The sequence below is a fragment of the Alligator mississippiensis genome, chromosome 7, assembly GCF_030867095.1.
Source record: "Alligator mississippiensis isolate rAllMis1 chromosome 7, rAllMis1, whole genome shotgun sequence".
NCBI lineage: Eukaryota > Metazoa > Chordata > Crocodylia > Alligatoridae > Alligator > Alligator mississippiensis.
In genome coordinates this window covers 10,376,290-10,511,265 of record NC_081830.1, presented here as the reverse complement: position 1 = coordinate 10,511,265, position 134,976 = coordinate 10,376,290, and the positions used below count along the sequence as shown (strand labels likewise).

The following is a 134,976-nucleotide window of genomic DNA, read 5'->3' as shown; positions in this document are numbered from 1 at the left end:
GACCTCAGTAGATCATTGAGTCCTATCGCCTGCCCTGGGCAGGAAAGAGCGCTGGGGTCAGATGACCCCAGCCAGGTGCTTGTCCAGTCTCCTCTTAAAGACCTCCAGGGGAGAGCACCACCTCCCTTGGAAGCCCATTCCAGATTCTGGTAACCCTTACCGTGAAGAAGTACTTCCTGATGTCCAATCTAAATCTGTTGTCAATTTGTGGCCGTTGTTTCTAGTTACCCCAAGGGAGTGCCCTGGTAAACAGAGTATCTCCCATTTCTTGCTGCCTGACCCCCCCCGCCCGAAGAATTTGTAGATGGCCTCTCACCTCTCAGCCTTCTCTTGCAGAGGCTGAAGAGATCCAGGTTCCTCAATCTCTTCTCATAGGGCCTTACCTGCAGGCCCCTAACCATACAAGTAGCCCTCCTCTGGACCTTCTCAAGGTTATCCGCATCCTTCTTGAAGTGTGGTGCCCAAAACTGGATGCAGTACTCCAGCTGCGGCCTCACCAGTGTCGCATAGAGAGGAAGCATCACCTCCGTAGACCTGTTTGTGATGCATTTGCTAATGCATGGTAAAGTGCGGTTAGCTTTACTTGGGTTTGGATTGTAGCCGTGTTGGTCTAAGGACATAGGCAGACAAGGTTCCTTGGGTGAATTTGATATCTTTTATTAGACCAACCCAAATGGTTGGAGAATAGTTATTAAGCAAGCTTTCAGGTTCAAAAACCCTTCGTCAGGCTAAGGAAGCTGCAGCAGTTGGTGTGTGCTCTTCCTGGATGGAAGTTAGCTTTACTTAACACTTCATCACATTGACAACTCATGTTCATCCTGTAGTCTACTATGACTCCGAGATCCCTTTCTGCCACTGTGCTACTTAGAGGGTCATTTCCCAGTCTGAGTGTGTTGGCAATTCTTTCTCCCTAGGTGCAGCACTTTGCACTTATCTTTGTTAAAGTGCATCCTGTTCTGTTCTGCCCACTTTTCCAACCTGTTCAAATCTGCCTGAATCCATTCCCTGCCCACCCATGTGTTTACTTTGCTCCATAATTTGATGTCGTCCGTGAATTTGGACAGAATGCTCTCCATGCGCTCATCCAAGTCACCAGTGAAGATATTGAACAGTACTGGTCCAAGGACCGAACCTTGGGGGACCCCACTGCCCATATTTTTCCAAGTTGATACCAACCTGTCTAGCACCACTTTCTGGGTGCATGCCATAAGCCAATTCACCACCCACCTGACCGTGTAATCATCTACTTCATGGCCACTTAGTTTATTTATAAGAATGGGATGAGACACTATTTTGAAAGCCTTTTAAAAATCCAAGTAAATGACATTTACCTTGGCTCCTTCATCTAAGCATTTTGTGACCTGGTCATAAAAAGAAACAAGGTTAGTCAGGCAGGATCTATCTGCTATGAACCCATGCTGGTTGCCTTTCAGCATTATTTTTCCTGCTGGACTCCCACAAATGTGTTCCTTAATACTTTTTTCAAAGGTTTTCCCAAGGACAGAGGTGAGACTAACTGGCCTGTAGTTAGCCAGATCCTCCTTCCTCCCATTCTTGAATATAAGAACCACATTGGCGCTTTTCCAATCATCTGGGACCTGTTCTGAGCACCATGAATGTTCAGACAATCTTGCCAGTGGTTCTGCTATGACACTGGCTAATTCTCTCAGCAACCTAAGATGAAGATCATCTGGGCCTGCTGACTTAAACATGTCCACCCATGGTTCCCCTGCTTTCCCTGTGGCAGGTTTGGGTGTGAAGTCTGGTGTTGTGTCAGGGCTCATGGTAGTTTTGCTAAGAGGTTGGACAATTGGATGCATCTGGGATGGTTTGGACAGGACTGATCCTGCCTCAAGCTGGGGGTTGGACTAGATGTGACCTCCAGACATCCCTTCCAGCCCTCGTTCTCTATGATATAACTATTGGCATGTACACTGATTTGCTAGATTAGCATAAAACAAACAAAACAAAAACCAAGTGGAACTGGGCAAAAACCAGCCAGAACAGCCCAAAGATGTGTCATGAGTCCCATAATCATTAGAATTAAACCTAGGTCTCTTGCTCAGTTTTGTAGAGCAAAATCTAGTCTTCCTGAGAGTCTAGTCAGGGCTTTCACTACTTCCCTACAGAGTCATTGCTACCCCTGAGATAATATGGCCACACTGGAGGTAAGGTTTTGTTTTTGTTTTTTTAGCTAGAGCTAGCAACAGGCTGCAAGGCTGTGAAATAGGAGAGAGGCATCATCAAGAATGGCTGACAGATTGTAGAAGAAAGGATAGTCTCAGTAGACAACAAGACCATTAAGAAGGAGAGAGGGGTGTTAAGACCAATGGAGTGAAGAGATTAGCAGGAAGTAGAGCCACGAAATCAAATCCAGGGAGGTCCTGACTACCTCCCATAGGCCAACCTAGGAGCTCTGTGCCTGCATACAGCCGGGCTATGAAGAATGGGCAATGCCCCCATGGGGTCTCACTCTGGGTGTGCCTTGACCCATGGGGCTGAGGGGCAACACCTTGATCTCAGACCCTGTGCTAGGCCAGGGTCCCCTTCTCCAGGGTAGTGGGAGCCCTAACCCACCCCTGGCTCTGTGTCCCTGCAGGAAGCCGCTGCCTGACTTGGAGGGGCGGGTGACAGCCACGATCCTAGACCAGCGACTGCGGGAGCAGCGGGTTCGGCTCCTCCGTCGGGTGGCCCGGTGCGCTGAGAAACTGGGCGCGGAAGCGCTGGTGGCCCAGGCTCAGGATTGGCTGCAGCAGCTGGCTGCCGTTGCCCACGAGGTACATCCATGCCCACCGCAGCCCTGGGGGTTGGGGAGTCTCAGCTGGCTGCTGATGCTCTGACCACGCTCTGACACCAGCCCCAGGTCAGCATCCCTGATGTGATGATCTGGCTGCTGTGTGGCGAGCAGCGCGTGGCCTATGCCCGGGTGCCAGCTCGTGCTGTCTTGTTCTCCAAGGCCGGGCCCCGCACCTGTGGCCGGCTTTGCGGGAAGACCCACACCCTCTTCCTGAAGGTATGGGGCACCCTTGAATCCCTCCCACAGCTCCTCAGCCCCCCGCTCCCCCCCCAGGGCACTCCAGGCCCTGGTGAGCACTGCCCTGTGCTGAAGGGGTCCCAGAGCTGAGGTCTGCTCCCGCTACTCTCCTCAGAACCCCCAAGGTGCTGGGCAGGATGAGGCCGGGCAGGGGCAGCTGCGGGTACGGCTGTGGCTGGGGCTGGTGACTAACAGCGAAGCCTTCAAGCGGTGCTGCGAGGGGCGGGTCCAGGTCTACGCTGAGACGGTGAGAGGGGCATAAAGCCAGCCTGCACCCAGGCATGGCCTGACAGGCAGCAGGCAAGGGTGGGGCACCGTGGGACCTCATGCTCGTCGCATGGCCCACACCATGCAGCTCACCACGGCACCGTGGCCAGGACTGCTCTGGCTCATGCCTGGGGATTTAGGCCTGGGTCTGATGTGCCCCTTCTCTGCAGTATGAGAACCAGGTGAAGGAGCTGGGCAAATGGGGGCCAGGGGAGCCGCCAGATGCCTTCTGGTTCTCCGACATCACCGGCAGGCTGGGGCTGCCCATGGACCGGTTCCAGCTGCCCCGGGGCTGGCGCTGGGCAGGGGACTGGGCTGTGGAGCCACAGCGCAGGTGAGGCCAGGAATCTCCCCCTACTCTCACCTGGGAATAGGGAGAAAGAGGGTGGCCAAGCTGCAGCCGGCACCTCTGACACTGCCCGCTTCTTCAGGCTGCTCCTGGACGCAGAGACCAACCGCAGTGAGGTGCTGGAGGAGGTTTACGAGCAGGAGAACCGGCCACCAGGGCAGGACTGGGCACCTGCCCCTGTGCCCCACACCAATGCTGTGAGCAGGGGCCATTGGGCTGGGGATCCCATCATCCCAGGGTGTCAGCCCTCCTCACCAGCTGGAGACCCACCCCATCTGGGGGTACTAGGGGCACTGGCCTCCTCTGTAGGGCACGATTCCTGTGCCGTGAGGGCCCTTCACAGAGACCAAGCCCATGCTGTCATCTCCCTTCGCAGGCTGGGGTGCCCATGCCCCCGAAGGAGCAGGTGGCATGCCCGCGGGGCTGGACTGTGGAAGATGACTGGCATGTGGAGGTGAACCGTGCGGTGGATGATGCCGGTGAATGGCCCTTGGCTTTGCCCCCTCACGGGCCGTGAGGATCAGGGTCCCTCTCAGCCCAGCCCCACAGGCTTATGGGGGGCTTAAGGGAGGTGGTGGGAGGTTAGCCCAGTGCCAGAAGGCCATGGTTGTCTCCTTCCAGGCTGGGAGTATAGCATGGGGTCCCTGCCACTGACGTGGGCCGCGGCCGAGAAAATGTACCACACACAGCGGCGCCGGCGCTGGCTGAGGCGGCGCCAGCGGGAGCTGAGTCCCCGGCGCCAGGCGTGGGAGATAGCCTCCTTCCTGCAGCTGGTAACAGGGTGGATGGGCGGTGGGGATCCGGCCCCTCTGCCTCCAGCATCCCTGGTGGTAGATGGAAGCAGGCGGCTGGATGCCTGGAACGGCTGGGGGCTTCACCTGGGTGTGACCATCTGACCCAGTTCTGCCCACAGCATGTTTCTGAGGAAGCTGCAGCCTTGGAGAATGAGGATTATGGCTGGGAATACTCTGCAGAGCCAGATGGGAAGTTCCACCTGCACGCCCAAAGCAATGATGAGTATCGCCGGCGCTGCTGGCACCGCCGCCTGGTCCCAGCCCGGGCCTCTCGCGTGGCCTCCATCTTTCTCCTCGAGGGCTCCCTGGTGAGTGCTAGGGGACCTCTGCTCCTCCTGTCGCTGTGGCTAGCCCTGCGTGAGTACCCATGGTGCCTCTCTCGGCCCAGGGCACGGAGCCGACAGGCAAAGCTGTGGAGACGGGCAGCAGTGAGGTCGGGACACCACAGAGCCCTTCACAGACCCTGCTGCAGCTCCACACACCCCTCATTGTCTGCATCTTCCCCCGTGAGTCCCTGCACAGGGCATGGCTGGGGCTGGCGGGGTAGGGGAGCACTGGGAAGGGGTGAGAACCACGAGCACTCCCCACTCCCCCACAGACCCCACATACTACCAGCTGCGCTGCTACATCTACCAAGCCAGGGACCTACTCCCAGGCAGTGGCAAGACTGCAGCAGGTAGGTAGCACCCCTGTATCTCCCCCACAGACCTGATGCCCTTACACCTGTGGCCTTGGGGTGGCCTCATGGACCTATTGTGATGCCCCTTGATAAATCCTTGGGGCAGCCTCACTTCGAAGACTCTGTCCAGGTCTGGCACCCTCAAGTGTCTCTTCTGGAATGAAGAGGCCTGGCCTCTTTAGTGTCTCCTCATGGGAAGCCCCTCCATGCCCCCGATCATCCTGTTTGCCCTTCTCTAGTTCTTCTGGATCCTTTTGGAGGTGTGGGGACCAGAGCTGGACAGAGTCTTTGAGGTGGGGCCTCCCCAGGGATTTATAAAGGGGTATCAGGACACTTTCCATTCTGTTCACAACTCCCTTCTCCATCATCCTTGACATGTTTGCCTCTGATGGCTGCTTAGCCCTGAGCTGATGCATGTAGCCACCTGTCCATCATGACTTCCAGACCTCTTTGCTGCATGATAACAGCTAACACAGAGCCCATCCGAGTGTAGGTCGAGCTGAGGCTAATTTTGCCCAGGTGCATCCCTTGACACTGATCTCCACTCAATTAATTTGTCCCGTTGTTCATTTGGACTCATGTAGGCTGCCCATTTACATTTTGCTTTTTATCTTGGAGCCAGTTTCTAATCCATGCATGGATGTTCCCTGCAATCCCCTGACTCCCTCTCTTTGTTAAGAGCTTCTGATGGGGGACCTTGTCCAAGGCTTTCTGGAAGTCTCAATAGACCATGTCAGCTGGATCACCCTGATCCACCTGCTGCTTGACACCCTCAGAGAGCTCTGGTGAAGCAGGATTGCCCTCTGACAGTGCCAGGCTGATTCTTCCCGAGCAAGTTGTGTTCCTCCATATGCTGAACAGTTCTTTCTTTCCTTCTTGTTTCTACCTGTTTCCCTCCACAGAAGTCAGGGTCACTGCCCTGTAGTTCTCTGGGTCCCTTCTAGAGCCTTTTCTAAACAGGGGAGTCACATCCACAACCTCCAGGCCTCTGGTATCAAGGCTGTTTCTAGTGCCCAGCTGCACTAGGACAGTTAGGAGCTCAGCAATTTCCAATCTGAGCTGGTTCAGGACCCTGGGGAGAGAGGCTGATCCAGTCCGTGGCAGATCCAATGGGTGCCCTGGAGCATACAGGTCCCCCCACTTGCTGCTGCCAACTGATGGGGTTCCCTCTCCCACCCCAGACCCCTTTGCCCATGTGGCCTTTCTGCACGTAAGCCAGCACACATGGACAGTGCCAGACACCCTTCACCCAGCCTGGGACCAGACATTGCTCTTCCGCCGCTTGCTGCTCTATGGGGACCCCAAGGCCTTGGCCCGAGACCCCCCTGTGGTGGTGCTGGAGATCTTTGATCAGGATGTAGGCGTAAGTGCGGCTGTCAGGGCTGGGGCTCAGGTCCACAGTTCCATGGCCTCATGGTTCCTCTTTCCAGGGCCAGGATGAATTCCTGGGCAGGAACATGTGCCAGCCCACCGTGTGCCTGCAGCCCAGTGTCCGACGCCCACCCCGGCTGCGGTGGTTCCCCATCACTTGCAGGCAGCAGCAGGCTGGGGAGGTGCTGGCTGCCTTTGAGCTGCTTCTAGAGACAGAGGTGAGGGAGGGGGCTGCGGGCTCGGATTGAGGGGCACTGGCTGGGCCTATTCCTGCTGACCCCCAGCTCTGCCTCCCCACAGGATGGGGCACCGAGCCGGCTGCCGCCCCCACCGTGGCGGGACGGGCACCACATCACACCTGCTGAAATCCGGCCTGCCGTGCGCCCAATGGCCATTGAGGTGAGTGGGGCTGGGGGGGCTGGCGCAGAGGGAAGTTGGGAGGGGCTGCAATGCCTAGCAGCCCCCTGACCTATGTGCTGGATGCTGCAGGTGCTGGCGTGGGGGCTGCGGGGCCTGGCCAGTTTCAAGTTGCTGCCTGTGGGCTGCCCAGCACTGACCGTGGAGTGCGGGGGGGTCTCAACCACCACGGCCCCCATCCGCGACCTGCAGCACCACCCCAACTTCCCCCAGAACGTCCTGCTGCTGCGTGTGGTGAGCTGTCTGTCTGTCTGGACTGGCCTCAGCTGTCTCTCGAGGACCCCCATGCCTCGTCTGTCTGTCCGTCTCTAACCCCACACCAGGCCTTGTCCGTCTGTCCCTCACCCTGTGCCATGCCCTGTCTATCTGTGTATCTGTCCCTGGCCCTGTGCCAGTCCTAGTCCATCTGTCTCGCTGTAACCCCACATCAGTGCTTGTCCATCTGTCCCTCTGTGAACTCGTGCCAGGCCTTGTCTGTTTGTCCTTCTGTCTATCCATCCCTCTATCCCTGGCCCTATGCCAGGCTTTGTCTGTCTGTGCTGACCCCAGGGCCAGGCCTCACCTGTCTGTCTGTCTGTGCCCCCATGCTGGGCCTTGTCTGTGTGTCTGTCCTGGGCCCTAGACCAGGCCTCGCCTGTCTGTCCCTCTCCCTGCCCCTTCCCCAGGTGCTGCCTGTGGATGATGACTATGCGCCCGCGCTGGAGCTCAAGGTCATTGACTACCGGGACTTTGGCTACCAGCCTGTGGTGGGGCAGAGCTGCCTCCGGGACCTGCGCCCCTTCCTCTGCCAGCCCCAGCCCGGGGGTCTGCACCTCCACCTGCCCCCCCGAGGTAACCCCCCAACCTGCAAGTGCCCCTCACTCCCGATCTGCAGCCCACCTATACCCTTAACCCTGTGTTCGTCCCACCATACAGGCAAAAGCAAGGGCTGGATCGCCAAGGTGAGTGCCTCAGCCCCACACCACGGTGACCCCAAAGCTCCCTCGCTCGGGGAGCCAAACAAGCCACACCACTGGCTTCTCTGGGGCCCAGCAGGGAATGAGGGGGCTACTCCATTGCTCAGGGGGCTGCTGATTTCCTGGAGTGACGCATCCTCTCCCCCTCCCCCCGCAACAGGTGCTGAGCCGTGTGGCCAAGCGGACGTGGGGTCGCTGGGTGTTGAGGCCAGAGCAGGTGGGCAGAGCTCCTGGAGGGCCACGGGCATGATGGGCACTGGCCCATGACCTCTGACCCCTGATCCCCACCAGGCTGATGGGGCGGAGGAGGAGGAGGAGGCTGAGGCCGACTGGTGGAGCCGATTCTATGCAGCCACGGGTGACCTGACCAAGAGTGGGGAGGCTGTTGCAGCACTGGACCCCCTCCAGGTGGGTACAGAGCAGGTACCACGGTGTCTGCCTTGCCCCGAAGGGGAGCATCCACACTGGCCCTGCCCCTGCCTCCATGGAGGGAGCTGCCAGCACAGCGAGGGCCCCATGTTTGTCCCGCTGCACCCCAGAGTGGTTGTATTCCAGCCGCTGCTCCGGGGCTGGGGAGGCCTGACCTAGCCACACATGTCCTATCTTCCCTCCCCTCCCCTCCCCCCCATGGCAGATATACAATTGTGAGCTGGAGGCTGTGAAGCAGTTTGAGGGGCTGCAGGATTTCTGCCAGACCTTCCCGCTCTACCGGGGCTGCACAGAGCCTGGTGATGACCCCCTGGTGGTGGGAGAATTCAAGGTGAGAGGGCTGGGGCCATCAGCTGCTCTGTGCTCTGCTCCCTGCCATGTGCCTCCTCCCCATGAGCTGGTCTGCTTTCTGCTTCCTTCCCTGTGCCCCCTGCCCCATCTGCTGCTCTGTTTTCTGCTTCCTGCCTTGTGCCACTTGCCCCATCATCTACTCTGCTCTCTGCTCCCTGTCCCACCCAGCTGTCGCTCTGCTTGCAGGGCCTCTTTCGCATCTACCCGCTGCCCGAAGACCCTGGAGCACCGCTGCCCCCACGCCAGTTCCAGGAGCTGCCCCCGAGCCAGCCCCAGGACTGCCTGGTGAGGGTCTACGTGGTGCGAGCCTTCAACCTGCCCCCCAAGGACCGCAATGGCCTGGTAATGCACAGGGGCTTTTGCACAGGGGCTCTTGCATGGGGACCATCCCAGGGGGGTTGCATGAGGGTGTGCAACATGGGGTGGAGTGGAAAAGGGCCCTGGCCCCCCCTCAACCCATCCATGACCCCCCAGTGCCTGTCTCCCACAGTGCGACCCCTACATCCGTGTCACTCTGGGCCAGATGAAGCTGGGGGATCGGGACAACTACGTGGCCAACACCCTGGAGCCCATCTTTGGAAGGTGGGGCTTGGGGTTGTGGGGTCTGGGAGACCTGGAGGCCAGGGGCCTTGGGAACCTGGGAGCTAAGGGGAGATCAGGGGGCTGGGAGCCAGGGAGCTGCTCCCACTCTCATCCCAGGTCAGGGGTGGCTGCCCAGGTGCCCAAGCTTTGCCAAGGGGTGGAGGGGGATCTGGCCTAGCCTGGACCACCAGCGTATGCCCCTGTGCTTGCAGGCTTTTTGAGCTGTCCTGCCACCTGCCCCTGGACAAGGACCTGTGTGTGGCGCTACTGGACCGGGACATGGTGCAGCCTGACCAGCCCATTGGGGCTACCACCATTGACCTGGAGAACCGCTTGCTGTCCCGGCACCGTGCCCACTGTGGCCTGGCCCCTACCTACCGCCTGTGAGACCCCCACACCTCCCCACAGGGCCTGGGGATACCAGCCAGGGCTCCCCACAGCTCCAGCTAGCTCCACTGCTGCCTCAGTTTCCCCCAAGCCTCCTTCACTCACCCCAGCCCACCTCCACACCCACAGCCCTCTGCCCCCACCCAGCCCAGTCAGTGCCTCTCACTCCCAACCTGCAGCACCCCCACCCACTAGTGCCCCCCACTCCTGACCTGCAGCCCCCTGTCCTCCCCGCCCCACCAATGCCTGTCACAAGGCAGGGAGCAGAAAGCTGAGCAGCCGATGGGGCAGAGAAGGGGTGGGGGGCATGGGCCTGCCTCAGGGCTATCTAACTCACCCACCCCTGGTCTCCACAGCTCAGGCCTGGGGCAGTGGCGGGATCAGATGCCCCCAACACAGGTGCTGGAGGAGCTGTGCCGAGCACGGGGCCTGGTGCTGCCTGAGTTCAGCGAGGACGGCCGCCAGGTTGGCTTCCTGGGCCGCAGCTTCCTGCTTGCCGACTTTGGTGAGTGCTGGGGTGGGGGAGCTGGGATCTGAGGGGTGGTTGTTCCAGCCTGAGGGCCCTGGTTCCACATGCCCTGTTGCCACAGAGCGAGCAGTGCCAGCACCAGCTCTGCGGTACCTGGGTCCCCCCCGTGAGCGCCTGGCGCTGCACCTGCTACACACCTGTGATCTCGTGCCCGAGCATGTGGAGACACGGCCCCTCTACAGCCCCACCCAGCCTGACATCCCCCAGGTAGGCCTTGGTGGGGGGCAGCCAGAGCTGGCACAACAGGTGTTGTGGGGATGGGGTGGGGGCAGAGCAGGACGGGGGTGTGGATGGCTTGCTGGGTGCCCCTCGCTCCTGACCCGCAGCTCCCAACCTTGCTGGTGCCCCTCACTCCTGACTTGCTGGTGCCCCCCCAGGGCAAGCTGCAGATGTGGGTGGACATCTTTCCTGAGAGCTTGGGCCCCCCCGGCCCCTATGTTGACATCATCCCCCGAAAGCCCAAACAGTGAGTGGAGCAGGCCCCGCACCATGGCAGATTGACCAAGGTGTCTGGGAAGGTGGGAGTGGGGGGCAGAACCCAAAACAGGAGAGCCCCCTGGGGGGTTTCTCTTCTGCGAGGGCCCTGCTGTGCCCAGAAAGGAAGGTCTGGGTGCTCCCCACTCACTTTCTTCCCCACCCTGCCCCAGGTATGAGCTGCGCTGCATCGTGTGGAACACGTGTGAAGTGGAACTGGAGGAAACAAATATCATGGGGGAGCACATGAGCGACATCTATGTCAAGGGGTATAGTGCCCCTCACTCCTGACTCAGCCCCCTGCCTTTTCCAGTGCTGCTGGTGCCTCTCACTCCTGACCCATGACTCTGTGCCCGTTGCAGCTGGCTGGATGGACAGGAGGATGCGCGGCAGCGAACGGATGTGCACTACCGCTCGCTGGGGGGCGAGGGCAGCTTCAACTGGCGCTTCGTCTTCACGCTGGACTACCTGCCGCTGGAGGGTGTCTGTGTGTTGCCCCGCAAGGTGAGGAGCTGTTGGGGCAGCACCCCCCGGGTGTGGGGACGGGGATTGGCGTCCAGTGGGGGCTATGAGGGGGTCTGGCCACACTCACCCCCATCCCTGAGCTAGGAGCACCTGTGGAGCCTGGACGAGACGGTGCTGAAGCTGCCACCCAAGCTGGTGCTGCAGGTCTGGGACAATGACAAGTTCTCAGCTGACGACTTCCTGGGTGAGGCCTCTCCCCTGCTTCCTGCAGCCACAGGAACCCTGTGGGGGCCGCAAGTTGGGAGTGAGGGGTATTCGCAGGACAGGGAGGGCTGCAGGTCAGGACTGGGGCTGGTCCCCAGGGCACTGATCCTTGTGGCCATTGACTGCCCATGGCTGGGACGGGAGGCTACCACCCCTATAGCCACGAGCACCCCTAGCCCACATCCTCCCCTCCCACCACAGGGGCCCTGGAGCTGCCGCTGACCCAGGTGCCGCGCCCAGCCCAGCGCCCCCGTGACTGCACCCTGCGGCCCTCACGGGACCCTGGCACCAACCTCTTCCGCCAGCGCAGCTTGCATGGGTGGTGGCCCTGTGCCAGCTACAACAAGGCTGGGCACCCACACCTGGCGGTAGGTGGGTGGGGTGGGGCTCCCAGCCCCCCCCTGCCCCCAATACCTCGTTTTCCCCCTCTGTGCCTCAGTGTCCCCCTCTGGTGCCTTCATTTCCCAGGGCAAGCTGGAGCTGACACTGGAGCTGCTGCCAGCCAAGGAGGCGGAGGAGCGGCCAGTTGGCCGGGGTCGAGAGGAGCCCAACATGTACCCCACACTGCAGCCACCCGTGTGAGTATCAGCAGTGCCCCCAACTCCTACCAGTATAAGACTGAGAATCCCCCCCACCCTGGCCCTACTGATGCCCTCCTCCTATTGCCAAACCTCTCCTCCCCCCGAGCAGGCGCCCAGAGACCTCGTTCCTGTGGTTCACAGCACCACTAAAGACCCTGCGGCACATTGTGTGGCGCCGGAACCGTTGGCGGGTGCTAGGGGGCCTGGCCTTACTGCTACTTGCGCTGCTCCTCACCTCCTTTGTCTATGCTTCCCCGGTGAGTCACGGGCTGAGCTGGGGCCTGCAGTGCCCATGGGAGGGGGCAGGCCACAGCTAGGTGCCATGGTGCGGGCTATGGCTGGGTGCTACAGCTATGCTTCCCTGCAGCGCTACCTGGCCATGAAGCTCATCAACCCCTTCCAGAGCACCCACTCCTTCGGCAGCCTCAAACCAGTGCTGGGGAGCAGTGGCCAGCACTGATGTCCTTGTAGTGGCGGCAGTGCCTCCTGTCCCTTGCCATGCTCAGCCCTGGCTGATGGGAGCCTAGAACTGCCTTCGGGATTGTTGCAGCAGCCACCCAAGCCTCTATAAAGGCCCAACGTGGACACTGTATGTCATGTGTGTTGGTATCCTGGAGCCAGGGTAACTTGTTTCCGGACATTTAGGGAATGCCAGGCGGGAGGTGGGACTGACGTGGCAAGTCTCCACCTGTCACCTCCATGGGCAAGAGATGTGGAGGTGGGTGCTGCATCCGTGAGACATGGGACTGGGCCTGGCACAACAGCCCCAAACCTGCTGGATTAACCTAACCCTAGTGTCCTTGCCCACTGGGAGCTAGGGTCTGGCGGTGTTTCCGTCACCCACATGGTGAGCATGGGCGCTTAACAAAGCCAGACTGAGGCAGGTGAGTGGGGCACTGGTTGGTTTACTCCCAAGCCCCCCCAGAGGCCAGATGCCAGGAGGGCTGCACTATTGCCCTGCTGTGTCATTCCCCCGCCACCACCTCATAAAGGCTATGAACAGTGGAGGCCACATGGATGTACGTGGGGGCAGCTCCCCACCCTCACCCTGATAGCAGGCCCTTCTCCAGCAGCTGGGGCCATGATGAGAGTCTCCATCCATTCAGACTCTGACCCTCCAGGCCTTGAGGTAGCATCACCCGTTGTTCCCCTCGGCACTCTGACTGAGGCAGGAGCTGCTGAGCCAGGCTTTGGGGGCAGCTTGAGGCTCTGGCAGCAGTGCCCAAAGGCGGGAGGCCAAGGCAGCTCCCCCAGACAGCAGCATATCGGTCCCAGTAGTTCACAGAGCTGGGCCTGGCACCCAGGGTGGTGGGGTGGTCTTGGTGCGACTGTGAGGGCCCTGGCCATGTCCTAGACCTAGGGCTAAAGTTCGAGGCACTGATGGCAGGCGCTCAGGGACAGGGGAAGCAGCAGCTCCAGGCACAAGGCAGAGACCCAGGAGCATTGGGATTCTGGTGCAGGGGCTAGAGGTGCGCTGGCAGCACTTAAGCCCCTATGCCAGCCACAGCTCAGTAGAAGTGCTTGCGGCTCTGCTCCTGCCACTTGTTGTAGACTATGATGCCAATGACAACAGCAAAGACAGCGGCCACCAGGGAGAAGAAGACGATGAGGAAGAGGGCCAGGCCGCTCATGGGCTCCAGTGGCACGTCCACTGCAAGAGGCAGGTGATGGCATGAGCCTGCCGCCGCGCCCCCCCCCCCAATCCTTGAGAGCCCATGCCAGCCCTGCAGAGAGGCTTGGCTGGGCCCTAAGCCCCTGGTGCTGGGCACATGGCTGCAGCCTCCTTCCCTCACTCACAGCCAGGGAGCTTCATGTTGTCCACGACAGGCAGGAAGACCTCACGGTCCCACTTCTCCTCTTCGGGCGTGCGCTCCACTGTGAGCTGGTAGAGCTTCAGTGAAATAATGTCGTGGTTATCTGTGGGCACAGGAGGGCATGTGGGCACTGTACCAAGCTGTAGGCAGGCCCCCAGGCACAGGGAAGCCATGTGTGAGGGACCCAGGCACCCAAGGGGCTCTTGCAGGCCGACTCCACCTTGCTCTGGTGGAAACATCTTGGGCTCCAGTAAGCACCAGGTGCCACGGCATTGCGTAACAGCCTGCTGGGCTGCTAGGAAGGGGGGCCTTTGATCCCAGAGCACCTCATCCCTGTGGAGCCTGGCACTGGGGACAGGGGATCCGATACCTGAGAGGTCCCCGGTGACAGAGGAGGTGCCGAAATAGTAGCCTCGTGGCAAGCGCACACCCGGTACGTCAACACAGTCTCGCCACTCGTGCTTTCCGTCGATGTCTATCATGACCTGGAGGACAAATGGAAAAACCAGCTCTCAGGTTGGGTCATGCCACGCATCCCACCTTAGACTGCTGCTGCCCCCCCGCCCCATGCTCACTGTGAGGCGTCGCTTGACGTAGCGGATGACAAGGAAGGTGTCATGGTCCAGGTTGCGCACCATGGCGGTGCAGCCACCCAGCTCTGTGGGGCGTCCATCGTGGTCGTGGTCATAGCTCAGGGACCCATTATTCACCATGGCAGAGATGTAGGGGAACACACGCTGCAGTGGGAGGAGAGGAGACCTGAGCAATCACTCGCACTTCACTGCTAGTTGCAGGGAGCAGGGCTTCTGGGCACAGCTCTGAGCTGAGGCAGCTAGGCTGGAAGCTGTGGCTATCATGGCTGTAGCCTCCCACCAGCTAAACAGAACCCCCCAGGAGATGCCCCTCAGCTCTGTTTATGGCCACCTGCCCCAGATGCATGCTGCTGAGAGCCCCCATAGCACACTTGGCCTGGTGTGAGATCTGGGGAAGCCTGGCTGCAGGGATATGCAGGCCATGGCAGCCTCTAGGTCTGTACATCACCAGCCATGGGCTGCAGTCTCTCCCCTCCACCAGATGGCCAAGGGAAGGTGCTGCAAACTCCCCCCTCCAACCACGAAAATCAGGGAAGCCACAGTCGCATGCAGGAGAGGCTGAGCACTGGTATAGCCCTGGCAGCTGCCCCCCCGTGAGTGGGTACCTGATTTCCAGGGGTATAGCGCCTCTTCTGAGCCTGAGTCCCCAGGGGGAGTGCAAAGCAAAAGAGGTACAGAAGCGAGACAGTCACAAATCTCAGACCCTCCAAGAGAGGCCATCTCAGGAAATGCAGAGCCAAGGAAAGCTGCCCTAGCCCCAAGACCCTGGCCACGCTTCCTTGGGGGTCCCTTCCAGTCTGTGGAGCCAGGCAGGAACCTGAAAGGCTGGATCAGACTCAGGCTGGGCTAGGAGAAGGGTTCCCAGTTCTCCAGAGTTGCTGATCTGTGCGCTGAGGTCAGAGGCAGCCAGACCCCAGGTCACAGAGAGACAAGGGATCCTGCCACACACTCCTGGACAAGGGCCTTCCTGGAACCAAGTGATACCTTTGTTTGGGGCAAAAAGCAGCCAGAAAGATGCCCCTTAGCTCATGGATTCCCTTCCCTACTGATGCCCCAGAGAGATCCAGACTAGAGGACAGGCCCATGCTAGAGCAGAGCTCAGCGCATGATGGGATTCAGAGGCCCAGGAGGAGATCCGAGGTGCTGGCACAGGCAGTGGGAGTCCAGGATGTGCCTCCAGAGTTGAGGGCTCTGTACTGCAAAGCGGGCTCTACCACTTCCCTCTTCCCAGCCTGGCAGTATCCCCTGCCCTCAAGGGGTCAGCACTCACTCTCTCTTCTCCCCCAGCTGGCAGCCATGTCTATGTCTGTTGCTCTTGCTCTGAACATAGAAGGGGCCATAGATGGCCACCACGCATGGACAAAGCATCAGAGGAGGCAATGGGAGAGAGAAACTCAGGAGAGAGGCAGAGGGCCCCACAGGTGCCAAAAGCCATAAGCCAGCCAGGTGGCCTCCCAGTGCCCCTCACCTCCTGCTGCTTCTCCTCATTGGGATATGTGTCCACAAACACGCCCAGCCCCAGGAAGTTATCCTTGCTCCCGAAGACGGGTCCTGCACGAGGGGGGAGGGAGAGAGAGATTGTCAGCCATCTGCCACCCTATGTCGTTCTGGACAGGGCCCTGAAGTCACACCCCGAGGGTAAACCAAGTCACGAGCCCCATCAGGAGCCACAACCCAGTTCATCCACCTGACACGCAGAGAAGCCTCCACTCGGCAGTGGTAGCATTCAAAGGCCAGTCAGACCACGTGGCTGAGGTCAGTGACCCAACCTGTACTGCTTAAGAGAGAAGCTGTACCCTGGAGGCACATAACCCCACCAACTCCTGTCAGTGCTCTGAGCATCCAGAGCACAGAGTAGCCACAGGGGGTCCAAAGCTGCAGAGTCGAGGGAAGCAGTGGACTCTCCATCACTGGAGAGATTCAAGGAGAAGTCAGACAGCTGCTGGGCTGGGATGATCTAGGCATGGCAATGCCTGTGTTCTGCTATGGGGCTTCTGGGCTTTGCTGGTTGTCCTCCCTGCCCCACGTAGCAGCAGACAGGGCGGGTTTAAACCTTCCCCAGAGGTACTGGGTGCTGGCTGCAGCCCAGGCTGGGAATGGGGACTGGGCTGTGGCAATGCTCCTGCTGGGACTCAACCCTGGGGGTTCCTGGCTGGAGAGTCTTGCTGTCTGCTCAGGCTCAGACTAATGCTGCATTGGGGTCTCCCCTGCTCAGACTGGTACAGACTGGGAGGGCTTTGCCTTCCTCTGTAGCGGGGGCATGGCTTCTGCCTGGGATCATTTATCATCTGTTAACCACCTTTTACAAGACGGTGGCTGCCCTGGTCCCCCTGTTTTCCCTGCAGCAGGGTCAGGACCGATGTCTGGTGTGGCACCAGGGCTGATGATTATTTTGCGGAGAGTTTAGATGATGGACATGTCTGGGAAGGTTTGGACGGGGCTGCCTCAGGCAGGGGGTTGGCCCAGCTGTGACCTCTGCCGGTCCCTTCCCGCCCCACTTTTCTTGTGAGTCTACAATTGTCTCCCCATGTTTCGCCACCACCTTCCTCAAAGCCACTCCCTGGGCTAGCACCTGTCTGCATGCGGTCCTTGGTGTACCAGAGGGCGAACCCATCGCCGTTGAGGTTCTTCTTGCCCTGGCCATGGATCTTGAAGTGGACCTGCATCTCCCAGTCCCGCAGGTAGCAGGGCTGTGAAGTGGAGAGCATAGGCATGGTCAGGGGCATGTGGATACCACAGGCCCAATGCTCCCTGGCTCCAAGGCAGGTCCCTTGGGCATCACGGCCATGCAGCCAGCACCTTTACACCCCAGTGTCTGGTTTCCTCACAAAGCAATTATCCCCCAGCGAAGCTCATTAGGAGCAGGGAGTCCATTAGATCAAGGAAACAAAGGGAAAGTGAAGGGGGGGGGGGTCCTATTCCTCCCTGCTCTGCATACCGGCCCGAGTCCAGGCTAGAGCTGACAGCCAGCCCCTTCATCCCGCGCTGCAGCACTCACCACGCGGTTCCAGACGGCGCCCTGCCGGCTCTGCTGGTCAGGCGTCAGGCGGATGAACTGGGTCATGACCATGGCGTTGCCCAGCAGGTCCCAGAGCGCGGAGCTGGATGAGCCCACGCCTGGGGGCAGGGAGGGAAGCATCTGCACCCACTGTGGCCTGGGGGGCAGTGCCTGGCTTCCCCCAGCACTGCGGGCTCAGCCCCCACCCTGTGACCATCTAGCTGCCCCCCAAGTGCCCTCAGCTCCGCCCCTGGGAAACAAAGGCCCGCCCCCACACCCTCAGTTCTCGCTTGGGGGCCGCAAGCCCCGCCCCTTTACCCTCAGTTCCAACCTGGGATCCCCTAAGCTCCACCCCGTCATCTCAAGCCCCGCCCCCAAGCCCCCCGTTCTCCCTGGGGGGGGTCCTAAGCCCCGCCCCGCCCCCACCCTGGTATGGCTTGGTGAGCGAGTGCTCGCGCTTGAAGTGCTCCTCGGTCTGCTCGGCCCGCGCCAGCACCAGCGTCGCCAGTAGCAGCGGCAGGGCAGGGGCTGGGGCCAGGCGCAGCCCCACACACCGCAGCCGGCCCTCCGCCGCCATCTTGCCCGCGGCCCCGCCCCGCGCGCTCATTGGTCGCCGGGGCGCCCGGCCTCCGCCGTCATTGCCCCTCAGCCGCGGGACTCCGCCCCCCCACCAGAGCGGTGCACGGCCATTGGCGGGGGGCCCGCCATCCCCACGCTAGGAGGGGAGGGGCGCTGCCGCGGGGCATGCCGGGGAATGGAGTGCGGATAGGCACTTCCTGTCTCGGCCGGCCCGTCTTAAAGAGCTCGAGTCCCCTCCCCCCCCTCGGGAGCCGGCGGCGGGTGGCGACAGAGAAACAGTTGCCGGGCAACCCTGATGTGAGGGGGTGGTTGCCTAACAACGGACGGCGTGGTGATGGTTGCCGAGTGACCCCCCCACCTGCCTTTTGCCATTGGAGAGGGCGGCTTAGGTTTGACATGGCAGGTTGCCGGTGACCCTGGTGTCAGTTGCTGAGCAGCGGTAGGGTCGCAGTTGCTAGGCGACCCCTGGTCCTGGTGGCATGGTGACGGGTGCCGTGGTGTCAGGGCTGTGGTCGCCTGGCGACGGGAGTAGCGGGCTGGTGGGGATGCCCGGGTGATGGTGGCTTTGCGTTGACGTGGTAACAGTTGCCAGGTAACCCCGGTGATGGCTGCTTAGCCACGCCATGGTACTGGTTGCTGGGCAACCCGCTCCCCACCCCCCCACCCCCTCTCCGGGGTACCGGGCAGGGGGTGCTGCCTGTGACAGCAGGGTTGAGGCGGGGGCAATGGCCCAGCGCCGCCACGGCTCCTCGGGGCCGCCTGCTCTGTTGCCACGGCAACACCATTCCGGGTACGGCACCGGTACAGCGGGGCGGCCCGGCCGCTCCTTCCCCCCCGGCCCCGGCCCCGGCCCCGGCCCCCTGCCGCGGATCGATCCGCCGCCTCCAAACAACAGCGCCTCCGGCCGCGACTCAGCTCCGCCCCCCGCATCAGGGCTGCCGCCCCGGCGGCTCTTCCCGCCCCTTTCTCGGCGGCGGCCCTGAGGGGGCGGGGCGGGGCCGGGCCGGGGGGGCGGGGCCGGGCCGGGCGGGCAGTTGGCGGCGGCGGAAGATGGCGCCGGGCGCGCCGCGGCGGGGGTCGCGGGGGCGGGCGCGGGGCGCCGCGCTGGGGCTGGCGCTGGGGCTGCTGGCGCTGGCGCTGCTGGGCCGGGCGGCGGGCGCGGCGGGGCTGGGCGCCGCGGGGCCGCCGCGCGTGGTGGGCATGCGGCTGGAGCCGGAGGCGCAGGCCCCGGGCCTGGCGGCGGGCGTGCAGGTGGGCGAGGGCAGCCACGTGGCGCTGCGCCTCTTCGGCCTGGGGCTGCCCGCGCACACCTGGGAGCTGGTGGCCTTCGCCGAGGCGCCGGGCAGCGCCAACGCCTCGGGGGCCGCCAACGCCACGTGCGCCGCACCCTCGCCCGACGTGGAGGTGGAGCGGGGCACCTGGGATGCGGGCGAGGCCTCGGCCGTGCTGCGCCTGCGGGTGCGGGCGCTGCGCAAGCGGGAGCGGGCCAAGGCCTACGTGCTGTGCACGCGGGCCGCACCTGGGCAGCCGTGGCAGCGCCATGCGGGCGCCGAGGGCCGCCTGGTGGTGGTGGAGGAGAAGCGGTCTCTGCTGCCCACGTGGCTGCAGGCAGCGCTGCTGGCGGCACTGCTGGCACTGTCGGGCATGTTCAGTGGGCTCAACCTGGGCCTGATGGCGCTGGACCCCATGGAGCTGCGCATCGTGCAGAACTGCGGCACAGAGACAGAGCGCCGCCACGCCCGCCGCATCGAGCCCATCCGCCGCCACGGCAACTACCTGCTGTGCTCGCTGCTTCTGGGCAACGTGCTGGTCAACACCACCCTCACCATCCTGCTGGAGGACCTCATCGGCTCCGGGCTGGGCGCTGTGGCTGCCTCCACCGTGGGCATCGTCATCTTCGGCGAGATAGTGCCGCAGGCCCTGTGCTCGCGGCACGGCCTGGCCGTGGGTGCCAACACTGTCGTCCTCACCAAGTTCTTCATGCTGCTCACCTTCCCACTCTCCTACCCCATCAGCAAAGTGCTGGACTGCTTGCTGGGCCAGGAGATCGGCACCGTCTACAACCGGGAGAAGCTGGTGGAGATGCTGAAGGTGACAGAGCCCTACAACGACCTGGTGAAAGAGGAGCTGAACATGATCCAGGGGGCCCTGGAGCTGCGCACCAAGACGGTGGAGGACGTCATGACGCCACTGCATGACTGCTTCATGATCCCCGCTGAGGCTGTGCTGGACTTCAACACCATGTCAGAGATCATGGAGAGTGGCTACACCCGCATCCCCGTCTACGAGGATGAGCGCTCCAACATTGTGGACATCCTCTATGTCAAGGACCTGGCCTTCGTGGACCCTGACGACAGCACACCGCTCAAGACCATCGCCAAGTTCTACAACCACCCCGTGCACTTCGTCTTCCACGACACCAAGCTCGACGCCATGCTGGAGGAGTTCAAGAAGGGTAAGGGTGCCACACCGTGCCAGGGCAGGCAGGCGGGCAGGCAGAGGGTTTGTGGGGGGGGGGGTGTCCTGGCCTGGGGTCACTGGGGTCAGGCCTGGTCTGGGTTACCAGCGTCTGGTCTGGCCTGAGCTTAAGCTGACTGTGGCCCAGCCTGGGGTAACTGGTGTTGCTGGAATCGGATAACTAGGGCAGGCCTGTTCTGAGCTACCCTGGGCCTGGCCTGGTCTACGATAAAGCGCATCTGTCTGGACTAGTCTGGCCGGGCCTGGGGTAACTGGACTCTGGCCAGCCGGGGATTGTCCTCCCTCTAGATGCCTGGCAACTCCTGGGCAGGCCCCAACTCCCTGCTGGGGCTCTAATGAGGCAGGGACCTGGTACCTGCCCAGGGCCGGGGCAGCTCTGGCTCCGGCTCCTTAGACCCCCGAGTGTCTCTGCTGGGTGCACCTGTCGATTCCTGGGCTGGGAGGGGGGAATCTCCCTGGGCAAGGTCTACCCCACTCCGGCCCATCCTTCGGCTCCAGCCAGGCCTGGGTCCAGCCCCCTGAGGGTCCATGCCTCAGCCTCTCCTGCATGCCCTAGCACACCCGAAAGTGAAAGTGCAGCGAGGAGAGATAGGACTGACTTCCCTCACCCCGGAAGTAAAAGGAGCTAGAGGGGGTGGGGGGCAGGGAGCTGTTAGGGGGTTAATTTTGGGGGGGGCTGACAACACAACTGATTTTCCCCCCTAACCAGACAGTTGCTGTGCTTTGATCTGAGCCTGGGGTGGGCACCCTGTGGGCTGTGGGGTGGGAGCAGGTTCTTAGCCCAAACTTGCTGGGGGTCAGTGATGCCCCAGCCTGTGCAGGCTACATGATGTGGCGTGGCCCTGGCCTAACCCAATCCCTGGACTGACACCCCCCCCACCCCTCCCCAAGGAAGCCATGGGTGCCAGCCATGCCCAGATTTCAGGGTTCTCTCCCCAGGGTGTTTCCCTGCTGGTTGGGGTCAGGTTGAGGCTGGCTTGTTTCAGGGATATGCTGTTCTACTGGCTCAGGTCTACACTTGCCCACTCCAGGCAACATGCTTGTGAGAGCAGCCAGGTCCAAAGGTCCTGGCAGGCACCTGGGAGCACCACCCCTCAGGCCCCCCCCCCCCCATGGTGCGGGCACAGCCGGGCAGCAGCCTCCACCCCAGAGCAGCTGGGGGATGTCCCTTTCTGGCCTCAGTTTCCCTCTTCCCAACTGCAAGGACCAGAGCATACCTGGCTGTGGGGGGCACAAAAAGGGGAGGGGGTGGCAGCTGGCGTGGTTCTGCCCATGGTGAGCTCACTTGCTATGAATAGCCCCACAGTTAGTGTGACTTAAGCTGTAATTATGGGCGTCTGGGTGGCTAGGGGGGTGTGGGGGGGGCATCCGCCCCAGCCTGGCAGGGCTCCCATAGCAGTTTGGAACAGGAAGTAGAGCAGAGGGGCTTGATGGGTTCCTTAGTGCCTATGGGGGTGGAGGCAGGGGGCTTTGCCTTGCCTTGCAGAGGGGGCAGTCAGTGCAATGCCCTGCAAGACCCCCAGTTAAGGGTCCCCATCAGCCAGAGGAGGAAGCCTGGGGGTGGCTGCAGCCTGGCTGGCCCTGACCCGCACAGGGAGGAGACCTGGGAGAATCAAGGCTGATCTCCTCCTGGTGGGGTCATCTACCAGCTCCACCTGGGGGCACCAGCTGGCCTGGGGAGGGGGGTCTTCACTGCTCCTCCCCTCTGGCCAGCTCACCCCACATGTGACCCTGCATCTGCTGTCTACATGAGGATTTTCTCTGGTCCAGGCCTAATCCCAGTTTAGAGGCCTGGCTGCCAGCCATTTTTGCTGGGATTACTGCCCCCCCCCTCCCGCCCCTCCCCTTCCCCCCCAGCTGGGTTGGTTGTGGGCACAGGTGCCTTGGGGATCTGGGGGGGCATTGGACAACCTTGAGCTCCCAGCTGGTGCTAGACCCCCCCCAGCCTCTGTGCCAGTTGTGGCAGCTCATGCACCCCAGAAGCGGGTTGCATGGTGGCAGCCAGAGGTGTGGCAGCTGGGCAGATGGGTGAGGGGCCCATGGAGTTTTGGGTAGGGGCCCAGACTCCTGGGTTCTGCAGTTCTGGCCCCAGGGGTGTGGGAGGATGGGGAGGCTCTAGAAGCTGAGTTGCCTTGGTTGCTAATGAGGTGATTGCCCTGAACCCGCTTATTAGAGGGCCTGAGGTTTGGGGAGGGGGGGGTGAGAGAGAGTGGTGGGGAGAGTGCAGGTAAGCACTGTATGTGTGTGTGCTTTGTTTGTGCATGGGTGAGCACATGCCCTGTGTGTACACACACTGTGTGTGTGTGTGTGTGTGTGTGTGTGTGTGTGTGTGTGTGCGTGCGCACACGCACGCCTTCTGCATGCATGCACGGGTGTGTGTGCACACTCATGCACTCTGTGCATGTGTGCATTCACTGCATGCATTTGTGCACAAGCACTCTGGGGGTGGAGGGATGCACTCTGTGTGCGTGAATGTACAGGCAGACTGTGTTTTCACATGTGGGCCTGTGGTCTGTGTCCTTGTGTACATGGGTGCATGCATTCTATGTGCGTTTTTGTGCACCTGTGTGGGTGAGGAGGCTCTCTCTGTCTCCACATCCCACCGGCTCTCTGTGGGTTTGTGTGTGGGGATGGGTGAGGAGTGCCCCTCCCACCAACGTCCCCTGACCCAGACCCATGCCTCCATTGCCCACGCAGGCAAGTCACATCTGGCCATCGTGCAGAAGGTAAACAACGAGGGCGAGGGCGACCCTTTCTACGAGGTGCTGGGGCTGGTGACGCTTGAGGATGTCATCGAGGAGATCATCAAGTCTGAGATCCTTGACGAGTCCGACATGTACAGTTAGGTCCCCGCCCGTGCCCCCACAGCCCCTAGCACAGCCTTCCACACCCCCAGGGCCCCACAGCTCCCTCCTGGGTTCCACCAACCCTCCCCTAGTCCCCATGGTTTCCCCTAGCTCTCTCTGGGTCCTCAGCCCCACGCATCCCTCCCTATATCTGCTATGCTTCTTGACCCCACAGACTTGCCACCCCCACCATGGCCCCCCGTCCCTCCTGGGGCCCCAGCCCCTTCCCACGACTATCCTGCCAGGCTCTGTGGCACCCCACAACTCCCTCTGTAGCCACCCCCTTTCCTGCCTGAGCCTGGGGGAACATGAGGGTGACTCCCCTCACTCACATGCATGTTTGTGTGCGTGTCCCGCAGCAGACAACCGGAGCAGAAAGCGAGTGGGCCCGACCCGTGCCAAGCGTGACTTCTCAGCCTTCAAGGACCCTGACAATGAGCTGAAGGTGAAGGTGTCACCCCAGCTGCTTCTGGCCGCCCACCGCTTCCTCGCCACTGGTATGTGCCCCCCTTGTGCCCCCAGCCAGGCTGGTGGGCACTGCCCCCCCAGAGACCTCTGGCCCTGGGAACAGCTGGGCAAGGGGGTCACAGATGTCACCCCCCCAGATGTCACCACAGAAATCCAACAGTCTTGTGCAGGTTCCTGTCATGCTATGCATGTATTCAGGCCTGGCTACCCAGAACTTGCATACGCATGGCACAGCCCTGTTCCCTGGGATGGACACACCCATGACCCGACCCTGCTAACTGGGATGTTCACATGCTTGGCCTTACCCTGCTAATGCATATATGACCCAGCCCTGCTGCCTGAGACATGCACATGTATCCCAGCCCCACAAAAATGGGGGACCAATGCACATGCTAACTGGGGGTCACACACGTACACATGTGCCCTGGCTCCACTGAACTGGGTGACTAAGACACGTGCACATCCCAGCCCTGTTAACCAAGGGTCATCCTCACACGTGTCCCAGTCTGGCTCTGTGCTTGGTCACATGAGTCCCCAGCCCTGGGAACAGCCACGTTGGTGCTGCCCACAGCAATTACAGGCCGGCGCCAACCAACCCTGCCATTAGCTAGCGGCTGTGGCTGCCATGGGCTGTCCCTTTTCTGCCTGGGCATGCTGCAGCTTCCCCAGCCCTCCTCAACAGCTCCTTAGCAATTCCCTCCACCCCTAAGTGGCAGAGGCTGGACCCTGGACTCCTGGATTCTGGCCCTAGCCAGGCCCCTGCCTGGGACAAGTCAATTCCCCCTCCCCAGCTGGGCACCCCAGTGCCAGCCTGGTGCTGTCCCTCCTGCCCCCCAGCTCAGGGCTGGGAGCACGACTGTATTGGACCCTGTACATGCTCACACATGCATGTTCTGCCTGGTGCCAGCTCCCTGAAGCTCTGGGCCAGGAACATAACCATGCCAAATGCTGTACACACACACGTCCCTACCCTGGTCCCATGGAGTCCCTGATCTTTGTCCCTCTCCCTCCCCCCCTCTCCAGAGGTGCCATTGTTCACACCCAATCTGATGTCGGAGAAGATCCTGCTGCGGCTGCTTAAGCACCCAGATGTCATCCAGGAGCTGCATTTTGAGGAGGCTGACCGCCGCAGCCCACGCCACTTTCTTTATGTCCGTGGCCGCCCTGCTGACTGTTTCACCCTCATCCTGCAGGTCCGCGTGCCCCAGGGGCAAAGGGAGTTAGGGGCATGGGCAGGGCTTGCGAGTGGGGGTGGGGAGATGAGACAGGTCTGTGGGTGAGGAGCGAGGGGCACCAGCAAGGTGGGGAGGGCAGGGGGCTGTGGGTTGGGAGTGAGGAGTGCTGGGTGGGCAATGCTGCCAGGCTGTGGCACCCCCCCCCATGTGGCCGGCCATGGGGGGGGCTGGGCCATGGGGGTTGACCTGTCTTGGTCCTGCAGGGGAAGGTGGAGGTGGAGGCTGGCAAGGAGAATATGAAGTTCGAGACGGGTGCCTTCTCCTTCTATGGTGTCATGGCCCTCAGCCCCCCACCCAACACAGGTGAGTTCCCCCGGCCTCTGCCTCCCCAGCCCTGCCAGTGCCCCTCATTCTCAACCCGCAGTGTGCATTTAGATGGGTGCTATCTAGCGGTCAGGTTGAGTCTTGCAGGTGCCAGTGTGTGGAACCTGGGTGTCCAGGTGGTTGCCCCCTCTGACCTGCTTCTTCCAGCTCTCTGCCCCCCCCACAACACACACTCCAATCTGGGTATCTCTGGCCCCTCCCTTGCCCCTGTTGGAGCTGCTCTGCCCTTCCTGCAGCAGCCAGAAGAGGGCACCATGGCCTCTATCTACCCCACACCTGGCCCATGGCAGCTGGGCTGCACCTGGGGGCACTTGGTCTTTGGACATGTGGGGGGCAGTGGGAATGCACCAAGTGGGGCCAGGCCTCAGCCCTGACTCCCCTGGAGGGCCATGGGGGTCTGGTCTGACCCCCACTCCCTCCCTGGGCTGTGAAGTGCCCCAGGCTGACTTGGTGGTTGACCCAGGCTGGGGGGGCTGGAACCCTACTCACCCGCCTCCTGCTCCTCACAGAGCTGCGTTCCCCATCCCACGGCAGCAGCCTGAATCGCTCGGCCTCACTTAGCTACCCTGAACGCTCGGACTCGCTGCCCTCACCTCTGGGGGGCAGCAGCAACCAGCTCAGTGTTGCCTCCACGCCCCAGTACGTTCCTGACTTCAGCGTCCGTGCCCTCACTGACCTTCAGTTCGTAAAGGTGAGGCCAAGCTAGGCTTGTGAGTGGGAGGGGGCATAGTACCAGGGGGCACTGGGCCAGGCTAGGGGGCTGGTGCATGGCCCCCAGAGGTATTGTGCTGGGAGGGGTAATAGGGGGCCTCAGCGGAGGCAGCCAGAGCTGGCTGCAGTCTCTTAGAGGGCAGCAGGGGGTGCTGTCCTGGGGAGGGGAGCAGGAGGCACTAAGCCCGGGGGGGGGGCAGGGAATGTCCCTGTGAGGGCATTAGGGGGTACTGGACCCAGGCTGGGGGCTGGTGCTTTCCCCAGGGGGGCACCAGGGGGTGGTTTCTGGGGGCTGCAGTAGAGGGTGTTGGGCAGGGGTCTCACAGCCGCGTCCCCACCTCCAGATCACACGGCAGCAGTACCAAAATGGGCTCTTGGCCTCGCGCCTTGACAGCTGCCCCCAGTCCCCAGAGAGCAGCAGCCCCCCGCGACCAGAGCCCAGGGGGCTGGAGCTTTCAGGGGGACTGGCTGATGAGACCACAGGCCTCCTGCATGACCGGAACTGCCTCAGCCGCTGCACCACCCATGGACCCCTGGAGAACTCAGTCTGACCCCGGCCGTGGGGGCCACGGCACCCCCGGCCCCAGGGGCTGTGAGGGCATGCGGGTACTCAGGGAGCCGGAAGGCATGGGTGTGCGAGACAAGGGCCTAGTGTGGGCTGCGAGCGTTTGTGATGTGTCCTCGTGAGTCCAGGCTCTGCCATGGAGCCCCCCAACATGGTGTGGCTGGCCAGGAGCAGGCCGTGACTGATAGGATGTCATGACCAAAGAAGCTTCCCTGTCTCCCAGTGGCTGCTGGGGCCAGGGTGCCACATGATGCCAGGCAGGCCTTGGGCACTCTGGCTGTATCTGCCAGGTGATCTGTGGCTGGGGTGAGGCTTCATCAGCTTTGCACGTGGGTGGCACTGGCCTGGCCTGGATTGGCCACCAAGTCCACATGGTAGCCAGGCTGGGGGAAGTTGGGCACCCATCAGTCTCTGTGCAAACCAGCTGGATTCACATGGTGAGAGTGAGGAGTGGTGTGCGCTCTGCAGCTGCAGCCAGCCATGGCACCATCCCATGGCTGTCTCGGTGCCAATGTGTATCCAGCTGTGGCCAGAAAGGCCGAGACTGTGTGTCTTCCCCCCCTCCCCCCCCAACAACAATGATGACACTGTCTCAGAGCCAGGTGTGGAGCCATGGCCTGGTTGCTGCCTTGGTTTCCCTGTGGAAGTTTCCCGGGGAGACACCACTGACCCCGCCCCCATGGGCATCACATGGCTTTGCCAATTCCTTCACAGGCCCCTAATCTGGCAGTACTTGCTCAGGCCAACCCCCCAGCGCAGTACCCACTGCCTGGGGATTGTCCTCAAAGCTGACGGGTCACGTGCCATGGGACCGTATCTGCTGCCTCAGTTGTCTACGTGGGGAAACTAAGGCATGGCACCAGCCTATGTGTTCTGGCGGGGTGGGTTTCAACCATCGAATCAAAGGTCCTGGTTGGCCAAGACCCTGGACCCAAACCACGAACACAGTCTATGCAATGGGTCCTTCCACCCGCACCACTCCCCTGAGGCCCATCCCCTCTTGGCCTCTGCAGGGCCATTATACGGACCAGGGAGCAATGGACCAGGGCCTGTGGGTGTTCTGCAGTCTGGGACACTATGGACTACAGTCCCAAGCATCACAATATATGGACTAAGGTGTTGTACTCTAGGACCCAGGGCCTGGCTCTGTATGGAGTGGGGCCTGGTGTTAAATGGACTGAGGGCATCGTGCTATATGAGCCAGGGCGTTGCACTACATAGACCAGGGGTGGGGGTGTTCCATGACCCAGGCATGCTGTTACATGGACTGGGTCTGGCATTCTGTGGACCAGGTATTATGTTATATGGACTGGGCGGTACATTATGTGGACCGGGCCTTACTGTATATGGACCCAGGGGGTACTCCCCCATGCACATAGCTTGTCCAATGAGGATGATGGGGTGGGGCCTGTCTCACTTCCTATTTCCACCCCCACCCAGCCTCCCCCAGCCTGGCCTGGCTCAGCTCAGGAAGGCCCATGGGCAGGGGGAAAGAGGAGTGGGCAATAGCCCCTCCACACCAGCCCCCATACGCCACCCCCATCAGCAGTATGCTCTGGGGGGGCAACAGGTCTAGGCCAGGGGCCCTGTGTGTGTGTGTGTCTGTCCCAGGTCTCTTCCCTTCCCCCCCCCCCTCCCCCCAAGACCTGTAATCCTTGCGATGTGAAATGCAGGCTATTTTTTCTGGATCGGGTAATAAATATCTCCAGACAAAGTTTTGCGCCAGCCCTTGTTTCCTAGCCCCACAGAGGTGGTGGGGCCACAGGCAGGGTCAGGGCAGGCACAGGCCATGTGTTGCCCCAGCCCACTGCTCCTTGGAGCCATGGCAGAGATCAACTGGCTTTGGGTGCAGGATGCCAGACCAGAGGCTGGTCTGGCATTTTGCATGTCATGGAGTGTCCTAGCCCTGCCCTCCCACATTACATGACTGCTTTACCCTGGTTCTCCCTGCTCCAGCCCCAGGGCAGACAGCAGGGCAGGGGGCTTGGGGGCCTATTATTTCTCGGTCTGTTTGCAGCCCTCCTGCTGCCCCCATGGGCACCCCCAGAACTGCCGCCCAGAAGCACAGGGCACCTGCCATGGGGGGGATGGACAGACGGACGAACGACCCGGGATGGAGCCACCTCTGGACCAGGGCGCAGGACAGAACACACCACACAGTGCTGGGCTCAGCAGGGCTTTCACTGACAGTGTGGGGGGGTACAGCAGTGCCAGTCCCCCATAGCCACAAGCAATATGGCTGCTGCAGCTTCACCCCCTCAGCAAGTCGGGCCCCTGTGCCCACACCCGATATGGGTGCGTTAGCAGGCCAAGCCCCTTTGTGCCCACAAGCAACACGGCTTCTCCTGTTAAGCACAGTAGGCCTGGTGCCCACAACCAACATGGCTGCTGTGGCTTCACGGCCCCTCACACCTCCGTAAGGCCAGGGCCAGGCCGCAGTCCGGAGGAGCCGGGGGCCTGGTCCCGGCTGCAGGGCACGGGCCGTGGGTCGGGCTGTCTGCGGCATCCACGGCGGGGCCCAGGCCCAGGCGGGCGTCACGGTGCCAGCAGATGCTGCAGGGCTGCGCGGGGCGGCGCCAAGTCGCGCGGGGTCCTGGAGCGGGCGTCGCGGGCGCTGCGCAGGTCCGGGCTGTGCTGCAGCAGCAGGGCGCACAGCTCCTCGTGGCCTTGCGCCGCGGCCTGCAACGGCACGGGGGGCCGGGTCACGGGAGCACCAGGATCATGGGCGTGGGGGGCCGGGGGCAAGGAGTGCCAGGGTCGCGGGCGGGGTCAGCAGGGGTCACAGGGTCACGGGCGCGGGGGGGCCCCGGGAGCACCAGGGTCATGGGCGTGGGGGGCCCGGGAGTGCCAGGGTGCCGGGGCGGGAAGCCCCGGGGTCGCGGGGGGCGGCGAGCCCCGCGCACCTTGTGCAGGCTGCTCATGCCGTCGGAGTCGGCGCGGGCGGGGTCGGCGCCGTGGCTCAGCAGCAGCCGCGCCACGGCCAGGTGCCCGCAGGAGCTGGCGCGGTGCAGGGCCGTGGCGCCCCCGCGCGTGGCCGTGTCCACGGGGGCCCCGCGCTGCAGCAGCAGGCGGCACACGGCGCCGTGCCCGGCCCGGCTGGCGTAGTGCTGCGGGGAGCGGAGCGGAGCGGAGCGGGCTCAGCGCAGGGCCGGGGCGGGCCGGGCCGGGCCGGGCCGGGGGCGCGGGGCGGGGCGGGGCGGGGCGCGGGTCCTCACCAGGGCGGTGTAGCCGGCGCTGTCGGGCTGCCCGGGTTCCGCGCCCTTGTCCAGCAGCGCCCGCACGCGGCCCAGGTCCCCGTCCAGCGCCGCCCCCCACAGCCCTGCGGAGACAACGGGGCAGCTGCGGGCGCAGCTCGACCGCGGCCACCGGCACCGCCCGCCCCCGCCAGCACCCCCACGGGCCCGGCCCGGCCCGGCCCCCCGCGCCCCCCGCCCGCGGACCCCGCTGGAAGTCCATCTCGGCCAGGCTCTGGCAGGCGCCGGGCGCGGAGCAGGGGCAGGCGCAGCCATAGCCGTGGGCGCCGGGACCGGGCGCCGCCATGCCTGGGCCCGGCACTGAGCGAGGCCACCAGGGGGCGCCGCCTCGCCAGCTGCCGCTGGGCCAATCACAGCGCGGGGGCGGGGCCAACGCAAAGGCCTAGGCCGGCCTCTTGTAGTCACGCCCCACGCGGGGGGGGGGGGGGGCGGTGGTAGGCAGCCGGGTGTTAGAGATGGCAAGGGTTGCTGTCAAAGGGTGGGGAAATGTCCCGCGCAGACGAGCATTGAGAACTAGCTGAGCTGTGGTAGAGCTGGCGGTGGGCCACACAAGGGTACAGATGGCACCAGAGAAAATGGGATGGGATGGGATGGGTCCCTCACTGCCCTGGAGGGGAGAGGCCGGAGGCCTAGCCATGGAGACCGGCCTGAGCCTGATTCTTTCCTTTTCCACAGGGACCCTTGGGAAGGTAAAAGAAAGAGAAGGCGCCCAAACCCACCAAGAAGCCCAAGGAAAAGGCACCCAAGGGCTCCAAGAAAGACAAGGAGAAAGTGCCCAAACCCACCAAGAAACCCAAGGAGAAACTACCTAAGGGCTCTGAGAAGCCCAAAGAGAAAGCTCCCAAGCCCACCAAAAAACCCAAGGAGAAGCCTCCCAAAGCCACCAAAAAGCCATCAGGAAAGAAAAAGCCGGAGGCAACACCCCCTGTCCAACCTGAGAAGGAAGAGAAGGACAGGTATTACCAGCCTGAGGATCCCTTGTTCCCTCCCTCTGCCAGAGAGGAAGATGACTACGGGGTGGCCGAGCCCTCCAGGCTCCCCTCACCGTATGACAAGGAGGAGGAGAGATCCCAGGTGTATGGGGGACGGGACAGAGGTAAGCCTGGATCACCTATCCCTGCGTACACATAGCTTGTACCCACCCCATCTTGACCCACAGCCTGCCCCCTCCCCAGCACCCCAGGGGGCACGAGACTCCCGCTGTGCAGGACAGTCTTAGCTGCTGACTGGACCTTCTCAGGGCATCTCCCTGCTGGCCCTCAGACACAGGGTGAGGAGAGGGGCACTGCTCAGACTGCTTTGGGCATGACGGAGCAAAACCAATACCTGAACTAGCACCTAGGAACTTGCCGGCTCTGCACAAGGGGTTCTTTCCTATGTGCTCCAGACTCCTTCCTTTCAGTTCAAGAGGACATGGATAGCTACAGAGACAAGAGTGCCATTATGTATACAGCACACCACTAATCCAGGCCAGGAGGTGATTGCCAGCTTCACAGGATGTATCCTCAATACCTGCTCACATCTCGTAGGCCAGCCATGGCAACAGAACGGGACCTGGATTTTTCCTGTTGGTAGCTTCCTAATGTGGCTTCCCCATGTCAGGGGTTTTGTAGGAGAAATGGAGGAGTTAAGCTCACTGGTTCTGTTGCTCTCAACAGTTGTATTGTCAGCATGGTGTTGCCAGAAGCTGCCTGTGAACTGTACTGCAACAGTGCACAAAAATCATGATCATCTCTCCACTCTTACTACAGCCACTGCAGCTGTTTCTATCTCTGGATCAGAAGCTAAAACTAGCAGCTGATTTATAACAGGAGTTACCAGCTGTGGCGCTTCATCCAGGCGCTCCCACTCCTTGGCCAGTGCTCACAGGGGGGGCACCGGCACTCCTGCTTGCCCTCCTTGCCCATCGCCTAAGCGGGGAGCGCAGCCTGTCAGGGTGCATGAGCACGCTCAGGGGGTGCATGTGATCCCCTGTGCACCCCCTTATGAATTGCCACTGGGAGTTACCAAACTTTGCTACTGGGGACCACGCTTGTGACCTCCACTGCAAGTCCTGTATCTTGTAGTGAGTTTCTGTTGGGCTCACAGAATAGCTTGCATCCCATTTGGAGTTATGACCCCCTAGTTTAGGAGCTGCAGACCTCTAACCAGAGTAAATTGCTCCCTGCAGAGATAGCGGTGAAACACATCATCTTCTCACTCAGATGTGGAGGTTCTCAATCCTTGTGAGCCCAGCTCCATTCTACAGATGCAAGAGGTCCAGGAACAAAGACTCTGGGTCTTTCAGGCTGATCTACCACCTCTACCATTGCTGCTCCTGATCCATCACTAACCATCTTTATAGGCTGAGATGCATGTAGTGTGTGAGGGCCCTTTCAGACGGCAGCAGCCTTGTGGTCTTATCCAAAGCTATGGTTGACCAACACAAGCATAACAGCTTATTTATAGGATGCTGACTTTGTCACTGTGTTAGTCAAGCACTTCTGGTAATAGCTAACCAGCACCAGACAGAAATGTGATGGTGACACATTTTGTGGTTTGAGTAGCTTGAGGAGATCTTCAGCTTTTTTTTTTTTTTTGTCATTTGTGCAAATCATGGCTGACAATGGCATGGCCACAATTTGCAAGAAAATCATTGAGGAATACATGGTATTTCCTCTTTTTTTTTTTTTTTAGTCCAAGACCCCACTCAGACAGCATTGCATGTAGTATTACTGTGAGGTTCTCAAGGTGTTTTTCACCAACACAAATACCGGTCATGGTAGATGTATCTTCTCTTCTCGTAATCCACAGGCCTACCACTAATCTTGAAGTTACTAGAGGTAGGAAAAATCCCTGTTTTCACTGCTGGCTCCATAACAATGCTCCATTTGCTCCAGTTAACTTTAGATGCAATTCCAGTGCCCTTTAAATGCTGAAGCTCTGCCCCTCTTTTTGGATCTGTAGCAAAAGGTGCTGGATGCTGCCATCATCACGTGTTCCTCTCTCCAGCCTCTTTCACCCACCCAGTCCCCTACAGTCACTCCCTGCCGCCAATCCCAAGAGAATATCCCCACCCCACTGTGCACTGGCTGTCAGCCTCCAGCCTCTGGTAGTAACAACCTGATATTCCTCCCCGTCAGGTGAGTACAGGCGGTGCCATCAGAAACCCAAGAAGCCACCCAGCAGGAAGAAAACAGAAAGGATCAGGCTGGAACCAGAGCCTGAACTGCAGCCGAAGAAGCCAAACGTGGGCAGGTGAGAAGGGAAGGGCTGAGGGAAGCAAGTTGCAAGGCCAACAGGGTGCAGGGCAGAGGGTCCTATACTGCACTTCTTGGTTCATAGTCTCTGAGGGATGTGTCATAGCAGAGTGCCCTTGCACAGTAACTAGCCTTGCTCCTGCAAGGCCCCTGCTTCAGAGCCAAAGGGGTGTTTGGAGCAGCCCTCAGGTGCTGGGGCCAGGGGAGAGGAGGCATATGTATGTTCCCGAAGCGGCTGCAGGGCCCCCAGCCCTGTGGTGCTTCATGATCTGTAATGCCATGGGTAAGATCGGTGGGTGGTTGAGAGCAGGTGTAGATGGGTAAATGATGCCTAGGTAGACTGATGTGTATAGAGGTGGATAGATGGTGGGTGTCAGTGGGGGCAGAGGGACAGATGGATGGACAGAGGAGATGTATAGAAATGGATGAGGGTTGATAAAGTGGTGGGTCTGGGGACTGATGGATGGATAGATCCAATGAATGGATAGATAGGTGTGAACAGGAGTGCGTGGATGGATAGATAGTCTAGGGCAGTGTTTCTCAACCCATAGGTCATGACCCAAAGTGGGTTGCGAGAATATATGAAAGGGTCATAAACAAAAGTTTAAAATGGGTTTTTTTTAAAGGAGAAAAATGTGGGAAACCGTGGCTTTTCTCTTGCAGGCTAGCAGAGGTCCAGCCTGCCAGGGGCTGTTTGGGGGCCTCCCTGCCCTGCCCTACACAGTGAGGGGTCGCAGGTCGGGGCAGCTGGTTGGGAGTGAGAGGCACTGGGTTGGGACTTGCCACTGATGTTTACAAATGGGTCCTGGTACAAAAAAAGCTGAGAACCACTAGTCTAGGGGAAGGATGGATAGAGAGACATTGAGCTGGATGGATGGATAGAGTGGAATGTAGAATGGAATGCATGGATGGATGGATAGAAGTATAGGGACAGATGATGGATAGATGAATGTGTGTGGGGGTAGATGGTGGGTGTTGCTGGATGGATGGATAAGGAAAGAGGATGCATAAGGATGCAGAGATGGCTTCTCTCCTGGTCTGTCCATGGCATAGTGAGACAAGTACAGCCTTGGTGGGCAGTGCAGGGCAGGGCTCTAGTGGGTCTGTGGGGGGTTCCCTGATGGGGCTGCTGGCCACAGCCCGACCGTGGGGCTCTCTTATCTCAACCTGAGCTATTTGTTTGGGCCACCAGGTCATCAGTGGGGCAACTGTCTCCCTCCCCAAGCCCACCAGCCTGTCCCGTCTCACCCTGCAGGGAAGCCAGTGGAGCCGCCCACGCCACCTGCGAAGACCAACTATGAGGAGGGGCTAGAGCAGCTGGACTGATGACAGTAGGTATCAGCTGCTGTGGAACGGAGGCCTGGTCAGAAGCGCCGTGTGACGGGCTGGGCTAGTCAATCCAGGGGTCTAACATGCTCCCTTCCCCTTAGAAGCCTACTTGGGGAGCTGTGAATCCTGCTGGTGCCCTGCACTCCTGACCAGCAGGCCCCTGCCCCCCCAGCCCAGCCCTGTGCTCCAGGATTGGGCCCACAGGAACATACAAGAGCTGATTGGCCTGGTGGGGTCAGAGGCCAGGGCTGTGCCCAGCTGGTACCAGCGAGCCCACAGCCCCATGGGTAGTTGGAAGAGGTGCCAAGGCCTCATTCAGAAGCAGCCTTCTAGGCCATAAGCAACACAGCAGGCATCCCCAGGAGTGGCAGGGTCATCTCCTGAGAAATCAGCTGCCAGGGATTTGCCTCACCTCACCAGGACTAGCCTGTGACACCCAGCCTGCTCCCTGCCCCCTCAGCAGCCTGGATGCATCTGGCTGGTGGAGGGACTGGTGCAAGAAGGAGCTGAGGCCTGGCAAGCCCCAGGCCCTGCAGCCTGAGGTGTTTCAGTTGTCTCACACATTGTGGAGATGGGGACCAAATGTTGTGAGGGACCCATGTCTCTGACCAGGAGTTTACAGTGGCTGCTCTAAGTGTCCCTTGGCCTTGCTCTGCTCTACCAACCCCTACGCTCAAGCCAGGAGTCATAGGAGAGGGCGTGAAGGGGATGGACCAGCCAGGGGGTTCCTGGATGTATCAGCACCTGGTGTGAATGTAGCCCCTGGCCCTAGGGATGCAAGTCATGGCTGCCCAAGGCCTCCCTGGCTACTGCTGGCCTTGCTGGGTGTGATGGAGAAGGCGTCCTGCATTGTGCCTCTTGATCACTCATGCCACCCCCACCCACCTGCCCCGGCCTCACCAGAGCTGCAAGGTCTGGCAGGCCACCCAGGAAAGCACCTCAGTGCTCTGCAAAGTTTCCTAGCTGCCTGTGGTTGACCTGTGGTCCTCAGGAGGGGCCTTGGTGACTCACACAGGCTGGGTGTAGTGTACTGTGGGCTCCAAGGGTGAGAAATGACTTGTTAGCTGGTCATATCCCTGTCCCCAGCATCAACACCCCCTGCTTCGGGGACAGACAAGCCCATGTGTGATGGTCTCACTCTTTCCTTTGTGCACCCTGGCCCCAGGAGCAGGGCCCACAGAGGTTAGGAGAGCAGCCTCCTCCATGCCAGGCTGGCCCCCTGAGCAGCTCTTGCTCTCCGTTCTCACCCCAAGGTTTTGTTTCCATCTGTGGTGAGCTCCGCAGCAGAGAGGTGTGAAGCCGGCCAGGAAGGAAGGGGAGGGAAAACCCCATTAGCTTTGAACACACCATTTTAGGGGTTCTCTGCTTTTCGGAGACTCTGACTGGCCCAGCTGGACCCCCCTGCCTCCCACCCAGGAGCCTATAAAGGCAGCAAGGGAGAGTGCCCCACCAGTGGCAGGGCAGAGGCACACCAATGGCTTTGGCACTGATCATCCCCTTGGTCCTTGCTGTGGCCACAGGTAAGAAGTGAGGGCAGGGAGGTGGAGAGGGGCTGCTTTTCTGTCTCCCCCAGAGATGTGACCCCAGTGTCAGGCCATTGTGGGGAGCCAGGCAGGTGCCACAAGGGGCTTGAGCTGAGCTGAGAACTGAAATGTGCCCCTACTGCTCTTTTGGGGAAAGAGAAGGGCACGAGTATTGCAGCCCTCCTTTATCAGGCACTGGGCACGACCAGTCCCGGAGCCTGCCAGGCTGGGCAGTGGGATCACAACTGGTTTGATACAGAACCATAACGTGCCTCGGAGCTGGCTAGGCCAGGGCTCAGCATTCACACCGGGGGGGACTCCAGTCCCTTCCACTCCTCCAGCCTGCACCAGACCAGCACGGTGCCTGTTAGGGGCTGCACCAGTGGCTCTCATCCAGGGCGCCCAGTCACCCGGGGTGCAGAAAGTTCTTTTTAAGGATGCCTTGTAGTATTGGCATGGTCAGGTGTGCAAACACCTACACCCGATTCACAGGCAAATCCCCAAAATTTCCAATTGCATCCAGAGCATCAACACCATCCTGACTTGGTGTGTCCTGCTGAAAGCTTTGCAGCACATGAGTCACTCTGGGATTTGCCCATGGTGAAAATATGAGTGGAAGCTCTGAACTGGCATTGTCCAAGGGGGCCTTGAGTCTGAAACAGTTGACATCTGCTGGTCCGGAGGGACCATGGGTGGGAGGTGGCAGCCAGTACTTACACAGTTGGGACCTATGGGTGAATGGTGCCTCCTGAGTTGGGGGCGGGGGGAGGGCACTTGCCCCCGCAGCAGCCAGTCAGGGAGCAGGGCAGGGGGTGTCTTTTCCAGGTCAGCACAATCGGCCGTGAGGGAAACCCCCTTTCCCCCCCACAGTTGGCACAATCGGCCACGGGGGGACTGTGGGGATTGCTTCTCCTGGCACCCCCACTCCCCAGCTGGCGCTGTCAGGTGGGGCACCAGTGCTCTTGCCTGCCCCCCACTGCTTGTTGCCTAAGGGAACGCTGCCTGTCACAGAGTGCACCAATACTCTCAGGGGGTGCATGTGCACACCCTGTGCATCGCTCCTGGTCGGGATTCCTCTGTGTGAATGGATCTTGAAACATGGCTCGGGGGAGCAGAGGCTGCTTTCTTTGAGGGCTTCCTCAGTAGCTTGCAGTCTGCTCCCATTTACCTTTTGCTTTGGTAGCATTTGTCCCAGCAGGACCAGTTCCCCCAAAGATGCCTCCAGGGCCCGGCGTACTGGTGCCAGGATGCAGAAACAGCCGCCGAGTGCCAGAAAGAGCAGTTCTGCTTGAGCTTCTGGGACACTGCTCTGGTGAGGGCTTATGAGGGTGTGGCAGGGCTGTGACCCCTCTAGACGTGCTCCGTCCAGCTCCCTGCCTCTAAAGCGCCTGCTGTTTTGGTGCCGTGGGATGCTGTGGTGGGTGGTCCAATGGTCTGACCCCGTGTGGTCCTGATAATGGCCTTTCCCCAGTGGCAGCTCCCCTTCCCCCTTCAGGAACGTCTGTTCGTGGCCAGGGCCACTGAGCTGTTGTCATTCACACCTGCATGTTGCTGTGCTGATCAGAGCGGGGGTACCACTACAACTGACTGTGCAAAAACTGGGCTGCTGGCTCCAGTTGGGCGCATCCACCAGAGACTCTGAAGGAAGAGCGGAGACCACCCTCTCTCCCTCCCAGGGCTCCAATAGTGGCTCTGGGCCAGCCCTGGCCGGGGCGGGGAGGCTGGGGGGAGATCAGGGTGGCTGCAGGGAGGTTGATACATCAGGTCCCCTTCCCCCTGTCCACCAGGCTCCAAGCAGCTGTGTGACAATGGCTTGTGCTACAGCCATCTTCCGCCCACATCTCCCCCCACCCTGTGCTCTCCCCTTCTCATCCCATCTGCTAGGCCTGGGCCCACTGGGACAGTAATTGCCTGCCGGCCCCAGAGCTGGCCTCGAGGGGGATCCAGGTCATGAGAGTCCTTTGGTTTTGCTTGACAGTGGGATCAGCTGGAGGAGGGAGCCCTAATCCCAAAGCCCAAGATATTCTGTACCACCTGCATCAAAGTCATTCAGTGGCTCCAGTCCAAGGTGGGGGAGGATGCTGACGAGGTGAGACCCCAGCATGGTGGGGGTGACAGCAGGGACAGGGGCAGATGGGAGGAGGCAACAGAGCCCTGGGTGCCCTCACACCTTCACAGAGCTGTGGCTCACATCTGGGCTGTCCCGCCTGCCCCCAGACCACCATCGAGAAGGCTGTGAAGAGGGTGTGCAGGGTGCTGGGCAAGCGCCTGGGCCAGGCATGCACATCTCTGGTGAAGAAATACAGGGACAAGATTATCAATGCACTGCAGAATGACAGTGATCCCCAGGACACTTGCAGGAAACTGAGGCTGTGCTTGGGCTCCCAGGAACTGCTAGGTGAGAGCATGCCCACTGCTGCCTTGGGACAGGGAGGGAGGGGGCAGAACAGCCCAGCTATGATGTGAACCTTTTGATCTCCCTCACAGATGACCTGAGCTGATGCGTTCCCTGGAGGAGGCCCAGCTGGTGCCCACCCTCCCCACTGCTGCAGACGGCCTGGGGAGCTCAAAGCATCGCAGCAGGCCTCAAAGCATCACAGTGGACAACTCAGTAGGTAGTACCTGGCTTTGCCAGGCTGGGGAGGGACAGACTAAAACCCGCCGCTGGGCCTGGGCCCTGCCTGCTGTTTGGGGGCTGTGGGAGGGGTCTCTGGTCTCAGCATTCAAGGCAACTGCCATCCCAGCAGGGGTGCATGGCAGCATCCATGTCTTCCCTACATCAAGCTCTCTCCCCACACAGACAGCTGAACCCTGATGCAGCTCCCTGCCAGCAGCATGTGCTTTGCATCACCTGTCTCCAGCAGCTTCGCTGGCCATCTAGGCTGCATCCGAAGCTGGTAACACAGCCCGAGAGGGTGCCGCCAGCTGGACCTGCCCCTCCTTCCCCTGCCTCTGGCTTCCTCAGCAATAAAGCACCGTAGGCAATGCAACTCTGGCTTCCTGCCTGTATCCTGCTGGGCTCTTTTGGGGTCACTGAGCACAGCAGAGCCCCCGACCCTCTTCACATCTTCCCTGCCCCTCTCTAGGCACTGCAGCCACCCCAGAGCTGGGCATGAGGGCTGTGCCAGGGACTGTCCTGCAGCCAGCTGGGCACAGCACACAGAGGAGCCTGCTTGGAGCTGTGCCATGGCAGAGCCACAGCTCCTGCGGCTGGGATGATTGCTGTAGTTTTGGTCACAGACCCTGCCTTCCTCCCCGTTGGCCACAGAGGGAGACCCCCCCCACTCCCATAAGTCCCAAACAGAGTCTGGCTTTTCTGAGTGACTCGGGAGTTTATTTCAGTGGCCGTGGGTGTGGGGCGTGAGCGGGCAGCCCTGCTCCTCAGTCTTCCTTCTCGTCGCCATGGGTGGTGATGTAGCACGGATTTGTAGTCGATGTTCGCGGTGACGCCCACTGACATCTCTGGCAACATCTGCTCCACCTGGCAGAGGGTAGGGGTGAGTCTCAGCAGGGCCCAGGCAAACGCACATGCACGCTTCTGCCCCGCAACACCAACTCACACTGACACACACACGTGTATGTGCACAGGCACAAATGCATACACACAACACAGCTCTGTCATAGGGAACTCCGTGACACACATGCACACACGTGCCAGTCCTTCCTCCCTCCTTCTCTGCCCATGTCTCCCAGCCCAGGCTCAGGCCTCACAGAAGATCTGTGCCACGGGCTGCCTGACCCACAGATACGTGGCATTGACCACACACCGCCCTCCCAGGCTGTGTGTACAGATGCTGCCCTGCCCCTTGCCTGCCTGGCATTGGCCTCCCTTGGCTCCACGCTCCTTCTTGCCCAGCTTGTTGGGTCCTATTGGTGGTGCGGGGGAGAGAGGTACCGCACCCAGGGGAGCTCTGTGCAGCACCCTGCCCCTCTCCATGTACCTGCTCCACTCCTACTCCCCCAGATAGGGCCCGGGAATCATCTCTCCTGCTGCCCCTCTCCTCCTGCTCTACCGAGCAGTGGTTGCTAAACAGGACTCCTGGGTTCTGCCCAGACTCTGCCCGGGACTTGCCGTGTGCCTCAGTTGCCCCATTTCTCTGGTGGGGGTGGAACAGCTGGCCTGGGTCCTCAGGGCAAGGGAACATGACCAAGGGACCCCTAAAGCATCCAGCGTGTTCAAGCCCCTCATCCTACACCCTGTAAATAACAGGTGAAGCCTGCCACAAGCCATCTAGTTCAAAGCATCTGCAGCAGCCAGGCAGCTGACAGGGACGGAGCTCGCCCGGGCAGGGGAAGGAACCCCTGGAGGGTGCAGAAAGCCTAGCCAGGGTGCTGCAGTCATGCTGGGTCAGGAGCAAGGGTGGCCTCACTTCTGGGGAGAACTTGTCAATTTGGGTCAGCAGGAGCTGCTTGAACCTGCCAAGGAGACAGGAGGTGGGTGAAAAGGCATAGAGTCGCCCAAGGCTGGTCACTGGAGAGGCCTTATGCTGCTCAGGCTGCCGTGAGGCCCCTCTGAGCCTGGCCCTGACAGTGGAGACCCCCAGGGCTGCCTGTCAGTGGTGTCAAGCAAACCCAGAGCAGTGGGTTCCCACCCCCACAGGGCATCAGGCCCAAAGGGGCCTAACTGAGAGGCTGCGTGGTACCAGCCTAGCCCTTCCCCTTGGCCCCCGACTCACTCATTCTTGTTCACTGTGCTGGTGCCATTGGGGTCAAAGAGCTTGAAGGCGTTGAGGATGGATTCCTCCGGGTCTGTGCCTGCAGGGGCCCATGCCAGTGGCTCAGATGGGGGTCCTGGGGTGAAGGGGGGCATCCTCCCAGTTCTCCCATGCCCTGCTCCTCTTTGCAGGACCTTATGCTCCTAGCCCTGCCCTCAGTGTGCCTGGCCAAGCCCAGGGGTGTTGGGGACCTCCCCACAAATGCTGCCTCGGGGCACAGCCAGTCCCCTTGCTGGGTAGGTGGGTGCCTGGGATGCCTTGGGGCAGGAGGCCTAGGCAAAGTGGCAGGATAATATCTGGCAGGGAGGGAGTGGGGATTGTTTTGCAGCTTTGATTCACCCAGGGCACCTCCCAGCCCTGCAGGCCTCTCAGTACCCAGGAGGCTGCCCAAAAAGACATGGGCATTTGCCCAGCTTGGGGCAGCTGCATCCTGGTTCCAGGCTTCCCAGGACCTGTTTCCAGTGCCCCAGTCTCTGCTTGCCTGGTCCTACTGCCCAGGGGTTACAGCCCTGCCCTGCACAGAGTGTGCTCAGCCCCAGCAGCAGACAGTGGCTATCGGGGATCACTCTCAGAGGCTGATGAGGCCACATGGCTCCTGCTGGCCCCTGCCAGGCTGCAGCTGACTCACCATTGAGCTTCTCTCCAAACAGCGACAAGAAAACCATGAAGTTGATGGGTCCCTTGCCTTCAGCATCCCCTCCAGCTCCTCGTCCTTCATGTTCAGTTTCCCTGGAGGGAAGGAGACCAGTTCCCTGGAGGATGGGTGGGGGGAACATCGGGGAAATGGTGCCCCTGTGTCCTGGTGCAGCGGAGGCCCTAGTTGGGGGAACCAATCAGGGCCCAGGGAATCCTGCCCCTAATGGGATAGAACCAACCAGAGTGTGGATAATCCCACCACTACAGGGGAGAGCCAATTGGAGCACAGGGAATCCAGTTGTGTCAGAACTAATTAGAATATTGGGAATCCAAAGACTGCAAGGCTCCCAAGATCAGCCAGTCAGAGCACAGGGAATCCTGCTGTTGTTTCATTAAGGCCAATCAGACCCTGCTGTGTCTGAACCAATCAGCAGATCAGGAAAACCAGTAGTACGGGGTCTGCCTATTGGAGTGCAGGGGATCCTGCTGGTCCCCAAGACTCAGAGCCAATCAGAGCACTGAGTGCAATGCAATGGTAATAAACCATTAGCATGGCAGGCAGCACTATGGGGCAGGGCATGGGCTGAGCTGAGGGGCTCTCAGCTCCCTTCCTTGTGCACAGGAAGATTGATGGCCCGAGAACAGAGGCTAATCTTGTGTGAGCCCTGGGAAAACAACCTCTTTCGCTCTTTGCTGGGCTCTGCACATTTTCTGGGCAGCAAACACTGGCAGTGCGTTAGCCAGCCACCCCCTGGCTCAGGCCTCAGCTTTGGGGCAGGAAAAAGGGGGGGTTTCGGGAGGCAGGGAGAGACCCCCCCTCTGAGCTCCCACTGACAGGAGACAGAGCGACAGGCCCCCATGGCAGGGAGAAGCGCGGTCCGAAAGCAGGGAGCAGCAAGGTGTCAGCTGCTCTTGGCATCATCTATGAAACTATGAGGTGAACTGTATCTGCCATATTCCTTACAGCTGCTGACCGGGGTTAAGTGAAGTCTCATCCACCACGCGGTTGTACTCCAGGAGGAGCTCGTCCAGCTCCCCCAAGGCCCCAAAGGCGCCCCACTCAGTGTTCACGCACATCCGGCCCTCGTCACCCTCCACAAGGAGCTGTGGAGGCATTGCAGCCCATCCCTGCCAGGGGGAAAGAGAGACTGTGCTAGTCACATGGGGTAAGGGGGTGAGATGCAATCATGCCTGCCTCTGGCTGCATCTTGGCTGTGTCTAGGCTGGAGAGGCAGCAGCCATGCACACACACGTGTGTATGCACATGTGGCCACCTGCCCCCCCTCGGCGCTGCCCAGCCGTGTAGACTCCTCTGCATGACCCTGCTTTCTGAGTCCTGACTCTGCTGCCCAGCTCCCTTCCTGCCCACTGCCCTGGGGAGCCCCCAGAAGCAATGGCCTGTAGCACCAGGCAGGATTGGGACCCTCTATGCCAAGGTGGCCCTGGCACCACTCACCTCCTTCCACCTTTGTGGGGGTTCTGCTGGCCTTGTCCTTGTCCTTTCCCTTGGGTCTCAGCCTCCCCACAGCTTCAGGGGGCTCCTCAGGGAGCTGGACATCCATCTTCCTTCTGTGGGGGCAGGAGGCTGGACCTGAGCCGGTGGTTCAAGGGCAGAGTGGAGGAAATGCTGGGTGAAGCCAAGGAGGGGGTTTTTGGCTGGGAGGGCAATCAGTCAGGAGAACAGGGCATGGGCAGGTGTCACAGCTTGACGTTCCTCAAGATGGGCTGTCCTTAGGAGGACAGAGCTGCCAGCACGAGGGTGACGGGGGTACATGTTGTTCGCTGTGTAGGGAGGGTGGCATGTTCATAGGTGACGGGGTCTGACCTAGGACTAGGAGTTGCAGTGTCCACATGTTGACCCCTTGCTGCTACACAGGTGAAGGTTTTTTTGCCCCTACTTGGAGGCCTTGGATGGGACTCAGACTGGACTGTGCCAAGGCTCCTGCCGGGACTCAGGCCGGAGGTTCCTGGCTTGAGGGTCTTGCTTCACTGCTGAGGGGCAGCACGACCCCACAGATGAGATCAGGAAGTAACATTACCCCCTTCTCAGATTGATGCAGACCATGGGGGTTTGTACCTTCCCCTGTAGCAAGGGCCATGGCCCTCTGCCCGGGACCTTGAGCAACTACTGACTTTTGGCAGCCTGTGGGAAAGGTGTGCAGTGGGTGAACTGGTGGGGCAGGGTTGTCAGGAGATGGTGGTAGTGATTTGTTGACCTGGCAGGGATCTCAGCTTGCGTGGTGTTGCACCAGGCAAGGGTATCGGTGTCCTGGGATCTGGTGGCTCATGCAGCAGAGGGGAGGGTGGGAAAGGGAGGCATTAGTCTGGGTGGAGTGAGTGGGGCCGACCCTGGTGTTGACTGGCACAGCACAGACTTTCTGACAACACGGGCCAGATGGGCGCAAGCCACTGTGGCATGGCAGACACCTGTGCCAAAGTGGAGCATCAGCTGAGAAGGGCAGCCAGTGTGTTATGGTCTCAGTGCATGTGGTGGGTTTGGAGAGGAGGCCGAGTGCAGGGGTTAGCTTTGCTCCTGGTGATGGAGCTGCCAGGGAAGGAGCCGAGGGGGTGCCTTGTCCTGCCTCAGAGGGTTGCTGAGGCAGTCGGTCTGTCTTGATGCTGCAGCCTGGAGCGACTGGCTGATGGGCAAGTATCAGGCATGTGGCTTGCCTGGGTGAACTGGGGTATCCTGGCCAGCAGTGGTGTTAGGGGCCTGTTGTGCTATAGTAATGCGGAGGGTTTGGATGTAGTGTTAGGCTTTCTGGGTGGGGCTTTTTCAGTGAAGCCTCCTTGAAAGGGAGCAGGTGTAGGGGCCATGGCTGTCAAAGTGAGAGTGTTGGGGTCTGGGCAGGCTTGGTGTTAGAGTTGGGTTGCCTGGTGTGTCTGAGGCTGCTGTTTTCAAGCTCTTGCTGAGCAGGAGCAGTCCCAAGTCAGTCTTGTTAGACACGTGGCTCTGCAACGTAGGGGAAGGGACAGGTTTGACCAAAGTTCAACCTTAGGTAGTGGGTGCAGGAGAGGGAAGACCCAGGCACAGGGCTGTGGTCTGCTCAGGGCCTGACTTTTGTTGAATCTGTAAGCAGGCCCTGCAGCCAAAGAAACTGAACCATGCATGCATCGCTTCAGTGGCAGAGGAGGTCCTGAGAGCGGGTCTGGCTCCAAGGATGCTCTGGGATGTGCCCGCACTGCACCGGTGTCTGGCAGGACATCTGCCTGATGCCTCCCCTTTGTCCTTTACTTCTCAGTATATATGGGGTCTGGTTGGGGTCTGGGTCAGATCTGCAGATCTGTTCCTCCTCCTGTGTTTCTAAGGTCACTTAAGACCTTTCCCTCTCTTCATGGTGTTGTCTGCTGCTTGCAGACTGCGAGCAGCTTGTGACTGGTCTAACCATCAACATGTCCTATGTGGTTGTCTGTGTTGCTGACACAGAGGTCACCATGATTTGACTCAGGGTCATTGTGTGCCTCGCACAGGCCGCTGGCTGCAGTGAGTCTTGTCTGGTCCTTTTGGGGAGTGGGGTTTAGAGCATTCAGAGCGGTGGCAGCGCCTGGGTAGGATGGGCTCAGGTTTGGGCTTGGGGCAGTGTGCTCTGGCCAGAGCACCCCCCTTGGGCTTTAGCAGCATGTTCAGTGAGGGGTCTGTGTTGGGGTTGCAATGGGATGTGGTGTGTGGGCAGTGTCCTTGTGCAGGTGGAGACCTGGTAGGAGTTTTGGGGATGACATGGCTGACTTTCTGCATAGGAGCACGTGCTGAGGTAGGGCCGTTGCGGGGCAGTGGGGTGGTATCCAGCTGGTGTCCAGCCTGTATTTCTGCTGCCTGCCCTTGCTGGAGGATGTGTGGCTGAGCAGTCAGGGCCTTGCCGTGGCCGGTCTCAGTAGCCTGGGGTGCGTTGTGGACAGATGCATGGTGATGAGGGCTCGGCGGGTCCCCCACGACTGTGTTACAGCACTGCACGTCTCCATCTCAGAGAGACTGCTGTCTTTGTTGTCTGCAGGTGAGGGGTCTGGTGGTGAAGCATGTCTGCAATTGCCTTTGCCTGGTGGCATTGGTGGCCCGCGGCCACATCAGTGCGCTTGTGGAGTCCAAAAGGGTGGGCATGCTGGGACAGCCATTTGGCAGAGGGTGCTGCTGTGCGGAGGCCTGCTCTGTGCTTGTCCACGTGACGTGGCAGTGGAGCAGTGGGGTGTGTGGCGGTGGTGGCAGAGGGCCTAGGCGGCTGGTGTCAACCTGGGGGGTGGATAGCAGTCTGTCCCAAAGGACTCCCGGAGAGGATCCTGGCCTGCAGGTAGTGAGGGACTCGGGAGCCACAGTCCAGTCTTGTGGAGTCATGTCTCGGCTGTCTGATGCCCTGTGAGAGCAGAGCAGCCCCGTGCACCTGGCGCTGTCCGTGGTGCCGACTCTGGGGCTCCAATGGAGACAGTCCATAGGAGGCAGAGAGAGGAGGCCAGCATGGCAGGTTGTGTGGGTGCCAGGGCAACTCCAGTGCGGGGACTGGTGGCCTGTGTGGAAGAAGCAGAGGTACTGGTAACAGTGGGCCTCAGCTGGCTTGGGTGGGGTGTGGTAGGTGATGAGTGGCTGTTGGCCCAGAAGCAGGTGGGCAGTGGGCCTGTCCTGGTCAGGCAGAGTCATGGAGAGGTGCCATGGTCTCAGTAGGGGTGGGTGACAGGGGACGTGGCTCACAAGAGGTGCCTGGGAGCTTTGAGAAGGAGCAGCTCGTCACAGAGTGCGTGTTAAGGATTGTGGCCGTGATGTGGGGAGAGGGGTATCTCGGGGGTGGGAGGATGTGGAGTGCAAGTGGCTTCACTTGTTTTTTCAGTCTGTGAGAGGTCAGTGGAGGGATGCGGGGGCCAGGATCAGTGTGTGCAGCGGGGGGTCAGGGGGCTTCAGAGGCCCTAGGTGGTGACGGATGGAAATGGGAGGTGGCTTTGGGCTCAGTGGGTTTGGCCAATGGTCTCCAAGACCAAGCCCTGCTCATGCTGTAGCGGCGCCTGCATGTGGTGGCGTGGTGGGAGGCCGGAGAGTCAGCAGCTGGTTTTAATTTGTGATTTGGTGCAAGCTTGTCTGGTCAGGTCAGCTGGAGGATGGGTCACCTCCCTGCCTCGGGATCCTGTGGGTGCTGTGTCTGGAGGCCAGCATGCTGTTGAGGCATTTCTGTGGGCCACAGGGGTGCTGGTCTGTTTGAGGGGTCAGATGTATGGTTAGGAATACTGTGCATGGTAGTGTGGACGAGGGGCCTGTGGCAGGCATGGGGCAGGCGGCCTGCTTGGCAGCGTGGGACATGTGAAAGGCAGGCTATGGGGTGCATGAGCAGTCCCTGGCATGGCTCGGGTGGGCACAGGGCCCCGTTGTTGGGCATGCTGGCTTACAGGGGTCCGTGTGCATGAGGGGTAGGGAGATGTGACTGAACTGGTTCAGGCAGTGAAGCTGCAGGTTATCACTATCAGGGATGGCATGTGGCCAGCCCATGTTTCTGGGTGAGCCCCTGGTCAGTGGGTCAGTGGAGCTTTGGAGGGTGGGTGTGTGTCATAGTTTCATCGTTGGTCGGGTCAGAAGGGACCTGAGCAGATCATCAAGTCTGACCCCCTGCCATGGCAGGAAAGAGCACTGGGGTCAAGCGACCCCGGCAAGGTGTTTGTCTAACCTCCTCTTAAAGACCCCCAGGGTAGGAGCCAGCACCACTTCGCTTGGAAGTTGGTTCCAGATCCTAGCTGTCCTGACAGTGAAGTAGCGCCTCCTGATGTCTAGTCTGAATCTACCCTCTGCCAGCTTGTGACCATTATTTCTTGTCACTCCTGGTAGAACAGGGACTCCCCCAATACCTGCTGGTCTCCCCTGACTAGTTTGTAACAGGCCACTAGATCCCCCTTAGCCTTCTCTTGTGGAGGCTGAACAGGTTCAGGTCCTGTAGCCTCTCCTCATACTACCTGCCCTGCCCTGACCATGCGAGTGGCCCTCCTCTGGACCCTCTCCATGTTGTCCACATCCCTCCTGAAGTGTGGTGCCCAGAACTGGACACAGTACTCCAACTGCGGCCTGACCAGTGTTGTATAGAGGGGGAGGGTCACCTCCTTGGACCTGCATGAGAGGGGGATTTCTTCACAGTGTCCAGTCCAAACCTGCACACATTGCTAGACTTTGTCTTGTTCTGATAGCTGTGATACTGCTGATGTGCTGTGATAGATGTGATTGCTGTCTCTCCTCTCAGGAGAGTGCTAGCTAGTGGGTGGGAGGTTGCATCTTCTGACATTGTCACCAGGTGACTTCAGCTGGGGGGTGGTGGTGGACACTGCGTGCAAGCTTTCCTCTCCCCCTTTCCGGGGAGACGGCAGCGGCGCAGGGTGCTGGGTGGCGGTGCTCTGTCCTTGCCCACCCCCTGTCATTCTTGATGGGCAATTGGCTATTCTGTATAGATGTAATTCTATATATATGTAAAGGGCTTAGTCTGTCTGTCTGTCTGTCTGTCTGTCTGTCTGTCCGTAATACTTTTGGCCTACTGCACATGCGCCACTGAGAGAGCAGGTGGTGATTGGTTGTGCAGGCCCAGGCTTTGTGGGCCCAAGCATGGTGGTGGCCATCCAAGCAGTGGGGCTTCCCCACACCACCCTGCCTGAGGGCAAAGGCGGAGATCACGGTGGTGGCATCCCCAGGCCCTGACAACAGCCGTCAGGGAGGGGGAAGTAGTGGGGAGGGAGGGAGGAGAACTGGGAGGGGAGGAGAGGTGCAGGGCAGCCCCACTGGGAGGCGGAGGCAGGCAGGGGGAGGGAGCACCTGCACCAGAGGATGGAGGAGGCAACAGTGGCGGCAGCGGAGAGTCTTTACATGGCTGGCCCCGAAGGGTGAGTGAGGAGCAAGGGGGGCCATATAAACACTCCCTGAAACCTGTTATTATTGACAGGCAACTAGTAAACTGAGAATGTGGGAAATAAATAAACTGATCCACAGGTCACTTAGGTTGCCTGCGTGTAGCAGGTTGGAGACATGGTCAGTGACCGACAGGTGCAGCCTACAGACACAGCAAGAGCCTTAGTTAGAAATAATATGTGCTTATGCTGGCGTACAATCAATAATCAATACGACTGCAATTAAATCATAAGCAGGGGCTCGGGAAAGTGGAAGAATCTCTTTCAATTGAGCCGAGAATGAAGAACTGCTTTTGGAGAAATGGAGAGCAGCAGCTGCTGCTTTGCCTTTCGATACCACAACTGGAGTGGTGCGCGCTCAGCTGGGATCCTGCGGAAACCATCGTGGGGTTCTGCCACTGTCACCCCTGGCCACTTCAAAGCGACTTGTGCTAAGATGCAGATGTGCGGTTAAAGCAGGAGGCCACCAAGCCTGTTTCAGAGTGGAGCTTTGCAGACAGTCAGCAAAAGAGAAGAAAAGAACAGGGCTAGCTGCATTGCCAGGTGGTGAAAGAAAGGGGTAGGAAGTCCTGTCTCAGCCTTATCATTTTCACAAGGGCACAGATCCCAGTGATTGACATCTAAACCCACAGGAAAACTGGTTTAGTCCCATTCCCAAGGTCTCAAGGAACAGTCAGAAAATATCCTTTAAAGAAGCCACGGAAATATTGGGCATAAGAAAGACCTCAGCAACTTCAGGGGAAACTGTGGTCAGCTTCTGCCATCTCCCTCAGCCACTGGAGAGGAGCTTTGTTCTGTCATTTTTTTTACTTGATTCTGACTTCTGAGTTTTTGACGAAAAGGGGAGGAAATGACCTTCAGTTAAAAAAAAAAAAGGTTTGCTGTGGTGACAAATGGAGGCAATGTTTCTTATTCTGTGTTGAAAGGCTTTCAAGTTTAAAATATATCTGAGGATCTTGTGCAACTTGGCCTCTAGCAGTTAAACCTGCTGTGATAGCGCTGGTGTTATTATATCCTGGAGCTGACATGAATGCACCTCCAGAAATGTAATATATCTCATCCAATGCACCAAATGCCCTGATGGAAAATACGTAGGAGAGACCAAACAACAACTGCACACCAGAATGAGTGCACACCGGAAATCCAGCAAAGACAAAAATACCCAGTTACCGGTGGGGGCACATTTCTCACAAGACAATCACTCTCTCTCCAATCTCTCAGTTTCAGTCCTCAAAGGGAATTTACAAAACAGCTTTTGCAGATGAGCCTATGAACTTCACTTCATCAACCTACTGCATACAAAAAAATCATGGACTAAATATAGACATTGGATTTATGACACATTATAACCTGCCTAACATCTGATACCCTGGGTAAACTCTCTACTATTTATCAGCTACATTTTATCATCAGGTCCACATTCCCCCCCACAACCTGTTTCTCACTTATTCTCTGCCACAATTTGCATTTTCACTGACTTTCTTGTATACTGGCCTCTGGCCTCTATTCTATCACATCCCAGAAGAGCACAAAAGAACTGCAGACGCTTCCTCTGCCTGAAGAAGGGAGTTTGTACCTGAAAGCTTGCAAAGAAGAATTTTCCCAACTATTTTAGTTGGTGTAATGAAAGTTATTGGATTTACCCAAAGAAACTTCTCTGCATTTTATTAAACATTTTTATTTTTATTTTATTTAAAATGCTGTTGCGTATAAAACCACAAAACATGGGCAGGTTTTGTGAGGGGTAAAGGCAAGTGTTACACACAGCAGGGTTTTGAATAACAAATATGTTGCAATATTTTTAATTTTACAGTTTAGATATTAGGAAAAACTTTCTCACTAGGAGGGTGGTGAAGCACTGGACCAGACCACCCAGAGAGGCGGTGGAAGCTCCAGCCTTGGAGGTTTTTAAGACCTGGTTAGACAAAGTCTTGACTGGGATGAGCTAGTTAGGGATGGTCCTGCTTTGAGGAGGGGTTTGGATTAGATGTGACCTCCTGTGGTCCCTTCCCACTCTCATTGTCTATGAGTTGATGAATAACAAAGCTATAACCTTTGACACCAATTTCTCAACAATTTTACAAATGCAGAACAGGTTGCTGCTCTAGTGCCTGTCCAAGCACTGACAACAGGCCATGTAACACATGTTAAAGCATCCTTATTTCTGCACTAAAAGTCTTTGGCTTTCGGGGAACCAGGGGAAAGCGACACTCTGTGGACCCGCTTCTGCCCATATTTCCACAGCATTGTGTGGCTTGAAATGCCAGATCCAAGCAGTTTTCCTTCAGCTGAGTGACAGCCTTTTCACATCGTCTCAATAGAGTTCCTGTTGTAACGTTTCTGCAGGCAATTGGCTTTACCGGGACACAGGAATTGTCTTGGAAAGTAAAGAGATCAGGTGGTTAGTAAAAGGTGCGCAGGTAGAGCTTCTGCAACCTGGCACCAAGCTTTCTATAACAGAACTCAGTACCAAGCCCATCATGCTTAATGTAGGGGAAAATATTTGGGGGTTATATTTCCCCCCCCTTGTTTCTTGTAACAGGCTGTTTGGACATTACTTTCCTGACAATGGAGGTACAAAAGGAGAGGAGACTAGTGGCTTTAGTCAGGGCTGGACTGGGCTGGGCTGGGCAGCAGTGAATGCTGTGTTTCTTCCTCTCCAGTTCTTACCTTACCCCAACAAACCACAGATGCGCTGTGAAAAACCAGGGTTGCCTTTGGAGGAGAAAGACCAAAGGAAAAGCAGCAGGTGAGACTGTAGCATCCAGCGGTTTGGGGGGGGGCGGGTGTTTGGTGTAGGGAGGGGTCTCCCCTTCTAATGGAAGCAGGTGCCTGCTTCCAAAGCATCTTTAGCCCAAACTCCTGTTTCTTTTCCCCAAACTTCCCAACCTTTGGGAGAGGAGAAGCCTGTTTCTGCTCTGTTGCTTCTACTGCAAGAGTCGCTGAGCTCAGGGGGTGCCAATCTCCCAGCCCTTTTGTCTCCCCCCAACACTCGGCTTCATGCATATCTTGGGAAAGTCCCAGACAACTCCCAGATGCCTCCCAGTCCAGGCTCCTATTCAGTTCCACCCCCCATGGCACCTAATCCCTTGATTTCACAGAAGCCGGACTGCAATGAGCTAGCGTGATCGTGGTGCTTCTGTGCAGCTCCTGAAATCCCTGCTCCCTCCTGGGCTCTTTTACTGCAGAGGGTCCAACTTCACCAGCATCAGCAGCACCCCGCCCCCATCTGATAAGAAATCTGTCTAGCCTGTCCCCAACTCACAGGCAAGTGTGGGAGTGCCCTTTTATCCATTGTCATGGACTGCTGTGTGCTGCAATGTGCAGCACTGCTCAGAGCCAGGCACCAGCACCCCCACCTGCTGCTATGCCATGGGTATGTGGGGGGGGGTCCCCACAGCCCTCCCACCCTCCCTCACACCCCACAAATGCCATGCGCACTGATATAGAGCCCCCCACCCCGCACTGTTGCCTGCATTGACTGCAGGAGAGGACAGTGTGTTCCAGAGCCACACACCCCACAAACACCACACAACCCCCAACATACCCTATGACCCCCCACACAGCCACAGCCCCTCACAAACTCCCCCCACCTCCCTACACACACACAACCCCACCCCCACACCACACACACACACACACACACACACACACACACAATATAAAAAGCTAAGAATTTATTTTTGCGTTATTATGCTATCCCCTCTATATACACTACACAAACACAAATCACGACAAAAATATTTTTTGTAATAAAATTAAAGTATGTTATAGTAGGTGTTTGACTTTTAGTGTATGATTTGTTTTTTTCTGGGGTTTTTTCTGGTTCAACACCCCACTCCCAAAAGGAGTATTTCCGGGGGACAAGGGAAGGGGCTTCTGGTGGCAAAGGTCAGGGTTACGGGGTGGGACTGCCAGGGGGTGGGGCACCATGCAGCTCTCAACAGCTCACCAAACTCATTAAGCAGCCCTCTACCTGAAATAATTGCCCACCCCTGAACTAGATGGCTTGTGGCAGGCTTCACTTGATACTTACAGGACGTAGGATGAGGGGCTTGAACACACTGGATGCTTTAAAGGTCCCTTGGTCATGTTCCCTTGCCCTGTAGAACCAGGCCAGCTGTTCCACCCCCACCAGAGAAATGGGGCAACTGAGGCACACGGCAAGTCCCGGGCAGAGTCAGGGAAGAACCCAGGAGTCCTGATGCCAACCACTGCTCTGGAAAGCTGGAGGAGAGGGGCAGCAGGAGCGATGATCCCTGGGTCCTAATCTGGGGGAGTAGGAGTGGAGCAGGTACACGGAGAGGGGCTGGGTGCTGCACAGAGCTCCCCTGGGTGTGGTACCTCCCTCCCCGGCACCACTGATGGAGGCCATCGGGCTGGGCAAGAGGGAGTGTGGAGCCGAGGGGGCCAATGCCAGGAAGGTGAGGGGTAAAGGTGCAGGGCAGTGTCTGTGCGCACAGCCCGACAGGGAGATCATGGCCAATGCCACCTATCAGTGTGGGTCAGGCAGCCCGTGGCAGAGATCTTCTGTGGGGCCTGAGCCTGGGCAGGGAGACGTGGGCAGAGGGAAGGAGGAAGGACTGGCACATGTCTGTGTGATGGAGCTCCCTATGACAGCGGTGTTGTGTGTGTGCCTGTGCACATACAGGCAGTCCTTGACTTACGTTTTGAGTTACAATGTTTTGCACTTACAATGGTCATAAACTGACACCCTGTTTCACTTGTATGAAGTCAGCTTCAAGTTTACAACACGCCGCCACGCCAGTGAACAAGTTCGCTGCATCGCTCGTCTCCCTGGAGAACATCTGTCCAAACTTCCTTGGACGCTTTCTTTAAGAAAGCAGACAAGACTCCAGAAACACCTGCAGCCAAGACTCCTGAGAAGACTCCAGCCAAGAACCCTTCAAAAAGTCCAGCAAAGTCACCTCAGAGAAGTCCGTCCAAATCAATATGATTGCTATTTACTATATACATACATTAATGTAGCTATATTACTCATCTATAATTGATCGAGTACAAAATTCCGGGGTATTTTTGGTGAAAATAGGGTATCAGGCCTTGGTTCAGGAACCAATCCCCCATTTATAACATTGTTTCTTATGAGAAAATTGGTTTTGAGTTACAACGTTTTGATTTAAAACCCGGTTTTCAGGAACTAATTGTGTTTTAAGTCCAAGAACTGTATATGTGCGTGTCAGTGTGAGTTTGTGTTGCGGGGCAGAAAGGTGCATGTGCGTTTCTCTGGGCCCTGCCAAGCCTCACTCCTGCTCCTCGCCCTCTGCCAGGTGGAGTAGGTGGCTGTAGGTCGGAGTAGCAGGATGACTGTCCTGTGAGACTGCAGCTCTCTTTTCTTTTATAGCAGCAACACGAGCCCAGACATGCTGTCACCCACATTTCTTAAGCAGTGTGCCTATATATGTATCTCTATCTCTGTCTGTATATATATATATAAAGCTCTGTATATCTCTATGTAGGCATATACATAGAGCTATCTCTCTGTCTATCACTATATATCGCTATCTCCATTTCTACGTAGGTGTATTTATATCTCTATCTCTATCTCTCATAGTGTTTGCTGTGAAAGCCCCAGACCCTGTGAGAGGCCATGGCTCTCTCTCTGCAGCCCATTTTGTAGCAGTCCTGGCTCTGCACAGCCGGGGCAGATGAGTCCAAGTCAGAGCCCCTGGCCGTGGCCCACAGCAGGGCTGGCTGGAAGGGGAGGCAGAGGCCTGAGCCGTTGCAGGGGAGCCCTTGCCTCTGGGGTGTCAGGCCCCAGCCCAAGCTGAGACTGGGAACTGGGGCTGGCTCGGGCTCAGCTCCCAGCTCCATGACACGTGGGTTTGAGTCCCTGCCGGGTCCCAAGCATGAGCAGCTGGCCCAGCAGTCCTCTCCCCGCCTGTCCTACCCAGGGGCTGCTCGGAGCCACAGGTGGCTTGTCCTGGCAAGCGCCCATCAGGTATGACTGCCCATGATCAGCACCTGTCCCACCGCTCCGCCAGGGCCCCGCAGCTCCCAGCTCCCTGCAGCCTTGGTGCAAGTCCCTGGCCACTGCCCCTGCCCCTGCTGCCCCACAGCATCTAATACAGGCGGAAGGTAACCGAGCGGAGCATAACTCGCCACTTGCATGCAACATCTGTCATGAGCGCGGCGAGCACTCCTGGCCGCGCGGTGCAGCTGGCCCTGAACCCCCAAGTGCTGCAGCTGGGGCGCTGGCAGCCGGGACCCGCAGCCCCAGCAGAGGCCTGTGCAGCCTCCTCGCACCGTACCTCCAGCCGCAGCCCCGCAGATGGATGTGCCCGTGTGCAGCCACAGGCCCTGCCGTGCTCCAGGTAAGTCGGGCACGGAGAGACTGGGCGCAGCCGGGGGAGGCAGTGCAGGGAGTAAGCGAGGCTCGATGGCTGGGGCTCGCAGGAGCTGCCTGAGGTGGGCTCGTGCAAGAGGCCGAGGGCAGGCAGTGCCTGTGCCCACCCCGGAGCCTGACTCGCCTCCCAGGCTACCTGACCTGGGCGTAGCACTTCACCACGTCTCCCCAAAGTCAGGGTAGATATACGCCAGATAGACTGGAGGCCTGGGATCACGGCTCTGCTCCAGGTCAGGTCAGTCTAAGTTTCAGCAGCCGAGCTGTCTGCCATGCTGCTGGGCTCCTGGGTGAGATGCTCCTGCCTGCTCTCATCTAGCTGGACCCATTCCCCTGACGGGAAGTGAAAAATGGAGGTTCATACCCAGGACTAAAACCAACAGTCAGGCTGGGGCTGTAACTACTGTGCTTTTTGCGGCTCTCACCCGGGGGCACTTAGTGCCTGCAAGGAGGAACCCGCTCAACAGAAGACATATATTAGCCAGCGTTTCCAGGAGCCTGGGCGGGTGGCGTGTTTTCGGGGCTAAGTCCCATGCTGCTCCATCAGCAAGACGGTCAAGTCCTGACACGGGAACGGTGGGTCTTTGGGTGCGAGCAGTGCGACTGCTCATCTTGACTAACACGGGGCCCATGCAAAGACACCAAAGCCCCCAGTCTTTAACGCTCTTGTTCCACCTCAGAGGCACCGAGTCAAGGGGCGCAGCCCAGAGCTCCTTGTGTAGAGGTGCTTGCTATCCTGGAGGGCAGAGCACTGGTCTACAGTCTTGGTGTCCTGGGTTTGAATCCTGTCCTTGGCTGGTAAGGTGGTTTCCTGGGTGACTTCTTTGCTCTTGTGGCCTCCTCCCTCTTTCATTGCTGTGGCTGGAGGCACCGGGTCAAGAGGCGCACCCGACAGCTTGCTCTTCAGCAGAGCTTGCTGGCCTTGTGGGGAGAGTGTTTCTCTAAAGCATTTGGTGTCAGGAGTTCAAATCCCATCCTGGCACTATGAGCAACTACCCTTAATAAACTGGTCTCTGGGAGAAGTTCTTTACTCCTGGGACCCTGACTCTTTCATTGCTGGGCCCAGAGGCACCGAGATAAGAGGCACACCTGACAGGATCCTGAAAAGGAAAGCTAGCTGGCCTTGTGGTTGAGGTGCTCCCTTGAGACTGGGAATCATGGGTTCAAATCCCACTCTGGCACTGTGAGTGAGCTGGTCTCTGGGAGAAGTTCTTTACTCCTGGGGCCCTGACTCTTTCATTGCTGTGGCCAGAGGCGTTGAGATAAGAGGCGCACCCGACAGGTACCTGAGAAGGAAAGCTTGCTGGCCTTGTGGGGAGAGTGCTTGGCTATAGAGTGGGACTCATGGGTTCAAATCCCACCCTGGCACTGTGTGTAAGCTGGTCTCTGGGAGAAGTTCTTTACTCCTGGGGCCCCTGACTCTTTCATTGCTGTGGCCGGAGGCATCGAGATAAGAGGCGCACCCGACAGGTCTCCAGGAAGGAGAGCTTGCTGGCCTTGTGGGTGAGGCACTGCCTTGAGACACTGGTGGCATGGGTTCTAGTCCCATGTGTGTCTGGGCTGGTGAGTGATCCTGAGTGAGCCCAAGACCCATGGCCTGGGTGCCCCCCTAGCTGTGCTGTTTGAGCGCACAGCAGCTGGGGTTGGCTCCATGCTGCTGCTCAGCATGACTTTGTTGTCGCAGGACCTTTTGGAGGTCACGGAGAGGTCGCCCGGGGTCTGGGGGCGTCCAGTTTTGGCACTCCAAATGTACATGTACAGTGTACAGTTGTCCAGGTGAACATAGAAGTCCACGTCTCTGGTTTTGAGCCTCCCAGTGACTAAAAGGCATACACATAATCAGTAACAGAGACGTGGATGTCTACGTTCACCTGGACAACTGTACACTGTACATGTACATTTGGAGTGCCAAAACCGGACGCCCCCAGACCTGGGCGACCTCTCCGTGACCTCCAAAAGGTCCTGCGACAACAAAGTCATGCTGAGCAGCAGCATGGAGCCAACCCCAGCTGCTGTGCGCTCAAACAGCACAGCTAGGGGGGCACCCAGGCCATGGGTCTTGGGCTCACTCAGGATCACTCACCAGCCCAGACACACATGGGACTAGAACCCATGCCACCAGTGTCTCAAGGCAGCACCTCACCCACCAGGCCAGCAAGCTCTCCTTCCTGGAGACCTGTCGGGTGCGCCTCTTATCTCGATGCCTCCGGCCACAGCAATGAAAGAGTCAGGGGCCCCGGGAGTAAAGAACTTCTCCCAGAGACCAGTTTATTGACAGTGCCAGGGTGGGATTTGAACCCATAATCCACACTCTCCAGACAAGCGCTCACCCCACACAACCAGCAAGCTCTCCTCTCTGTAGACCTGTCAGGTGTGCCTCTTATCTCAACGCCTCTGGCCACAGCAATGAAAGAGTCAGGGGCCCCGGGAGTAAAGAACTTCTCCCAGAGACCAGCTTACTCACAATGCTAGGGTGGGATTTGAACCCATGATTCCCACTCTCTGGACAAGCACTCTCCCCACACTGCCAGCAAGCTTTCCTTCTCAGGGACTTGTCTGGTGCGCCTCTTATCTCAATGCCTCTGGCCACAGCAATGAAAGAGCCAGGGGCCCCAGGAGTAAAGAGCTCAGCCCAGAGACCAGTTTATTAAGGGTACTTGCTCACAGTGCTAGGGTGGGACTTGAACCCATGATCCCAAGCCTCTAAACCAGCACTCTCTCCACCAGGCTAGCAAGCTCTCCATGTAAGCAGGCTGTCGGCTGCGCCTGTTGACCCGGTGCCTCTGACCACAGCAATCAAAGGGACAGCAGGTTGGCCACATCGTAGTACTCACAGTGCCAGGGCTCGGGCAGAGGTGCAAGTACAGCCAAATCAGGTGGAGAGAGAGAGAGAGAAAGAGAGCGCGTGCAATATAGAGATAGAGATAGAGATAATAAAAAACCCTGCACTATCACTGTGACACAGGAGGGAGACAGCTGGAGAGAGCGAGGGTGCGCCACAGGCCTTGGGCCCCGGCCCTCCCAGGGAGCTGGTTAAATAGGGGGGTGTGTTGCTGTATTAATGCAGACCCTAGGACCATGTTAGACTCCTTTCAGACTTCCCTTGCTTTACTTAACCAAGGGAGCATCACTGCACCCGCGTGAAACGGGGACCTGTTACATAACACCTGGTGCGTGGAAGTGGGGTGCAGATTGAGAGGCAGGGGCAGAGCCACAACAAAAAGGGACCTTGGGCATGTAAAGTGGGGCTTAGGTCGCCAGTCGGGAGCCTGAGTCCAATACTGTTACCCGAAAACCCTGACTCGGCTGCTGCCCAACCCTGGAGGTGACCAGACATCAGGGCCTCCTCTATCTTGGACCTTAAGGCTTCCCCGATGGCAACAACTGCGTCTCAGCGAAGGCTGAAAAGTTTCCCAATCTTACCCAATCAGCAGCCAGGCGCCCAACTCCCCTAAACCCGTCAGCATTCAGAAGATACGCCTATCTCCCCAGCCAGCCCCACCACCCCATGGAGCAGCGCCGGCTCATGCCGCCCCGCACCACTTCTCCGGCCCGTGTGTCCACAGGACAAAAAGGCCACAATGTCAGGCTCCCGTCACAGAAGCTACAGAGCCCAAAGGGCTAAACGAGACCTCCTCCCCGCAGGCCAGAAGGGGTGGGGGCGCAGCCTTGCTTACAGGGTGCCGGGGGAGGCTGTCTCAATAGTGCCAGGTGCAGCAGAGCAGAGGAGCAGAGCCCTGCTACCAGGGTCTGGTTCTCTTCACCCATGTCTTAAACCTAGCATTATCTGTAATCAGCAAAATAATGGAAAATTAATAATTTTAAACATGCCAATAAAAATTAGATGCAGTAAATTCTATGTTTCCAACCTTTGCTTCAGATACAAAGATAGATAGGTAGATAGGTAGACAGACAGACACATTGATACACAAGTGAATATATAAAGCACAAAAGGATAAAATATTTTATAAAAGTATGTTACACTCTTTAATCCAATGAATGATTAATTTGTACAATATATTAATTACATTTTTGCCCATATTTTTGTGTTCTGACAAGATTATACCATAGGAACCATTACCCTGAAGATTTTTTTTAACGTTGTTTTGCTTGCTCCACACACATTGTTACTGCCTCTGTGGAACCACTGGGTTTTAATCCCTGTAATCAATTCCTGCATTTTATTTAGATTTATTACATTTGCATGTTGCCCTCCCCAAAAGAACCTCAGAGAAGCTTTTAATAAGAACCAGATAAAGTAGAGATAGAGAAAAATAATATCATATGTGATAGAACAAACGCACTTACAATGCCTCCAAACTTTACCTCATCTGCTGAAGGCCTGCCCAGGTACAAAGGTCTTACAGTGCTTTAGGAAGATATATTTGAGCTCTACTTTTGAATGTCATAACCATTATCCTTATTTCTATATTGTATAACTACAACTTTGGCTGGCTGGATAATAAAAAAATAAACAGGCAAAACTATTCAGATGTCATTATAATAATTATTATATCACAGGATTATTATAATATGATATAATCATATATATATAGTTCTATAAACATCTGAAAATGTATTTAATAAATCTAATATTAGATGATATACACAATCAGATATTTTTAATATAATACACAAGGAGAACTATATTAATATGTATTAATACGACATGTCATATTTTTTATTATATGTGTATATGCATATTTGTGTGCATGTATATGCATATGGGTATGTAATGGGAGTAAGATTTATTTACACCAGCTCCAGAAATGGTGCCATTGACTGTAGTAAAGCGGTAGATTATTTGCACCAGCTTGATACTGGGCTCCATCAACTCCAAAGAGATAATGGAAATTTTTCACTACATAGAGTTCTGATTCTGTCTGTCTGCGTGTCTTCAAAATACAGATATTTTGCAGTGAAGGAAATAAAGAAGCAAATAAACAAGCAGATTAATACTCACTTATCTCCTTCTTCCTAAAATGAGAGAAATCACTAAGACACTTCCCAGTACGCATGGATCATCCAGTAAAGAAAGAAGGAATCCCCATAATTCTTCACCAATACTTGAAAATATCTAGCATATCTGTTTTAAATAATACTTATAAATAATAAGTACATCAAACATCCCAGTGGTTCTGATTGTGAAAGTTTGCCTACAAAATTGATTCAAATGCCTGGATGTGAGAAAGAGTTGCTGTAATTACACTGCTGTTTTCTTTAAAAAAAAAAAAAAAAATCTAATTCAGTAACAAAATCAAATATCAGCTGTTGCATAGAGTTTAAGGGATTTTTGCATATCAATTCATACCAGAATAAAAATTTAAAAAATCCAGAATATGTGTGTACACCTTCTGTATGTTTAATAAAGAAATCATTTAAATGGGAGAGAACGGTATTTTTTTGAGAGGGAGAAGAAAGAAAGGCAGACAACTCAAATTTCTGTCTCATTCGTTTGCTTGAAAAGGTGGTAGATAATTAGTCTCAGGCTAACTCTTTTACCTTCACAAGGAATCAGCAGTCCATAGCTAATTTAAGAGGATCCCTTAAATAATACCGAGAAGTGTAACAAAGTTTTGTTTCCTTTAATTAAAGCAAAGGAAAATGCTGTTGGTTAACTAATTGTGTAATCCCTCTAGGAATTATGACCTAATTTGTTAATTTAGAGTATTCAAAGGGGCTGATTTTTCTCATATACTATACTGTGAGTCGGGGATTATTTCATAGGAATCAACATAGAAATTTGAGTTTTTCTCTTGTTACACATTGCTTTTAGGCTGTACTAAGTTTTGGGACTGTTAAGCAATATTAATATTAGAACGAGCTTTGAGCAGTCCCACATTCAGGCTGAGTGCCCAACTGTGACTTGTCAGTAGAGGGCTGGTAATCAGGGGTGTGACTGGGAAACCTCACCCTCCTGGTGAACTGTAGGGGTTGGTTGTGGAGGCAAGGGATGCAACCCCAGCACCTAGGCTAGCATCCTAAGGCATCCCCAAGCCATAAGACACCCCAGAACCTAGAGCCCTGCAGCACCCCAAACTATAAGCCAATCCTGAACCCCAAGTCTCCCCCAAGCCATGTGACACTCCCCTCATCCCCAGAATCCCAAACATACCGCCACCCACCCTTCCCCTTAGAGGGCAGCCCAGCACTACTGAGATTTATCAACAGTGAGTGCTGGGTTCTCCATGCCTCTCAGATCAAGGAAGGTTTCGTAGTTTCATAGTTGGTAGGGTTGGAAGGGACCTGAGCAGATCATCAAGTCCGACACCCTGCTATGGGCAGGAAAGAGTTTTGGGGTCAAATGACCCCAGCAAGGTGATTATCTGGCCTCCTTTTGAAGACCCCCAGGGTAGGAGCCAGCACCACTTCCCTTGGAAGTTGATTCCAGATCCTAGCCGCCCTCACTGTGAAGTAGTTCCTGCGGATGTCTAGCCTGAACCTACTCTCAGTCAACTTATGGCCATTATTCCTTGTTACTCCCAGTAGAGCTTGGGGGGACAGGGACTCTCCCATGGCCTGCTGGTCCCCCTTGGCCAGTTTATAGATGGCCACTAGATCTCCTCTCAGCCTTCTCTTGTGGAGGCTGAACAGGTTCAGGTCCCTTAGCCTCTCCTCGTAGGGCCTGCCTTGCTGCCCCCTGACCATGCGGGTGGCCCTCCTCTGGACCCTCTCCATGCTGGCCGCATCCCTCCTGAAGTGCGGCACCCAAAACTGGACACAGTACTCCAGCTGCAGCCTGACCAGTGTCGCGTAGAGGGGGAGGATCAGGTGTCATCAGAGCTGTCCCAATCTTTTCCCTGGATCTGAATTTGGGTTGAAGTCACAGACTTTAGGGTCATTTCACTGTAGTGGTGCACAAAGTGGTAGGGACTGATCCTTCTCAAGGATCTGGGTCAGCTCTTCACAGTACAGGATGATGATTCTCGCTACACCCAAGACCTTGCTAGCATCCCTGCCTCTTACATAATGTGATTTCAGGGACTTAATTTTGGTCCAGATATGAAGACATTCCTGATGGTGCTTCTAAGCCACTATCTGAGCTGCAGTCCTCTCATCGATTGCCTGTTTCTGCTTGTTGCCTTTTATGTCCTTGGCAGCAGTGGTGATGGTCCTTGCCTCAGCCTAGATTACAATGAGGTCCAGCACCCCAACAGGACTTCACTATGATGCCTGCCTAGTGCAGCCCTGAGCCAACATCCTTTGAGTCAGTTGCCAGGCAGATTGTAACGTATCAAAAATCCAATGTCTACGTTTAGTCCCTGATCTCTAGTACGTTACAATCTGCCTGGCCACTGACTCCCCAGCCCAGCCCAGCCCAGCCCCTGGCTTCTTTACTTTTCATCCCATCCAGGAAGAGCACACACCAACTGCTGCAGCTTCCTTAGCCTGACGAAGGGTTTTTGAACCCGAAAGCTTGCTTAATAACTATTCTCCAACCATTTGGGTTGGTCTAATAAAAGATATCAAATTCACCCAAGGAACCTTGTCTGCCTATATCCTTAGACCAACGTGGCTACAACCCAAACCCCTGAAATTGTTCAGGCATGTATCGATTTATGGGAACAACAGCAGGCGGAAAAGGAAAAAAGAAAAGAACTTAAGACTTACCCCACTAGAAGAGCAGATGCAGTCTCTGTAGCAAAGAAATTAATGACCGAATTGATTCCACGATTTGGCATACCACTTACATTAGATTCAAATCAGGGACCGCATTTTACTTCTCAAATCCAAAAGGTTCTTAGTAAAGCTTTAGGATTTTCATGGAAATTTCATACAGCAAGCTCAGGGAAGGTAGAACGCATTAACCAAGATATTAAATCAAAATTACCCAAACTTTGTAAACAAACTGGACTTTCTTGGCCTGACATTCTTCCGATTGTGCTAATGCACCTCAGGAACACGCCTAATAGAAAACATGGACTGACGCCATATGAAATTTTATTTGGTAGACCTATGAACGTGGGTTTAAACCCTATCAAAGAGATTAAAGCAGTAGATCTGTTAGAAGGTCATGAAAGTGTGTTAAGTTATTGCAAAGGACTCATGAAGAGTGTCAAAGCTTTATTTCCACAGGTCAGTGCAGCTTTACCCATTCCAGCTGATGTTCCCTGCCATGCTTTGAGACCTGGTGATTGGGTCCTAGTAAAGGAATTTCGCCGAAAAGACTGCCTGCAACCTAGATGGAACGGGCCCTATCAAGTCCTGCTACCCACTCATGCTGCCGTAAAGGTTGATGGAAAGTCCGCCTGGATCCACGCATCTCATTGCAAAAGGACATTAACGCCAAAGAAAGAAGAACAAATCAACCCAGAACCAGCCCAGCTGGAATTAGATCCCACTCAAACGGAAACTGAGGAAGGTGGTGTCCAAGAAACGAATGAGGATACCCCTCACCTTGCTGAGCCCCCTCACAACTATAACCTTCGTCCTAGAAGACAAGCCTAGAAAAGGCAACTAATCAGTGCTATTAACACCAAGGTGAACTCATAGACAATGAAACCCAGAAGAATTGCCTGCAGAGGCAAGCCAAACAATACCTGCCAACATGACTGCTAAGTTTATTATGGCTACAGTGCTACTTAATTTAGCCATATTAGGTGCCCCTAACGCATACCTTGGTCTGCTACAGAAGGTATCAATAGCCCTAAACGTCTCAGATTGCTGGGTGTGTGGTCTTAGTCCTAGGGCTTATAGCGAAGGATTTCTTATGATACCTCGCCCCTTGAGTTTAGAAAATTTAACTGTGCGGTGGGCAGACCCAAATAATGCCACTTGGACTGATGCAAGGTACCTTACGGTGATTCCTTTACAGGGAGAAATGTGTTGGGTACGTAACTACTCCCAACAACATTTTTATTCAGTGGGAAATAGTAGTTGTAAACATTATGATATGGGAAAAGGAGTGCGGATGAACAATCATACTAGAGAGAGAACATGGTGCCAAAGTTTTAATGGATGGTATAACTCATATAACCAGACTAGTGGAACTGGCGCAATATCTTGCAAACCAATGAAGTGGTCACATATCACCATATGGGAATGTTCTACTTTAGGAGGGTATTGCTATAGAGATGGCACCATAAAGTCAGCATCTCCTGACAGTTTGGGAAGGCCATCTCCTATTGGAGGCCGGTTTACCCTAGACTGGTATGAAGGCTCTTTTAGTAATAACCAGGCCCTGCAAGGAACCTATTGGGTATGCAGGACTAAAGCCTACCATCAACTACCGCCAAATTGGTTCGCATCTTGTTATCTAGCCTGGCTAACCCCTCCAGTCAGAGCTACAAAGGTTCTGCCTCCAGGGCATCACCGAAATAAAAGAGAAAGCCCCGAGCGAGCAGATCGAGAACAAGATGCGATAGCTACCCTTGAAACTCATAAAAATCCTTTAACCGTGGGAAAATTAATTGGGTGATCTGTAGCAGGAATAATTCCACTAATTACTGGTCCAGCTATCTCCTGTTTGGGAAGATATACCCTGCGACTACAAGCGGTAGTTGAAATATTGGCCCAAGAAACTGAAACTGCCATAGCCAGTCTGGGAAACGCTATAAAGATCATAGCCCGAAATCAAGATAATTTACGACTAATGGTTATGCAGAACCGATTAGCCCTTGACTATGTTTTAGCATCTGAAGGGGGTGCCTGTGCTGTAATAGGCCAAGAGTGTTGCACTTATGTAAATAGTACCTTTGAATTAGTAGAAAACCAAGTTAATAATGCGATGGTTCATGCTGCAAAAGCCGCTGAAGCAGCCTTCGTTCCCAAAGGTTCTTCAGTAGATGTGTTTGCTTGGTTAGATCCTAGGGGATTATTCAAAGGTCTGCTTGGGAAAATAATGTCTGCTTTGTGTATGGTTTTAATTTTAGGGTTAAGTTTGTATGCGATTGTGCAGCTAGTTTTATGTTGCACAAAGTTGTGTTAAAAAGGCTGAACAAACTCTCTCATCTATTTCCAAAGAAACGGTTACAAACATGGTGTTAGAACTAAGAAATAATGAAATAGAGCTAGAGAAACTATGGACAGACCTGTGCCAAATAGAAATAGAGTGATCCTCCTTCGGAAGGATCAAAGGGGGGAAATGAAGGGGAAAAACAAAATGGTTCCAGTCTGCCATGTTGTTTGTGAGCAAGTCATGTAGCCAGGTCATGACCTTGCTGTTACAGACTGGTTTAAACTAGTTTTTTTTCTCCAGTAACAAGTTGAAGACATGTGCAGACTTGTCTGCGTCATGGCTAATGTTGATTGGTTTATACTGTTACTATGCTTATGATGTCACATTTTCTATATTACCCCCTCACTGCCTACGTTGAGAGTCAGACCTCACGGCAAAACTCTGAATCCGTGTAGGACGCTGACCAGGAATGCTTTCTTTAATAAACTGAGTCTTAAAACTTCAATTGGCCTGGTCGGCTGAGCCTCCGCCCAACGAACCCGGGGACGAAGTTCTCCCCCACAGCTTCTCCTACTGCACCGCACCCCCTGTAGATCTGCCCCACACTCCATCATGTGCATCAACCACCCCATCTCTCACCCACCTCCACCTCCGCTGCAGGCCATGCTCTTTCACTCCCTCCCCAGCTCACCTTAGATGAGGTGCTGGTGGTGTTGTCCAGAGTGTGACCCCCCTGCCTGTACTGGCATCTCTCCAGTTGTCCCTGGCTGGGCTAATACTGCTTTGTATCAACCATGGTTTTGCAACCACCCCTCCCACTTCGGAGAGGCAGGGCAGCAACCAGCTCGCACGTTAAGGAGAAAATGGGAGAGCAGGAGGAGATGTGCCTAGCAGTGGGAAGGCTGCAGCGGCAGGATATATGGAGGTGCCCCCCATTGCGGTGGTCTTGACACATCCAGTGGGACAGGCTCCACACGCATGTCTGCTGCGGCCTTGGTCACCCTCCCTCCCTTTCACTAGTGAGACACGGGCATCATCAGACCTCTTTTGAAGATGGGGAGATGAGGCATAGATAGTTCATGCCTCGCTGCTGAGTGGGACTGAAGCGAGTCCAGATGCTACATCTTGGGACTTATCCTTTCAACTCTCATCTGGGAAGCAGAAAAAGAAGATTGGCTTCTCTGAAAACCCTTTGGTGCCCCTGAGCTACAGGACATCTGGTCTGAGCAGGGGTGAGGGACACTGCATTTTAAGGCCTTGAGGAAATCACTCCCTGTCTGCATGCCTGTTTCCCAGATCTCACATGCAGGTACTGCTGCTTGGCACCCATAAACACCCTGAACACCTATGTCCCCTCTGTCCACCCTGCTAGCTGCAGGTGAAGGGGAAGCCCACCTCAATACTGCACAGGAAGAAACTTCACGCTCAGGAGTCATAGCCATGGGGACCAGGGAATAGCACAGAGCAGGAAATCTCTCTGTAGCAAGAGGGACTGCAAGGTTTCCTTGGCCACGGTCTGGAGCAAGGTGGTTGTGGAGCTGGATGGAGATGTGGAACGGAGCCTGCTGAGCAGGGTCGACTCAAGAGGCATCAAGGGCAGCAGGAAGTGTTAGGCTAAGCCTTCCCTTGTGTCTGCAGGGAAGGGGAAACCCCCAGTGTGAGAAACACCCCCTTTTCCACCTCTTGGGAAGAGAAATGAATTCTTCTGCACCAATCCCCTGCCGTTCTCCACCCACACCCACACACTCACATACACACATAGAGAGAGAGCATCCAGGCCCCTTTGCAGTTGCAGCTGTTTATTGCAAAAAGCAGCTGGAAGGTTTAACTCGGTTACAGCTTTGAGGACTCATCAGGATGCTGGAGGATTGGCTGCACGTTCCTGCTGCCTCTGGATTTGGGCAGGGAGGGGAGATGCTGTTCTGTATATTGGGCACTAGGGGCCAGAAGAGGAGAATGGATGGGCTGGGAATGCCGTTCTGTATACTAGATATGAAATAACCAGTAGCGTGACTAAGGAGGGGAGATGGGCAGCAGCCCCATGGGCTAACTTTGGACGTGGGCAGCGGGGTCAAGGCCTGCCCCACCCCTGGCTACTTGGGAAGCACTCTTTGTAGCTGCCATAGTGGACAGGTGCCAGTCCAGGTCCCTGGACTTGTTCACAGGTTATGCAAATCCTCTGGGACAAGGTGGTTGCCTTGTACACGCAGCCTTGCCGTGGGTCCTTTCTGATAAATTTGCAGTCAGCGACAGAGAAGCTGTCGTTGCTGTAATACCTGTTGTTGGGCCTCTTAGTCCCCGTCCGTGCGCAGACGGCTTTTACTGTTGCTAAATCTGAGTGAATGAAGGTGTTGAAGTCCTTGCACTTGGGAGTGGTCATCTTCTGCTTCTTCATCCTCGTGTTGCAGTAGGCATCACTGAATGGCGGGTGTGACAGCTCGTCGATATGCTGCTGCTGGAACTTCGCGTATTGTGTTTCCCTGCCGTCTGCGGTCGGCCAGGAAGACATCAGGGTCAGCATCAGGAACATCAGCAGCACGGCGGCACGGGGCCCTCTGGGAGACATGGCTTCCTCAGAGCCACTTGATCCACCTGCAGTTGTGGAAGGGGCGGGGGACATGGGTGGAGATTAGGCCACCTTGGGAGGGAGGGGCTGGAAATGAAGTCTAAACAAGGAAGACTAAAACTCAGGAAGCCAGTTGAAGTCACCTGTTGCAAGCGATAATCAAAGAGGTTAAATAAAAGCGTGTGCAGGAGAGTTGGCAGCAACCAGAGAGGAAACCACTGAACAGACCAGCGACTGGAGGCAGCTCCCCCAGGACCTGCACCCCATACACAGAAGGAGCAAGTGCGGGAGAGCTCAAGCAACAGACAGAGCCTTTGGGAGCCGGGTGAGAGACCCGGGTTGGCGAGTGCCCGAGTGAGATTCGTGCACTTTGAACAAGGAGGATTTTGTTGTGTTAAAGCAACGACTTATTTTCCTGTTTGCACATTCCCCATGTTTCTGCCCCCGTGGGGCTGCCTCTGTTAGAGACAGCATGCCGGTTTTGTTCTTGTGTAAGCTTAATCATTGTGGGGGGTGTTGAGTTAAGATGTGAACCTGCCGCTCTGTCTCTTGTATGACCAGTGGTTTGGGTTGGGAGAAAAGGGCAGGACAAGGTCCCAGTGTTGCCCAGAGCAGGGGGGAGACTGGGCCCAGTACAGAACAGGGCAGAGATGGAGGCCAAAGAGGGACAGAGACCAGAGGCTGGGGGTCCACGGCACTAAAGGGCGAGACAGGGGTTGTGTCCCAAGGTTGGGAAGGACAAGGCAAGGGCTGGTGCCCAAATAAGCCAAGGTCCGGTGCAATGGACCTGAGCAAAAGGGGGAAGGTAGAGTGGTGGGGATCCCAACTAGGGAAAAGGACCGAACAGTAACACCTGGGCGGCACGGACATGGCTGTAGAGGCAGTTCGAGGCCATGGACGCAGCTTGCTGCTCTGGAGATCTCCCAGAGGCTCCTGGCACTGGCATCTGATCTCTCGTCTGATCTGCAGCCAATCTCCTGGTCACATCTGTCATGGCAGGGCCAAACCCACTGTGCTCAGCAATAACCTCACCCATTAAAAGAGCCAGTTCCTGCCTCGAGGAGCTGGCGTGGTGGGGGGCTTTTGGCAGGGAAGGGTCTTTGGAGCTGCTCAGGGTATGAGAGAGTAGCGGGAGGGTTGTGAGAGGGGAAGGGCAAGAGGGAGTAGTCATCCTTGTCCCTTGTTGGCTCCAACCAGGTACTTGGAGCAAATCTAAGGAAGCCATGTCTCCAAGAGATGCCTGCCCTGCTCTGCTGCTCCTCCTGCTGACCCTGCTGTCAGCCTGGCCAGCCGTGGACAGCAGGGAAACACCAAACCAGAAGTTTGAGGCAGCATGTCGACCTGTTGACTAGCCCGCCGTATAATGACGCCTACTGCAATCGGAGGATGATAGCTCAGAGAATGACCTTGGGCACCTGCAAGGGTAACAACACCTTCATCCATGCATACTCACTATCAATAAATAGGGTCTGCACTGAGGCTGGGACATACATAACAAAAACCAAGTATTACTATAGTAAGAACGACTTCTTTGTCACTCTCTGCAAGTTTGTAAGCGGCTCCCCACCGAATGGCTGTATGTACCAGGCTAGCTCCTCTAACCAGAGGATTTGCATTGACTGCTATGGAAAACTGCCTGTGCACTACAACCAAGTGAGCAGCTGCTTGTCATGAGTCTTGCACTGCTCCGCAGCTTTTGCTCGCAGCGGGTCCCCAGGGCCAAAGTCTCTCAGCCTGGCCCTCTCCCTGCTCCCTCCTGGACCATGAAGCCAGATCATTTGGCTCCAAATCTTAGTGTCCCCATTCCAGCTCTTCTGCTGCCATCAGGGTCCATTGTGCGCTACACCCACCCCTTCCACCTCCTGCATCCACAGGAGGGGCCGGATCCTGGTGCAGAGCAAGTGCCCTCCTGCTGCCGAGTCCTCAGTGCTGTTACTGAGCCGAATTTCTTGCTGCTTTCTGCAATAAACTTTGGCAACTGCAAACTGACCCAGAGTGTTTGCGGGGGCTCGGGGCAGAACAAATACCCACTTGGTCTCCAGGAGCTTGTGGGGAGCATGAATCATGGGGTGGTATCAGGGCCCTTTCCTATTTAGGGTGGCATTCCCCTTCCCTGCAGCCCCAAGGGGAAGGAGGGGAAGATCTCTTCTTGTCTTGGGAGCCATCTCCGCAGGCATCTTTCTCTTCTTCTGCATGGAGCCTAGGCCCTGGGCAGATGCAGCATTCACTTCAAAAGCAATGAATGCTTCAAAGGGTGAGTGAGCAGACAGCAAGCCCTAAGAAACCCTCCAGAAAGGGCCACAGTGCTCCAAAAAATGAGCCCGGCTCAAGAAACTATTGTTAGCCTTTGGTTGTTGAGCACTTCCAGTCATATGTGCACGCTGCACAAGGTGTCCTGGGAGGTTGCTCAGGTCTCGGGCATCCCACAGTGAGCGGCTCTCCCCCGCCTCCACAGGGCAGTGGGGCAGGACAGGGGGAAGACTGGGGTGGGCAGCAAAGCAGGGCGCTCCAGGGTGCCTGGCAGTTTTGCAGCTGGAGAGCGGGAATAGCTACGTGCATCTCTGACTCGGGTCCCTGGCCCCCCAGGGTGGGGTGCTCAATAATCCCCACGGTTTTCTGACCTGACACTTCTGCTTCGTCGCACTTGGAAGGCAGCTCCTAAGTTCGACTGCGTTCTGCGTTATTCCACTTGGGAAACGTGCATGTTGAAACACCCTTAAATGTTGGTTTTCCTGCTACCTGACATTTCCTTCTCGTTTGAAAAATGCAATTTAGTTTCATTTTGAGTGGAAATTTAAGGCACAAATATTGAATAGTTTTTGCAAACCTTTGTTTGTGTCCTTGTAAAATCAGTTGTGCTTTGCACTGACAATTCATTTTTCTTCGTTTGAAATTTCTAGCGGAGGGCATGGACCTCTTCCTCAGATCTCTTGAGCACATTTCAACATGGTCCACGGTAGAGCCCCGATAGCTCTCAGCCCCCAGCTTTGCCCATGGCAGGGGAGGGGGCTTTGGGAGTTTTGTGGCATGATGCCGTTACCTTGTAGTTGTGCAACAAGGTTCGTTGTGTAATTTTTGGAATATGTTAGCTAAGGAATTACATATAAGGGGTGCAGTACTGCCCACCACAGCAGGTAAGGGGGGGAAGAGGAAGGAGAATGGGGGTGCAGATCAAGGCCCCCATGCTGAGGGTGGGCGTGAAGCAGAGAAAGGGGTGGGCGCTGGGATGAATGGTGCCCCCGGGGCAGGTTGTGGGATGCTCGGAGCCCGGGAGGCTTGCCCAGGGGTGCAGGGGGCACGCACCTCAGCACAGCCCCGGGGGGGCACATGCCCCCAGATCTGTGCACGGGGCAGAGACAGGCTGCTACTGCGGGCTGTACAGAACTTCAGTTAGATCAGTCTTGTCAGGCCTGATCTGTTAGGCCACATCACAAATAGGGTTAACTTTGGTCTATAAATGGGCAACCTGATCCACCAAACTTCCTGAACTTCTGTAAAGTTCATACTTAGATCCCTTCTTGGATCAATCAAGTTGAAGGTCCGCACCTGAGTGAACTACGTTAGACTGGTGGCCATTTTTAACCCAATCTAACCTCCCTGAACAGCTGGGAGAGCCCCAGCTCCTGGTTAACATGTGGTAGCACCTATGCCCTGACTTCAGCAGCAATGCCCACCTCACTGCCCACACAACCCCCCAAAAGGCAGGACGCCCCAACCAAGCAGACACACGCTCCCCAAGCTACCAGGCTTTGCCCCCCTCTCTCTCTGCCATGTTCAGGACAGAAGCCACAACAGCCAGGGGAACCAGGAACAGAATTTATTTACAGAAATCGTGTGTGTGCACATACATGCACGCGTAGCAGCTTGCTCTCAATTTGTGCGGGGCCTCAGGCACCCAAAGCAAAAAACAGAAAATATACGGGGCAGAGTACGCCCATGGTGTTCATTTGGAGATTGTACCCTTCCCCAAGGACTTTTAGAGATTGCCTCCAGCACCTGGGTGGCCACGACTTGGACTGGTGGTGACGAGTCTTTCTCCAGAGACCTCAGAGCTGGAAGGAGAGAGGAGACGTTCATGAACAGACCACTCGTGCTAGCAGCGCCACAGGCGGGTCATCCCTGGGCATTGGGGCTCAGGAGTGATGTGGGGTGGGCAGTGCACAATGCATGCAGACGTGCGGTCTCTCGGGGTCCTGCAGCCTCTCGGCTCCTTCTGGGCTCCAGAAGGGAAGGGCAGGGGCTGGATTTCTGACTTACAGCTCTGCAAGTGGGCGATGTTCAGCCACCTGGTAGTCCCTGGGCTGCTGTACTCCAGCATGATGCCTAAACACACAGCAGGGACAACCGATCAGCTTCCCCCGGTCGGGGTGCAAGGAGAACTCAGCCCCGAGGCAGGTCGCTGGTTCCCCTGTGCCGTGTTTGCCATCACAGGCGGTTACGACCAACACACTGCCTGCACGCTGTGGCCCAGGACGCCCCTGCCCCATCCCATCTGCCTCCCCCATGAAGTGGAGCCAAGCAATCCTGAGCCGTGCCAGGTGACCACGTCCCAGACACATCTCCATCACTCGGACAACTGAACCACGGCCCAGGGCTCCTCTGCCACCACCTCCAGCCCCGCTGTCTGGTTCAGTCCCCCTCCACACCAGCCTTGCAACACTGGGAGCATCATGCTTTCCCAATGCTTTCTGGGGAGCCTGAGGCACGGGCTGATTCGCAGCTTGACCATTCCTCGTGGGGGTGGGGGAAACGCACAGGGACCAGGCATCCTCTCTCACCAGTAAAATTTATTGCTGTTGCCCGGATCTCTGGCCAGGAGCTGGTGTAGTACCTCCTGGTCCTGTAGCACAGACCCTCCAGGAGTGCCAGTTTTTCTTTGACCTGGAGGGACCAAGGACACGTGAGCTCCCGGTGGTGACAAGACCTCTCGCACCACATGCTGGTGCAGATCAGGAGGAAACAGGAGCACCAAGGAGCAATCTTGGCCTGTCCCGTGCCCCGTGGTCCTGGACCTGGACCTTGCAGGCATTGGCACTGCGCCCCGGTTCCCCCCCTCCATCCTACAAAGAGCCCTGCCCTCCCTCACCTCCTGCTGCTCACAAACTCACTCACCAAGTGCCTGCAAAGGTCTCGCAGCAGGGCGTTGATCCGCACCTCTCCTGACCCCTGCACATAAAAGGCCAGGACTCCCTGCACCCTCCTGAGCCCCAGGTGAGGGCAGCAGAGGCCCACAGCTCTTCTGCATTCCTGAAAAACACGGTCACACCAGGTCTGGACTCCCTGCTGACTGCTGAGCAGAGCCCAAGGCTTGCCTCTTGACCAACGACTGTGCCCAGACCAGGAACAGGAGGGGCTGGCCAGGAGGAGCCTGGCACTAGGCACAGAGGAGAGGCGGTGGGCAAAGGGAGGACTTCTCCGGCTTTTCAGGTGCCACCTGCAGCTGACCCCCGTCTCCCGCTCAGTAAACCATGCGGGGAGACTTCCTGCATGCACAGGGGGTCGGATGTGCAACCTGCCCTGGACCTGGGAGGCAGCCCCAAGCTCAAGGAGGTGCCTGCATGGAGCCCCCCAGTGGGAAGGGGATGGCCAGCACAGAATGCAGGAATGGCAGAGCTGCCCTGGGGCTGGACGGGGGAGACCTGGGGGGGCTGAGGACACCAGTGTCACCGGTCCTTACCTTGGCCACCTCCTTGTTGGGGTCCTGCAGGTGCAGCAGCAGCGCTGCCCAGCTCTGCCTCACCTGGGTTTTGTACCAAGTGTGCCATCTTTTTCTGAGGCACCCTGCCAAGGTGCCGAACAGGGCAAATGAGGCTGTGTGCAGGGCATCATCCTTCTGTGGACAAGAAACCCCAGTGGAGTCACAACCAAACCTCTATCTCATGGGCCTGGCACAGCTCCTGACAAGAGCCTTTGGTTTCCAGCCTGCCAGGCGGTCTGCTGGCCTGCTCCTGCTCCACGTGGGCTGCCTGGGAGCCGGGGCGCTCAGCGCAGTGTGGGGAACAGCACAAAATTTGTTCGCCGAACGTGCCGTCACCGGGGCTCTGAATCTGAATCTCGACAAAACCAAATCCCCCCGCCTCTGCAGTCGCTTGTCTCTGCCCAGCTCTGCTTCCAGCTCTGGAGACCCAACGTGGCTGAGAACAGCCCCAGAGCCTCACTCAGCCTGGCCCGGTCGCCCCCGAGTCCCTCCTTGTCTCCAAGGGCCCACCTGGCATCCCGTTCCCTTCGCTTGCTTTTCCTCCTGAGAACTCATTTCTTCCACAACAGTTAAAATCTTCCAGTTTGGACTGGAGCAAGGGGCAGCAAGTGCATCCCCTCCCCGACAGGGCCCACAATGAAGAGCATTCGAATGGGGGTGGGAGCGGTGCTCACTCACGTGGTCGAAAAAGGCTCTGACGTGCGTCCCCACAGCCAAAATGATGGGCCCTGTACTGGTCCCTAACTGGCTGAGGACCTTGGCCAGCGATATCATGCCCTCTGTCATCACCTCAGCTGCAGATGGCATGAAGGAGGCTTGGACCAGGGTGTCCAGGATGAGACTCCGGTGGTGTTTCAGCTGGACAAACAGAAAACGCGACACACAGATCAGCGCCTACGCTCCTCGCCTCTGGGGTCCCCGTTATTCCCAGAGCGTTCAGGACTTCATCTGTCCAAGCAAGCCCCCGTGGCTACATTCCTGTATGCCTGTAAGACGCAAGGCACCCACTTCTGCACCAAAAGTACGCTCGTCACCCCAACGGTCCCTAGAGACACCGCAGGGGCGAGAGAGCAACACTGGATATATGTCGGGGGGTGGTGCACCCTTTCAGCCCTGCCTCATTGTCCGGTCTCTATGGTCAAGCTCCTGTCCAGACACAGCAGAGGGCTTTCAACCTCACCTGTGCAGGGGCACCATGTGCCACGTTCCCCAAGGCCCTGGCTGCCATCCGCCGAACGGCGTAATTGCCGTCCTTGGCTCGTTCCGCCAGCAGAAGAAGGGCTGGGTTCAGCAGCTCCTCGTCCTGGATGGACGGGTCACTCGTAAGCTAAAAGAAACCAATGCATGCATGAGATCCAGCACAGTCATTGCCAAGAGCCCAGCCCTGCAGCAGAAAAGTATCCCATGCCAGAGCAGAGTCCCACAAAACACCACGAGGAAGAGCCTCAGCCCGTGGTGCTCTCCTGGTGGACATGGGCATGCTTGTCTGCTTAGAGCCAGGACAAGCATCAAGGCAGAGGCTTCATGTGAGCAGGAGAGGTGGTGCCGATGCGAGTAGATGGGGGCACTGCTTGGTTGAGAGCAGCGTCTTCCTGGGATGCTGGGTGCTTATAGAGGGTGCACTAGTTAGGACCAAGCTCACTAGAATGAGGGCTCGGTAAGGAAATCCCTGTCTGCCTCTCCTTGTCACGTGGCAGAAGTGGTGAGGTGTGGGCAAGGGCACAAGAGAAACCTCTCAAGTTATTCCAGTGATCCTCCCTCCTAGGAAGGGGCTGGGGCACTGCCCAGGGAAAGAGCACAGCAACCAGCCACCTTTCCAGCAAACTGCTCATTCTCTACGGGGCCTTACCTGGCTGAGGAAGGCTGTCCCTGTGAGCCTCAGCTTTGGTGACCCAGCCCGCACCCATTTGAGGACCTCCCTGATGAAACTGGGCGTTACCATGCCCGACAGCAGCAGAGCCCTGCAAGAGAAGAGCCCTGGCTGTGGGACCGGCTGGGCACTGCCAGCGCTCGGTTGCTCGGAGGCGGCAGCTCTCATCTCTTGGGGCACAAGCTCCCTGTCCCCAGCCTCACGCCACCCTGCAGCTTCAGCATGGAAAGTGCCCCCTCTGCCGCTCTCCCCTCTGCCTAGAGTGCAGATGCAAGGCAGCCTGCCTCTTACCTGGCCAGCTGGCACACCCCCTCGTGGTGTGTCTCTGGGCACTCGAGCAAGGGCCACGTTCCCTCCTTGCACAGGGATGCGGCCACACTTTCCCCTATGCCCTTCGAAATGGCACAGGCCAGGGCCTCCATGGAAAGCCTGGGGAAAGAGAAGGCCACGTGGACAGGCTGTCAGGAGGTGCTGCAGCCGGAGCAGGACCAAAACTCCCTGTCACTTGGGAGGTGCGTTACTCAGACACTTACTGCACATACAGCCAAGTGCGGTGTGATACCCATGTGCCTGGCCCCCCAAAGGGAGAAAAGGCCCTGTCTGCCCACAGCTTCAGCTGTAGGGATGACAAAGGTCTCCAAACTGGTTGCTACTTCTGCTCTCCAAGCCTTCCCGATGGCTAAGGCAAACAGCTCAGATCAAACCGATGCTGCCATTGTTTCTCATGCCTTTGTCCCCTGGCAGGGACAGGGCGGGCTGGGCCTTGCATGCATCAATGCTGGAAGCCAGAAGGCAGGCATGGAGGCTTTCCCAAGCCCAGAGGAGGTCAGATGAGAGGATCAAACAGCCGTAACATGTCAGACTTGGCCCTTGGCAGACAAGCCCCGTGTCTTTCAGCTGCCAGGACCAAGACAGCTCAGCACAGCCCTTGGCAAGGAGACATCACCCTGCAGGCAGCGGGCCTGAAGTGAGGCCAAACCTGTGACAGCAGTCTGAGCCTGCCCCTCACCTGCAAGGGTTGCCCACTACGTGGACTTGGCCATCCGTTATGCTGCAAAGGCTCCCGCCGGGCTCTGGCATTTTTTGCCCCACGGTGTGGCTTGTTTGCTCCACAAGAGCACGCAGCATGGCTGGGAGCATGTCCCTCAGCACTTGGCCACACTGCAGGGTGCTGATGATCTCCAAAGCAGCACAGGTTGCCTGAAGGGAGAGAGAGGACCAGAGTCAGCCCGGGGAAGACATCTGGAAATCCACAACTCCAAGTCCAAAGGTCTCTTCCTCACATCCAGGAGAGCGCAGGACAGCCCGGGGAGCACCTCCCTTAGCAATTGGCTCTCCTCCCAGTCACATCCCTTCCCAGTCACATCCGTGCACACCTGGGGCTGGGCTCTCACTTACTGCCAGTGGCCCAAATGCTGCGGTGTCCTCCGCTGAGCTGCTCTCCGTCTCAGCCCGATGGTCCAGCTTGGCGAGGAGTAAATGCAGCACGTGGATGGAGAAATCATTGCCTCCACTCATCGCCTGCCACAATTCAGAGGTGTCACTGCAAGTTAATCCGAATTACATATGAGCTGTGGATACTCTGGTGATGTCATGAAGCAATAGGGCATTGGAGCAAAGGCCAAAGGTGCTGCTGGGGTAGGATGGGCTTGGGTCGCAGTGATTCCTCTGCCAATGCCATTAGGCAAAAGCCTGGCATTTCCTACACAAACCCACCAGGACATGGCTCTCCGGAAGTCATCCCAAGGGATCTGCACCTGGCTTGACCCTCTACGGGCTTTTCCAGGCTGTGGGATCTGCGTGTCCCTCGGTACAGGAGGTGGGGAGTGGCAAGTACCTGTCCATGGGCAGAGGTCTACAAAGCAGGCTGCTGGTGACGGCCTCTACGTGGAAGCCTGCTAGACTGGCCACAGCTTCCAGCAGGAAACCCTTCATGCACCCTTCCTGCATAGCGGGCATGTGCATCATTATGGTGCCCAGGATGTCCGGCACCTGCAGGGAAAATAAGAAGAACAAGGGCCCTTGCTCACTCGCCAGCACAAGACAAACCAATCCCTCCCACGCTTTGGAAAGATGCTGCCATCTGAGCTATCCCTTGCTTTAAGGGACTAGTGTCCAGACACTGCCGCCCCAGGGTGATCCTTAGCAATGAGCACGTCCCTATGCCCCTGCCCGGGGTGAAAGTGGGCGCTGCTACACATGCGCCGACACCCACCGAACCACAACCCTCAGCCCCTCGCACACCCATGTGCATACACCTACAACCTAATGGCATGTGCCACCTGGGACCTATTTCTGCCTGCCTTAACCAGCGTGCTCGCACAAGCACCCCAACCAATATCAATATCTGGAAGCTGATTTAAGATGCTCATTTTGGCCCTTTGCCTGTGGGGGTGCTCAGGTGAGGACCAACAAGCACCACCAACTTCACACCCCCTGATCCGCGCATCCCCATCTCAGGGTAGCAAGGGAAATGGCCCTTGCTTCATGCCCAGGGATCAGCGGTAAGATCACTGTCCACACCGCATGAAAGCAGCATTTGAAAAGCATGAAGCAAATGCAGAAATCCTCCTCAGCCTCAACTTTACCTCCTCCAGCAGGGCCTCTCCATGCTCCTTGATGATGCTGAGGAGCCAATGTCCTCCTGCCGTGGCACATGTGGGGCTGGCTCTCAGCATGCCATTCAGCAGGGTCTCCATAAAGTCATGGGTCTGGCTTGATGGAAAATATTTTCCAAGGACCTGGAGACAAATTGAAAGAAGGGAAACTGAGCTGAAGTTCTTCTCCAGGTGAGACAACTGGTGAAGACCTAAGAGCTGCTGAACAATGGTTCATGAGCAGGTGCTGCAGGAAGGATCTAGCTCGTCATTGGGAATGGCAGCTACCCCAGAGTCCAAGGCAGATGTTAAAGAGTCGTGCTGTGCAGAAGCCTCTGCCCTATGGCGGCATGGTGTACGTGCAAGAGGCAAACCCTGAGCTTAAATGTTGCTTCCGTCTTCAGTGGAGAGAGCCTCATTTGTCAACACCAAATGATCCCAGCCAAGCCGCGCCCCAGGATATGTCGAAGCAGGCACAGAAGGTGACCGAGTCCTGGTTATAGCTCTCATTTGGGTGCTGTACTGACACAGGTTTCTTCTTGTGTGCAAGGACAGAAGTATCTACAAAATTTTCTAATCTAGCTCTGACTTCTGCTTTCTACCATGCACATGGGGAAACAGCAACAGGCAGCGGATGAACAATAATTGCCCCCAATGCCTCGCCCATGCACTCCACAGAAAGAGGTAAACCGTGTGTGAGCAAAGGAGTGGCCAGTGAAGGAGGCCCGGTCCCCAGAGTCCCCATACCAGCCTCCTGAGACAGTCACCTTGGCCATGCGGGAGGATGCTGCAAGCACAACCTTGGGGGTGGAGGCTTTCAGCTCCTCCCGGATACCCTTCAGCTCCTCCTCTGCTGCATCCATGCCCATGGACTGATCTGGAATAAAAATAAGGAGGAAAGAGGGCCATAATGATGTCTGATACAGTACCTTGGCTCCATGGAGGACCCACGTGCAATGTCATGGGCAGTGCGGTCCAAGGGTGACTCCTGAGGTCTGAGTGGCTTCAGGGGGGCGGAGGTGCTACAAGCCTCTCCCCACGCAACTCTTCTCTCCCAGGAGGTCGTCCCAGGGCCCGTCACGGGGCTTTTGAGATATCTTTAGACTAGCAGGGAATGGACAGAGGAGAGGAGCAGCATTCGCAGAGGGAGAAAAGGGGCAGAGTTACTTGCACCTACTCCGAGTGCCCTCACCTTCTTTGGGGAGCAGGCAGGCAACGCAGTCAGCAGCCCACAGCCGGGATGTGACCAGAGAGGCGCAGGTGTAGGGCGCCAGCAGCCCCAGCAGGTACCCGGTTTTCCCGAAGGGCTCTTGCAGCTGAGGAAGGAGGAGAAAGACCTGAATGAAATGTGCCTGGGTCTGCCTGGAGTGACATTCAGGTTTCTGATCCTGGGAAGGTGAGAACAGGAATGCACCCCTGTCTGCTAGGCATGATGTCTGGGTCTCGGGGGCAGGCTGCCACGAGGACACCAAGGCAAGAGAGAGTTAGCCCATACTTACTCTGCAGTAGACGGCCTCTTGGCAGGCGGCAAGCAGCTGGGCGCTGCCCTGCAAGGCCCTCTCCCTCTCCCACTCCTTGTCAGCTGAAAGCCATGGCTCAAGAAGCTGTCGGAAGAGCAGGCTACTGTCAGAGCTACCTCCAAAACAGCTCAGATGAACCATTTCAACCACAGACATCACCATCGCCCCTGACATCCCTCCAAGCAACCTGATCCTTTCACCCTCTGGACACATCCCAGGGGGACCGTCATTGCCCTGAAGCCGCAGGACCTGTGCAGTGACCCTGGCACAACAAGGGGCAGCTACGAGGCATGTCAATGGGATGCCAGCCCATACCCCAAGGACACCTCTCATTTGCCCTGCTGAAGGAAACCTTCCTCCCTGTCTCTTGGGCCCATCCCTGCCTTCCCAGAAAAGAGAGCTCTGCCTGCTCCTGCTGGTTACTCACGTGGAACATCTCCGTGCACCAGCTCTCAGTGGGGTCTTCTTCAAGGAGGCCTCTCATGAGCTCGCCCAAGGCCTGCATGGACAACTCATGCAAGGACTGCAAGTGGGAGACAGAAGAGGGAAGCTCAGGACCAGCTGGAGCGTGTTCACAAACCCCAGACCCATTTGGGGAGGCCGGGGGTGACTACCAGGCCCAGGGCCGGCTAGGGATCATGCTGGTGGTCCCAGCAGGCAATGCCATAAGTCAGCTCTTTAGGCGTACCTGTATTTGCAACGAGTCCTGAGCTGTCTCCCCCTCCTGTGTCAGGTGCTGCACAGCTGGGAGAGGTACCAGGCACCTGAGGCAGTTTTCAAGCAGGCTTCTGTTTGCATCCTGATACAGGGAGGGTTTCACCTTGCTGGCAGAAGACAGAGAGGAAGAAAAGCCCTCCGTCACACTGGAAAGTGGGTGTAGTGCTCAGATATGATCTGAACCTAGAACCCAAAATCCAGACACCCCTGGGCATGGCGGCTGAGAAGCTCTTGCACTGCCCACCACTCCTACTTGTCCCACCACCACCTCCAGGTCTTTCCATCCAACTCCCCAAGTGGACCAAACACATTGCAACCCCACTGAACCCTGCTGCAGGCAGGGCAGCCCATGACCTGAGCCCTGCATGTGTCTCTCAGCTCCACATCTGGCAGGAAGAGCACCCCAGGGTGAAGCAAGGAGCTCATCTCTGAGCAGGGCATCCCAGTGCCAAGAGCCAGGGCAGGAATCGCCTACCTCAGGTGCTTAATGGCAAGCATGGCCGTGAGGCGAACAGGAGAGGCCAGGGAATCCATCGGTTCCTCTTTTATGAAGTCCTAAAAGGCATTAGCAGAGATGTGACTCAGGTGAAGATGGATGTGGAAAGCAGCCTGCCCCTGCAAACGCGCCAGGCTGACCTGCCAGGTGGGCTGGACACGGTCCCAGGATCCTGCTCAGGACAATGGCATCAGTGCAGGGGTGCAGAGCTGTCTCCAAGTCCCTCCCCATGCCCAACCAGGCCCTCCAAGAGCAGCCCACAATGCGGCCGTGCCTAGAGAGCCGCGAGGGGTGCCAGCTTTCTGGGCCCCACGCACACCGCTCCAACAATCCCATCACAGCCAAGAGACAGAAGAGCCACTCCCGGGAAAACCAGTCCTGCTAGGTTCCCACCAGGTCCTTTGCAGTTTGCGGCCTCCTCCCCACTCACCAGCATGTACCCCAGCAGCTCCTCTTTGTACGTGAACTGGAAGCTCTGGGAGCCGTCAGCGTCCTGGATGGCACGGCTGATCTCAGTGACTGACCGGATGAGGGTCAGCTTTAAGTCCAGGTCCTGAATTTCATGGGGGAACGACAAAGAGATGGGGATGAGGAGCGGAGAAGAACTGAGGTCCAGAAGGGATGAAAGGCAGCCTCCTTTGCACCCCTGAGAGATGTCTACAAGCCCCAGAAAGCCCCGGGCCCACACCTGTCTCAGACAAGGCTCATGGCAGTGTAGGGGCTCCCGTCTGGGGTAGGTTATTGTGCCTCAGTGACGCAGGGAGTTAGGGGCTGGGAAGTGCACGAGCAGAGGTGGGCTCGTCGAACATTTACCTTATTGAGGATGGTGATGCCAAGCACCTGGGAAATGAAATGCAAAATGACCGTCAGCGCCTGGGACGGCCCCAGAGCGCAGCACACTGCCGGATCCAAACAGCAGCCAGGCTGGTGAGCGCAGAGCAGCGCAGGGGCATGAATGCACAACCCCTGCCAGAGCAGGTTGAGAGGAGCATCTAGCCCAGCACTCTCCATACATGGGTCCCTCCCACTGCCCATCGCCCCAGGAGCATGAACGCGGGTGCTCCTCACAGGCAGGAGTTCAGGGTCATCAGAGCATCCGAGCCATCCAGGCATCCCGGTGCAGAGCAGACCTCAGTCCCACGGCAGGCCTGTTCCCACCACGCTGCACTCCCGGGCTCCTACCTGGCAGCTGCTCACGTAGTGCTGCAGGACCCTCCTGGTGATGTCACGCTCCACGCGGGGGAGCAGCTGTGTTTGGGGGGCATGCACAGCTATTTGGCTGTAGGCCAGGATCAAGGCCCTGTGGGTCCTGCCTCTTCTCCCCTGGTGAAAGTCCTGCAGGGGTGACACGACACTCGCACCAGGGCTTCCCATGCCCTCTGCCACCAAGTAGGAATCGCTACTGACCAAGGAGCTGCCCCAGCAGCGGTACCAGCTCTCCCTGCCAGCCCCACGAGACCCACAGCTCTCACAGCACCATCCCCAGTGCTTTGTTTTGGATGCCCCCAGGCCTCATCATGTCCGTCCTGCACCCGGGTGGCTCGGCAAAGAGAGCTGCCGTGCCACACTGAGCCATGGAGGTGCGGGCAGGGGTGGGCGAGAGTTGGTGACCTCCAGGAACTGGGGCAGTAGGCCTGGCGGTGGGGCAGGGGGTGGGGGTGCAGTCCTGGGTCTCCAGGGCTGCCTCGGGCATTTGGCCATAACGAGTCCCTGTGCACAGTGCATTGGGAGGGCCGGTGCTGGTCTCTGTATGAGAAGGAGGTGGCCCTGCCTGCTGTGCTCGGTGCAGAAGCTGAGCCCCATTTTCCAGCAAGCACGTAGGTGCCTTTCGACTCCCCAGCACCTGCCCAGGGAGCTGGGTGTGCACGCGGACTATGCACTTGGAGCTGGTACTTTCAGGCTGGGCAGTAGGGCTCGTGTCTCCTCTCCCACAGCTAACGGAAAGAGGTGAAAACTACACAATCTCTTTCTCTGGGTGAACAAGAGATGTAGTTGCCTCCAGGCCCAAAAGGGGCTCTTTGAATGCTGACGCATTAACCTGAGGCATAAAAAATGTGACTAGTGCAAACTGCGCTCCCCGCCGTCTCCGCAGACCTCTGATGTGGAGCACGTCCCCTGGGAGAGGGTGCCACTGCCAAGCTGCTCTTCTCCAGGGTTTGTAGGGGAGGAAGCCGGAGAAAGCCCCCAGCTCCATTACCTGCAGGAGGCTGATGATCCCAGACACCTGCACTTTACTCATGGCAGCACCAAAGTCCTCCAGGGTGCTCAGGGTGAGGTCCAGGTGGCCCTTGGCTGAGAAAGCCAGGATGCTCACGACTTGCTGAAACCCAAGAAATGCATTGGTGAGTGGGTCTGACCTGACCCGAGCATCCTCCCCATGTCCCATTGATGCTACAATGCGCACCCGACCTGGAGCAAGCGAGGGGGCTGTGCGAGGGGAAGGCCAAGGGAAAGCCGTGTAGCAAACCGGCAACAGAGAGGTGAGGACACGGGGGGGAGTCAGGGAAGACCTGGCCGTGTCTGGACAGAACAGGGCCCTCACCTCTCTCTCCGAAGCGTCCATGTAATCTGTGTCCTTCAGAAATTTCTGGAGCTGGGATTTCACGTAGGCAAGATCCTGGCAAGAGGCCAGGTACCAAGTGGTACCAAGTGCCTTATATAGGAAAGTCTGAAAGAAGGAGACCAACATCACCAAAGAGCTGGGAACACAGCAACTCAGGGCAAGAGCAGCCCAGAAACACCCCGTCCCCAGGAAGGACCAAGAGAGCCCAGCCCCAGCACCCACGCACCCAGCAACTGCCCCACTCTGTGCAGGGAACTGGCAACTAACGGCAGGGGCAGCCCCTCCGAGCAGCTCCCTTTGGGGCAGTCAAGTGGGTAAAGGATCAAGGACCATGCCTTGGATCAAGAAAATAGATTGGAAAAGCACAAACTCTGGAGAGAAAGTCTCTGCAGCTTTCATGCCCCAGCACCACGAAACAGGTGCAGCAAGCCAGGCTTCGCCAAGAGCACGCACCTTCTCCGGGGAGGAGCAGGCGTAGCTGGCCGTCTGCTGCTGCAGCTCCAGGATCAGCTCTCTGCTCCAGGCATCGTCGTCAATGGTCTGCAGTGTCCTGTTCAGGAACTGAGGGCCCGAGTGAAGGGAAGCAAAGGGACGGGTGCATGGGCTGAGTTGTTGTCCTCCTCCTCTGCTGTGCCCTTTCTAACACCCAAGAGGCCCCGAGCAAGGCCTCGTCCCCTTCCATTTCTTGAGCTCAAAGGCACTATGGAAAGGCTGGACAATCCCAAATGACAACTCTGGACGTCAAGCCAGACTCAAGGAGACTGGCAAACCTTCCAAGTTGGACTCCTCCTGCCTTATTGACACTCAGCACCTCATTTCCCTGAGGTTTGAGGGAACCCCCCTTCCCAGACAGCCCTCCGCAGTTTGCCTGGCTGCTGTAACAGCTCTGCGAGCCGTCCTGTACCTTCAGCAGCAGGTGCTCCCACCACACGTTGTCCTGGCAGGTCTGAGCAGTTCCTGAAAACGGGAGGCAAACAAGAAGGATGTCACTGCTGTCGGCACTGAAGAAGAGTCCCAGGTGCCTCCCTGGGCATCCCTTCTGTGGAAGCTCCTGCATCCTCACCCTGGCACCTCCTGGGTCCCAAAGTCACAGGCCTTGCCCCGCATGCTCAATGGGTCCAGCACACATCATGCTGACAGGCCCAGGAGTTGTGCACAGCCAGACCCTGCAGAAGTGGCCGTAAGAGGAATGGAGGGTGCTCAGCACCTGGCAGACATGCTCAGCACAGCTCGGCACAGCTCTGGGATTTGCAGAAGGGCAAAGTACACAGAGTTTGCACTGGGGGAGCCCTTCATGGGCAAACCCTCCCCGGGTCCCATCAGCCTCAATGCTGTCTGGCCCCTGGGTTTGTCCCCTGAGACAAAGAGCAGAAGCTTTCAAGCATGTGGCGCTGCAGAAGGGGAATGGCACCACGGGGCGCTCCCCGCCGGGTCCTTACCTTCCATAGTCATGAGCAGGATGGGGATCTTGATCCTCCACTGCTCCCCAACAGCAGGGTGGATCGTGCGGTGCAGAGCCCACAGTCCCCGCAGCGCGTGATGCGCACGGGTCCTGTCACCCAGGGCCGAGGCGACCACCTGACAGCGAGAGAGAAACAGGGGCTCAGCTCTGGAGCGGGGCTGCATGCCTTTCCTTAGCAGGGAAACCGGCCTCCAGCACACGTGGCCAGAGCCTTCAGCCATCAGACACAGGCCACGTGCTGTGCTTGGCCTCTCCACAGGCTGCAAGGCGGGGGCCGAGCCTGGCTGTGCTCCGTGAAGGGCAGAGAGCTCTGCCGGCAAAGGGCCGCTCGCGTGCAGGAAGAGGCAGAGCGTGCTCCTCCAGCCAAGGCGACGGGCACGTGTCTCCCACCCCACTGCCCTTCCCCACTCCTCTGGCAGGGCCCTTTCCAGGGTACTCACCAGGAGTCGCGCCAGCAGCCCCTGGGCACTGGGAAGTTTGGCTGGAGAAGGGCATGCCCATGCGTGATTGCTTTGCAACTACAATGCAAATGCTGCTACAAGCCCGTCCATCTCCAATGCACCCGCCCATGTATGCCCTGGGTCCTGGGCATATCGGGCACTTCCATGGCACCGCCCATACCTGGATTGCAAGCAACTTGCCTAGGGAGCTTGCCCCCTGCCCCTCTGTGAGGCCGGTGCTGCTCAGGCACCCCTGGATGAGTGGGGAAGCTGAGGCAGAAAAGTCCTGGGATTCCCCTATGGCACAGCATACATCTGGGGTAGCCCTGGGTTTGGGGGACCCACACCTCCCGGGTTGTAATGACCCAACTGAGAGCCCCGACGTTGGGCCTCGCATTATGGACACAAGAGGTCAAGAGGTCAAGAGGCCCTTGGAGCTGGTTGAATGCACAGGGATCCGGATTGCAAACCTCCTTTGCTGGGGGGTGTGCCAGGCACCGCTTCTCCCTCCCACTGCTGCTGCTCGGCCAGGTCCCCGAGGCATCGGCACAGCGGGCTCAGAGTGCAGCTGTACTGAGCCGGCACGATGTACTCCAGCAGCCGGGGACATAAGACCTGGAGAGAAGAGCCAGACAGCTCCGACTCAGCTCCCACTTCTCCTGCACCCGGGAGATGCCTTGATAATGCAAGGGCACCAACTGGTCACCTACTTGGCTCATGCCACGCACTGAGACATCCACATTTTCCAGCAGCTCTACACAGGTGGCTCGGATGCTGTGTTCCTCCTCAGCATCCGGACTGCAAAGATTTGTGGACGACTGCACAAGACACAGAGAGAAAGCTCAGGAGTAGTGAAGAGATGCTGGCAGGGCACTGAGTCTTCATCTCTTCTGCAGCCAGCGTGGGTTACGTCTTGACAACTGCCACATTTGTCCTTCCCTCGTTCGCCCAAGAAAACCCTTCACATTCAGCGCAGCGCACACCAATGTGCAGGCGTCACCCCTCCGCTCCGTCTGCCCCGGGGGCCAGACAGCTTGATCCTCTGTGTCCCCTCAATGTGACTGTCACTGGTCAAGCCACGTCCTGGGCACCGAGACACGTCCTCGGGGTCTATTTTTACTCGAGAGCGTTTCTGTTCTCAAGTGACTCTGCCTGGCTGCCCTGGGGCGCCCCGTGCTCCTGCTCCAGGCAGTGCCAGGCTTCCCCCTGCTCGGACATCAGCACCAAGCGCCCACCCTCCATTTCTCTTACCATTTGGCTGCTAGGTGAGCTGGCCTGCTTGAAAACATAGGGCACCAGCTCCCAGGCCCACTGCTCCAGGCCGTGCACAGTGAGCACCGTCCTGCTGAAATGGAGCACAGCCTTCTTCACCTGGGAGGGAGGAGAGGACAGGTGGGAATGAGGACCGCCCTTGTGCCCAAAGGGTAGAGCGGCCGGCCATGGCACGAGCCCTCCCTCAGCCCTTGCACAGGGTGGCAGGGAGGAAGGAGGGTCCTCAGACCTCCAATTTGACTTCAAGGTTGATAAAGAGGAGCCCACTCACACAGGCAAGACAGCAATGTGTCCTTGACATGCAACAGCCCCATGATGGCTGCTCAGGGAAAGCAGATGCCCTCCCACCCACCAGCAATGGGAGGGATAACACTTCCCTGGCCCCCGGCTCTCCCCAGCTATGGATGCAGAGGGGCAAATGCCCTGCACCGCCTGCCCTGGAGACGCTGGGAGGGAGGAAAGGTTTTCCCTACACGAGATGCAAGGATCTGGGGTGGGAATATTGTGCCAGGCCCACGTGCCATCCCTGGCACAGCCACTGCTCACACACCACCTCACCTCAATGCTCTCATCACTGAGCGTGCCCCTCATGGCCTGCACCATGTCACATTTTTTCTCCTGCATCTCCAGCACTGGAAGGAGAAGGAGGGCATGGTGTGGGCTTGCTCTGGGCGCCCACCTCCACAGCGGGATGCACCCCGGTTTCAGAAGACCTGCTTGTGGCGACCCGCACAGCCCCCTGTCTCTACTCTGCAACCGGCTCTTGGGCCAGAACAAGGTTTCATTCAACCTCTTCACTTGGGAGTGTGACCAGGAAAGGTGCCCGAGCAGGATTTGGCCCCAGCACTCCTGCATCATCCGGCAGGGCGCAGGGTGCTCCTGGCCCTCTGGGACTGAGCCTCAGAGGACAGAGGTCTGGCTCTAGCTCTCCGCAGCCAGGGCTCTTGCACGCAGCTGGAGCGGGACGGGTTATTAGTCCTGGCCAGTCCTAACGCAGGGCCTGACGGGTCAGCCGAGACGGCAGCCAACACGTTTGCTCTACTCATACTTATGGTCAGCAGCAAGGATGCCACTGAAGATGGAGAGGGACGCCACACGGCTTGCCTCCTTGTCGGCCTGGAGCCAGGAGCCCACAAAGAAAATAAATTGGTCTGGGGAGAGACAGGCTGTGGGGAGAAGAGCACAACCCTGGTGAGCTCAGCGCTCCTCATTCCCGTTCCCCACTAGGGTTTGGCCCGGTGCAGGGAGGTCCGAAGGAAACCCCCGTGGCACCTAGACTCTCTCGTCCTTACCGAGCAGACCGAGACAGTACAACACCTTGGCATGGTTCTCTGGTCTCGGCAGCTGCACGTGATCACACACCTGTGGGAGGAAGGGAAGGGATGCTCCACAGTCTCATCTGGATGGGGATGAAAGTGTGGCGTGGATCCGCAAGTCCCACTCTCCATGACTTGAACCAGAGTTTTCCTGAGCCCCAGGAGACATCACTGCCACCACAGCAAAAGCCAACAACACAAAGGTCCAGAGCATAAACTAGAGGGGATCCTAGCTTCCAAGTCCCTTTAGCAGCATGGCTGCTCTTGGCTGGACTCGTGCCACGGGGGGGATCGTTCTGGGTCCAACTCGCGAGGAAAAGGGATTTGCATGGACCTGCTCCAGGGATTTGAACTGGACTGAGGGGAGACTAGGAAGCTACAGCCTGTTTTCTTCTTCTTGGGCAAGCAGAGAGCTCACCAGCAGAGTGGGGCTTTGCACGGCCATCAGCTGGCTCTATCAGGTTCATGGGATTTGGACCTGCTGGGCCCCAGGATGAGCGGTACAGGACTGGCCGTCCCCTACCTGGTCGTGCAGGGCGAGGCAGATGATCCCGAGTGTCCCGTCAGGGAGAGGGACCTGAAAATCATAGGCCACCTCCAAGACCCGGCTCAGACTCTGCAGCAGAAGGTGACCGTCAGAGGGAGGGTCAGCGAGGGCAACCAAGGACCTCTCCTCACCCCCACCTATACCCGCGCAGACAGGCACGGGCCAGGGCTGCTTTCCCAGGTGGTGTCTCACCATGGTGACATGAAGGTTGTCGACCCCTGCCCCGTACTGCTGCAGGAGACAGGGCAGGCTCTCAAAAACAGTATCACGATGCCCTTCGTGATGGAGGAAGAGACCCATGGCGGGTCCCAGCGCCTGGACCGCAGCCTGCTGCAGCTGCAGAGAGGGAAGGCAGGACTGAGTCCTTCGCACAGACTTGTTGGGAGGTTGCTCTGGACCAGACTAGTATGCAGAGGAAGCAAACTCCTCCTTGCTGCCACCCCCCCGGACACCACAAGAGACACACCTAGAAGGCCCTGCCCCTACCCCAGTGCTCACTGCCACCCATTAGTGCACACAACTGCACATCGCCTGTGGGCAGAGCATTTCTCACGCACGTGAGATCGCCCCGGACACGGGGTGTCCCTTCCACGACTGCACAGACATGCGCGCATAGTGACACGCGACGGATGTGCTGCAGGTTTAGAAAGACAACAGTCCTCACCTCTGGGTCCTTGCTGCTCAGCCAGCTGCTGCTCATGAGACTGAAAAAAGGGAGCACGTGGAAACAGTAGTTGGCTGCCCGATTGATGGGGAACGGGACCTCGTCCCTGACCTGGAACTTCATGTTGGCAGCATGAGCAAAGCCTTGCACCACTGCAGAGGGGAGGAAAGACAGGGCATTTGCAGTGGAGGTCCCCTGGCCAGTGTGGCACGCTCTGGTGGGGTCCAGGCTTGGGGTTTGGCCCTGGGTGCCCACCGGGGCACCTGCAGGAGGGACTGGCACTCACCTCCACACAGCGCCCACTTCATCTGGCTAGTCTCCACCAGCTGCAGCACGTAACGCAGTTTGCTGAGCGTCAGCACCAGAAAGGGCTCAGACGTCAGGGCTGCAGATGAGATGGAAGGACACCCTGTGCTGTTGGAGACGTTCCTGTCCACCTTCATCCCTCACACTCAGCACCAGGGCTGGGCTGGGCTGGGCTGGGCTGGGCTGGGCTGCCTGCTGTGGCCTCCCCAGCCTGGCCAGCACACAGGGGCTTTGCGGATGTCCAGGAAACCCCCCAGTGACCTCCCCTACATAGGGCAATTCTGTGTCTGCTGCCCCGGCCATGCCCAGATGCAGGAGAGGAGCGGGGTGCAGGGGCATGTTGGGGAATGGCAGGGCTTCTGCCCACCTGGTCTTCACTCCTTCCCATCCCAAATGCTTTTCCAGCTGTGACGGGAGTTAGTGCTGTCCCCTTAGAGCCAGGAGGCAGACTCCTTGGGCCCCAAATCCAGGTCAGCTGTGGTGGCCCCATTGGGCAGAGGTGGTATTCATGCTCTCCCTCCGCAATCCCTGAGCAGAGCCCGGAAGCGAGGGAGCAATGCTGTACCATAGGCTGAGACCAGGTCGCCCAGCGTGATCAGGAAGGACAGGGGTGGGAGCTCCATGATGTCCACGTGGCTCTGCAGCTCGTGCATCACCTCGTTGTAAAAGGTGCCGGCAAGCGCCACAAGGGTTTTTCCTGCCGCCAACCGCACTTCATCGGTTTCTTGCTAGAATGAAAAAGGAAAACTGGAGCAGGCACCCGGTGCACACTTGATACCGCCCTAAGTCAGGCTGGGGATCAAGGTCCCTCCTCCAAAAGGGAGGCAGAGCGGTGCATTAGCCTCAGCATCTCCAGTGTCTGCCCACTCCCTTAAGCCCATGCCATCCTTGGGTAGCCTTTGGCTCCAAGCAAACTGCCTCCCCCACCACCTACCAGCCACACGCTGGCAAACCTGCTCCTGAATTCACCAAATCCTCCTAATAATTCCCTGCATGAGAGTCCTCACCCATGAACACCAATGGAAACACTTGGGTGAACAATATTTTGAAAGGCTCTAGTTGTCTGCTCAAGTGCAGAATTCACCTGGGCTGCAGCACACAGCTCCAGCATGGACCAGGAAACGTCTTGGGCAATGCATGCTGGTGCTGCCCCCAGTAAAGCACCTCTGCGCTCTGGGCTGTCCCAGCACCGGAGCTGCCCCAGGTTTCAGAGGAGCTCAGCACTGGGCTGGATCCTGTCCGTGCTCTCCAGAAACATCTGGAGGAGATCAGTCTTGAGCGAGACTGCAGCCCCTAACCAGGGTCCGTGCAGGAGACGCACCGTCGGCTCAGGCTGCACCGGACCAAACAAACTGGGCAGAGACTAAGGCTTTGCGTGGAGCAACTGGGCTGAGCTCACTCACCTGGGTCTCCCTCAAGTCTTTGGAGGCAAAGTAAATGATCCTCCTGACAAGGCTCGTATCCAGGCCCTTGACGTCCCCCTGCAAGACTTGCTCCAGGCTGGAGTAAACGGTTACTCTCGTCTCCTGGGAACACACCCAGAGAGAGAGAACCACGAATGGGGTAGGCTTTGCTTTGGGACCAGCGCCTGACCATCCAGGACTATCGTGTTGAACATCAGCCACCCAGGATCACAGCAGCTCTGACGGGGAACTTGCTCCCTGGACAGGAACACAACCCCGGCCCTGGCATGCAGATGTTGACAGCTGGCACTAGCAAGGGAGGCGTGTCAGGCACAGGGAGGGCAGGATGCACCAGGGTGGTGGGAGATGCAGAAATACAATCAGAAAAGCAGCCAGATGCATCACAGGTACCGTTCCCCACGTGCACTGGGGAGGTGTCCCTGACTGACACACGTTTCCTTCAGCCAGGGGGACACTTGGGGAGTGATAAGGGACTGCCGGGTGACCCCAAGCAACAAGTTTAGCATTGGGTTGCCAAGCAAAATGCTGCCTTAAACCATTGTGTGATTGGGTGTGTTGCTGAATGCAGAAAGGAGCGGAAATACTTGTGTGCCAGGTTCCCCTGACACAGTGGGGTCATCCGTGGATGAGAGCACATGAGGTGGGGCAGGGGTGCTGCCGGGGTCTAGACAGAGACTCAGCACCCTTGGCTGGATGCCCAGCTCTTTTCCTGACTTACTGTGGGCCATGGGCACCCCGCCTCACCTCCTGGGCCACAACGCTGAGGCTTTCCAGGCTCACGAGGCTGCTGGGAAACTTTATTTCATGTCAGCTCAATGCTGCGCGATACTTAGAGGAAGACGCTCAAGAGGCTCACGGGATTATGTGCAGGGTGAGGGCTTGTCTGAACGTGGCTTACAGCACACCCACCATGCACTGGGAGCGGGGAGATGATGCCCGTGTGAGCGTGCCCTGATGTCATAGTGACATCACAATAGACCGAGGGCATGTTGTATTGGGACCTTGTTTTGGGGGAGAAGGAATGGGAAAGACGCAGCGGATGGGCAAGGACCAGCCCTACCTCCTCCCGCTGGAGTCTCTCCAGCACAAGGCTCACAGCAATGGCCAGCTCCACGTCCGATGCCTGGCCGGACCCTCTCCCTGCAGAGGCATCACTGGTGGAAAGACCTGAAATGGAGGGAAAGGACTGTGCTGATCTCCATGGGAGATGTCACATTGGTCTCTCTCTTCACCCCCCTCTAGCAGCTCTGCCGGAGCCGAACCCTGTGGCCTGGCTCCAAAGCAAAGGTTTCCTAGCACAGCACCCACAGGACAGCTCTCCAGGCCGCCCTCCTGAGGCACTTTCCTTACAGCAACTCAGTTCTGCCAAAAAGCCCTTCGTTGTCAGTGGGATGGAGATGATGCTCTGGTGTTGGCCAGCTTCAAAGCGTTACAAGCTATAATCATCAGTCCCATGTGCGATGGCCACGGCTGGACCAGCCACAGGGACCTGGTCAGGGAGAGGAAGATGCATCTTCCCCTTGCTCCTCTTCCGACTCTGTTATGCTGGAAGATTTGCTTGCAATATTTTGGCACTTGAATACCCAGGCACTTGAAAGGGGAAATTACAATTTTCCCCTTTGCAAAATATTGCTTGCAATATTTTGGCACAGCAATACCCAGGCACTTGAAAGGGGAAATTACTGTGCCATTTGTTTTCAGGAAAATAAGGGCCATCATGTAGACAGTGACAAGTCTTTTCTCCTTGGCAATTAGTTGGAGAATTGGGAGCACACACCATGATTGCTTAGGGCCAAAGTTTTCAAAAGTTAAGGTGCCTCTACATGTTCTGGGGGTGCGGAGGGGCTGTTTAAGTTAGAGTGGTTCCTCAACAGCCACTCGAATGAAAACGGCTCATCCTCACGTGTATTAAGTCTTCCACATTTTAAAATGGCCACGAGATCCCTTGCAATCAAGCTTATTCAATACGCTTTAGTGAAAGGACCTGATGTAGCTGATCAGGCTATATGAGGCACGGAGAACAGCCCGGGCATCTTACCGCTGCTGTGTAGGGTCAAGTCGGTGTCTTCTATTATTCGGAAATGGCTTCAACAAGCTTTCCGTCTCCCGCTCGCTGAGCAACTCCTATCGCGAAGGCGTCCGGAGCCACTCAAGCGCCAGGTCCAGGACGCAGGGAAGAGGTGAGCCAACAGCCTTTGTGATGTAAGCACCACCATGACAACGAGGTGACCACGTCTGACCTCATAGAGGGCTGCTGACCAATGAGGGGCTGCGTATCGTGTCAGCTCTCACGTGGCTGCACAAGGCTCCACATCCAAGCATCCCCCGAGGAGGATCAGTTTGTTTAACGTAGGAGATCCCCGGCCCTGAGATCACCGGGGAGTTTTTCTGCCTTCTCAAGCAGCACGGTACCGTCCCACACCGAGTTAGTATTTCGATCTGCCCACGGTTGGATTTGTAAGAGATAAAAACAGGGCAGGACTGGGAGAAGCTTCCTCTGAGCTGCTACTTGCTTGGCCTCCTTTGGTTTGTCATCTTGTTGTCCAAAAGGGCTTGTTGAAGCCCTCAGTGCTACAGGACTGGGTTGCAACCATCTTGTCCAGACTGACGTTTGGTGCAGTTCATGTTGAAGTTACATGTACTCATCATGGCCAAGGCCCCCAGTGCGTCTGAACGATTAAGTGTCCTTCTTTAGCGTGACTGGGGGACATGACTTAGGGGGAAAGACTGAGGGAAATGGGCTTGTTTAGTCTGGAGAAGAGGAGACTGAGGGGGATTTGATAGCAGCTTTCAGCTACCTGAATTGGGGTTGGATAGAAGAGGGAGCTGGACTGCTCTCAGCAGTGGCAGGTGACAGCACAAGGAGCAACGGGCTCAACACGCAGCAATGGAGGTTTAGATTAGATATTAGGAAGACTTTTCTCACCAGGAGGGTAGAAAAGCACGGGAACAGGCTACCCAGAGATACAGTGGCAGCTTCATCCTTCATCCTGCCCTCCCTCCTGGGGAAGTCTCCCCTGCACCCTTTCTTCCCTCCCCTCTCCTGCCTCAGCACCCATCCCAAACATGCATGTGCTCTTGTAAGCAACCACTTTCTGCAACTTTCGGCAAACTTTCCCGCTCCGCCGTTGCAGGGATCCTGAGCCCTGCTGCAAATCCGCACCAGGTACGCCTAGATTATTGCTGCCCAGAGCCGGGAGGGGTTAGACTCCATGAACCTCAGGGTCCCTTCCAGACCTAATTTCTATGATTTCTATGACCAGTGGTTGTCCAACCCCTTTTGAACACCTCTAGTGATAGAGAGTCCACAACTCCCCTAGGCAGCCTATCCCACTGCCTCCCTGTCCTAACCATGAGGAAGTTTTTTGTGCTATGCAATCACAACCTACTTGGCTGAAGCATCAAGGCATTGGTCCATGCCTAAAATATCATCTTCTCTTGGTGGTCCAGTGACTATTTGGGAGAAGGAATCTCTTGGATGCACCATCCACAGTATTATCTATATTATCTAGTATTATCTATATTATCTATATTGTATCATTTTTGTTAGTATTTGCTCTGTAGTCTATCTAGAAACATTTTGACTTGTATTTCACTTTGGGTCCTGGGGTATGCAGTCCCAGAGCAACCAGGAACTAACTCAGGACCCTAGAGGCTATGAGATGACTGGAACCCATGGTCTGGGCAGCAACTACCTGAAGGAGCTCAAGGCTACTACAGCTAAGAAGTACTGATCTTGTTGGGCCCCAAGAGGATGACACTGCTATAAGCAGATTCAATTACTATACCTCTCAAAAGTTTGGTGTGGCTGGTACAGATAGGCTTGCGTCTACAACCTGAGAAAGGCTGCATTCCTGGGGTCCAGGATCTGATCTATCTTCCCCATGGCCTGGGCCAGGGGTCTGATAACCCTGTGTTTAGGGCTCACATCCCAGAGTTGAGGCTCACTTTGGGCAGCTGGAAGGTGAAACCATGGGATGCAAGAGTATTTCCTTGCTCCCTCTTTATCCTCCACCATCCAGCCTTCCCTAGTTGCGGTTTAGATCTAAGTGGGGCCTGAGTAGATGTGTTTCCAGCGGTCAGAACTTCTTCCATGCCAGAATGAATAGGGCTTAGAGAACAGGAGTGATCTGGAAACTGTGGTGGGGAGGAGGGGGTGAGGGCAAATATAATTGGTAGGAAGGGGGACAGGTAGGCGATGGGGTGCTGTGGGGGGAGAGGGCATGGGGGCACACCCCACCCTGTGGCCCCATGCTGCAGCCGGTGGGTGCTGCCCATGTGCCCCCATGCCAGCTCCCCACACACCCACATGCCATGCCCCCTGAGCCTTGTGCACCCCATAGCCACAGCCAGCGGGCACTCTCCATGCAGGCAGCGGGTGTGGTGTGGTGTGCTGCCATGGGGTGCTGCGTGGGGAGTGGGTGCAGGGGGTGTGCCATGCCCCACAGCTGCATGCTGCAGCCAGCATGGGGGGGCAAGACATGTGGCAGGTGTGGGGGGCATGGCACGCGGCTGCAGGGGGCCAGCTCCCCATGTCCCCTCCATTGCACCCTGCATGGCCTACAGCCAGTGGGCCCTTCTCACGTGCAGGGCCATGGCTTGCGGCTATAGGTGGTGCGCCACTCCATGTGGCCGTGTGCTGCAGCCGGCGGGAGTGGCCTGCACGCACTGTGCCGGCTCTCCATGTGGCCAGAAGCCATGCTCCCGCCATGTGCCCTGTGCTACACCCCCTCCATGAGCCCTGAACACCCCATGGCTGCAGCTGGCGAGCGATCCCTGCACAGGGGGAGGCGGGGGAAGCAGCGTGTGTGCTGCGTGGGGAGCGGGGGCACGGCCTGCCCTGCAGCCATGTGCTGCACCCAGCGGGCTCTCTCTGCACACCTCACGCCCATTTCCAGCGCAGCACCATGCAGCCATGTGTGAGGCCCCACACCACTTGCCACGCCCCCACACAGCCACGCACCATGCCCCCCCCACAGGGCCACAAGCCATGCCCCCGCTTCTCGTTCCTGCCCCCCTCACGGTGGAGCCCATCCTGGCCCCCTCTGCCTCTGCCTGTGTGTCTATCTGTCAGTAAGGCTCCGGGTGGTGCATGCACAGTTGGCCCAGAGCATTATGGACAGACAGACACACAGCCAGAAGTGCTATATTACACAGCTGGGTATTATTATACTATATATTATATATTATATTATATATTACAATACTTGTCATTCATTAAATATTAATATACTGCATAAATAATATTATAGTATAAAAATTCACAACATTCTTGCTAAGGAAGAGTATTTTTCATTTTAATTCAGATAAAAGTTCAGTCTGTTTTTAGAGATGTTATATAAATGTCTCAGTCAACACACCATGAACATATGAGAAGGAAGACAAAAATATAAAATTCACTCTATGGCTCTCCCTTCCTGTGAAGCACTCTTCTCAGGGCCCCTTTCACCTCCTGGTTTCTCAGAGTATAGATTAGAGGGTTTAACATGGGAGTCACAATTCCATAAAACACAGAAATAATTTTATCCTGCTCTTGAGAAGACTTGGACTGGGGTTTGAGGTACATGAAAATGGCTGTGCCATAAAAAATGATCACCACAGTCAGATGGGAGCTACAGGTGGAAAAGGCCTTGGACCTGCCACCCACTGAGTGGATCCATAAGATGGTTGTGATGATGCGCATGTAAGAGAAAATGATGAAGAAGAAAGGGGCAAGCAGGGTAAATGATGCACTGGCAAACATGAAGATTTGATTCTTGAAGGTATCTGAGCAAACCAGCTTCATTACAGCAAGGACTTCACAAGTGAAATGGTCTATTTCATTCTTCCCACAGAACCGTAATGGCATGAAGAAAAATGGGATGACCGTGAGCAGGAAGGCAATTGCCCATGACCCCAAAGTCATGTGAATGCAGCATGTCTTACTCATGATGAGTGTATAACGCAGTGGGCTGGAGATGGCAACATAGCGGTCATAAGCCATGACTGCGAGCAGAAGGCATTCAGTAGATCCAAAGAAGAGTGTGCTTAACATCTGGCAGGAACACCGGGCATAGGAAATGATGGGTCTCTTAACTAAGAAGTTTACTACTGCTGGTGGGACAGTGCTTGTTGAATAGCAGATGTCAAGGAGGGACAAATTACTGAGGAAGAAGTACATGGGGATGTGAAGGCGTGGATCACAAAAGGTTAGGAGGAAGATTAGGCCATTTCCGAACAAGGTTATCAAATAGACCACAAGGAAGAATCCAGGTAATACCATCCTTGTTGTGGGGTGATTGGAGAAGCCAATGAAGATGAATTCAGCCACCATGGTGTCATTCTCTTCTCCCATGTCCTGGTCTAAGTATTATTTGCAAAAAGCAAAAGAATGGGAAAAAAAGACTTTGCATAAAGTCAAGGATAACATTTATACACTAGGTATCATGACTAGAACCATTGTTTCATATACAAAGATGGATAGATATTTGTAAAATGGAGAGACATAGGTAGATATGAAAATGGAAACCAGGACAACTGGAAAAACATCTAAAATTGTTCTGTACAGGACTTTTTAATTGAATCTCAAATCTTTATTTACAGTGGTATACTATTTATGAAAGGTGTCAAAATTAAAATGCTCTGAAGTGATCTATATATAGGTTGACAGATAGAGAAAAGATTTGGGGATAGAAATTTATAGGTAGGTAAAAAAAAAAGGAGAAATAGCTATGAATGGTAAAATACCCAAATGGCGTGGGGTTTTTTAAATTTCTATGTCAAATCTTTATTTACTATAGCATATTGTATAAAAAACTCCCCAAATTTAAAATCCTTGCAAGTGGTCTATATATTATCAATGTAACAAAGATTGCTACATCCTTTTATATAATTTATCTACCTTTCCTTTAAAATTCAGTGTTGTGTATTAGCTGCTACTTAGCTGTCCAGAAATTTAAGAAAAACAAATCCCCCAAATCTAGTACTCCTCTCTAGTTATTGATAAATTGGCAATGGAACAGGGCGTGTCTGCACGTGAGCATTTACTGCATAGTAACCAAAATGACCGAGCAGTACGGGTGCTGTGTACACATGCACATCCATACTGTGGAGTAAATATGTTGACTTATGCAAACTTGTGCATAAATTTTATACCTGCATCATGCAGGTATCAAATTTACACCTGATTAGTTACTGTGCAGTGAAGCACATGTAAATGCCTTACTGCACAGTAACACTGTGTGTGTGGACTGACTTGGGACTAACTGGGGGGCCATTCACGCCGACCCAGAAGTAGCATTTGGTCTAAGTTGGCTCTAAGAGGGAATGCTGCCTGGAAGTGCTAGCGGCATGCCTGGAAGGGCCAGGGATGCACCTGGAAGTGCCAGCAGCACTTCTTCTGGCACCCCCCCTACCCAGCTGGTGCTTTCAGGGGGGACACCACCACTCCTGCCCCTTCCTGCTGCCTAAGCAGGGGATGCTGGCTGTGAGGGGGTGCACCAGTGCTCTCAGGGGGTGCACGTGCAACCCTGTGCACCCCCTACGCATCGCCACTGCACTGTGTTATATGTGACAATGCACCATACCCCTTTCCAAAAGCCTAGATCCACCTTTCCCAGAAGGATCAATCCAGCCACAGCAAAATCATCTTCAACAGTCCAATACCACTGTTAGCTCATGCTGAAAGAGGCTTTTGCTTCCCTGGAAGCAAGATCTATTTCTGTATGCCCTTGCATCAAAAATGATGTGAAGAAATTATTCCTGTCTCTCAGCAGTTACCATTTGAAACCTACTTGAGTTCACTGACAACAGCGCGGTATAAAGCATGAGGCCAGGTAATCAGCTGGTGTTAATAAAAAATAAAGGTATGGTAGAAAAATGGGCCAGAAAAGGGTGAAAACTCATTTTGGCATGCCTAGAGTCAATGGGCCACATTCCCAGAGTGTGAACTGGGGTCAGCTCCATGACGTGTATGAAAGTCTCAGTATTCTTTGCCTCTCAGTTCATCCAGTTTTCAGCCAGCTCAAGTTAGCGTTCTATGATATAAATAATGATCTGTATGACTCCCAAGGGTAGCACCCATATATCAGAACAAGAGCTGTGATGATTAAAGAACTGACTTGCAAAAAAGTCCACACTTAGTAGAAGAGTGACTTGTGTAAATGAAAGGTATATGATACAGGCTAGGTACAGGCATTGCATTTGTCCTGGGAAAAAGTTATGCTTGTGTTTGTCCTGGAACAGAAAAGTCCCTGAATTGGTATATATGCACATCACCCTTCCAGCTGGGGTTTAGTTAGTGATTGAATGCCCTGCCACTTTTCTGCCATTGTTTTCATGATCCAATCCCAGGACAACCATTCAGATGCACTTTGTGAAGTCCTGGTACAAACTGTTAGCATTTACTTCCTCTCTCATGAACATTTTTAGGATTTACCCTGGGGCAACAGACATGGATGTCTGGACAATTAAACTTTGTCCCAGAAGAAAATGACTTCTCACAGGACAAATGTTATACCTGTAGCTAGCTTGACAAAGGGTATTTGTACCCAAAAGCTTGCAAAGAAGAATTTTCCCAACTAGTTGTATTGGTCTAATAAAAGATATCAGATTTACCCAACAAACCTTGTCTGCCTATGACCTTAGACCAACACGGCTACAACCTGTATACTGTAGCTATACTGTCAATTAGGGGTTGCTTGTGGAATAACTGATTCTCTACTGTAATACTTCACTGTGTGCCAATAAATAAATAAGTTGAAACCATACGGCTCAAATGACAAGTGGAAATTGTTAAATCTATTCATAAATGTAATCTAATGGAGATTTTGTAAAGTAATAGTACCCTCCTTCTATTTCTCAGTCTCAGAAATGATCAGCAGCAGATGCATAGGCTAAGCAGTATTAGATAAAATAGGGGTTATCAGATCTCATTCAAATATAAAAGCTTAAGCTACAAAAAGTTAGTATTAGGGGAAGGCAAAAGTAAATAATCATTTAGTTACGAAAGAAAGCATACAAACAAATTAGTAAATACTCACTTCTTTCCTTCTTTTAGGTGAAAAGTGAAGTTTCAAAAAAATACACATCTTCCCGTATACACTAAGATCTGGAATCCAAATAAAGAATCTCACTAACTCTTCATTTGTAATAATATAGCATTATTAATGTTAGAAATTAGCCATTTCCTTAAAATATTTCAACAACTGTGGTTAAGGAAATCCCCACCCCACCCCATCCAAAAGTGTAATAAAAAACATGAGAAGGAGTAATGATGTGATGGTGGCCCTGTTAAAATACATATAAACAATATATAAAAATATATAGACATTGGATTTATGACACATTATATCCTACCTAACATCTGATTCCCTAAGTACCTCTCCACTATTTACCAGCTACATTTTTCCCCTTCCCCCAACCTGTTTCTCACCCATTGACTCCTCAACTTACATTTTCACCAGCTGCCTTTCTTGCCTGCATACCAGCCTCTGGCATCTTTACATTCATTCAATCCAGGAAGAGCACACACCGACTGAAGATGCTTCCTTAGCATGAAGAAGGGTATTTATACCTGAAAGCTTGCAAAGGAAAATTTTTCCAATTACTTGAATGGTATAATAAAGGATATCAGATTTACCCAAAGAACCTTGTCTGCCTGTTAAAAATAATTCAGCGTTCAATTAAAAAAAAATCTTTCAGTGTAGATTTATGGACTATTGGGAAGAAAATGGTATAAATTTAAAAAAGAAATCCAAAATATATATCAATTCCTGGTATATACTATATTTAAGAATTAGGGCTTTCTTAAGAATGAACAAATTATTCTTAATTTCTTAAGAGAAGACAAAGATTTAATTAAGGAAGACTAAGACAGAGATCAAGGAAAAAGACTCTTTAAAATTTGTTTTTTTCCCCCAAGACTATGTAAATTCTTAGATTATAAATATTTCTAACACTTGTACTATCATAGCCAATGAAATAGCTATCACTAAGATAAAAAATCTTATATATTCTGAAAATTTGTAAGAGGGCTTTGTTTCCTGATTATGAACAGTTTCTCACTTCTTTTTTTCCCCCTTAAAATAACTGTGCATATTCCTACAGGGAATTATGACCTAATCTATTTACTGGAATTAGACAACGTGGCTGATTCGCCGTTCCCTCATCCCAGTGTCAATCAAGAACAAATTCCCTAAGTGTCCAAGGGGCAGGTTTTTTACCCTAGTGGAAATCAGGAATTACTGGTTTGGAGTAAGCAAGTCTGATTCTTTCCTTTCTCGTCTTGGTGTCAATCAAGGGTAAGAACACTGGAATCCACTTACAACTACATTTTCATTTCTAGCATGGTTCTTACCCAGGGAGACCCATCAAAGTCTTTCTGGTAACTGGGACTTCCATCCCATGGGAAATTTCAGTAGTCTGAAAATTAATTTAATGTAGAATCAGAAAGAAAAATTCTATCATTTAGACATTTGCTGGTTGCAAATGGACATTTAAAAAAAAATTCTGGTGTAATCAACTAAATGTAAGGTCAGTCAAAAAACTTTGTTTGCACCTAAACATCTCTTTTTGCAGACAAGGTTCTTTGGGTAAAACTGATATCTTTTATTAGACCAATTCAAATAGCTAGCTAAGAAGAATTTTTCCAGCTATCAGGCACAAACGCCCTTCGTCAGGCTGAGGAAGCATCTGCAGATGGTCTGGGCTCTTCCTGGATGGAGTGGTAAAGCAGCCAGAGGCCAGTACATATGCAAGAAAGCCAATTTTTCTAACTATTTGAGTTGATCTAATAAAAGATATTGGAATTACCCAAAGAACCTTGTCTGACTATCCAACACGGCCACATTCTCTTTTTGACTTTTAAACACATATAAAAATGAAAAAAACCAAAACCCCCTAAAAATGTGAAATGAGTCACCAAGAATGTTTGTACCAATGAGTTCTTGTTTAGCTAAACCTAAGCATGTGTTTCTGACTTTGACTTTATAAAATATTAAGTAAAAATATATAAAATGGCAAAAGGTAAAGAAACATTCCTTATTTTGAGAAATGTCATCATTTTCATCCCCAATTTGAACTTAAGAAAAATAATGGAAAGAAAATATGTAAAAGGAAATAGATGTAAATGTAAATTTATTTTGAATGGAAGAATTAAAAAATATTATATTACACCATGTTAATGTATCACAAGGCTTTTCATAGATGCATAGATTCATAGATTGTGGGGCTGGAAGGGACCTTGCAAGATCATCGGAGCCACCCCCTGCACTAGGCAAGAAAGACAACTGGGGTCCCCAGCAAGGTGACCGTCCAGTCTCCTCTTGAAGATTTCCAGGGTGGGTGATTGCACCACCTTTGGGGGGAGTTTATGCCACAGTCTAGGCACCGTGACTTTTTCCTAGTTTTAGAAGTTTTAGAAGTTTCCTAGTTTTCCTAGTTTTAGAAGTTTTAGAAGTTTTTCCTAGAGTTGAGCCTGAAGCTGTCTTCCAGGAATTTGTGGCCATTACTCTTGGTTTTCTCTGAGCTGTTGGTGTATTCCCCTGGTGAAGCGGTAAGCTGCTACCAAGTCCCCTCTTAGCCTTCTCTTTTTTAGGCTGAAGAGGCCCAAGTCCCTCAGCCTCTTCTTGTATGTCCCTGGTCATGGTCATTGATGGCAGTTCCCCAGACCGGTGCTTGCTGCCCCAATGCAGCCCATAGCACAGTGCCTAAACACTGTTCCACTGCAATTGCTGCTGGTCCTACAGATCTGGCCTGGGAAGAGCTCTTGTGGTCTGGAGCTGGCCAAGATCCTGGCAAGTTTGACACCTCTGATTTTCATTGACTTAAACAAACCATTTAATTGCCTTCACCTGATGGTTGTTATGGTCCTTCCCCACTCTCCCTATGTTTAAGTTAATGCTAAATTTAAATGTTTAATTCTCATTTCCATCTGGCACAAGAAGACATTGAATTTTTGTCTTTCCCACATGGATCATAGATGAGCTAAAATGTCCAGTTTTGAAAATTTCCCTTTAAATCCCCTGCAAAATTCCTTTTCTTGTTTGGTTGGATCTACTGATCAGATTTACTCTTTCTGGAAAAAAAGAACAGTGGCATTGCAGGCTCAGACTCCATCTGAGTGAGGGGGAACATTGGCAACCCACAGGCAGTTACTTCTGATTTAGTCCAAGAAGCACCAACGAAGAATTCGGCGCATGGATTCCAGTGGCGCTACACTTAATTTACACTGTGGTCAAAGAAGAAAACCATCCAACCGTATGACTCCCGATTTACACTGGGATGAATGTGAAAGGAGAGTCATCCGTGCTGATTCTTTTGAGTCAACAAAGCAGGTCAGAATTCCCAGTGGAGTTGCACCCAGCTATTTAATAAACAGAGTTTTCCTTGATTTTAATTAAAGGAGATGGCTCTATGTAATAAGTCTCCAGATCATAAAAGAAATCTCTTCTTGTTCAGGGAAGGAAACTACACATTTGTAAGGAAACAAGAATTAGACTGAGACCAATGATCTGAAATCACTGCTCTCGGTCTCGAAACGAGTTTTAATCTTTTTTTCCCGCTTGCTTTCTTATGTTTGTACTTTCATTCCTTCATTGTTTCTTGTTACATGTACTTTGGACTGTTTCCTTATAGAATTTGCTACAAAAAAGTGTGGACACTACAAACAAAAGGAAATAATTCATTACTTAAATTTCTTGTTTTTATAGTGTGAGCATCAAGACTTTCTCATACCTTGGTTAAAACAATCTGGAAAGCTAAATTTCATAATTACACCTGTTGTAGTTTTTTAAGGAACTGACTTTTTATTTAAAGAGTTATATTGGATTCTTTCATGAGATTGTGAGTTTCTGATTATATGACTGGATAATCCCTGCATGTTGGGAAGAATTTTGCTTTTTTGGTGTGTTTTGGGTAAAATACAGACCACAGTATACAAGAAACCCACAGACCAACATACATAACTGCACAGAACCAGCAATCACCCGAAACACACCAAAAAAGCTGTGATATCCAGCCAAGCCCTCAGATACCACCGCATCTGTACTAAAGAGCACACCCGGGATTGCCACCTCACCAATCTTAAAAAGGCTTTCACCCAGCAAGGACACTCCTCCAGAGAGGTAGATCGCACATTTGAAAGAGCCACCTGGATACCATGTGAAGAACTGCTGCAGTACAGAAGAAAAACACCCACAAATCGCACACCGCTGGTTATGACGTATCACCCATCCCTTGAACCTGTACGGAAAATCCTCAAACAACTGCAACCCATATTAGAAAAAGACCCTATTCTTAAAAAGATCTTCCCAGAGCCACCCATCCTAGCCTTCAAACAAGCACCAAACCTCGCCAACCTCATCACCAGAAGCAAATTTCCTCAAGCCCAGAACACACCAAAAGGATCCAGACCGTGCCAGGACAAGAGATGCAAAACCTGCCAACACATCTCCACCACCCCCACTATTACTACACCCCACAACAGAGCCATACGCATCCCAGGATCTTACAGCTGCACCTCCAGAAATGTAATATACCTCATCCAATGCCCCAAATGCCCTGATGGAAAATACCTAGGAGAGACCAAACAACAACTGCGCACCAGAATGAACGCACACCGGAAATCTATCAAAGACAGAAACACACAATTACCGGTGGGGGCACATTTTTCACAGGAGGGCCACTCTCTCTCCAATCTCTCAGTCCTGATCCTCAAGGGAAACTTACACAACACTTCCCAGAGACGAGCCTATGAGCTCCATTTCATCAACCTGCTGGATACTGGAGATCATGGACTAAACATAGACATTGGATTTTTGATACATTACAATCTGCCTGGCCACTGACTCCCCAGCCCAGCCCAGCACAGCCCAGCCCCTGGCTTCTTTACTTTTCATCCCATTCAGGAAGAGCTCACACCGGCTGCTGCAGCTTCCTTAGCCTGACGAAGGGTTTTTGAACCCGAAAGCTTGCTTAATAACTATTCTCCAACCATTTGGGTTGGTCTAATAAAAGATATCAAATTCACCCAAGGAACCTTGTCTACTTGTATCCCTGAAGGAGTTTATGAGCCCACAGCTCATATAGATGGCTCTTTCAGTCCCCAGGTTCCTACACCTGGTCCCTGTCAAATGTTAATTCTAAGCTATTACTGCTTTCTGAAGTCTGAATAAGTGAGACCCCTTACGTAAATCACTGTCTCACCAAAACAGCCTTGGCTATAATTTAAGGATATGTCAAAATTACATTTGTACTGATACCACAACGTATAGAAGCATAAAGACAATGACGTTACATACAGCTTGATGTTACTCTTACACTGAAACTACAGAGGCAAAATTAGTAAAATAAACTAAAGAAATAATGCAAGACACCCCATGAACCCCCAGTTTATAACAAACCGAGTCCCCATTTTTCTTCTACCAAAAGATCAGGGAATGCCACATGCTCACAAGGTAGGGTACACATTGATTGAATAAGAGTTGCACGGATGGCATGGGCAAACCTAGGATTTTGAAAAGAGGGGTACAGATGGTGAGGGACATCATTGAATATAAGACAATACACATTTTTCTTTAGTGAAAAAGAAACTGGAAGTTGTATTAGTATTCAGGGAGTCTTGGGCTACGTTGTTCAGTTTATGATCTAAGCAAAAACAAATACAACTTCCGTGGAACGTGCATTAATTCACTATAGTATACATTATATATAAAAACAAAGTAAAGTAGACAAAAAATAAACTAAAGCTTTTACTTCTTTTGTCCTGTAGCAAGGGACAGATCCAGAATTTCTCAAAGGAGGTGCAGCAGCAGCTACCCCACTGCAGGGGTGGTTGCATCCCCTGCTCCCAGGATTTTCTTCCCTACCAGTGTGAGGAGACCACACTGTGGAACACTATAGGGAGTTTTTAAAACCCTAAAACAGGTGAAAATACCCCCTCCCTTCTCCTTCCTGCTCAGAGATGGCCCCCTTCCCTCCTCTTCCCCTCCCCACCCCCACCTGTCCCTGTTGCACTCTGCCTGCACATACATCAGGCCAAGCACCAAGATCTAGGTGAGCAACTCTTCAGGAAGGCACCTCAAGGGAGGACAAGGACTAATGGGCACAAACTAATAGAGGGAAAATTTAGGCTGGACATAAGAAAAAACTTTTTTTCTGTAAGGGTTACCAGAATCTGGAACACACTCCCGGCAGAGGTGGTGCAGTCGCCATCCTTGGAGGTGTTTAAGATGAGGCTGGATAGGCACCTTGTTGGGTTCATTCGAGCCAAATAACTTCCTGCCCGTGGCAGGGGACCGGACTTGATGATCTTTCAGGTCTCTTCCAGTCCTTCGAGTCTGTGATTTTGTGAAGTTCTAGATCTAGCCAGGCTGAGCAGAGGTTGAGCTAAGCTGGGGACAGGACAGTGGCAATGGAGCCACTGGAGAGATCCTAGATTGTTCCCTCCATTGTGCCCAGTCACAGTGTAGGGAAGGGGAACCCTTGTCCATCCCTGCTGCCTTTGTCCCCATCCCACAACAGGCAAGCTCTGGTCCTTCTCTGTCCTCAGGACAACAGGGAAAAGTAGATGGAGGAGGAAAAGGATGGGCAGGGAAGGGGTGGAGAAGAGGCATTTCTTTGATCAGGAAGGGGCAGGGAGAGAGTATTTTCACCTGCTTTACAAATTTAAAAAAATCCCTGGAGGCTCCCACAGTGTGGTCCAGTCCAAAGGTGGTGCTGTCTTTCAGCACACAAACCTCATGGAGCAGCATGCCCATGAAGAATAACTTCAACCTTTATTAAAAATATCTACAAGTCATGTTCATATTAAACTAAAATAAATTCATATAGAAAAAAAACACACCATGTTGTGTTGAACAAAAGATCTGTTCCTGTCGTTGGGAAAGTCCTACACATTCCTCAGAGGGGGCACGTCATCAATGGACGTGAAGGAATGCAAAAAAATATATAATTAATTCTATGAATCTCCCTTCCTGCCAGTCATTTTCCTCAGGGCCCCTGTGACTTCCTGATTTCTCAGTGTGTAGATTAGAGGATTTAACATTGGTGTCACTACTAAGTAGAAAACAGAAATAATTTTATCCTGCCTGTGGAATGACTTACCTTGGGGTTTGAGGTACTTGAATATTACTGTGCTATAGAAGACCGTTACCACAGTCAGGTGGGAGCCACAGGTGGAAAAGGCCTTGGACCGGCCAGCCACTGAGCGGATCTGCAAGATGGTTAGGATGATGCACATGTAAGAGAAAAGGATGAAGGAGAAAGGGATAAGGAGAGAGAGTGATCCAGTGATAAACATGACAATTTGACTCTTGGAAGTGTCAGAGCAAACCAGCTTCATTAGAGCTGAGAGTTCACATGCAAAATGGTCAATCTCATTCTTCCCACAGACACAAGAGGGCATGAGGATAACAGGGACTACGGTCAGCAGGAAGGCAACTGTCCATGAACCCAATGCCAAGTTGGTGCGCTCTGTCTTGCTCATAATAAGTGTATAATGCAGTGGGTTGGCAATAGCAACATAGCGGTCGTATGCCATGACTGCTAGCAGGAGACACTCAGTACATCCTAAGTAAAGTGAAGTCAATAACTGGCAGGAACACCGTGCATAGGAAATGGTGGGTCTGTCAACTGAAAAATTTACTAATGCCTGTGGGATGGTAGTTGTAGAATAGCAGATATCCAGGAAGGACAAATTGCTGAGGAAGAAGTACATGGGGGTGTGAAGGTGTGTATCATACACAGTTAGGAGAATGATGAGTCCATTTCCAACTAGGGTTACCAGGTAGGCCACAAGGAAGAACCCAGTTAACATCATCCTTGTGGTCGGGTGATTGGAGAAGCCAGTGAAGATGAATTCAGCCACCATAGTTTGATTCTCCTCCTCTTCCATGTCATGCTCCAAGCATTGCCTGTAGGAATCAAAATAATGTAAAACAGATTTTGCATAAAGTGCAAGAGAGGTGTTGAAACACTGTGCATCATGACTGGAAGCACTGCTCCGTTTATAGAGGGATGGATAGATAGATGTTCATGTTTAGAGATTTGTAATTAGAGGATAGAATCACATACAAGTAGGGCTAGAAGGGACCTCTGGAGGTCATCTTGCCAAACTCCCTGCTTGGTATAGGATCATTCCTGCCCAATGGGTGTGTCTACACATGCAAATGATGATGGATGGGTTTATTCCAGTAATTTACTCCGGAGTAAACCCACCCTGGGCAGGCATCTAAACATGCATGCGTTTGGGAGAAGATTTGGTCCCAATGGCTGCGTCCAGCTGTGTGTAGAAGTTTGTTTCCCCAGGGACAATTAATGCAAATGCACCTTGTGCCACCGCTAGTTGTCCCCGGGGAACGCCTGTGCTACACACACTCTGGTGCACAGCAAGTTACCCCGGGTGGGGTGGGGGAGAATGGGGCCAGCACTGGGCTGGCTCCAGCAGCCTTATCTGGGTTCCTGGGGGACTCCCAAGTACACAGCAGTGGTGATTCTGCTGTGCAGAGCCTGTCTGCAGTGGAGCACAGCTCTGGACAGCCAGGGTCTGGCTTTGGGCAGCGCACATTGCCACCAAGTATGCCAGTCTGCTTTTTTTACTGCGGGTTTTTTTGACCTCTGGATAGCTAAGGGTCAAAAAACACCTCTGTGCTTCTCTCCTGCAGTGTGGAGAACAGCTGAACGTGCGGTATGTGACGCGGCAGACATGTCTGCAGCACCACATACTGCATGGCCATGCTCCACTGGACATGCCCAATGAGAGCAGCCAGGAGAGGGCTGCTCCCACCCTGCTCTGGCACTATGCAGTATCCGGGGGGAGCTCCAGGCTTCCCTGGGTGCTAGACCAGGGGCTGGCAGGGGGAGCTGGAAGATTGCTCTCTGCCCCTAGAAGCTGCCTGCTGCCAGGGTGGTTTCCAGTGGTGGGACCTGCCGTTTCCCCACAGCTCTTTCCAAGCCCCCTGACCTGATTGCTCATTTGGGGCACAGGGTTGGGAAAGCTTCGAGGCCGGGACCTGCTCCAGACTGGGATAGTTCCCAGCCAGTTTCAGGCTGCATGGGGAAGTTTGCATGTGCAGCCTGGAGCTGGCTGGGACCTGCCCAAAATGGGATTGTTCCCAGCCTACTCTGGGCTGCACGTGCACACTTCCCCACATAGCCTGGGGCTGGCTGGGAACTGTCCCAGTCTAGGGCAGGTCCCAGCCAGTGCCAGGCTGGGTGGGGAACTCTCCCCATGCAGGGAGCTCCCAGCCCCAGCTCCACAATCGGAGTGGGGGCTGGGAGATCGCTCCCTGCTGCCAGGGCAGCCTCCAGTGGTAATCTCTTCCTTACATTTTACAATGTCCACCTGCCTGGCATCAGGGAGCTCTCGGTCCCCACTCCATGATCATGTAGCAGGGGCTGGGAGCGCCTGCTGCCAGGGCAGAGACATTGTCCCTGCCCAGGCTCCACCACTGGGGCCTGCCTTGGCAGCAGGGAGCAGTAATCTCCCATCCCCTGCTGCCTGGCTGACTGAGAGCAAATTTACTCCCAGTCATCTGTCTACATGTGACTTACCATGCAGTAACTACTCATCAGTTAATTTTTTACTTGCATTTGCAGGTAGCAAATTAATTGCTGAGTAAAGCAAATTACTGCACAGTAGGGGTCTGCATGTGTAGACAGTGATGCTCACTGCACAGTAATTTGCTCCACTATGCAGTAAAGCATCTCGTGTAGATGCACCCAATCTATTGCATACAAAATCCTTGTCTAGCCTGTTCCTAAAACTACACAATTGAGATTACTATGACTTGTATAATGTCTCAATATTGTAGTATCTGTTGTTATTGTTACTCATATCAAATCTTAATTAAAATAGCATATTATTTTAGACAAAATATCTGTGGCATTTAAATTGCCTTCAGATGACCTATAGATTGTAAGTGCAACGAATAATGGCAAGTTCCTACATTTCATTTTATTTAGCTTTTTTTCAACCTTTAGGATGGCATACTAGTTGCTAGTTAGCTATGCAGAAATTTAAGGATAAAAAACTACTAAATCCATCCACAATACATGTCACCCAACACATTAGGACCTTGCTTATCCTGATGTCAATAGAGGCTTTTAATTCTGTGGAAGCAAGAAAAAGCAAGCATTGGAAAACACTTGAGAGAAAGAAGTTTTCCTTTTAAGCAGTTCTCACTCACTAACCCTTGTGTTTACTGACAAAAGCTAGATATAGAGCATGCACCTTATAGACTAATTAAATCTACATAAATTTTTGTGAGCCTGAGCTCCCATGAGGTGAGATCTTTACTTGGTGCTAATCAGCCATAGAGGTATGGTAGAAACTCAACCAGACCTGTAGAGGTGACCTTGGCTTTCCTGGATGCAATGGACTACAGTCCCAGAGAGTGCCATTGGGATGCTTCATGATAAGCTGATGCTCTATGACAGATAGGAAAATCACAGCATTTTTGGTCTCTCAGTGTATCCAGTTTTTAGCCAACGCAAGTAATTTTTCTACACTATATAGAATGAGCCATATGATGTAGGATATTCTCGATTGCAATCCCAAAACACCAGAGCAACAGCAGTGCTGCTTAAAGACCTGACTAGTAAGACATTTCTCCAGCAAATGTCTTGAATACAGGAAAGAAAGATGATATAGAATCAGCAAGAGGATGGTTGTGGAATAATTGTTTTTGTATAACTATGCTTCCTTGTGTTCTGCTAAATGGGCAAATATGGATGAAGTAGACCAGTCACAAATATCACGTAGAGATGTTTGATCCTTTCCATCACTGCCTTAAACAGCTCTTTCACGCCCTTTTCCACTTTCTTTCTCACTCTTGCAACTGAATTACAGATGAGCAAATGGACAAAGCAGTATCTCCTAACAACAACGGTGATAAGACCTCATTCAAATGTAAATGCTTAGAGTATGAAACTTCAGTATTATTAAAGATGAATCATTCAATTAATTAATCACACATATAACTAAAAATACTCACTTCTTGATCATCCCCCAGAAGTACAGTGAGCTCCAAGATTACGCTCCTTCCAAGATACCAGCGTTCCAATTCAGTGATCAATTAAAAAACAATCTCTGCCAACATATTTATGGGCTTTCACTGAGAAAACTTGGTGGATTAAAAGAATTAAAAATCTGTATCAGTTCTACCTTCATTAACTAAGAAATTAATTAAAAGGCAGGAAAGAATAGGAGAAAAGGTGAGAGGATGCTTATTTTTTTCCCCCAAAGATAATGAAACAATTTTAGATTACTAGTTTGTTTAACTTCTGTACCTTCATTGGAAGTGACTGCCTGTAGCTAAGATGAAAACCATCTTATATATTCTGAAGACTTGTAATAGCACAGTGCTTTCTGGCTAAGGAAAGAGAAAGTCTGTTAAAAAAATAACCATGTGTGTTCCTACAGGGAATTACGAAATCACCTACTGCCTCGAAGTAGACAGTGGGGCTGATTCTCCTACTCATTCAAGTGTCAACCAGGAGCAAGATCCCTGGGAGTCAAAGAAGCTGCTTCTTATCTTACTCGAATGAAGAGCAACAATTCTGACTCTCTCTCCTCTTGCTGGCAATCAGGGTTAAACACACTGGGGCTCTTGCAATGACCACCATAGTTTCTACCTAGGGAGATCAGAGCCCTTTTTCAAGAAAGGGTAAATGTTTTTCTTAGATCTAACCACAGACTGGGATTTTCATCTCCTGGGGAAATGTCAACAGTCTCAGAACTGGTTACATCGGAAATCTCTGAGAAAGACACATTTTATTATTTTGAATTTTTTTTGGCCGCAAATTAGAATGATTATTTTTTCTTATTTCCTAGAAAGAAAAAAAAAAGATGTAACTCAAAGGATTATGTTCTTGTGTTGTCAAATGTTTCATTCTCATTTTAGCTTGCTAAGAAGAATTTTTCCAACTATTTGAGTTGGTTTAATAAAAGATATCGAATTTACCCAAAGAACCCTGTTCCCTGTTTGCTCGTGTCCTTAGACCAACATGGTTACAACCTATAGCCCTCATTCTCATTTTGACATTTGAATACATTTAAAAATGAAAAGGGTGACAATCTGCAATGAGTCACTGGAAATGTTTCTACTGATTAATTGTCATTTGGATAACATCTAAACATTTTTTGACTTTCTAAACAACAAATTACTTTAATAGAATATTTCACATAAAGACATATACCTTGTCTTAACAAACTGGCTTTAACCCCCCGCCCCTCAAATAAGTATAAAAGAAAACATATTTAAAGATAAATTTATTCATGATAAATCCTGATCCATTATGTTCCAATATTGTAAGAAGGGTGTATGTTGATATCCTCATAAGGCTTTGCTTCCATTTTTCTCTTAAATCATTCAAAAGCTCTGAAGATATTTGGCAATGGACAGTTGATGATGGTTTTTGCTTCAGCCAGAACACTGGCATGTATTCTTTTGTCCTTCCAATTTATATGGAAAATATTTCAAGGACATTACTATTTGTAATGTTCCAAAGCTTTCAGGTGTTTCTGATATGATGTCCAAGTTTCATACGTATACAACAGGGTGGGAATGACAACAGCCTGGTAGATAAGGACCCAAAACAAACTTCCTATGTCATGATCATCAAATACATGATTTCACAGGTGCCCAAAGGCAGTACTGGTAATTTTTGTATCTGGTGTTCAAGGAGTCTATGCATACATTGGGAAAGATGGTAGGGGAAGTGCTCATCAATCTCTAAAGACTGCCCTCTAATTTTAATGTGTGGAGGAAAAGCTGGTTGGTTTAGGGTGGCTTGGTAAAGGAACTTGGTTTTCATGAAGATGACAGTGGGTGCCTATTAGGTGTGTGTGAAGCGGCTAGTATTCGCTTCAAATTTGGATTTGGCTGATTCGGGGGGCAGTGATTCGATTAGGTGATTTGAATCACTGTCCCAAATCGATTTGGCTGAATCTCCGAATCAGCCAGGCCCATCCCCTGCCTGCTCTCCCAGCCCAGCAGTGGCTGCCCCACCTGGCCCAGCTCCTGGCACTTTGGAAAAGATGGCCCGGACTCATCAGGCACTGCTGGGCAAGGGGGGCGATCTCCGCTGCCCCGCACTGACCCACACTGCATGGGGGGGCTCTACACAAGCCCCCCAACTCCCCCATCCCAGCCCCCACCCTATGGCTGCCCTGCCCACCGTGACTCTAGCCAAAATTTAGAGAAAAAAATATCCACTAAATTAAAAATCATTCCTAATGATCTATATACATTGTGAATGGAAAACTGACAGGTAAATTCTGACTTATTTTTTACTACAATGAGAGATCAGAGGGATCAGTCCAACTGCAATGAAAGTTACCTTCAACAATCTCAGACCATACTCATCCAAAGATGTCAAAGAATCCCTTTAATTCCCATTCAGCCAAACCAAGTCACTGTTTTACAACATAAAGAATGAGCTTTATGATATAGGATATTTCCAACTGTGTGCTGATAAATGAGCCCATATTGATAGACAAGACTGACCACCCCTCACATAAACATTTTCTATTTATCCTTCACTGAAGTAAACTTTTGATTATGAACCCCCTTCTCTAAATGATTATTCTCTTCTCTCTCTCTTTCTCTCTTTCTGAGTCAGCCCTGGACCGCAGCACTTGCTCATCTCCAACGATGTGCCTATAGATTGCTATAAACATAGAGATGTAAAATGTTAATGTTTGTGAAATCCCAAGCTAAACCATCAGTGAGTCAAGCAAGTAATTAAGCAAATAAATAAATACTCACTTCTTGCCCTTCTCCAGGTACTAAAGCGAAGTTGCAAGGAAATTACATTTCTGCCAAGTCACTGGGTTTCTGAATCAGCTCAGGGCTGCTATTGTGTCTTATTGTGTTTTCCTTGTACTATCCCTTGAAGGCCAAAGCCCTCATGCTCAGCACTGCAGAGTTCACTTTGCTTGGGGCAGTTTTGCAGCCCTGGGGTCTCCATTTTTCTCTGCCATGAGGAGCCAGAGGCATTCTTGGTTCCTCTCCCTCCACAGGACCGGACGGGGTCAGGTCAGAGGCAGAGCAAGTATAAGTTCTGCATACACAGACTGAGGGCAATTGTTAGGATCCACCCTGGATATGATCCCAGACAGCTATAACAATAAATAACTGTAGTTCAACCCAGGAGTGTCCAGAGTGTTGTTGCTGAACTCACAATTTATCAGCCATGGCAGCACACAAGAGGCCTGCAGGAGCCCATGGGTTCTGCCCCCTTCCTTCCCCCACAAGGCTGGCAGCTGGGTCCCCTCCAGCCCCCATGCCCTGTGTTAACAGCAGACACATAGGAATCCCCAGCCCAGCAGCCTTGGCCCCCAGGGAAGCCAGGGGGAGCACCTGCATCAGGAGTTTGAAGCTTCCCCAGGTGTTGGCTGCAGCCCAGGCTGAAGCTGTGCCAGTGGCCCCTGCTGGGACCAAAGCTGGAGGGTCCTGGCTAGAGGATCTTGCCCCTCCGCTCAGACCCAGACCAATGCTGCATTCTCCTTCTGCTCCAGTGACAGGGGGTAGAGACAGCTCCTGGGCTGGAGGGTGCACCTGCATGGCTGATGGGATCCTGGGGGTCCAAGGCAGCAGGGGCCTGGGGGGAGGTTGGCCACGCAGGGTGCATCAACAAGGAGCCGCAGGCAGACGCAGTGAGAATGCAGCAACCAGGTTTATAGCCATGGGGAGAAGCCAGGGGCTCAGCACACGGAAAAGGGAGGCAATGTTTATTAAAATATCTCTGCCCTTGGGAGCAAAAGCTTCTGTTAGGCATAGGGGTGGGCAATTATTTTGGGCAGAGGGCCACTTACTGAGTTTTGGCAAGCCGTTGAGGGCCGCATGACAGGCAGCGAGGAGCAGATAAATATTAATTTTCTAATTTTTTTTAGGGCCCCTGTGGGCCAGATAGAATGGCCCACCCCAGCATTTTGCACACCCCTGTGTTAGAAATGCAAGGAGACTGGGGAGGGACCGAAGCAGAGACTCCGAAGTCTGACTGCTGCAGCTCAGAGCAGACCAGGCTTTCTGCAGCTCAGCACCACCCTGTGCCCAGGTGACCATGGGTCCTGGCTAAAGGGGCAGGGCAGGAGATCCAGGTGCTACAGGTGATGCAGCTTGGCATCAGGACAGACCTGCGGCCAGACTGACACAACGTTGCTGAGTTAGAGGAGCCAAATGACCCCTCAACCTGTCCTCCCGACCCTGTGACACCTGTGACCTAGAGTGTTACCAGCCCCTGGCCTCTGCCCAGCCTGGGGGCTGGAGCATGTGTACACCAAGAGACAGGGCTACCGGCCCTGACTTCCTCTTCAAGCCTGTGGCTCTGCAGGGACCGGGCCCCTAGTCCCCACCCCAGCACATGCAGGCCACTCCTGAGACAAGGCCCATATGCCAGGCTGGCACAGCCCTGCCATCCCTGTGCTATGCAGTGACCCAGCAGGAGAGGTATCAGTGATTGCCCTCAGCCAGAAGGCTTCGTGTCAAGTCCACTGGAGACAGTGACCTCCACCAGCAGCCACATGTGATCTTGCACCAGAGCTGCCTCCAACACCAGATCAGCTTAGGAATGAGGTATCCAAACTCCACGGCAGAGGCAGGAGACAGTGGAAAGCAGGGTGCTGGCCAGAGCTCCCCACCCTGGGTGCCTGCCTCCCGCCCAGGGCTCTGCTCCCCTCCCCAGGGAACCAGCTCAGAGCTCCCTGTGTGAGCCTGTGCCCAAGCAGGTCAGGCGAAGACCTGGCCCAGTTGATGGGGAAAAGCTAAGCCCATTCACACCCACCATCCACTCTGCACCCACAGGCCAGGCCCAGCCCGAGAGCCACCGCACTGCTCTGGTTGCCTCACTGCCAGTGTGGCTGGTCAGCAGGGGTGGGGGCACATGCAAGTGGGGAGGCTCTCTTAGGAGGCTGGGCTGGAGGAAGAAGCTGGCATGGGGGAAATCAAGGTACCTCTGCCCTGCTATGCAGCCAAACCATGCTAGGGGATTTTGGCCAGTGCTAGGCCCTCCCAGCAGCGAGCCTGAGTCAGCTCCCCCCGGCCTATCCTAGCTCCATTCACATGCCTCACTGATGCTGCCGGGCTGGGATTCATCCCTCAGGGAGACCAGGGCAACAGCAGCCCCTTTCCTGGAGGGGTCCGTTTCCTGGAGGGAGTCAAACCCAGCTCCCTTGTGGGGCCCTCAGGCCCATCCAAGGCCCCTGCCATGCTGGGATCTCTCCTGTGATGCCTCCCATAGCTCTGGAGCTGGTGCTGTGAGCTCCAGTCAGACACCAGCCAAGCTGGGGGGCAGACTAGAGCAACTGGGCTGCTCTCATGCGAGTTTAGATTGGAGATCTGGAAAAACTCTGCCTGGTAGAGCAATAGGCAGAGGAATAGATGCTCAGGGGAGGTGTGGGCTCTCCGTCACTAGAAAAGTTCAAGGAGAGGTTGGGGTACTGATCAGGGGTGATCTAGGCATGGTGATACCTGGTTGCCACCCAGCTTTTTGCTACGTGTCAGGGGCGGTGGGGAGGTTAAACCTCCCTCAAAGGCTCTGTGTGTGGGCTGCAACCCAGGCTGGGGCTGGGCCAATGCTTCTGCTGGGACTCAAGCCAGAGCATCCCAGCTACAGGGTCTTGCTCCACTGCTCAGGCTCAGACTGACGCTGCATTTGGAGTCAGGAAGGAATCCTCCCTCCCTATCCTGGGCCAGATTGATGTGGACTGGGGGGGGTTTGCCTTCCTGTGTAGTTGGGGTATGGCCTCTGCCTGGGATCTCTCAAGCATCGATTAACCACCTTTCACAGCATCAGGACACTGGATGCCTCAGCCCCCTGCTTTCCCTGGGGCAGGGTAGGGGGTGATGTCTGGTGCTGTCAGGGTTCATCACACTCTTATGTAGTTTAGGTGATGGATGTGTCTGCGGTGGTTTGGACAGGGCTGATCCTGCCTCAGACAGGTCCCTTCCAGCCCCACGTCCCTATGGCTCTATGATCCCTGGAAAAAAGGACAGGGGCAGAGGGTACAGATACTGGTCACAATGGACTGCTTGCACCTCTCAATGGTTGCGAGCCAGGTCCTGCTGTTGAAATAGCTGCGGCCCTGACTCCAAGGGGAACGTGAGCACTCAGCCTGCCTTGCCTCACTGTAACAGGGGCAGTGCTTGCCCCCCCCAGCCATGGGGGATCCCATCTCTTCTAACCAGGAGCTCAACATGCTTTGCCTGGCTGCACTCAGCTGGTCTGTGCCAGTGAGGGAGTATTTGGACACCCATTTCAGGGCTCCATGGGTGTGGGGGGCAGGATGAACAGCCAGCTTCATACACGGCACAAAGACGTGGCTGGGCATTAGCAACAGCTTGGCTGAAAGCAGGGCCAGGGAGCAGCAATTCTCACCCAGCTGTGAGGGTTAAACACCATATTCTCTTGCATATACTACACCCCAAAGTATAACACACACCTTTGAAAAGCCTCACTAAGAAAACATGCTCCCCTGCTGTTATGGGTGCAATGAGGCAGGGCTGGAGCCTTATTTTTGGCCAACTCACCTGTCCTTTCCTGCTCTGCTCAAACCCGAGCTGGCACTGATGGTGAGTCTCCATGGCTGGACCCCTGATCTTGAGAAGAGCTGGAGCTGGGCAAGAGGAGAAGAGAGCAGAAGCCCCAACAGGCAGCAGCCCCCTCCCCCAAGACAGGTTAACTTCAGAAGTGGAATATCAAGACCAATTAAAAAAAAAAAAAAAAAAGGAAAGAAAGAAAGAGAAGTGATCTTTAATCCCACTGCAGTGACAAACAATGGGACATGAACTCCCAAGTCCCATTCATGAGCCACTGACTCCCTCAGCTGCCTGCAGTGCTACCACAGCTGCTGTGGTGTGCAGCAGGGATTAAAGCAGTGGGCGCTCTCTCCAGCAAATAAATCAGGGCCTTCATTGAATACAAGCACCCCAATTTTGTGGGGCTGGGGAATAGTGTGGACCGTAGGCGAGAGAATATACTAACATGGTGGACACAAGACAATCCTGCCAGGTTACTTACAGCCTTTTTATTTTCTCTAGAAAAGAAACAATCAGAAGAATGTGGAGGGATAGATGGGAGCAGCCAGCGGGACTGTCTGTCACCAGTGTGGAGGAGTGGGGCTGAAGCGGACACGTGTGTGGCTGACCAACGCCATGCCTGGAGCAGCTCCAGGTCCCCTCATCAGGTGGAAACATCCAGGCTCAGGCTCTGGATTTTCCCCAGGTGGCGGTGAGCCCTGAGCATCAATTGTACAGTGGTGGAGGACCCATCTTTATAGAGACAATCGTACAGGGGTGGAGGACCCGTCTTTATGGAGACAATAGCTGAATGTCAGGTCTCAGGCCCACACTGGGAGGGGCCACTGGCAGCCAAGCTGGGCATGGAGGATGCCACAGCAGCCTCTGCGGAGGCATCTTGGCCCTATATGGCTAGCTCACGGCAGCCACTGCCTGATGTATCTTGGGCTGTAGGTTGAACAGCCCAAGTTGGGTTGACCAGGAGACTGAGGTGGAAGGGAAAGCTGGACTGGCCGCCGGCTATAGAGCACCCCACAGAATCTCTCTGGCCCCTCAAATGACATGTGAGCTGGTACGAGCTGTGCCTATGCTGGTGGTGCTTAGGACAGGCACTGTATGGATGACAAGGGAACCTTCACAGCAAGGTGGGTAGGGAGCAGAGATACCCAGTGGGTGCTGCTCCCTGGTGGCTCCTTGAAAAGCCATGGCCCTTAGCCTTTGGGTCCAGGCCAGGACAGCTAAGGGACTAACCACAGGAAAGAAAACTGCTGTATTTTCTGGCACAGAACATGCCCTGGAATTAGCCACACACTTTAGACACAGAGCAGCTGCAACAAGGGAGCGCGGCCCTCTCATTGCTCTGTTCCCTGTGGATCTGCTGCTGATTTTACCTCTGCTTGAGTGGCAGAAACAGCTCATACCCAATTTCCCACATAACATGCACTCCTGGTCCAGCAGCTCTTCTTTTACGGTAGAAAGACATATCGTATGTGAGAAAATACAGGATCTGGATGAAAAGAATAAAAGGGCAGGGAGGGGGAATGCCTCAAGACAAGCTAGCAGGTGTGTAAATGGAGACCAAGATGCCAGCCTAGAGCCATCAACCTCATGGCTTTCTAGCAAAGCAGGCTCCAGCTGTTGCTGTATGGAAGGGGTCCAGTTCGGACCCCAAGGAGATGGACAGCTATCTGCTGTTGTCATGGCAGTTGGACCCCTTGGAGTTTCCATGACAGCTCCCTCCACATCTGAAAGGATCACTGCTTTGACAGAGCCAGTTCCTGCCTCCTTCTATCCATCCATCTCCGGTGCAGCACTTGGAAGCTGATCATTGAGGGCCTGACGGGGAGAAACAGTGGCTGGCATTAACCAACTCCCCCAAGACAGGGCTGAAGGAACTGTGACACCCAGAGTATAAAGTGCAGACACTTGTGAAAACAGCCGGGGTCAGAGCAGGAGTGCAGATGATGTGGCTGTGGCCATGGCTGTGGCAGGCTGGCTGGACCCTTCAGCACAGAGGATCTTCCTTTGTATTCACCAGCACGTGGTTGATGGGAAAAGCCCACCTGCAAATGCCTTGGTAGAACTGTGACACCTCTCTGCAGGTGTGTGCATCAGTATGAGTGATACGTCTTTTCAGGGGCACATGGCCAGAGTATCAGGATTCACTTCAATGCTGGCAGCAATAGCCACAAGGCTTCCATTTAGGTGGAATGAGAGCACAATGCCATGGTGTGAAGCCCCCCAACACATGCATTTCACATGCCCAGGCATGCTGCCCTGCCTCCAGGCTGGGGGGGAGGGGGGAAGAGTTTTGGGGGTGCATGGTGAGAGTCTGTGAGGGCAGCTGGAGCTGACGACCCAGGCGTGGCCAGAGAAGTGGGTGTTTGAGTCATGAGATGACTGTGAACCCAGCAGTGGGGGCAGTGGGAGGGGTGACAGAGTCACTGGTCATTGGTCTCTTTCCCCACATAGGGGTTGTGAGGGCGAACGCGGTGCCTGGGAAGCGAAGCACTGGTGAGTGCCCCTCCTTCCCCCAGGGATGGGAGTCCTGAGTGGTGGGGGCGGTGTCACGGCGTGTAGGCCGGGGGTGGCTGGAACTGGTTGATAACCTCATACTCAGCTGGGTAGGCCTCGTTCTCCTCCATCTCTGACAGCAGCTCCAGGGCCTGCTCCTCCTCCTCAGTGGGGTAGTGCCGCAGCAGATTGGCAGCCGTGGCCAGGATGGAGGCCCCGCCAGCACCTGCCACAAGGTAGAAGCTAACAGCGAAGGTGACGTAGACCTGGGAGCCGTGGTACTTCTTGTGCTGTTGCTGCTGTGCCAGGATCAGCTCCGAAGCCCAGTAGCAGAACCCAATGACGGTAGCACACTGCAGGACTGAGTGGAGAGAAGAGAGACTGAGAATGTTCAAGAAGAGAACGGGGGGGTCATCCCACTTCCTAGACCAGGAGGGGGCTCTGACTCAGGTCATATGTCCCACAGGTAGTCTCTATATGGAGGACTGGGGAGGGGACAGGAAGTACAGGGCAGGGAGCAGAAAGCAGAGCAGATGTAGCAGGGGGCACAGGACAGGGAGCAGAGCAGCTGATGTGGCAGGGAGCACAAAGCACAGCAGCTGACAGGGAAAGGGGCACATAGCAGGGAGCAGAATGGAGAGCAGAAGATTGGGCAGGGGAAAGGGGTCCTCATGGGGGCTGCAGGGCTGATACAGGCCTGCCTGCCCACCCAAAAGCTGGCCCCACAGTGCCAGGCCTGGCCAGGAATCTCTGTTGTCACACACTGCTGGGACAGGGCACAGGGTCTTAGGCCAGCATCTGTGCCCATGTGCTATGCTCAAGCAGGAGGGGAAAAAGGTTTCTCTCCATCGCAGCTGTTCCTCTGGCAAGCCTGGCCAAGAGCAGGGAGAAGAGAAGCTGGAGGGAGCCCTGCCAGCAACTGGTATGAGAAGAGGGGTGCCCTCCATTTCCCACCATTCAGGGGGGGGTCCCCAAACCCACTGGGCACTCTCATGCCCCCCCCTATGGTCCCTCTATTCTTGCCCAGAATCCCTCTCATCCCCTTCTTCACACTCCTCTGAAGTGTCTTCACTACTTGCTGCTTGACTCCGCCCTGCTTGTGAGCTTTCAGCAGGCAAGATGGGATAGAGACAAGCACAGAGCAAGGGGGCTGGGGTACCACCAAGGACACAACTGGCAGCTGCACGTCTTCCCAGCTGTGCCTTGGAGCTACCCTGCCTCCCACATCCCTTCTTAATAGAAGCATTAGGGGGGTGATTGTGCCGTTCTACTCAGCACTGCCTAGGCCTCATCTGCAGCACTGTGTCCACTTCTGGGCTTCACACTTTAAAAAGGATGTGGAAAGGTCAGAGAGGGTTCAGAGGTGGTGACAAAGAAGATCAAGGGCTTGGAAGGCAAGTCTTATAGAGAGGCTGAAGGAGCTGGGCATGTTCAGTTTGCAGAAAAAGTACTTAAGAGGCATGATAGTAGGCTTCAAATACTTGAAGGACTACCATAAAAGGTGCTTTCCCCCTTCTTTCTCTCTCACTTCAGAGAGGAGAATGTGGACCAATGACTTGAAGTTGCAGCAGAGGAGGTTTAGATTGGAGATCTGGAAACCATTCTTCCCTGTTAGAGCAGGGAGACAGTGGAATAGGGAAATTGTGGACTCTCCATCACTGGAGGTGCTCAAGTAGAGGTTGGATGGGCACTAGTCGGGGATGATCTAGGCATAGCAATGCCTGTGTGCTGCTATGGGGATTTCCCAGGATTCTCTGGGTTTTACTAGTTGACTTGACTCCCTTCCTGCTCCACACGTCACATTTTACACCTCCCTCAGAGACGTTGGGTGTTTCCTGCAACCAAGGCTGGGGACTTTGCATGGGCTGTGTCAGTGTTCCTTTTGGTTCTTACCCCTCCTCTCGGGGTCAGACCAATGCCATATTTAGGGTCGGGAAGGAATTTTTCCCCATGGACAGACTGATATGGACTGTTTTGCCTTCCTCTGCAGCAGGGAAACGGCCTCTGCCTGGAATCTCTTGAGCATCTACTGACAACTTTTTATAGCAGCAGGACGTAGGTTGCCATTGTCCCCCTGCTTCCTCTGCAGCAGGTTCAGGTGTGATGTCTGGTGTCGTGTCAGGGTTGACAGCAGTTCTGACGTTGACAGCAATGTCCCTGACACTGTTAACAGGCTAATTTGCCCAGGCCTTAAATCCATAGATTCAACCTTAAGCTTCTAGAAATACCATTGCTCTGAGCTGACTGCAGAGGGGAAAAGGCAGGCCTGGGACATGCAAAAACATGACAGCGCTGTGCTGGGTGCAGGGTACCCCTGAGGCTAGCTCTGCATCCCCTTTCCTACAGCTGCCCTGCTCCCCCACCATGCCTGCTGGGGAGGGGCACCTGGCCTGAGGACTTACCAGTGAGGATGTGAGCGAAGGCATAACGCCGCGTGATCTTCAGAGCTGGGTGCTTGGGTCCAAAGACGTCCAGCAGGAAGGCTGAGAGGCTGCAGATGATGCCCAGGAAACAGAAGGCAGCAATGACGCGGAGAAGCAGCACAGTCTGAGCGTTCATGCAATAGTCTGGGTGCAGGAGAGAGGCATGGAGTCAAGCCACCATGGTGGCAGGTTGCAACTGTTCCAACCCCTTCAGCAAGCAGCTGTTCAACCATCCCCGTGTTACTCTGACATGAGCCTCGATGCATCAGCTCTGCATCCAGCTGCTGCATCTTCCCTGGAGAACCAAATGTCCAAATTTACCTCCAGCCCAAACCAAGACAAGACTGACTCCCTCCAATCCCCACAGCCATGTCCTTGCCTGAACTGTTCCTAACACTACACCTCGACCCTGTAGTCCGGAGACACCAAAAGTCCCTGACCCTGGTCCAGGTGACACTGAGGGATGAGGGCAGGCAGAGCCCTGCCACTGCCAGGCGGTTTGATGCACTTGTCCTCTGCCTGAGGTGTCTCATGTCACAGCTGTGGAGGAAGGCAAACCCCCCCAGACTGAGCAGGGAATTCCTTCATGCACCCAATGCACCATTGGGCTGAGCCTGAATAAAGGGGCAAGACTCCCTAGCTGGCCCGATGCTCCGGACAGTTTTCTATCCACCTTACAGTCCATTCATCCAGCTCATACTTCCTTAGATTGCCTGAGAAAATGTTGAGGGAGACTATAGTAAAAGCCTTGCTAAAATCAAGGTGCACCACATCCACCAATATCCCCACATCCAGAGCCAGTCCTCTCATCATAGAAGGCAATCAGGTTCATCAGGTATGACTTGCCCCTGGTGAATCCATGCTGACTGCTTCTAATCACCCTTTGCTTCTCTGACTGGTTAGAAATGGGTTCCTTGAGGATCTACTCCATGATTTTTTCCAGGGACTGAGGTGAGGTTGACTAGTCTGTAGGTCCCTGTCCGGAACCACTGTCATTTCTCTGTAGGGACACTGCGCAGCAAACAGGGGTGAGGGGTGATCAGGACTCCCCAACTCTGAGATCTAGGTAATCTCAGAGGCTGCATGAAAATGAGGTGGATTCTGGCTCCAGAGGAGCTAAGCTTAGGGGATCCAGCTGTTCACAGCCCCACAGGAAGCCATGAATCAGCTGCCAATGGGATTCTTTTCAATCAGCTGCTATCAAAGGCATGACCCCCCCCAGCAGCATTCCTGGGAACCTGGGGATGCAGCATCCTGACAAGGTGCTGGGTCAGGCAGCAGTGGAAACTCTGTGCCAGGTTGTAGGGAGGCCACTTCTCATAAGCAAAAGTCTGGCCCAGTTCCATAAATAAACCCAAAGCATATTGAAGCCTTAGCTGGCCTGACTCGGGGACAGAGGCCACGGTTCTTGCCTCTCCAACCAGTGCCAGTTTCCTGCCTGCAGGGTGAAATTCTACCCCCCAGCTATGTCCATCAGGGTGGTCATAGAAGCCAGTGCCTTCAGAGGCACTGGCTTTTGGTTGCAGCATAGGTTGGGGGTGGTGACTCGGCTGTGCCAATGATTCTGCTGGGACTTAAAACTGAAGGGTCCTGGCTAGAGGGTCTTGCCCCTCAACTCAGGCTAAGACCAATGATGCATTGGGGGTCAGGAAGGAATTTTACCCCCTGAGCAGACTGGTAAAGACAGTCCGGGTTTTGTTTTCCTCTGTAGCCAGAGGTATAGACTCCACCTGGGATATCTCAAACAGAGTTTAACAGCCCTAATAGCAGCAAGATGTTGGCTGCTGTGATCTTCCTGCTTTCTCAGTGGCACGGTCAGGTGTGATGTCCTGTGTTGCATCTAGACTGACTGCGTAGTTTTGCTAAAATGTTGGACAACCGATATGTCTTGAATGGTTTGGACAGGGCTGATACCGCCTCAGGCAGGGGATTGGACAAGATGTGACATCCACTGGTCTCTTCCAGCCCTGCTTCTCTAGGCTGCATAGAATCAGAAAATTAGGGGTGGAAGAGATCTCATGTAGTCCAACACCCTGCTCAAAGCAGGACCAGAACCAACTATATCATCCCAGCCAAGGCTTTCTTTACTGGAGTCTTAAAGAGTTCTATGGATAGAGATTCCACAACCTCTCTGGGTAGCCTGTTCCAGTGCTTTGCTACCCCCCTGTGAGAAAGTTTGTCCTAATATCTAACATAAACTTCCCTTGCTGCAACTTGAGGCTATTGTTCCTTGTTCTGTCATCTGCCACCACTGACAACAGTCCAGGTCCATCCTCTTTGGAACCCCCTCTAGGTAGCTGAAAGCTGTTATTAAATCCCCTCTCAGTCTTCTCTTCTCCAGACGCAATAAACACAGTTCCCTCAGCCTCTCCTCTCAGTCATGTGTCCCGGCCCCCTAACCACTGCTGCCCTGCACTGGACTCTCTCCAATGTATCCACATCCTTTCTGCAATGGGGGACCTAAAACTGGACACACTACTCCAGATGTGGCTTCACTAGTCAAATAGAGGTGAGCAATCGCTTCCTTTGATCTACTGGCAACAGCCCTACTAATGCAGCCCAGTATGCCATTAGCCTTCTTGGCAGCACTGTTTGCTCCTATTCAGCTTATTGTCCACTGTAACCCCCAGGGCCTTTTCTGCAGAGCTGCTGATTAGCCAGCGAGTCCCCCCCTGCCTGTACCGGTGCATGGGATTGTTGTGTCCTGAGTGCAAGACTTTGCACTTCTCCTTGTTGAACTTCCTGACATTTCTTTTGAGCCAATCCTCCAAATTCTAGATCTTTCTGAAATCTAGCCCCACCTCCAGTGCGTCTACTGCTCTACCCAGCTTGGTGTCATCCACAAACATGCTAAGGATGCACTCTATGCCATCTTCCAGCTCTTTGATGAATCCAGATTGTTGATTCTACAATTACAGCTCTGCCTTGGAAAGTGCCAGCTCTTGGTTTTTCTATGGAAAAGTCCCAGAGCAATTCTTTCATGGATTAGAACTCAGCAGGTCAGGGTGGTTGGACACTCTGGGAACCTTCTGATGTCTCTTGTGACTTGTGCATGGGTGTCTGCACACCAAACAGTGCTAATTTTCTGTGGCACTCTTCAAAGGGTCTCAGGGCACCCCTCTTCTCTTTTATTCTGCCCTGTCAAATACAGCACATCGTCCTTTGGGGGCATGTGGTACACAAGGGAGTATAGAACTAGTGGAGCTTGTGGCACTCGTTGGGTCTCCTCTTCGGGTGCTGAAGTCAGAGCCTGTTCAGTGGGACTGACCACAACATGCCTCCTACCGGTATCTCATTTGCCTTCGTCTGTGGGCCGTTGGTGCCTCAAACCCTGGTTTGAGCCTGTGTGGTTCTGCTGTGCTTGACCTGGGGCTACTGCCCATTGATACACAAACGTTGTTGCCATGGTGATGGTAACATGCAGGCAAAAACTTGACACAGGCAACTGCCAGCTACAAGCTGGACTAGACCGGGGGGAGCAAGCTGCAGCACACATGCTACAATTGACACACGAAGGCCCTGTGCATGGCACACAGCAGATCAGGGAGGGGGCAGGGAGGAGAAAGCAGAGCAGCAGAAGATGCAAGGAATTAGAGGAGCCCTTGAGGAGGGGGATGGGCTACACTTTACTGTCCCCTAATGAACTTGAGGGAAATAATTTCCTCTTGCTCTCCAGCAGGTCATCCCCACCACTACCAACAACAGACCAGAGGAGGTTCCCGTGCAGTGGGAAGTAAGTGGGAGAGGCAGACAGGCATCCAGTGACTCAGCTAATGAGGGTGCAGTTAGAGTCCGGAAGTCCCCGGTTCCATGCTGATGACTCACACCAGTCAGGTCTTTCCCTGGGGCCAAGAGATCCATCATGGGCATGCTGCCATCATAAAGCAGGGGCTGCAGTAAGCACCCACCTCCACCCAGAGCCACATTTCGGGTTCATTTATGTGGACACTCACCCCACTGCCTCAGGCTAGGGAGGAGAGGCAAAGAAGTGTCCTGCCACTAGCTCCTGGCTCTGCTGGCCTGGCAGTGTTGATTTGTCAACACAAAATGGATCCCAGAAGGGGACCTGCCATCTCCAACACTCCTGAGTGCCTGGAAACAGCCGGGAAAGTAGCTGCTCAACCTCAAAGGGCTGGTGCCTTAGGGACAGCAGCGTTACACCCCTGGCTGCTGTGAGGATGAAGAGGAGAAGGACCTGGCACATCTCAAGGCTGGAGCAAGGGACCAGGATGATAGAAGAGGACAGAGAAAAAAGGAAGAAGCCTGGAAGGCCAAGGAAGTGGTGATGGGCACAGGGATGACCTCGGGCCAGGCTGCTGGAGAAGGAGCTGCAATGCAGCTATTGACACTCACTATCCCACGACAGCTGCCAGCACAACTAGCTCCACAACTTTCTGGCCTAGGAGCAGCCTGGCAGTATGGTCCTAAACCCAGCAAAGGCTGTTCTCAGCCCTGCGGCACCCCCCTACAACCAACCAGTGCTTGGCAACTAACCAGGAGCCCCCAGGCCCACACCAAACTGCTGTGTCTGGTGGTCACTAGCAGGGGCTGGAGAGGGGAAGGCTCTTGTGGCAATGAGGTGGGAATCCTAAAGACATCAAGCTGGAAGGGACCACCAGAGGTCACATCTAATTCAACCCTCTGTCTGAGGCAGGATCAGCCCTGTCAAAACCATCCCAGACGCATCCAACGTCCATCCTCTTAGCAAAACAACACAGTCAGCCCTGATGCAGCACCAGACATCACACCCAAACCTGCCACAGGGAAAGCAGGAAGACTGCAGCAGTCAATGTCCTGCTTTTATAACAGGTGGCTAAGAGAGTCCAGGTTGAGGTTGGGCCTCTGCTACAGAGGAAGGCAAAAAATCCCCCACTCTGTACCAGTCTAGGCAGAGGGGAAAATTCCTTCCTGACCCCAATCAGCATTTGTCTGAGCCTGAGCAGATGGCAAGACCCTCTATCAAAGACCCGCTGGGTTTCAGTTCCAGCAAAAGCATTGGCACATCCCATTCACCATCCCCAGTCTAACTAGATGATCATATAGGGTGCAAAGGACCCTTGGTGATTGCTGACTGGAGATGGGGAATCCTGAAGAGAGTGAGGGAACCACATGAACTTCTGGACTGCTGTGCTCAAAGCCAAAGCTTGGCAGAGACCTAATATTCTTCCCACTGCAGAGGGACTAACAGGCAGCTGTTGCTGGAGCTCAGAGGAGGGACTCATACAAGGGTAACTGAGGACAGGGGTTATTTTAGGGGGGAACCTCAACATTTACAAATGGAATCTGCTCTTGTGAGATCCCAGGAGAGGCTGGATGTTGCTGCGAGACCACGGCCACCTGGCTGGACAGGAGAAAACATCCTGCCTCACAATGCAAACAAGCAAACAGCCAATTTTCCAGTTCCCTTGTCCTGAGGACAGACACAGGCACCAGGAAACTGAAGCTCCAATTTCCCCCCACCTTCCAGGAAGATAGGCAGGGCAGAGCTGCACCTTCAAGAAAAATCAGAGTCTCAGAGATATGTGGCCTTTGGGAAGTAGCAACTGGCTTCGAAGGATGCTACAAAATTTGTTTTGGTTAGTCCATAAGGGGCAACTCTACCCTGGTTTAGGCCTGACTCTAGACTATCACAGTTAACTAACTGCCTCTCTCTGCTCCTGAAGACAGATAGTTTATCTGTGGCCATCAGCCACTCTTAAGACCAAGGTACTGCGAGATCCTCTGAAGTGGACTATACCGTATTAGTGGTAGCATGAGTGTAAAGATTCACAGGAGAAACCCAGAGATTGCCCATAGGAAACCAGTGTCCAAACCCTACAGCCTTGCTGGGGGCTTGCCAAGGTCTTAGCCACAGAAGAATTGCTCTGGGATTTTTCCATAGACAAGAAAAAAGTGCAAGGAAGAGTTGGGATTTGCCAAGGGGGGCCTGGGTCTCAAGAGGGGAGGAACTGCTGCCCTATATGGTCTTTGTACCTGGAGTGCCTTCACTTTAGTCGGCAGCTGAGGCCACCTGGGCCTTTTGTAGGGACCTTTCCTGGTGGCAGAGTTACCAAGAAGCTAACAGAGTGCCAACTAGCGACATTAGATCTGGAATGGCTTTCTCCATCGCATCTATGATAGATAAACCTCACAGCTACCGCCATGCCAAAGATCTTAAGCCGAGTAAGAGCAAAACCCTGGGTTACACACACCACGTGAGGACCGTTTTCTGAGCTGAAAGAATTGTCTAATGAGGTGCCTGGAATGTAATCTCTTGGAAACCATCTGTGGGAACACTCAGCCAGACCTAATGCTCATGCAGATCTAAGGCCCCAGCTGCAACAGAACAGGGCAAAGACCTAAGAAATGCCACAAGGGCAACAAAACCAAAATGAATGAAAGAGTCCTGGCTCCACCGAGACTCCCCCATTCTCTGGTGTTGCCAGGATGTGACTTTCCTGGCAGGGCTAAGAACAAACGTAATTGAAAAATGGGGAGCCATGCTTTTCCTGAAGACTTTGGGTTTCCAAGAAGGTTAGACAGAGAAAAGTCTTGAAAACCTGGAGATACAAAGTCCTTTATCAAAGAATCATACAGAAAAGTGGGGCTGGAAGGGACCTCCAGAGGTCACATTGAGTCCAACCCCCTGTCTGAGGCAGGATCAGTCCTATCCAACCATTCCAGACAAATCCATCATCTAAACTCTCCATAAGACTACCCTCAGCCCTGACACAACAGAGACCTAACACCCAAACTTGCCACAAGGAAAGCAGAGGAACTACTGCAGCCAATGTCCTGCTTCTATGAAATGTTGTCAATAGATGCTCAAGAGATCCCAGGCAGAGGCCATGCCCCTACTGCCGAGGAAAGCAAAACCCTCCCCTGCCAGTCCCTCCCAATCTGACCAGGGGGTAAAATTCCTTCCTGACCCCAAATGACCCCTTCCTGGCCTTAATCTGAGCATGACCAGAGAAGCAAGACCCTCTAACCAGGACCCTCTGGGTCTAAGTCCCAGCAGGAACACTGGTACAGCCTAGTCACCGTCCTCAGCCTGGGCTGCAGCCAACACCCAGCGAGTCTGAGGGAGGATTAAAAACACCCTGACGCATTTAGCAAAAATTAGCGGGGAAGGGAAGGAAGAAGAGCAACAAACAAAGTCCAGAAGCTTGGGAAATCCCTGTAGTAAAACACAGGCATTGCTATACCTCAGGGGTTGTCAACTGGCGGTACTTGAGAAGGCCCCAAGAGGCACGTGTGGGTGGGCAAGGAGTGCCGCCATGTATTACCCCCCATGCTGCCACGCAGGCGCCGCATACCTGGCCAGGCACATGGGAGATAGTGGGGGGTGTGAGAGAAGCTTGCGCACAATGACTGCTCTGCATTCAACTGCACCCCTCCACCCCCGCCAGGGATACACTGGTACTAAAAGTTTGAAACCCCTTGCTATACCTAGATCACCTCTGACCAGCAGCTGTCCAAACTCCTCCTGATCACCTCCAGTCCACCCTTCCCTGGGCATCCCACTGCCTTGCTGTTCTAACAGAAAATAAGTTTTTCCTGAGATTGAACTTTATCCTCCTTGGCTGCCACTTCCAGCCGCTGGTTGGTGTCCTCCTCTATCCAGCAAAAGAGAAGGTGTTTTCCCTCTTCTTCATGTCTGCCCTTCAGCACCTTAGCCCCAAAGCAGAAGCAGTACATCCTGGGACAAGATGACTTTCCTACCAAGCGTTTCAATACAGCTGTAAGAGGGATCCTGGCTCGGAGGCTTAGAAACCTGACCACAGACCCATTTTCCTGTCCCAGCGACAGCAGTCAATGAGGAAGCTGTCTGAACAGAGCTTTTTCCTAGCACCCACACCAGGGGTCCTCAACCTCCTTAGACTCTAGGGCCCCCTTGGGAAAGCCCAGAGCTGACATTTTCCATTCCTTCCCTGAGGCAAAGACCTGGGATAGACCACAATAAGCCAGCAGGGTTGGGACACGGTGGCTTCTATCGGAAACCTCTCGGTTTCTCTTGGACTGCGTCGAGGTGCCTGCATGTCGGATGGGGCTACTCTGCCAGGCACCTTGAAAAGGATAGTGGGGCGTCCCTGTGCTGCTTCCCCAGCTGGGAACCACCGGGGCCGACTGGCATGCCCGGACCCCTCCCTGCTAGAACATGGCAGAGAATGCATGAGTTTCTCACGCACGGCCAAAGAAACAGGGGATGCAGGGTCTGTAGCACAGAAGTCACCTCTGCTGGCGACCAGTTAGCCCAGGGCTTCTCAGCCAGGCACGGCCGGGGCCGGGAGCCAGGAGCCTGGACAGGAACAAACACCCGTGTGTGGGTCCCTGGATTGACCCAGAGGATTCCCAGAGAGGTACAGAGGGTCCGAGCCCCTGGCCCGGCCTGGCCTGCTCTGCGTCAACATAGAGCAGCTCCAGGATTAGGGAGCGGCCTGAGATACGGAGGGGCCACGGGGCAGCCCAGGGTGTGCGGGCAGCACCGAGCAACACCCTCAGCCGCCCCAGCCCCGCCACAACTGCCCCAGGGCCCCCCCCGCTCAGCCCCCTGCCCCGCTCACCTCGCAGCAGCGCGGGCTCGACGCAGCCCAGCACGTCGGCGACGCCGAGCTCCTGGCGGGCGCAGACGCCGCCGTGGAGGCGCAGCCAGGCGGGCTCGGCCAGCGCCGTGCACAGCGCCGTGATGGACAGCGCGCCGGGCAGCGCCGACGCCAGGCTGCGCTCGGGCTGCTTAGGCAGGGCCCCGCCGCCGCCGCCCCGCCGCCGCGCCCCTCGCCCGCCCGGTCCCGCCGCGCCCGCCGCCGCCGCGTACATCCCGGCCGGGCCCGGCGTCCCACGAACAACCGCCGCCGGCCCGGCCTCGCCTCAGCGTCAGGACCCCCGGCGCCGCTTCCGCTTCCGCTTCCCCGCTTCCGGCCGGCGGCGACTACGTCACCGCGCACTTCACCGCCTCCCTGACGGCCGGCGCCATGACGCCATGACGCTGAGACACGCCCTCTCCTGCGACGGCGTTTAGCGATTGGCGGCCGTGAGCTCCCGTTGCCCACTGCGGCGCCCAGGCGGGAGCGGCAGCGCGGCGCATGCGTGCGGGGTCGGCTAGCGGGAGCGGAATGGCGACGCTGACGCTGAGCTGCCGCCTGGCTGCGCACCCGGACTCGCGCTGCTGGTTCGTGGCCTGGAGCCCGGGTGGGGCCCTGCTCGCCTCGTGCGGCGGCGACCGCAGCGTGCGCGTCTGGGGCCGCCAGGGTGAGCGGGGCGGGGCAGGGCGCGGTACCGTATTGCGCGGCATAGCACACGCCGTGTGACGTATTTACCCACCTACACGTCCCCTCTAAGCGTGGCCAGGGCAGCGCAGAGCTCACAACAGCAAGCAGCTTTCCTGTGCGGCCCCGCTGCGCCAGTTGCACACGCTGTGCTCTGGAGGGCCTGGGGGAGTGCAGCATTTGCGACCCAGGGTTTGCAGCTGGCCAGGGGGAAGGGGTTGCAGCCTCCCTGCTCCCAGCTGGAGTGCTCAGTGGGCTGCAAACCCCCCATCCTGGCCAAGGAGTGCCCAAGCTGGCTGGGGGCTGAGGGAGCCAGGGGGGGCGGGGCCAGGCACTCCCCCCCCCAGATTGCAAGCCTCTCCAGTCTCTCAGCCCCCAGCCAACTTGCACCCCAGCCCTGCCCCACAACCCCCAAGCCCCACTTACCTCTAGCAAGAAGAGTGAGCCTGAAACAGCCTATGGTAAATGCAATTGTCAGGCCCTGACATTTTCCCTCTCCCTTCCCCTCTGGACAGGGGTGGTGGGTTCCCTGCCCGTTTTGCAAACAGCTCTTGTAGGCTGGAACTCAGCGAGGCTGGAACTCAGCCAGCCTGCAGAGCTCTTTGCAAAAGGGGGAAATCCATGGGTTTCCCTTCTAAAAGGGAAAACCCATTTTTTCTCTGATTAAAAAAAGCTGCGTAGGCATCTGGATGGGGTCATATGACCCCAGCACTCTTTCCTGCCTAGGCAGGGGGTTGGACTCAATGATCTGTTGAGATCCCTTCTGACCCTAGCATCTATGAAAAAATGGGAAATCTGTGGCTTTCTCTATTTTTCTGTGGAAAACAGAAAACCCGGATCCCTGGTAATGTCTCACCTATACACCCCCGAGAACAGGATAATGCACCTTGTGTGTAGGGGAGTGGGGACAGCACTGCAGGGGACACTTGGCATAGCACCACTGCCATATTGTCTTATTTACAACACACTTTTTGGGGAGCAGGGCATGGCCCCAGTGTGACGTGTGGTTCCTTGCAGGCGAGAGCTGGGTCTGCCGGGCAGTGCTAGACGAAGGGCACCAGCGCACAGTGCGGAAGGTGGCCTGGTCGCTGTGTGGCAACTACCTGGCTTCAGCCAGCTTTGATGCCACCACCTGCATCTGGAAAAAGACGCCTGATGGCTTTGAGGTGAGGTGAGGCGCGGTAGAGAACCAGCCCTTCTTCCCTCCCTCCTCCCCTTCTCCAGGCTGGGACACCTTGCCCCAGGGCAGCCAGGCACCCCAGCTGTGCACCGCACCTTGCTCCCAGGTGTGATCAGGGCTGCCTGAGAACTGCCCCTGCTTGGCCCCACCTCCCTCAGGCTCATCTTGTCCCTGCCATCAGCTTGGGTCTGGTTGCTATGTCCCACATGTTCAGGGCCAGCAGGTGCATGCAAGGAGGAGTATGAACCCTGGGTACTAAGCAGGGGCACCAGAAAGGGGCAGAGGGTCAAGCCTCAGGCAGTGTAGGGCAGGAAGAAGTGGTTGGGGGGAGCCGAGACTACTGCTCCTACCTTTGGTGGATCAAATCCAGGCTCCATGGCTAGGTCTGAGCAAGAAGAAGACGGAAGAAGAAGAAAACAGCTGCCCTGAGAGTGCCTGGCCTTGCCACTGGCTCCAACTCTGGCCACCTGTAGCCAAGCTTTTTTGCAACCTAATCCCTGCTGGGGTCTGGTATTAACTGCTTCTCCCCCTAACAGTGCGTGACCACGCTGGAAGGCCACGAGAATGAGGTGAAGTCGGTGGCCTGGTCCCCATCCGGCAGCCTGCTGGCCACCTGCAGCCGTGACAAGAGTGTGTGGATCTGGGAAGGTGAGAGAGGCTGGGGTGTGGTGGTGGTGGCAGTAGGAGGGAAGGGGCCTCTAGCTACGTCCTAGTCCCCCAGCTAACCCTGTCCTCTCTGGCAGTGGATGAAGAAGATGAGTACGAGTGTGTGAGCGTTCTCAACTCTCACACACAGGACGTCAAGCACGTGGTCTGGCATCCTACCCAGGAGGTGAGATCCTGGTTGGCTACCCCAGGGGGCTCCAGCCTCTGTCTTCTGGGCAGTGGGGCAGGATGGGAAAGGCTAGGGGGAAGGAGTCCAAAATGGCTGGATTGCACCCTGTCCCCTAGATATCCCTCCCCCTTCCACTAGGTAGAAACAACCCACCTGAGACCCCAGCCTCTCCTGCCAGCTCCTGGCCTCAGCCAGCTATGATGACACTGTGAAGTTGTACCGTGAGGAGGAGGATGACTGGGTGTGCTGCACCACACTGGAAGGCCATGAGTCTACTGTGTGGGGCCTGGCCTTTGATGGGGCCGGCCGGCGACTTGCCTCCTGCAGTGATGACCGCACTGTGCGCATCTGGAGCAGTGATGAGCAGGGTGAGCCAGGTATGGGCTGGTGGGGAGGGCGACAACGACTCAGGAGTCTGGCTGGCTCACCTCCACTCTAAGGGCTGGTGAGGGTGTGACAAGGCCAGCACCTGCTCTGCTCCGTTGGGGTGGCTAGATGGCACTGGCAGGGCTATATCTGTCTCCCAGCTGTGCTGTGCTGTGGGCAGGGGGATGCTGGGAGCTGCTAGTTTCCAGATCAGCCTGGTGCACTGAAGCCCTGGGTGGCCTCCAGCGCTGCTGTGAGGTCTGGGGCAGCAGCTCCCTGTCCTGTTTCTCCTGCCTTGTAGGGGTGGCCTGTAGCAGCACAGAGCCCAGCTGGAAGTGCATCTGCACCCTCTCTGGCTACCACACCCGCACCATCTATGATGTGGCCTGGTGAGTTGGTCCTGGAGTAGGGGGAACTCAGGTTGGGGCCACAAGTGGTTCTAGGCTCTCCCCTTTATCATGGGAGCTGGGGGGCACTGAGCCATGGCCAGCTGTTCCCAATGAGCCCTGAATGCTGTTAGAACCAGGAGAAGCCAACTTCCCTGTATCCCCCTCACCTGTCTGGAGGAAGGCTTTCCTTTGGCTAACTTCTGGCAGGGGGTGGAAAACGGAGTAGATTGGGAAGGGAGTGACGCTTGAGGGGGGCAAGTAGGAGTTATCTGGCAATCCCCATGGTACCAGCCCCTCCTCCCACAGGTGCCACCTGACCGGCGCACTGGCCACAGCCTGTGGAGACGATGCCATCCGGATCTTTGAGGAGGAGCCGCTGGCGGAGCCACAGCAGCCCACCTTTGCCCTGATGGCCCACGTGCCCCGAGCCCATGCCCAAGATGTCAACTGTGTGGCCTGGAACCCTGCCGAGCCGGGGCTGCTGGCCAGCTGCAGCGACGATGGGGAGGTGGCCTTCTGGAAGTACCAGCGCCCTGAGTGCTGCTGAGACCTCAGCCTGCTGCTCTGAGCTTGCAGAGCCTGACACTGGCTCTGTCTCCCCCACCCTGGGGCAACAGGAAGCCTGGCAGATGCAGTCACAGGAGTGTGGTGCTGTTGCCCCCAGAGGACAGTGGCACAGCAAGGGATTGGGTTCTCTGCTCCTTGAAAGGGCCTCAAGTTACCCAAGTTGTGGGCAGCAGCAAGGCAAGGGTAGTGCGGTTTCCTCTGCTGCAGCTGTTGCCCTCATCAAATGGAGCCAGGCCCCAATAAAAAGCCTCCCACATCTGGTCTGGCCTCTGCTTTATGCCCTGCCCTGGTCCAGGGGGTACAAGATGCTGTGGTGTACACTTCGAAGGTCCATAGACGGAAGCCCCCCAGAATCACAGCCCAGCCTGCAGCATGCAGGTAGGGGAAGAGGCTGCTGGGAACTGGTGGCACCAAGCCAGGTCTCGATTTGGATTTAATGTAGCTGCTTTAGACATGCAACCAACAGCCAGGCTGGGAGACCATGGTCCCAAGCCCCAGCAGATGTCTGGTACTGGAGCCCTCAGTGACATCAAACTCAGGGCAGCTGCTGATTGGGGCCCTAGTTTCCTTCTCCTTTTAAGCCAGGCTTCCCTCCCATTTGTAGCCTTGCTAATGTGCTGCCCCTACCTTAGTCCAGGAAGCCTCAGCCTTAGCACCCTCCCCTTGCCACAGACCAGATTTGCTAGCAGTTGGGATCAGTGGGGCTCAGCCTTCATGGGTGGGCAGGGAGGGATCACCCAACTGTCTGCTTTCACATGCTGAGCCGGGGTCTAAACCAGGCAGCTGGACTGGGCTCAACGTGACTGCCACGGGTACGTGGGCAAGGCGGTCCACTCCTCCCCTATTCAAGCAGGGTGGCTTTTATGGGTCTGGCTTTTGCTTTCCTGGCAGGGGGAGACGTGTGAAAACAAAGATGTGAACAACCAGCCATCATCTTCACCCAGCCCTACCTGCTTTTACCCCCAGTACTTCATAGACCTGCAGTTACTTGACTGCTGCTGCCTTTCCACACTAGGGGTAATTCTGTCATGAGTCAAAACCATCAGGATTCCTTCCATCTCTACAGCCCTTACGCCCGTCTTGCTTTTTCATCCTCATTCCCTACAACTCTAGCACAAGAGGCCAGGGTTTTAGAGTCGTTGGCTGGA

General features: G+C 55.0%; 12 protein-coding genes and 1 long non-coding RNA gene across 19 annotated transcripts in view; 5 read left to right on the top strand and 8 right to left on the bottom strand.

Moving 5' to 3' along the window:
* Positions 1–12,514, top strand: part of FER1L5 (fer-1 like family member 5) — a 20,503-nt gene extending 7,989 nt beyond the window's left edge. The window contains 29 exon segments of the mRNA XM_059731684.1: positions 2,600–2,777; positions 2,858–3,013; positions 3,150–3,281; positions 3,472–3,635; positions 3,765–4,129; positions 4,272–4,423; positions 4,564–4,801; positions 5,043–5,120; positions 5,803–5,855; positions 6,049–6,486; positions 6,554–6,712; positions 6,795–6,893; positions 6,984–7,145; positions 7,577–7,742; positions 7,827–8,275; positions 8,502–8,627; positions 8,834–8,989; positions 9,138–9,229; positions 9,442–9,612; positions 9,823–10,121; positions 10,207–10,352; positions 10,523–10,611; positions 10,793–10,888; positions 10,982–11,123; positions 11,229–11,328; positions 11,550–11,716; positions 11,817–11,926; positions 12,039–12,186; positions 12,297–12,514. Coding sequence (XP_059587667.1) covers positions 2,600–2,777; positions 2,858–3,013; positions 3,150–3,281; positions 3,472–3,635; positions 3,765–4,129; positions 4,272–4,423; positions 4,564–4,801; positions 5,043–5,120; positions 5,803–5,855; positions 6,049–6,486; positions 6,554–6,712; positions 6,795–6,893; positions 6,984–7,145; positions 7,577–7,742; positions 7,827–8,275; positions 8,502–8,627; positions 8,834–8,989; positions 9,138–9,229; positions 9,442–9,612; positions 9,823–10,121; positions 10,207–10,352; positions 10,523–10,611; positions 10,793–10,888; positions 10,982–11,123; positions 11,229–11,328; positions 11,550–11,716; positions 11,817–11,926; positions 12,039–12,186; positions 12,297–12,389 — 4,924 coding nt within the window. The 3' untranslated portion in view covers positions 12,390–12,514.
* A 300-nt stretch (positions 12,515–12,814) lies between these two features.
* On the bottom strand, positions 12,815–17,943 carry LMAN2L (lectin, mannose binding 2 like). Of its 2 annotated transcripts, XM_019486201.2 has the most exons (9): positions 17,761–17,943; positions 17,335–17,453; positions 16,909–17,026; positions 15,805–15,887; positions 14,942–14,974; positions 14,319–14,480; positions 14,114–14,228; positions 13,727–13,846; positions 12,815–13,580 (listed from the first exon to the last, which is right to left on the bottom strand). In XM_019486201.2, the coding sequence occupies exons 1-9, from the start codon at positions 17,939–17,941 to the stop codon at positions 13,438–13,440; spliced, it is 1,074 nt and encodes a 357-aa protein (XP_019341746.1). In that variant the 5' UTR covers positions 17,942–17,943; the 3' UTR covers positions 12,815–13,437. The 2 variants fall into 2 exon arrangements, with proteins under 2 accessions (XP_019341746.1, XP_006275061.2); XM_006274999.4 differs by lacking the exon at positions 14,942–14,974 and having other exon boundaries at positions 17,761–17,942.
* A 1,042-nt stretch (positions 17,944–18,985) lies between these two features.
* Positions 18,986–28,254, top strand: CNNM4 (cyclin and CBS domain divalent metal cation transport mediator 4). Its single transcript, XM_014602642.3, has 7 exons — positions 18,986–20,368; positions 23,089–23,232; positions 23,597–23,734; positions 24,729–24,898; positions 25,144–25,243; positions 25,774–25,955; positions 26,320–28,254. The coding sequence occupies exons 1-7, from the start codon at positions 19,114–19,116 to the stop codon at positions 26,524–26,526; spliced, it is 2,196 nt and encodes a 731-aa protein (XP_014458128.3). The 5' UTR covers positions 18,986–19,113; the 3' UTR covers positions 26,527–28,254.
* A 449-nt stretch (positions 28,255–28,703) lies between these two features.
* Positions 28,704–30,122, bottom strand: LOC132251358 (ankyrin repeat domain-containing protein 39-like). Its single transcript, XM_059730532.1, has 4 exons — positions 29,981–30,122; positions 29,756–29,859; positions 29,444–29,647; positions 28,704–29,219 (listed from the first exon to the last, which is right to left on the bottom strand). Exons 1-4 carry the CDS (start codon positions 30,078–30,080, stop codon positions 29,076–29,078), a joined length of 552 nt encoding a protein of 183 aa, XP_059586515.1. The 5' UTR covers positions 30,081–30,122; the 3' UTR covers positions 28,704–29,075.
* LOC106738331 (proactivator polypeptide-like 1) lies at positions 30,123–38,875 on the top strand. 4 transcript variants are annotated; one of them, XR_009463327.1, is made up of 9 exons: positions 30,123–30,890; positions 32,917–33,031; positions 34,289–34,364; positions 35,616–35,882; positions 37,069–37,197; positions 37,864–37,974; positions 38,103–38,283; positions 38,373–38,496; positions 38,686–38,875. XR_009463327.1 is itself a non-coding variant. In XM_059730541.1 (9 exons), exons 4-8 carry the CDS (start codon positions 34,359–34,361, stop codon positions 38,384–38,386), a joined length of 441 nt encoding a protein of 146 aa, XP_059586524.1. In that variant the 5' UTR covers positions 30,123–30,348; positions 30,470–30,890; positions 32,917–33,031; positions 34,289–34,358; the 3' UTR covers positions 38,387–38,496; positions 38,686–38,875. The 4 variants fall into 4 exon arrangements, 3 of the variants coding, with proteins under 3 accessions (XP_059586524.1, XP_059586525.1, XP_059586523.1); XM_059730541.1 differs by lacking the exon at positions 35,616–35,882 and having other exon boundaries at positions 30,123–30,348; positions 30,470–30,890; XM_059730542.1 differs by lacking the exon at positions 35,616–35,882 and having other exon boundaries at positions 37,864–37,953.
* Positions 38,876–66,159: 27,284 nt separating this feature from the next.
* LOC132251658 (ribonuclease pancreatic-like) lies at positions 66,160–66,937 on the bottom strand. The gene has a single exon (XM_059731612.1). The coding sequence runs from the start codon at positions 66,917–66,919 to the stop codon at positions 66,425–66,427; it is 495 nt and encodes a 164-aa protein (XP_059587595.1). The 5' UTR covers positions 66,920–66,937; the 3' UTR covers positions 66,160–66,424.
* Positions 66,938–67,028: 91 nt separating this feature from the next.
* Positions 67,029–68,904, top strand: LOC132251657 (uncharacterized). The gene is made up of 2 exons (XR_009463634.1): positions 67,029–67,244; positions 68,117–68,904. It is a non-coding gene; the product is annotated as an uncharacterized LOC132251657 (long non-coding RNA).
* Positions 68,905–70,729: 1,825 nt separating this feature from the next.
* Positions 70,730–84,063, bottom strand: LOC132251356 (maestro heat-like repeat-containing protein family member 2B). The gene is made up of 27 exons (XM_059730506.1): positions 83,820–84,063; positions 83,285–83,337; positions 82,834–82,941; positions 82,360–82,485; positions 82,015–82,137; positions 81,000–81,152; positions 80,631–80,657; positions 80,248–80,370; positions 79,797–79,876; positions 79,293–79,428; positions 79,032–79,127; positions 78,584–78,688; positions 78,277–78,400; positions 77,852–77,961; positions 77,076–77,228; positions 76,325–76,479; positions 75,886–76,030; positions 75,497–75,687; positions 74,779–74,916; positions 74,467–74,578; positions 73,798–73,944; positions 73,296–73,475; positions 72,597–72,752; positions 72,032–72,166; positions 71,698–71,800; positions 71,177–71,242; positions 70,730–70,971 (listed from the first exon to the last, which is right to left on the bottom strand). The coding sequence occupies exons 1-27, from the start codon at positions 84,061–84,063 to the stop codon at positions 70,790–70,792; spliced, it is 3,471 nt and encodes a 1,156-aa protein (XP_059586489.1). The 3' UTR covers positions 70,730–70,789.
* Positions 84,064–84,702: 639 nt separating this feature from the next.
* LOC132251357 (maestro heat-like repeat-containing protein family member 2B) lies at positions 84,703–91,273 on the bottom strand. Its single transcript, XM_059730507.1, has 11 exons — positions 89,791–91,273; positions 88,953–89,115; positions 88,368–88,466; positions 88,082–88,233; positions 87,610–87,753; positions 87,394–87,486; positions 86,847–86,916; positions 86,113–86,186; positions 85,534–85,653; positions 84,993–85,100; positions 84,703–84,897 (listed from the first exon to the last, which is right to left on the bottom strand). Exons 2-11 carry the CDS (start codon positions 89,038–89,040, stop codon positions 84,703–84,705), a joined length of 1,143 nt encoding a protein of 380 aa, XP_059586490.1. The 5' UTR covers positions 89,041–89,115; positions 89,791–91,273.
* Positions 91,274–95,136: 3,863 nt separating this feature from the next.
* Positions 95,137–96,275, bottom strand: LOC132251656 (olfactory receptor 13H1-like). The gene has a single exon (XM_059731611.1). The coding sequence runs from the start codon at positions 96,143–96,145 to the stop codon at positions 95,213–95,215; it is 933 nt and encodes a 310-aa protein (XP_059587594.1). The 5' UTR covers positions 96,146–96,275; the 3' UTR covers positions 95,137–95,212.
* A 9,473-nt stretch (positions 96,276–105,748) lies between these two features.
* LOC132251755 (olfactory receptor 13H1-like) lies at positions 105,749–106,762 on the bottom strand. The gene has a single exon (XM_059731683.1). The coding sequence runs from the start codon at positions 106,682–106,684 to the stop codon at positions 105,749–105,751; it is 936 nt and encodes a 311-aa protein (XP_059587666.1). The 5' UTR covers positions 106,685–106,762.
* A 10,036-nt stretch (positions 106,763–116,798) lies between these two features.
* Positions 116,799–130,178, bottom strand: TMEM127 (transmembrane protein 127). 2 transcript variants are annotated; one of them, XM_059730505.1, is made up of 3 exons: positions 130,041–130,178; positions 121,226–121,390; positions 116,799–119,184 (listed from the first exon to the last, which is right to left on the bottom strand). In XM_059730505.1, exons 2-3 carry the CDS (start codon positions 121,380–121,382, stop codon positions 118,877–118,879), a joined length of 465 nt encoding a protein of 154 aa, XP_059586488.1. In that variant the 5' UTR covers positions 121,383–121,390; positions 130,041–130,178; the 3' UTR covers positions 116,799–118,876. The 2 variants fall into 2 exon arrangements, with proteins under 2 accessions (XP_059586488.1, XP_014449929.2); XM_014594443.3 differs by having other exon boundaries at positions 129,790–130,042.
* A 72-nt stretch (positions 130,179–130,250) lies between these two features.
* CIAO1 (cytosolic iron-sulfur assembly component 1) lies at positions 130,251–134,084 on the top strand. 2 transcript variants are annotated; one of them, XM_019498950.2, is made up of 7 exons: positions 130,251–130,474; positions 131,509–131,657; positions 132,208–132,319; positions 132,415–132,503; positions 132,685–132,883; positions 133,174–133,261; positions 133,568–134,084. In XM_019498950.2, exons 1-7 carry the CDS (start codon positions 130,309–130,311, stop codon positions 133,806–133,808), a joined length of 1,044 nt encoding a protein of 347 aa, XP_019354495.1. In that variant the 5' UTR covers positions 130,251–130,308; the 3' UTR covers positions 133,809–134,084. The 2 variants fall into 2 exon arrangements, with proteins under 2 accessions (XP_019354495.1, XP_006258626.2); XM_006258564.4 differs by having other exon boundaries at positions 130,252–130,474; positions 132,685–132,874.
* Positions 134,085–134,976: the final 892 nt, after the last annotated feature.

Bases quoted from the DNA above. Each gene is read 5' to 3' on its own strand.
- LOC132251358 (XM_059730532.1), bottom strand. From the start codon at position 30,080: ATGGCGGCGCCCGGTCCCGGCGCCCACGGCTATGGCTGCGCCTGCCCC. The intron at 29,860-29,980 runs GTCCGCGGGCGG...TTGTCTCCGCAG, and splicing joins CGAGATGGACTTCCAGCGGG to GGCTGTGGGGGGCGGCGCTG. The intron at 29,220-29,443 runs GTGCGCGGGGCT...GTGCCGTTGCAG, and splicing joins GCATGAGCAGCCTGCACAAG to GCCGCGGCGCAAGGCCACGA.
- LOC132251357 (XM_059730507.1), bottom strand. From the start codon at position 89,040: ATGCACGAGCTGCAGAGCCACGTGGACATCATGGAGCTCCCACCCCTG. The intron at 86,187-86,846 runs GTAAGGACGAGA...TTCTCCTTCCAG, and splicing joins GTACTGTCTCGGTCTGCTCG to TGCTGGAGATGCAGGAGAAA. The intron at 85,101-85,533 runs GTAAGAGAAATG...TGTCTTGTGCAG, and splicing joins GCTCACCTAGCAGCCAAATG to TCGTCCACAAATCTTTGCAG.
- CNNM4 (XM_014602642.3), top strand. From the start codon at position 19,114: ATGCGGCTGGAGCCGGAGGCGCAGGCCCCGGGCCTGGCGGCGGGCGTG. The intron at 23,735-24,728 runs GTATGTGCCCCC...CCCCCTCTCCAG, and splicing joins CCACCGCTTCCTCGCCACTG to AGGTGCCATTGTTCACACCC. The intron at 25,956-26,319 runs GTGAGGCCAAGC...CCCCACCTCCAG, and splicing joins CTGACCTTCAGTTCGTAAAG to ATCACACGGCAGCAGTACCA.
- LOC132251656 (XM_059731611.1), bottom strand. From the start codon at position 96,145: ATGGGAGAAGAGAATGACACCATGGTGGCTGAATTCATCTTCATTGGC.
- LMAN2L (XM_019486201.2), bottom strand. From the start codon at position 17,941: ATGAGCGCGCGGGGCGGGGCCGCGGGCAAGATGGCGGCGGAGGGCCGG. The intron at 17,454-17,760 runs GTGGGGGCGGGG...CCCTGCCCCCAG, and splicing joins GCTCACCAAGCCATACCAGG to GCGTGGGCTCATCCAGCTCC. The intron at 15,888-16,908 runs GTGCTAGCCCAG...CCCCTCGTGCAG, and splicing joins CAAGGACCGCATGCAGACAG to GACCCGTCTTCGGGAGCAAG.
- CIAO1 (XM_019498950.2), top strand. From the start codon at position 130,309: ATGCGTGCGGGGTCGGCTAGCGGGAGCGGAATGGCGACGCTGACGCTG. The intron at 130,475-131,508 runs GTGAGCGGGGCG...GGTTCCTTGCAG, and splicing joins GCGCGTCTGGGGCCGCCAGG to GCGAGAGCTGGGTCTGCCGG. The intron at 133,262-133,567 runs GTGAGTTGGTCC...CTCCTCCCACAG, and splicing joins ACCATCTATGATGTGGCCTG to GTGCCACCTGACCGGCGCAC.
- LOC132251658 (XM_059731612.1), bottom strand. From the start codon at position 66,919: ATGTCTCCCAGAGGGCCCCGTGCCGCCGTGCTGCTGATGTTCCTGATG.
- TMEM127 (XM_014594443.3), bottom strand. From the start codon at position 130,042: ATGTACGCGGCGGCGGCGGGCGCGGCGGGACCGGGCGGGCGAGGGGCG. The intron at 121,391-129,789 runs GTGAGCGGGGCA...TCCTGCACCCAG, and splicing joins CGAGCCCGCGCTGCTGCGAG to ACTATTGCATGAACGCTCAG. The intron at 119,185-121,225 runs GTAAGTCCTCAG...CTCTCCACTCAG, and splicing joins CTTCGCTCACATCCTCACTG to TCCTGCAGTGTGCTACCGTC.
- LOC106738331 (XM_059730541.1), top strand. The intron at 37,198-37,863 runs GTGAGGGCTTAT...TTTGCTTGACAG, and splicing joins GCTTCTGGGACACTGCTCTG to TGGGATCAGCTGGAGGAGGG. The intron at 37,975-38,102 runs GTGAGACCCCAG...GCCTGCCCCCAG, and splicing joins TGGGGGAGGATGCTGACGAG to ACCACCATCGAGAAGGCTGT.
- LOC132251755 (XM_059731683.1), bottom strand. From the start codon at position 106,684: ATGGAAGAGGAGGAGAATCAAACTATGGTGGCTGAATTCATCTTCACT.
- LOC132251356 (XM_059730506.1), bottom strand. From the start codon at position 84,063: ATGGCTGAAGGCTCTGGCCACGTGTGCTGGAGGCCGGTTTCCCTGCTA. The intron at 79,128-79,292 runs GTACGCCTAAAG...TCCCACTTGCAG, and splicing joins AGGACTCGTTGCAAATACAG to TCCTTGCATGAGTTGTCCAT. The intron at 75,688-75,885 runs GTAAGTGAGAGC...CTCTCCCTTCAG, and splicing joins CAGCATTTGGGCCACTGGCA to GCAACCTGTGCTGCTTTGGA.